The sequence below is a fragment of the Bufo gargarizans genome, chromosome 1, assembly GCF_014858855.1.
Source record: "Bufo gargarizans isolate SCDJY-AF-19 chromosome 1, ASM1485885v1, whole genome shotgun sequence".
NCBI classification, from domain to species: domain Eukaryota; kingdom Metazoa; phylum Chordata; class Amphibia; order Anura; family Bufonidae; genus Bufo; species Bufo gargarizans.
Genome location: NC_058080.1, coordinates 572,676,592 through 572,798,487, shown reverse-complemented (window position 1 = coordinate 572,798,487; position 121,896 = coordinate 572,676,592). Strand labels below are relative to the sequence as shown.

The 121,896-nt window shown below is 45.3% G+C and overlaps 1 protein-coding gene across 1 annotated transcript; it reads right to left on the bottom strand.

Annotated features, from left to right (window-relative positions):
- Positions 1–448: 448 nt before the first annotated feature.
- MPHOSPH9 (M-phase phosphoprotein 9) lies at positions 449–89,641 on the bottom strand. Its single transcript, XM_044275700.1, has 24 exons — positions 89,564–89,641; positions 82,743–82,849; positions 79,892–80,018; positions 78,568–78,657; positions 75,082–75,626; positions 72,053–72,158; positions 69,392–69,473; positions 69,208–69,302; positions 67,956–68,072; positions 62,096–62,532; positions 60,079–60,234; positions 57,608–57,695; positions 49,477–49,692; positions 46,606–46,653; positions 43,911–43,975; positions 34,223–34,324; positions 26,170–26,331; positions 25,191–25,363; positions 12,303–12,461; positions 12,079–12,199; positions 11,918–11,970; positions 4,476–4,633; positions 2,467–2,535; positions 449–1,141 (listed from the first exon to the last, which is right to left on the bottom strand). The coding sequence occupies exons 2-24, from the start codon at positions 82,814–82,816 to the stop codon at positions 1,040–1,042; spliced, it is 3,345 nt and encodes a 1,114-aa protein (XP_044131635.1). The 5' UTR covers positions 82,817–82,849; positions 89,564–89,641; the 3' UTR covers positions 449–1,039.
- Positions 89,642–121,896: the final 32,255 nt, after the last annotated feature.

Below are 121,896 nucleotides of genomic sequence, written 5' to 3'. Positions count from 1 at the left end.
CCGCCGGATATCCTGTGACATATATCCGGTGGCAGGACGTCAGAGCAGCTGGTGCTGTTCCTGTAATGCCGCGGCCCGCCGGATATGAACTCAGTGCGCCCGCGGTTATCCCCCCTGCACGCTGTGCTGTGTACAAACTAACAGAGGACTTTTAGCGCCGGCCGCTCCCGACGGCCTTTTGGCTGGTGGATGGGCCTATTTTATGATAGGGGCCTGGAGCTGCAGCTCCATCAGCCCCTACGTTAATCCGGCCCTGGCGAGGACAGTGTAAAAACTCATCGGAGTCTTGTAACTTTTTTTTTTTAAACCAGATACTGGAGTATCACTGTTAGTAAATGACCCCCAGTGTGGCAAAAGGGTCTATAGTAAGAGCTCCTGGTGGGTGCTCACAAGTTCTCATGTCGCAGTGTACCACTCACCCACAGAAGACCAGCACAAAGAGAAAACAAACACTTAAAGGACATTTATTGCTGCATTGTGCTGTGCTCTAAAAAGTGTCACATTACTGGGCTTCATTTTTTTTTTGTTCCACCAAGTATCTACGAGGTAAATCAGAAGAACACAGGCTAGCCTTACAATGCATTGCCCAGCAAAGCAGTGAAGGTCCTTACAAAACAGACAAACATAATACATGTGGTAACCAAATACTTCATATGCAAAATATGTTTCACAAGATTTGGATTTACCAAAACTTAAATCTGGAAGCACTGTGATAGTTGTACCAGGATGACCATAATAATGATACTAATAAATATATTACACTATAAAAGCTAAGGGGGGCACAAGGTACCTAATAAAATCTTTACCTTTGTATCCTATACCTCAAATTTGGCCACTTCAGATACTAAAATATACATTTTTCAGTCTGTGTAAGAAAAATCTGTGTACAATAAAAAGAGCTTGCATGAAATAGAAAGATTATTAAAGCAGTAAAAGGTCTGAGAGGTCATAGTCTTCAGGCTTTTAGCCATTAGCATTGGTCAGTGCAGTAAATATATACATTAGTGCAAAGTGCCAGCTGTGGGGTTTTCTTAATGGATCAAATATTTGCTGATGTAGGTAGCACATGGTATTTCTTTAGAGTCATTCGAACTGAACCCAGTTCCCGGTTGATCTTTTCCAAACGATCTTCCAAACTTTCCTGAAATAGATATATTAAAGGAAATCAGGATAGCGGCTCAATGGTAAACAGGCTTTAAAGGAAAAGTCTGTCTAAAATTAAAAGGGGTTGTGCGAGTAATGCAAAATTAAGGCCAAAGACTATGGTAACATAAAAAAAAAACACCAATACTCAGCTTGAGACCAGAGTTCCTGTTCCTATGCCTCCCTCCAGTCTTTATTAACTTGTCCGCAGCAGTGACATGCCCGTATACATACATTATCCATGCAGCCAATCTCTTGCCTCAGCAGTCTCATACTGTCTAGCAGGGAGACCAGTGATTGGTTGCAGTGGTTATGTGTTTATACGGGCCTGCCACCGCTCCAGTCGGGGGAACACTGACTTGATAATGTTAGACTGTGCAGGGAAATACCCCCAAACTGGTAACCCCCATCTGGACCTTTAGTGAAAAAACTGCTAGTAATTTATTCATTACTTGTAGCGGGAATAATAAATAAATGGCAATTCATAGAGTCTCAAGAATGAATGCTCCAGAATTGTTATTTCAAGGGGATGCATAGAGTGGTTACAGGTCCCCTTTAAAAGAATTCACACAAGACACAAATAAAACAAGGTGGACATCTGATGGACAAAAACAGCATAGCGGCAAGAAATACTGCGGATGCTGGCCACCAGTAGTGCCCCACTGCTTTTTCCTTTGTCTGAGGAAAGTGGTTAGCTAAACACATCAAGAGTGCTGGGACATTACTGGAGGAAAGCATTTGCGGTATTTCTTACAGCTATGCTGCTTTTGTCCACCAGCTGTCCCCCTTGTTTAGGGGCCTACTTTGTTGGACCTCTGTGTCCCCTAGGGATCAAACGCTTATGTGTATGCATGCACATTTGAAGCTTTCATATGCATCTGATAGTCGTTATTGTATTTACTGCACTGGGTATATAGCGGCTGTTGTGGATGCTGCTACACTCTTTTTCCACCAGATGCCCCCACCCCCCTTGTTTGGTTTGAGTCTTGTGTGGATTCTTCTAAATTGTGCATAGGCTTATATTGCCCTTTTTAACTTTGTTATAATAAAATGTATTTTTTACGCAAATTTTTTTATGTCTTGATTTGTGGATTACATGTATACCTTTTTGGAAATATGGTATTACTGTATGACTGTGCCCTTTCTAGAAGTATTACGGAACCTTGTTAGCTGAGGAAGGCAATCTTGAATTATTTATGGGCAGCTACATAAAATAAAAAAATAAAATAAAAACACTGCATGATCTGCCCAACCCCAGACACCAGTGAGGGAAGAAAGGAAGGAAAAAAACAAAACTAATGAAAGAAAGTAAAAGAAAGCTACCTTTGTGGCTCTCATCTTCAGGCTCAGTCTGCGACCAGTCCCTGGCAATCTGCTAAGGGCAGCTTCAATCTGTGGGCAGATGCAGTTCCAAGTGTCAGCAAAGTAAATGGTCACTGTACACTGTCATGAAGATTCATGGTACAACTCTAGAATGACTAAAGAGGTCTATATACGTAAGATTCATGTTGGTAGATCCTGCCTTTTTAAAGTGGATTTCAGGGACTTAGATAGGTCATCAATATCTAAATTCCAGAAAAGAAAAACTTTAAACCGTCGAGCTGGTCAATAAAATCTCCTACGTGGATTTTAATCCCAAAGGAGGGTATGACTTATAACATCTTGGGGACAATGTCGATATCATTTTTGTGAGCAGGCTATATGCAGTTATCAGTCAGTGTTAAACTTTAAAGCAGCCCTCCAGTCAAATATATAGAGCACTGACATTATATTTCTTGCTGTAATGGTGAACTGATGCTGCCATGATTACAGCAGTTGTGGCTTTAGATTAAAAAATTAAATAAAAAAGTCTCTTATACCGATACACTGATGGAAAACTATAAAAGTTATGGCTCTCTGAACGCAGTGGTGAAAAACACTAAGACCAAAATAAGCCATGTTTTTAAAAAGCTTAAAGGGGTTATCCTGAAAAACAGAATGATGACCTATCCTCAGGATAGGTCCTCACTATCACATCAGGGGGGGTCCAAGTCCCGGCTTCCCTGCCGATCAGCTACTTCAGGGAGCCACTGTGCTCCGTGGTAGCGGATTCCATAACAGAATTCTTAGATTACCCGAACCCTGTACGCCGAAACCACAATTTCGCTCAACACTACTCCGGACAGCTTTCCAAGCACAGCGTATAGTGTCAGTGTTTGGAATTGCAGCTTAGCCCCATTGACTTGAATGGGGCTGAGCTGCATCTAGGTCATGTGACCAATGTGCAGTGACGTCACTGGCCTAGGTAGAGGCTGCGGCGCTTAAGGCCTCTTTTAACAGCTGAGCGGCGGCAGCCCCGGGTGCTTGCACCCCTGAAAATCTGATACTGATGACCTATTCTGAGAATGTCATAAATATATTTTCCTGGATAACACCTACAGAGCAGGAGATGTTGAGCAGATTGATATATAGTTTTGTAGGTAAAAATTCAGGAAATATTGTCATTTATATCTCTGCTATTTCTGATTTCATTGAACATGGGGGAGGTGGGGGAGATTTATAGCATTTTCTGTGTAAGTCTGTATACATAGATAGACGTCAGTCACTCATAGCTGTACACCGGGGAGGTTATATCAGTGATTTATGGCATTCTATGTGCAAGTATATATACAGAGATAGACGTCAGTCACTGATAGGAAGGTCTCCAGGCACAACTGAGCTCAAAAAGGTAGAGCTATAAATGTATAAGGCTACTTTCACACTAGCGTTTTCAATTCCGCTATTGAGATCCGTCATAGGAGCTCAATAGCGGATGAAAACACTTTAGTTTTGTTCCCATTCATTGTCAATGGGGATAAAACTGAACTGAACGAAACGGAATGCATTCCGTTCCGTTTGGTTGCGCTCCCATCGCAGACAGAATAACGCTGCAATGTAAGTCAATGGGGACAGATCAGTTTTCTCTGACACAATAGAAAACTGATCCGTCACCTATTGACTTTTAATGGTGTTCATGAAAGATCCGTCATGGCTATAGAAGACATAATACAACCGGATCCGTTCATGACAGATGCATGCGGTTGTATTATTGTAACAGAAGCGTTTTTTTGCAGATCCATGACGGATCCGCAGAAAAAAGCTAGTTTGAACGTAGCATAAGTTTTACTGAATAATCTCCTTCAAAACCAAATATCAATCTGCTCAGCTCATCTGGCTCTATAACGTACTGCCTGCCGATTACACTGCATTTTGTGGCAATGGGCTTTGCAGAACTGTAAAAATACACAATTAATTATTGCTTAAATAAATGTACCAATATAGAGAGAAGAGCTCCAATACACTTCAAACCATACCTGTTTTTTCTCTTCAGTTAACTCATCAAAAAGCCGCTCTGTCTCAGAAATGGTTTTCATCCTCTCGTTGTATGTGATTTCAGTCTCGAATGGTGGTAATAACAGAGGAAACTGTGACTCACCGCTATTCTCTGAATTAATGATAGTCTTTTGCCTCACTAGGAAAAAAAGACCACAGAAAAAAACAATGCATCTCAGCCACAATATACCAATGATCTTAGCGTTTAAAATACTTTCTTACACCATGGGCAGAAATAAAAAGGAGATTGTAAGGGCTCGTGTCACCATAGAGTCAATCGGGTTAACTGAGAATTATTCCTGTACTAGTAGCCTTAGACAATGCTCATACTGAGGCCTCTTGCACACGACCGTATGCCCTCCGAGATATACAGTCCGTGAGCTGGCCATATGTCCTGGAGCGGCATTGATCGTGCGCACAGGAGCGCACAGCATCATAGATTACAATGATGCTGTGGACGGCAGGCTGCCCGCTGGGCTATTGTCATATGATCTTATGAGTGCGGGACAATAGTCCCGCGGGCGGCCCGAAGTGCACAGCATCACTGTAATCTATGATGCGGTGTGCTCCCGATCAATGCCGCTCCGAGACATATAGCCCGCTCATGGACCGGATATCGCGGAGGGCATACGGTCGTGTACAAGAAGCCTGAGGCTTTCTACAACATGCATCCTGGCTATTTTCCTCCAACCTGTGCAACAACAGCTTCTACCTCTATGAAGCAAACCTGTTCTATAGAACCCATTCAACTTTTGCACCAGCTGTTGGAGCCTCTTGTCTACCAGTGTAGTCTAGCATATTGATGGTCAGCTTCATATTACTTAGTCCTGGTGGAGCCTAACAGTTTTGAACGTATCAAAGGGAACCTGTCACCATAAATATGAAATGCAATCTTCAGGCAGCATATTATAGAGCCGGAGGAGCTGAGAAGATTGATATATATAGCTTTATGGGAAAATATTCAATATAACTCGCAATTTATACAATAATATCTCTGGCTTGTTCTTTTTTAGGAGTCATGCGGGTGGTCCTACTTACTGATGGACAGCAAACAGCTGTCAATCACTGAAAAGACTGCCCACATGACTATGTATAGTCACATGTATAGAAAAAGCAGAGGTTTAACAGTATAAATTACAAGCTGTACTGAATCTTTTCCCATAAAATGATCAATCAGCTCAGCTCCTCGTGCTTTATAACATGCTGCCTGCAGAGTGCTATGCATTTTCATGGTGACTGGTTCCCTTTAAACAACCACATGTATAAAAGAACTTTACATAGGGGAGGTAACGCATGACCTAAGAATTTAATTTCTACGAAAGTGCAGATGCAGGATATCTGTATTTCAAGTTGCTGGGAATTTTTGAAGGCTATTCAGTGCTCCAGATGGCAACCAAAATGGTCACCAATGTGACTTAGAATTGCAATATGGCAACAAGACTTTTTAATCTTGTCGCTATTTGTGACTAGACCCACCAGCGCACTGCAGTTGAATAATGCGTCGGGGCACGGGAGCATATAGTTCCCTGCCCCTCTGATCACTCTCATAGGCCTCAGACTTTAGGCCTAGCAAGCCTGAGGCCTATGAGGTAGTAAATCCTGGTGCAGACATCATAGCGTCCGCCTTTGCCAGGATGCGGCACAGTGACGTGTCGTCTGGCTGCCTGTGTCCCACCATCCCAGGCCGTAGGCCAGAAGAGGTTGTGGCCTGCATTGTGAACGCTGGCAAACGTGAAACAGGTATTAGTTCTTGGCTTTTTTTTTTTTTTTCATTATTGGCAGGAAGGAGAGCACTGTGGGGGACACTGGGGGACAAATACTTAACTATTGGGGACATTACTAAAGTGTAGGAATGAGCACTATAAGGGACATTACTGGGGGGAAATGTGGGGGATATTACTGGGGGGAAATGTGGGGGATATTACTGGGGAGAGAAGGAGAGCACTGTATAGGCCATTACTGGAGGCGCTGGGGGCACTTTAATACCGGGGCACTATAGCAGGATTTTTTGTACAGGGCATTATTACTTAATGCACTATAGGGGACATTATTAATACTGGGGGCACTAAAACTGCATTTTAGGGGATATTAATGCTGGAGGCTCTGTAGGGGCATTTCTATTACAGGGGCATATTAGGGGACATTATTTTTAGGAATACTATACAGGCCTTATTACTGGGAGCACAATGTAGAGTTTTATTATAACTGGGAGCATTTTAGCAGACATCATTATTACTGGGGGGGGCAGTATAGAGTCAATATATTTGCCGGAGACACTATAGTGACATTATTTTTACTGGGGTCACTATTTTTTCAAATGTAAAATAGTTGGGGGCATTGGGGAGCACAGTGGGCACAGTATTGGCAGTGGCAGCAGGAGGACATTGTTGGGACACCATTATCGGGAGTTTGTGTAACAAACTCTGCAGAGACGAGATGTGGCTGAAAGTATTTGTCATGGCGGTCTGGGTCAAATGGAGGCGATGAGGAAAGAACGTCTACATCACAGTAGAGGTCACTGGATGTAAGAGATATGTGGTGCTGTATGTTTCATAGTGCTGGCAGGCAGTATCTTGTAAGTGGAGCTGGCTCACTACTGTGACCTGCATCTCACCTCCTCCTCCAAGTATTTTTTTAATTATAATTTTATCTATTTTAAATATGGCGCCTAAAATTTTAATTTGGCTCCTAAATGTTTTTATTTGGCTTCTAATTTTTTTTAAAAAAAGTTTAGGAGCCAATAGCTTCTAAGAATTTATTTATTAATAGCTCAAACTAAGAATAGAAAATGTGTTTTTTTTCCCCATTTTTATAGAATAAGGACTCAAAGGAGGAATGGCTATACCTACCGAATGGTATCCTTCTTAATAATCTATATAAAAATGTAATTTTTCATAATTTCATCCCAAGAGACAGAACTTAATCATAGGAAAGAGTTACAGAACCATAAAGATTAATTTGAGGAGTAAATCAAGTGTTGCCAATAGCCATTATTTGTGTTGCTGCTTGCATTTTCCAATGGGCATCTGAAAAAATAATATGGAATCTAACTGGTTACTCTTGACTTGAAAATTTTCCCCTGAGGAAGCTGACGAGAAACACGTGTTGGGGTGTTTGGGAGGTACTTACTTCTTGGTCTGTATAATTGTTATAAATTATTTGTGGTACCATATTTTGGTTTGTACTCACATCTATTGCTATTATATTGTAATATTATCGTGCAAATGACCAGATTTGTGGCATCTCCATGTGACTAATTTGTTGATATCATATATTTGTCCTTTTAACTTATATTCAATAAAATATCTATTTTTCTATATATAACATTGTATGAATTATGCTTGGTGGCATTTATTGATGTTTATTGATCTATTTGCACCTGCTTATAAGTAATGATATTGGCTCTTCTATATAGGTGTTGCATCAGAATTTGTAACACATGCTGCTGCAAATATATGAAGTATATGTGCTACAATTTTGTTTAATTGACATCATACTAGACTAAGGGTTTTTTAGACAACTTTTGTGCCAGTTTTTTTTATCTACTACTTTGTGCCTTGTTTTTTTACAGTCTTAGGGCTCATGCACACGACCGTTGTTGTTTTGTGGGACGCAAATTGCAGATTCACAAAATATGGATACCGGCCGTGTGCATTCTGCATTTTGCAGAACGGAACTGCTGGCCCATAATAGAGCAGTCATATCACTGTCCGTAATGCAGACAATAATAGGCCATGGTCACTTCCATTTTTTTTTGTGGCCCCTTGAATGGTTCTGCATACAGCAAAAAATATGCTCATAGAGATAGCCCGGCCTGTCCGAAGTGTGGAAGTATTGAGGCTGACCTATTGCACATGCTATGGACATGCTCATCACTGACATCTTATTGGAAAGCAGTACTACACCTGGTGAACAAGGTGTACAGTGCTGATCTTCAGTTAGATCCAAACTGTGTGTACTAGGCTTGATACCGGATAATAATCTACAATCTGTTGTAACCATTGGTATAGGAAGAATGCTATATCAAGCTAGGAAAACATTGGCAGCAAAGTGGATCCAATCCATACCTCCTGACATATCAGAATATATTGCTAGATTAAATATAGTGATTCGCTTAGAAAGAGGAGTATATCAAAAAAGGAAATGTCTGTCCAAATTTGAAGCAATCTGGGGCAGCTGGATCGATAATTCTGGGTGCTGCAGCTCATGGTTGGCGCTTACAAGGAGTTTTTCTATATGAGGTGAATGCAGCGAGGATGGAGGCTACATAGGATATTGGGTGGTAGCAGGTGTGTGGTGTATATACAGATGCTTATTGGTGAGTGGGTTACCTGGCATTGGAGTGTGGCTGTATGGGAAGATGGCTGCTGGATTGTGATGTCTTATGGAATATCGGGGGTTGGAACTTAATAGGGGAAGATGGTTTACTGAGGGGTATTGTGGTGCCGACACCTCGGGAATGTTGGAATAAAAGAGGTGACTATATATGCGCCCTGCCTTATCGGGAGTGGGAGGGGGGTGGGTTAGGGGTCTTTATGTTCATGGAGAATATTAGTAATTGCGCTAGTACTGTTTTGATACCTGTGTTTCTTTGCAGATTCATGCCATGTCTTTTGTGGATATGTGTAATATAATGTATATGGTATATATTATATGTGACAGATACTATATAGGTCTGCGACCTGAAAGAAATGTCATGTTAATGTGATAGAATGTGACCAAAAAATGTTAATAAAGAAACATCTGATTTAAAAAAAAAAAATATGCTCATGAGCCCCTAGACCATTTTTGTCGCAATATAAAAAAAAAAAAGCTTTACCAGCTCAAAGCAATATACTGTATTTTTTGCTTTATAAGACGCACCTAGGTTTGTTAGTAGGAAATTAAGAAAATAAAATATTTTGAACTAAATGGTGTGCTTTTGAACTAATGAAGGGTCTATGGATGGCGCACTGTTATGGGGGATCTGTGGATGACACTGTTATGGGGATCTGTGAAGGAGACGTATATGGGGATCTGTGGAGGACAGTGTTATAGGGGGATCTGTGGAGGACAGTGTTATAGGGGGATCTGTGGAGGACAGTGTTATAGGGGGATCTGTGGAGGACAGTGTTATAGGGGGATCTGTGGAGGACAGTGTTATAGGGGGATCTGTGGAGGACAGTGTTATAGGGGGATCTGTGGAGGACAGTGTTATAGGGGGATCTGTGGAGGACAGTGTTATAGGGGGATCTGTGGAGGACAGTGTTATAGGGGGATCTGTGGATGACAGTGTTATAGGGGGATCTGTGGATGACAGTGTTATAGGGGGATCTGTGGATGACAGTGTTATAGGGGGATCTGTGGATGACAGTGTTATAGGGGGATCTGTGGATGACAGTGTTATAGGGGGATCTGTGGATGACAGTGTTATAGGGGGATCTGTGGATGACAGTGTTATAGGGGGATCTGTGGATGACTGTGTTATAGGGGGATCTGTGGATGACTGTGTTATATGGGGGGGGGGGGGGGAATCTGTCCCCATAACATTGGGAAAACTTGAATTATTTTTATTTTAGCACAAGGCTGTAACATAACAAAATGTGAAAAAAGTGAAAGGATCTAATGACTTTCCAAATGCATTGTAAGTATGGATGTAGCTTCTTTGCCCACACAATAAATATAAAGAGTACACAAAACATATTCTATATTTTTCAAACTAGCACCTAGATCTGACTACCCGCATTTTTCGCCCTATAAGACGCACCTAGGTTTTTGGGGAGGAAAATAAGAAAAAAATAATTTTTAACCAAAAGGTGTGTGTGTGTTTGGTGGGTTTGGAACGAATGGTGGTCTCTGGATGGCACTATTACTGGGGATCTGTGGATGACTGACACTTATGTGGGGGATCTGTGGATGACTGACACTGTTATGTGGGGGATCTGTGGATGACGGACACTGTTATGGGGGGATATGTGGATGACGGACACTGTTATGGGGGATCTGTGGATGACAAACACTGTTATGGGGGGATATGTGGATGACGGACACTGTTATGGGGGGATATGTGGATGACGGACACTGTTATGGGGGATCTGTGGATGACAAACACTGTTATGGGGGGATATGTGGATGACGGACACTGTTATGGGGGGATCTGTGGATGACGGACACTGTTATGGGGGGATCTGTGGATGACGGACACTGTTATGGGGGGGATCTGTGGATGACGGACACTGTTATGGGGGGGATCTGTGGATGACGGACACTGTTATGGGGGGATCTGTGGATGACGGACACTGTTATGGGGGGCATCTGTGGCTTGCACTATTACAGGGGCATCTGTGGATGGCATTGTTACAGGGGGGGGGGGAATCTGTGGATGGCACTGTTATGGGCTGGGGGGGGATCTGTGGGTGGCACTGTTATATATGTGCCATCCACAGACCCCTTCCCCCCCCCAGCCCATAACTGTGCCATCCACAGACCCCCCTCCAGCCCATAACTGTGCCATCCACAGATCGCCCCCGCCGCCAGTATACTAAAATAAGATGTCATATTCAATTAATACTTATTAAACATGCCCCCTCATGTTTAATAAGTATTATGAGACCTCATGAGAATATTGAGATCTCTGGAAAGGTATTCCCATGTACTATATGATGTCTGATTTTCATTTTTTTTTATATTAATCATGGCATAACCCCTTAAAGGGAACCGTTCATCAACTTTATGCTGACCTCACTGAGGGCAGCATAAAATAGTGACAGAAATGCTGATTTCAGCGGTGTGTCACTGATCAGCTAAAAGTAAGTGGTTGCTGAGAACCAGCGTCATAATCATTGCACCACAGGCCTGGAAAAGAGTCAAATCTAACTGAGAAGAGTCATGGTTATTCAGAATCCTCCTGCACTCTCACCGATCTGCTGATGACTGGCAGTTCTCTCCTAGAGAGAAAGGGAGAAAACTAGGTAGAAGACTGTCAGACATCAGCAGGTGGACAGGGAGAGCAAGAATTCATGAATAACCATGACTCTTCTCAGGTGGCCATGACTCTTTCCCAGGCCTATTCTGCAATGATTGTGATGTTGGTTCTCGGCAACCACTAACTTTTAACTTTTAAATGATAGACCGCTGAAATCAACTTGCCTGTCTGTACTTTATTCTGCTGATAGTATCGGCAGCATAAAATTGATGACAGGCTTTAAATGCTTGATGTGAAGTCAAATGGACATCAGAAATGGAAAACAAATATGCAAATAAAAATCTCTGCAGTAATGCACCAGTCCTACTGCCACCATTATTGTCAGCTGACTGGTCAAGAGGGATCCCGCAGCCAGCTTCACGACTCCGGTTTTGCCATGGAGCAGACTGCATAATCCCCGATATGATCATTGCCATACACTTTTAAACACTAACATTTATTATAGCACCATCAAGTTACCTTCTGGGTCTTCCAAGGACATAAACTGCAGTCTCTTTCTTGGACTCTGATTTCTAAATGTTAATAAAATAAAGATAGCATTGGAAATTGTGTAGGAACACGACATGGAGGAATGTAAAGAAAGCATCAATGAATACCATAAAAAAAAAAAAAATCAATACCTTGTCACAGTGTTCTCCTCAGTATGTAGTAACTGGCTTAAACCTGGAGAGAGGTTTTCACTTGGAGAACGCTTTGGGCTGTATTTTACAGACAATGGCATTAACATCAATTCACGTTTTGCTGCAGAAGGAAGGAAAGCATGGTAATATAAATAACTTTGGACTATACATTATCAAAGTACAAATTACATAAAGTTGTTTTTTTTTAAACACACAAAGCTTACTTGGTGTACTAACAGACTTGCGGTTTGATGGCGGGAGTGAAGAAGATCGTGGCCCACATGGAGAGTTAGGCTGCCTCTGTCGTTCTTTACTTTTCTCGGGAGAGCCACGGGGGGTACAACAGTCACTGATACCCATCAGGTGTCTCTTGGAAGACATTCCTGTAATGTTGAACATGCATCATGTAATGTTTCACAAAACACCTGCGCATATCATGGTTAAATGGGTATACCATATATTGTTAGGATATGCCACCACCTTATGATCGGTGGCCTGCGGGACCTCTATTAATACTAAAAATGAAGCATTGTTGTAGTGAGCAATGTTTCCCCATTCTCATTCAAATGTGTGGTGTCAGCTGTAGTTCCCTGCACAACTACAACAGTGCTGCAGGTCCTTCACACTCAGCATAATTTGAAGCATATTTTCAACATTTCCACTGGTAAATTGCAACTTTTGTCTTAGACTCAGGACGTTTTTGTTATTGTTTTGTTTTTGTTGGCTGTCAGTTTTATTTTATAATTTTATTATCATATCTAAGTTATAATCACATCTATAACAAAACAAACAAATAGTATTGCAATCATCATGATCCATGCATGGATCCTTCAAGAAATAAGACTTGTATATGGTACATACCACGATTTTGACTAAAACTCAACATTAAGTCAACACATTCTTCTGAAACAAGAATAACACTGGTACAATAGCAAGGAAGGTACGTAGCAATGAATTATTTAGAGAAGTTGGCTGCTCGACAGGGGTTAAGTATAATATAATTCATACAAGTATCGATCTTCGACTGGTGAATTAAATCCAAATTTCCTATTTAGACATTAGTTCTGACCATTTATTAGTTTGGAGAGTGTATCATTTTTCCAACTTAAAATTCGCTTGTACAGAAGTGATTAGCTCACGAATGGTTAATGGGGAGCTAGATTTCCATGATTTGGCAATCATCGCTCTGGCTGCTAAGATGAGCTGACCACAGACTGTCCTGACCTGTATCGTCAAGATTTCCAATCCCACAAAACAAAGGGCCAATGACGCAGATTTAGTGATCTGTCCACCCACAATTCTTTTGAGAAGAAGGAACGTAGCTTCCCAGAAAGTGGACACAATGGGACATTCCCACCAGACATGTTTATAAGTGTCCACTTGGCCACAATTTCCCCAGCAAGTTGGTATGTATGGTTGATTTTATAAATATGGGCTGGTGCAAGATACCATCTTAATAGTATTTTGAACACAGTCGCCCAGTGAGAAGCGCTCTTTGATACTTGTTTCACTATAGGGAAGGCTGAGAACCATTACTCCATAGTATGTGTAACCCCTAATTCTTCTTCCCATTCAAGTACAACAGAAGGTTTTATTGATGCCGTGGGCGATATAAAATGTTGTAAAATAAGTAATACCTTTTATGGAAGGTCTGTTAGTAGAGAGGAACTCTTGTATTTGCTTAGGAAATTCTAATACATGATTATTAGGATTAATTAATGCATTTCTGATCCTCAAAAAGTTAGGATAGTGATTCAATCTGACAGGAATTTTGAAGAGAACACCTTGGCTAAAGGAGAGGAGCACAGAGCCAAAATTGTGGATTTAATGAATCCCCGAAAACCAAACTTGTCCAATGTGACCGAAAGATATCCCCAATACACCTGATCGAACGCCTTCTCCGCGTCCAAAGCCAGAAACAGAGAAGGCGTCAGAGTACGCTCAGATATCTGAACCAGATTAATGAACCTTCTTGTTCCGTCAGACGCTTGTCTCTCTGCTATAAATCCCACCTGATCTGGATGGGTCAAAAGTGGAATATATTTCAGTAGGCGGGTTGCAAAGATTTTTGCATACATTTTGACATCTGAATTCAATAAAGATATAGGGCGGAAATTTGCAGGGGTTATCGGGTCCTTGCCTGATTTAGGAAGAGTAACTACATGAGCCATGAGCATATCCACCGGGAATTTACTTTCTGCGGCAGCTTTGTTAAAAGCCTTCACTAGGTATGGCGCTATTGTGAGAAAAAGGGTTTATAATAGGCATTAGTAAACCCATCTGGTCCTGGGGCTTTATTTAATGGTAAGGATTTGATTGCCAATTGTATCTCCTCACTCGTAATGGGACGAGATAAGACATTGACCTGTTCTAATGAAAGATGAGGTAACTGGACAGAGTCTAGGAAGGTGTTAATTGCTTCCTCTGTTGGTTGCACAGTTTGTTGAGAAATTCATAAAATTGCTTAAATTGATCTGCAATTAGTCTAGGATACCTTTTTTTTATCTAGTAGGAAGCCAATGCAAGAGGAGACTGTAGACTTAAGACGTTTGGCTAGAAAGGCACCTGCTTTATTACTATGTACATAACATTGCAGCTTGAACTTTTCAAGGAAGAATTCATGTTGTGAAGCAAGGATTACTTGTAGGCGCTTTCTGAGATCCCTCAAGATTATGGAATGAGAGGCGTTTACTGAGGCTTTGTTTAGGGTCTCTATATGTTGAATATTGGAGAGTATATCATTAATCTCCTGATTACGTTTCTTCTTCATCTGTGCACAGCACTGGATGAGGGTGCCTCTCATCACCGCCTTGTGTGCATTCCACAAAATCTGGGATCTATGTCGGGAGTTGCGGTAATATCAAAATATGATTCAAGGGCTGATTTTAATCAATCCCTATAGCCTGGATGATTAAGTATCAAATCGTTTAAAGGGCTTCTGTCACCCCACTAAACCTTTTTTTTTTTTGCTTACTTATAATCCCTACACTGCGATTTTTGGCTACATGATCAAATTAATCATTTTGGTCCTGTAGATTTAGTTTAAAACAAGCTTTTAAAATATGCTAATTACCTTGCTACCAGCAAGTAGGGCGGCTACTTGCTGGTAGCAGCCGCATCCTCCGATCATAAAGACGCCCCCTGCACATTGTGATTGACAGGGCCAGGGAACGGGATCGTTCTCTGCTGGCCCTGCCTGTTTGCATTTAAAATCTTGCGCCTGCGCCGCGGCCGTACCTGTATTCAATTGCCGCAGGCGCACTGAGAGGCGACCGCTCTATCCTCAATGCGCCTGCGCCGATGACGTCACATCTACACCAGGCGCATTGAGGATGGAGCGGCCGCCTCTCAGTGCGCCTGCACCAATTGAACCAAATGCAAACAGGCAGGGCCAGCAGAGAACGATCCCGTTCCCTGGCCCTGTCAATCACAATGTGGAGGGGGCGTCTTTACGATCGGAGGATGCGGCTGCTACCAGCAAGTAGCCGCCCTACTTGCTGGTAGCAAGGTAATTAGCATATTTTAAAAGCTTGTAGCCAAAAATCGCAGTGTAGGGATTATAAGTAAGCAAAAAAAAAAAGCAAAAAAAAAAAGCAAAAAAAAAAAAAAAAAAAAAAAAAAAAGGTTTAGTGGGGTGACAGAAGCCCTTTAAGCCCCATTGTGATGGAAAGGGAGATGAGAATTGTTCTGATAGTGTGACCGTAATGGGGGCATGATCCGACCAAGTGATGGTCTTAATAGTAGATGAAATCCCCGGAAGTAAAGAGACTTTATTTACTAGAAAAAAAGTAAATCCTGGAGTATGAATGATTGGGGGGGGGGGGGGGGGGAGAGAGGAGAAAAAGGTATAGTCCCTACCACTGCCATGCTGACAACGCCACACTTCAAAATATCCCTCTTCAGTTAGAGACTTTGCAAGTGTGGAGAGATGTCTCCCAGGGGCAGTAGTGTCCAATTGATTATCCAGAATGGAATAAAAATCCCCTCCCTCAACCAGAATCCCTTTGCTTACTGACTTTATCTTGAACCGCAGAGACCTTTAGAATTTTGGTTGGTGTCTGTTGGGAAAATATACATTAAAAAAGGGTATATGTAACATTGTTAATATCACAGATCAATCCTATAAAACGACCAGGGATCCACTATAGTATCATGTAGTAAGAGAGCTACAGTGCTCCGGGCCGCGGCTCCGCAAAAAAATAGAACATGTCCTGTTCTTATCAGCAATTGCAGTTCTACGGTGGAGTTCTATGGGGGGTGGCGGCCGGGTGTATTGCGGATCCGCCACGGACGTGTGAATGGACCTTTAACCAGGCAAGATGCCATAAAGATAGGAGGGAACCTCTTATTATTTTTATGGAAAGGAGTTTCTTGCAGAAACGGAATCTCACAACGGAGATCTCTAGCTTCATTCCAGACCATGCTTCGTTTGAAGGACTATTGAGACCCTTCACATTCAGAGAAGCAATATTAATTACCATATTGAGAGTATATTGTGCAGTCTCTATGATCCACCCGCGAGCAGCTGCACCAACCTTCATCACTTCCCAATAGCGAAATGCATAGTGAACTGTACCAAGTAGGAAAAAGAAATTAGAACGACAATAACTAGTAACATAAATTCTTACTGACAACCATTTTATAAAGCTTGTCAGCCTACGAGTAAAACTGAGGTTAAATCTAAGCATCTAGGGCGGGGGGAGAATGTCAGTCCCACAGAATATAAAACGAGATTTTTGTATAACTTACCAGTAAAATCTCTTTCTCGCTCTTTCCTTGGGGGACACAGAAGACCTTGGGTATAGCTCATCTCCCTAGGAGGCGTGACACTAAGTAAGAACTGTTAGCCCCTCCTCCACAGCTATACCCTCAGCCTGGAGAGAGAGACTGTCAGTTGCGTGTCCAAGTAGTGAAAACAAGGCAAAGTCCAAAAGTGGAACCAACAAGCCAACTACCCAACGGGTAAAACAAACCCGGAAACCGTGCAGAGAAGAACAAAGAATGGGTGGGTGCTGTGTCCCCCAAGGAAAGAGCGAGAAAGAGATTTTACTGGTAAGTTATACAAAAATCTCGTTTTCTCGCCCAGTTTCCTTGGGGGACACAGAAGACCTTGGGACGTTCAATAGCAGTCCAAGAGGGGAGGGACCACAGCACCAAGGCGAAGCACCCGAAGGCATCAAGAAACCGCCGCCTGCAGACCAGGCGGCCCAAGGCAGCAGACGCTGAAGCCCGAGTACGCACCCTGTAGAACCTGGTAAGGTGTGCAAGGAAGAAGTGACCGCCTTGCACAAATGCATGGCCGAAGCCTAATGCCTCTGACCCAGGAGGAACCGACAGCTCTGGTGAAATGAACGGTGACACCAAAAGCAGAACCCTGCCCTTGGTGCGGCAACCACAGCAATAGCCACTCTGAGAAAGAGGAGGAAAGCCACCCTGGATGCCGTCAACCCTTCGCGCGGACCTCCTGGAACCCAAGAGGCCGAACGTAGACAAGAGTCGGAGATCTCCAAGTAAAAAACTGCAAGGTCCAAACAACGTCCAAACCGGTGAAGTGTCCGTTCCCGGGGGTGGGAAGGGGAGGACGACTGCCTCGACAAAATGAAAGACAAACACCACCTTCAGAAGGAAGGAAGAGACGGAATGGAGAACAGCCCTGTCCTGGGGAAAGACAAAAGGCTCGGAACAAGAAGGGCCGCCACTCAGGCACCCGCCAGAGACACGATGGCTACAGAAACACAACCGTACAGGACAGAAGGAGTAGAGAGAACCACTGTAACGGCTCCAAGCGAAAGATTGGAGCGCCAAGAGCCCAGTATGTAGGTCCCAGGGCGGTACCAGAGGGCAGCACAAAGGAACCCAAGAGCCGCTCCACGGAAGAAGGTCCAGACAGGCCCAGAGGGCCGGGGAACGCTGAAAGAAGAAGGGCAGCGCTGACACCTGATACTTCAAGCGACAGAGTCCCAGTCCCAGTTCCAGGCCGGACTGGAGAAAAACAGAACCATGGAGAGAGAAAGGAAGAGCGGGGGAACGCCCAGCTTCCCACAGAACCCCAGGTAAAAACCTAAGTCCTCCAACAGATCCTGGACGAAACACGGCCAGGAGCGAACACTAGCGAGCCCACTAGAGTCGCCTGGGCAAGAGGGTGAAAACCCAATGATCAGGCGCAGACCAGTAACACGGGTAGAACGGTCGGTAGAACTGGTCCCGCCGGCCCCCGAGCAAGTTGTCCCGGATCCACCCTGAGTGGGGGAGCAGAAGGACAAACGGACAGGAACCGAAGGGTCCGTCCAGCAACCGCCAGATGCCAGGACAAGACAGGCTAAAACCCAAGCCGATGCAGTCACCACAGGAAGACGGACTACAGTCCCGGTGTGGGAGATCTGAAGACAATCTTGGCAAAAGGCAGTCCTCCCAAGCTACCGAGAAGGTAAGTCCATAGCAGAAACATTGCCTAGAATTGAAAAAAAAAAAAAAAAAAAACGCAATCTGCACCCAGCGGGAGGACAGAACGCCGTAGACCCGGTAACTAGGTACACAGCTAGTACAACCAGTGTGGACAAGGGGGACTCAAAGGGAACACCAGTACCATCCACATGAACAACCACGCTCTCCCCCGAGGGAAGGGCAGTGAAGGAACAGCCTCTGAAGCGCGGCCGGAACAGAAGCCACATCGGAGTGATCTGTACCGAGTGGGAGCCAAACCGACCGGCGAGAAAAAGGCGGTCGAGACAGAGGCCGGCATAGGAGTGGGCAACAGAGAAGCCATAGAACAGCTCAAAAGCAGCACACCGCTACACTGAGACACCCGGTCCACCACCTTGAATACCCTGAAGAACTCAAGGCGGAGGTCCTCCGGACCTGGGTAGGCGAGCACCCAAGAGAAGTTGGGTGACCTTCCCAAGAAGAGCAGCCCGAACCTGGTAGCAGATCAGACTGAAGCACCGAGGGCGCCAACCGGAAAGAATCATACCACACTGCACCCGAAGAGGAGGAAAAGGTACTAGGCGAGGGGACCGTAGTCCTGCCAGAGCCAACATAAAATGCGAAGGGCGCTGCAGACAGCACTCTCGACCATGTGACCACTAGCGCAGGGAAACAATGCCGCGGAAGGACGAATGGGTACGTATCTAGGAACCACGAACACTCCCCGGGCGGAAGGGCCAACGAAATGAGTGAGTACCACCCAGCTCGGTGCAGTAGCGAGCAGCAGAGCCCGTCTACTTAAATATAAGGTATTCATCTGTTGCTTATTGGACAACACCTTAGGCTCACACAGGTGGACAGAATGATTTCCTTAGAGAATAGTGCAAGGCTTGCTGCAAACACCGTCTCCCAAGAGAAAAAGTATGTCGCAGGGGGAAAGGAGGCATACGTACGAGTAGCCCCGTAAGCAGTGAGAAGGCTAACCCACCTACGGGACGAGAAGGCATACACGGCCCAAACAACGCACAAGAACGTCCGCTCACTGCAAAAATATCACTCAGCGAAGAAGGCCAGCCACAGAGTCCCACAGTATCTACGGAAGTGCAACTGAAAAGGAGTTATGCACAAGACTAGTAAGGTATGCGATAGAACGCAAACTGACCTCCTCGAAAGGGGGGGACATGTACCTGGCAAACTGCAGTCAGCAAGAGTGCAAGGGCCCGCCCCAAAAAGGGGGTGATGCCCAAGGTCGTAACTACGTCAGAGAAGTAGGGCATACCCTACTTCGCCCAGAAGGGCGCCATGCACATGGCCACACAGTATCCAGCAGGAACGCAGGAGGTCCACCTAGTGAAAGGGGGGTCATGCACAGGGCTATCCTAGCATTAAGTGAGTGTGCAACAATTCACCCAACACCGAAATTTTGTGAGAGTGCAACTACTCCACCAATGAAGGGGGAACATGAGCAAGTCCAGCACAGCACATACAAGGACAGCCTTGAATCCCGTGAGCGTGCAAAATTCCGCCCATGGAATGAGGGGTGGTCACGCACAAGGCCAGCACCGCATCCAATGGGAACACAAGCGTTCCACCCATGTTAGAAGGCCATGCTCAAGGCCAGCAATGTATCCGGTGAGAGTGTAGTATGCCGCCCAGAACACGAAGGGTGGGGGGGGGCCATGCACATGGCCAGCATCGCATTCAGGGAGAGTGCGAGCAGCCGGTGAAAATGTGCGTATGTCACCTAAAGGAGGCATGCCCATGGCCGGCAGCGAATCCAGTGAGAGTGCGTACACCGCCCACGGAAGAGGGGTCATGCATATGGCCGGCAGCGGATCCAGAGAGAGTGCAAGCACCCCGCCATGCATAGGGTTCATGCACCTGGCCAACAACGTACCGGCGAGAGAACAACCACCGACCGAGGGAGTGTATGTATGCCGCCACCAGGGAAGGAGGCATGCCCAAGGCCGGCAGTGAATCCAATGAGAGTGCATCATACCGCCTATGGAAGGTGGTCATGCACATGGCTGGCAGTGAATCCAGTGAGAGTGCCGAATGCCGTCCACAGAAGGGAGTCATGCCTATGGCAGGCAGCGAATCCAGAGACAGTGCGGCGTTCCGCCTAAGGAAGGGGGTCGTGCACATGGCCAGCACCGAATCCGATGAGAGTGCAATATTCCGTCTAAGAAGGGGGTCATGCACATGATCGGCAACGAATCCAGTGAGAGTGTAGCGTTCCGCCTATGGAAGGGGTCACGCACATGGCCGGCAACGAATTGCCGTGTTCCACCTATGGAAGGTGGTCGTGCACATGGCCAGCACCGTATCCGGAGAAACTGCAGTAGGCCGCCAATGAAAGGGCGATCATGCACAAGGCCAACCCGCAGTTAAGGAGAGTGCAGTATCCCGCCAGGAGGGGGGTCCTGCACATGGCAGGCACCCTACAGAAAAGGCCGCATGCACTGACCAGCGCCGTAGCGCGGAGAGGGCAAAAAAACCGCCTAGAAGGGGAAATGACCCTGGTAGCGCCGCAGCCGGGGAGCGCGACACCATGCCACCTATGGAAGGGGGGCATGTATACAGGCAGCACTCTGAGATGAGGCTGCAGTGTCCTGCGCAGCCCACAAGTCATATTAATAAATAATTTAATGTCTTTTTTTTTTTTTTTTTTTTAATTTATTTATTATAACCCAGCCTCACTGAGGCAGAAAGCCTGTACCCAAGGGGTTAACAGGGATCCGGCCTGGGGGCGGCACTGCGATCCTCTGGGGGCGGGGGAACCTCCAGGCGGGAAGATTCGCGCCCGGAGAAGTTCCAGCCCCCTCCAACAGAGGCCCGAATTTTGCGGCCTAGCAGGCCGTGAAGCCGGGGTCTAAATTTTTAGCGGCGCCCGGCTGACCGGGGCCGCACAGTATTTAAAGTACCGGCCGGGCCTACGGAGCGGCACATACCGGCCGCGGGTGCCCACCCCGCGGGCCGGAAGAGCTGGGGACCCGGATAGAGTGGGATCGCTGCCGCGAAGTGTCGCCCAGGAGGGGAACAACATTTTGCGGCGCTCGGCCGACCGGAATGTTCCGGAATGTTGAGGCATAGCGCTCATTTGTAGGCCGCGGTGCCCACCCGCTGTCGGAAGCGATGACCTGGCAGCCATTTCACCCCTGGAGCGGGCCCTTGGCCTAGAACAGCGCTCCATATGGCCGGCAGCCACAACCACCTTGCCCTTGGACCGGTGCCCGTGATGGGTCAGGGGCAGCAAGGCGCGGGCCCTCTGGCCCTGAAGCAGTGGCCGGTAAGAGGGAGGGGGACCCTGAGACCGGGTCTGTGAGGGTGGGAGGCCTGCATAACCCCTACGTCAGGGGCAGCTAGGTGCGAACCTCTGCAGCTCCCCAGGCATTCTTCTTGTCAGGGAGAAGGGTGCCAATGTCCTATGGAGGGGAGGAGAGGGAGCAGAATGTCGCCCTGTGGCAGCCAGGGGCCAGCCTAGGACTAGCAGGGACAAAAGGGTCCAGAGGCCCTGTCAGTATGGGGGTCAGGCACGCAGGAGACCGGGGTGGGGGGGGGGACGTAGGGCTGGAGAAGCCAATCTCTCACCACAGCCGTCTTCACCCTCGGTCCGTTCCAGCAGGGTCGCCCCTTCAGCTACTGGCACCGTAGTGGCAGGACGCTGGAAGAGGGACTTGGCGTGCGGGCGACCCTTGCGCTGGCGGGATGTAGGGGAGCTGGGCTGCCCTGATCCACCTTGCCTTCTGTGGGGGAGGCAGCAGTGCGGATGACCGGCACTGGCGCAGCTCGACCCCGGGAGAAACAGAGAGGTCTAGTGCGTCTCTGTTGTCCCTGATGTTCTGGAACAAAAAGAAAAGAAAAAAGTAAAAATCTAAAATTAAAACAAGGAGAAAACAGCCCTGCAGAGCAGGGAGTGTCTTGCCTCCTTGGACACTAAGCTAAAAACTGACAGTCTCTCTCTCCAGGCTGAGGGTATAGCTGTGGAGGAGGGGCTAACAGTTCTTACTTAGTGTCACGCCTCCTAGGGAGATGAGCTATACCCAAGGTCTTCTGTGTCCCCCAAGGAAACTGGGCGAGAAAGTAAGATGATTGGTAGAAACCTAAACAAGGAACAATCAAAGATGTGCTAGTATTATCACAGACCCAAGCTATGGGTCCCCACAAATTTAGTCTTCATCCCGGCTTTTGTCTGACAGGAACTGTGGTCCAGTCGGCCTCGATTGTAGATGTTGGATGCCGGTGAGATCGATGGGAAGACTATCTTTCAACTTGAAGATTCCATGTCTCCAACAATTTCATGCCCTCAGCCACTGATGAGATGACAGTCGTTGTTCCGTTCCATGAAACCAGAAGTTTGATAGGAAATCCCCACTGATATTTGATGTTGCTTTCCCTGAGTAACTTAGTAACTGGGAGGAATTCTCTACGGGCTTGCAATGTGGCTGCTGATAAGTCCGGGAACAAGGAGATTGCAAGCCTCAAATAGGATAAGTTCTTTAATGTGGTAAAAATGTACCCTCACCAATGTATCTCGTGGAGCTTTTTCTGGAGCAGCTTTAGATTTAGGAATCCTAGGGCGTTGTGCATGTCCACCAACTCGTTATGTGCGTTAGAAAATTCCGGCATTTTACATTCCAAGTGGTCTGTACGTTCTCCTATGGTAATACTGTAGAAGTTGTTTCTTCATCTTCATCTTGCACATAGCTCTTCTTATAAGTTGGGCTTTTGCTGTTAGAGATGAAGAGGGTGAAGGTGCTGACCATCTTTTCTCTGTGTATCATTCACTCTCTTATTGGGAGGGGAAGATACTTGAGTCAGAGATGGGAATTCATCATCATCTGGAGGGACACTGTTTAATAAAGTGGGCCTCATGTTGCGCGGTGAAGTTGGCGCAGACTCAGAGTGTTCTGGCCCAAATGGTTCTGCTGACTCAAAGAAGTCCGTTAATTTTCTTGGGGCAGAGGCTTTCGCCCTTTTTTCTAGATTTGGGCCCTCTATTCATTGTTACAGTCCTCTTATTTACGAGGAAGCACTTAATATTGCAGGAGAAGGGAAGTAAGGCGCCACTGGACTGATTCTGAAGCCCCTGAACTGTAAGCTGCCGTGCAGCGTGTGGCCAAGATGGCCTCTGTGGCAGGGGTTGATATCCCTCACTTGCCTGGGAAGTAGCTATATCAATGGGATCACTCTTGCAGCTGTGGATGATCGAGACCAATAGCGTCGGATCCCGCTGCTTGCGAGTTGTTGCTGCACCAGTCTCCTCACCCTAAAACCTCCAGACTCGCAGCTCCGGTTCTCTACTGCATGATGTTCCCGCTGGCCGCGCGTGAAAATGTGGAAGCGCTGCTGCCGTAGGCGCTCGGTGCAGGAAAGGTCCCTGAGAGGTGTCCTCCAGTTCAGGACGTGAAGGTTTCCCCCTTTGAGGCAGTAGGTGCCAGTTTCGATTGCCGTGAGCCGCTGTGCTTACTCTGTGGGTGGGAGAGCTGAGGACTAAGCAGCCATCTTCCCCAGCAGCTCGGCTCCGCCCCGTTGGCTGTCAGTTTTTTTGACAAAACCCTGTTGTTTAGCTCGTATTAGAAAAAATAAATAAATAAATGCTTCCTGTTTTAATACTTACCTATCACTTGTTCCCATGACGAGTTGGTTTTCTTTTCTTAAGTGTGACTTTTTGACAAAAAGTTTCATCTTTATTCCATAAATGCACCTTTTTATACAAAACACCCTCACATAAGCTGGTTCAATTGTCCACAACAATTAAAGTCATTTCTGCCAATAAGAGGATAATAAATGAGACAAAATATAAGCCAATTTCATAGCCCCTCCCTCTTTGACATTTAGAACTCATTTCTAGCGTGATGCATTCTTTATGGTGAAAATTCTGGAGAAAACTGTTGATATATTTGGTGCAAATCAAAACGCCATAATTCTGGTGCAACATGCTTAGTAAATGCCCCCATTGTCTGAACTACCTTTCTTAAAAGGGTTATCCAATTCTAAAAATGATTTCCCCCCCCCCCCAGTGCCTGGGCCCCTCCGATAGATCCTACTTACCCCCGGCACCCACATCACTCCAGATCCCTGCACAGCCACTGCTGCATATCCCCATGGCATGGATAAAAACATCCGGCGATGGGTGCAGCCAATTGCAGGCCGTGACGGTGACCAGACATCACCCGTGATGCTAGGGGAGCTGGTCACTGTCACGGCCTCCTATAGGCTGCAACCCCCACCCCGCGATGGGGAGATGCAGCTGCGGCTGTGCAGGGTTCCAGAGTGACGCAGGTGCTGGGGAGCGAGGCAAGTATGAGCTATAAAAGGGGCCCAGGCATTGTGGGGGGCTTTTTTAGAATTGGATAACCCCTTTAACAACACCTGCTTTTCACTCCACAATGGAGTGAACCTTTTTGCAAAACTAGGCAGAGGTGCTACGCCAAAATTTAGGAAAGCTGGCTGTGTGAGCTGCAGTGGCCGACATACTGACTCACCCAGGTTTCTTAAAAATAGACATAAATTCCAGCTTCCGGGCTGTATGTTGTGTAAACTGACTGTGATTCTGTAAAGATTTAACCATTCTCCCAGTTCCCTTGTTTACTATGGACATGCTTACCGTTTCCATTATAATAAATAGGAGCTGGAACTCTTTAAATAATAAATATTATATATAATCTGTACCAGTATAAACTTACTATGAAATGCACTGTCTCTGTTTGTAAAATTGCTCCACATTTTCATTTCTTTCTCTTCTTCATAATCTCTCAATGCTTTTAGAATAGGACTCTCCTCACTGCTGTGGTCTTCAGTTTTAGGTTTAGGTGACAAGATATCATGCACAGCATCCTTTTCTGGAGGAGATTGGTACCTTAATAAGATTTGGAAAAAAAAAATAGTTCTGGACTGTATTATGTTACAGCAAGAATAACATGAACGATTTGGCAGTCTCAATTTATTTCAACATGTTATATTAGCCCCATATCTTCAGAAGAAGATAGCCCTCCCATGCTGTGTGGAAATAGGTCAGAGTATACGTTCATACACTATTGCTGGAAATCCCATCAGATATGACGGAAAGAATAGCTCCATATGCAACCTGTCATAACAACTGGCACCCTAACAGAGCCTTGACTTACAATGCGCTCCGTTGGGTGCCGTTGGTATCTGTTGTATGACGGCCCCAGCAGATTGTGGTGGCTACTGTTACAGGCAGAGGCCGCAATGCAAATGTGAACAGACCCTTACCTAAATGCATAACAGGACAATACGAACAGAAAACTAGCCTTGTGAGAAGAAGTACATAAGAAGGACTAAGGAGAAATGTCTCTGTGGCCAAGTATACACAAAATAGCTGGTCTCTTCACTCCTATTTCAAACACTGTTGATCTTTAGTATATTAGCCCCAAGGACTCATGTCTAGCATTAGAACAAAAGCAGATCATATGACAGACGGCATGCAACCAGAAAGCTGGTAATACAAGGTTGTCCCCTAAGGGATCCTATTCATTATAATGAAAGCAGCTGTAACATGTGATTTTGTAAATGTAAAATTTGGGTTTTAATACAGCACCCTGAAGACAAACCTATTTTTAAGATAAATATCAACCATGCACAATACATTTTGCAAAGGTACAAGGCGGTGTAGCTATCTAAAGTATATCTGCTAGGGCTCACCTGTTTTGCCCATACATTAGGTCTTGTTCCCTCTCCATCTCTTTGGCTTTGTTATCAAGTGGCTTGCCAGTGAAGGCGGAACACTCTGCTTCAGAAGCCAGACACTTGTGGACTGCTACATCCACGCCGTATGGATTGCCACTTGTGCGGAACCTCTCATTTCTTTGTGAAAAGGAACACAAACAAAAACATGAAGAAAAACAACAAACGATTCCCCGATAAGAACTTGTGTGCTCTTACAAGCAAATTTTAACAACACAACATAGATCTGTTCCAAGATAATCTTTCATTTGTCCTTGCAATGCTGTTAACTGTTGACATGGCAAGATTCAAAGAGTTAAGGTGGGTTTAGATGGGCTGATCGAACGGCCGATTGTGGGGAAGAAAATGGTCCTCCTCGACAGTCGGCTGCTCGCTCAGTGAAGGAGACTGCTGCTATAACGATCCCCCGTCCCCATACAGAATCATTGTTTCTGGGCAACAGATCAGTGTTTAGACAGCACCATCTGCTGCCCAGAATCGATCATTCATCCGGTAATCAGCGGCATATTTAGGGTCCATTCTCACTTCCGTGGTGTATTGCGGATCCGCAAATACAACCGTCCGGCACCCCCCATAGGACATGTTCTATTTTTTTGCGGAGCCGCGGCCCAGAAGTTCAGGGCTGTGCTCCAGAAATGCAAATGCGGAGAGCACATAGTGTGTTCTCCGAATTCATTCCAGCCCTATTGAAAATGAATGGGCCCGCACCTGTTCCCGATATTGCGGAACGAATGCGGAACCATTTGTGGACGTGTGAATGGACCCTTAGGATGGGTAGATTGTCCTGAACAAGCGTTCGGCGGAACAGTCGTTCCCAATAATCTGGACAATTATTGGTTCGTCTCAATCCATCTTTAAATCATAATTTCAAATATTGGGTATTGTCTTCCTTAGACATTGCTGTTCTGTGGACTTCTGATTGCATCATCTTTGTAATCACATATTCGTAGTCTGCAATATTTGGTATAAGCGGTATAGACTCCTCATGTATCTACACTAAAGAATTTTCTTTCACGCTTTAGAGCTACTTTGATTGTATCCAGAGACATATAGGTTCTTGTTACAACAGCTGGCATAATCCGATTGGTTAATTTGAAACCCCTGCGGTAGAGGTTAACACCCATGGCTTTTTCCTATAAATTAAAGAACCTTCTGGAGAAAGGGGCAGAGGAGATATCCCACCTGCTCGATGTGCAAATGTTTTCATGACTGGTCCTATTCTCTTACTTCTGGAGAAAATAATTTTTTGGGGAGTATCACAGATAATTGTATTCTCACAGAACAAAATGATAAACCCCTATTAAAACATAACCTTTAATAAATATCGCCCAAAAAAATAAATCAACAAAAACAAAACTCACAATATCATCACTTAATATTCCATACATTAAAGGCACTACTATATTAAATATGGGTTATTTAGGTAGATAAAGGTTATACTATAGCCAGAACACTGAGCGTGTCCGGCCCTTTACTCATGGTTCTACCAATTAGATTTTTTTCACCATCAGATGGTTCCTTGATGAATGTGGTTCCACTGCATTAGGGCTTCTTTGGTAGAGAAGTGGAGTCAATTAGGTCAATTGCTGTCCCTATACGTTCCTTCACTACCCCTGCCTACAAGCGGAGTGCCCTCTTCAAAAGGGGCGACCCCGCTTCTCGTTAGCTAAACCCTTAATGCCTCTACAATAACTCTCATATAGTGCCCAACTTCCACAGGTTGGATCCCAGGATTTGAACGTACCAACGCTTTTCTCCAGTGCCTAGGATGTACTGGTTCTTCAAGGGACCTTAGGTTAACCAGGCTATACAGACAATACGGTAGTCGAGATCCAGAGGCCACCTCACATGGATGTTAGTGTGCAAAATAGTCCCTGAATCCTGATCTTCCTTATACAGCTCCCCTAACTCCTCCCCCATCTAATGCAATTGTATGTACAAGATGCTGATTAGTTAATGCGTTCCAGTATTATCACATTAGGGCAACTGTTGTAACAATAACCTACCATATTTGTCGCCCCATAAGACACAAATGTGGGGGGAAATGCCCTTGCGTCTTATGGGGGCAAATACTAATGAGCGCTTCCATTATGGAAACACTCATTAGTACTGGAGGACTGGGAAGCTTCCCGGTCCTCGGCTGTCAGTTGTGCTGTGGCTGTGCACAGAGTGAGGACGCTCTGTGACCTTGCGTTGTGCGCGTCAGATCACAGCACAGCCGATGGAGAAGGAGGAAGAAGAGCGCTGGAGCAAAGGAGCTGCAGCATCTGGAGCAGGAGAGATTTTTTTTTTTTTTTTTATTAGCCGCTGGGGGCTAACGTGAGAGGCAATGGGGGCTACTGGGGTGATATGAGGCAATAGGGGCTGCTGGGGGTTAATATGAGAGGCAATGGAGGCTCATATGATGCAATTGGGGGCTGCTTGGGGCTGATAGACTGCTGGAGGCTGATGAGAGACTGCTGGAGGCTGATGAGAGGCATGGGGCTCTTATCTGATGTCTAAATGAGGGTCTAATGAAAAATATTGTGTTCTTATTGTCCTCCTCTAAAACCTAGGTGCGTCTTAAAGGCCAGTGTGTCTTATAGGGCGAAAAATACAGTATATGTCTCCAAAGGATTACATATGGAAGCCATGAAAGTAGCTGTTAGGCGGGAAAGCAAAGGAATTCTTTTGTGTAGATACAGCGAAAATTTACCTACCGAAATTTTTGTTTCCTGGAGTCCGTAGGCAGCACACACCAAAGGGGTTAAGTCCCCTAGGTACAACCAGAATAGAGACCAATTAGCAAGCAATAGATTGATTAATTACATAGTACCTCCCAGTATAAAGCACCACAGAGCACACAGAGCCATGTATTGTATGCAGCAATAATTTATTAAGGGTGGGCATATTGTGCTGCCTACGGACTCCAGGAAACAAAAATTTCGGTAAGTAAATTTTCGCTTTCCTGTTCGTCCTTGGCAGCACACACCAAAGGGATTTTTAAGCAGTACTCAAAGGGAGGGAGCACTGGCCGCCAACTGTAGCACTCGTTTGCCAAAAGAAGCCTCTTCTGCTGCCTGAATGTCTAGCCTGTAGTGTTTAACGAAGGTTGATGATGTAGACCATGTTGCGGATCTGCAGATTTGTTCCAATGGGACTTGTGCCAGTTCAGCCCAGGACGAAGCCGTAGACCTTGTTGAATGGGCCTTTAATAACAATGGACACTGTAACTCAGCCATTGAGTAGGCCAACTCTATAGTTTGTTTGATCCACCTCGCTAAAGTTGCTTTACTGGCCCTTTTACCCTTATTAGGGCCCTGATGCTGCAAAAAGAGGCTTTCACATTCTCTGAATGATGAAGTGACTTGTAGGTAGAACAGAAGAACTCTTCTGACATCCAGGAGATGAGTTTGATCCTGGTCTTGAGCGTCAGACTGGATAACTGGGAGCGATATCTCCTGGTTAATGTTGGTAGTTGAAGCAACCTTGGGCAAGAAACCTGGCATTGTGCGTAGAACCACGGAGTGGCCTAGGTCTCTGAAATATGGTTCTCTGCAGGATAGAGCTTGTAGATCACTTATACGCCTTGCTGATGTGATTGCTACTAGGAATAAGGCTTTCCCAGACAAGTGTTTTATGGAAGCTTCTTCAAGCGGCTCGAATGGAGGTTTACACAAAGCGGACAATACCACAGACAGATCCCAGGATGGAATTGGAGAATGGAAGGAAGGATTAATATTCTTCAAGGCTTTGAAGAAAGTGCGGATTAATGGATTATTTGAAAACTTTCCTTGTTGCTGTGCATTTATTGCAGTAAAGTGAACCTTCAATGTATTCGTTTTCAGACCTTTTTTGAAGCCTTCATGAAGAAAGTGAATGATCGCATTTAGGGATTCTGGGTTTTCCGAGTTGCTTTTGCACCATGTCTTAAAGATGCGCCAAACTCGGTTGTAAACCTTAACTGTAGCTGGTTTTCGAGCAGCTAGGAGAGTATTGATCACTTCCGTGGGAAGACCTAGGTGAATTAAAGAATCCCGCTCAGTCTCCAAACCGATAACTTGAGGTTGTTGGGGTTCGGATGAAGAAACCCGTTCTGACTGAGGAGATCCCGTCTGGGTGGAATCTTCCAAATCCTCCCTCTGGATAGACGGAGAGCTAGGGAAAACCACGTTCTTCGTGGCCAATAAGGTAGGACCACAATTGCTTCTGCTTGGTCCTGCTGAATCTTCTTGAGTACCTTTGAGATCATTGGAACTGGTGGAAAGACGTAAATCAGACCTTCTTTCCAACTGACTGATAAACCGTCGATCGCAAATGCTTGCGTGGAGCGGTAAATGGAACAGAATATTTGGGTCTTCCTGTTCTGTTCCGTTGCCATTACATCCATACGAGGTTCTCCCCACCGATTCTCGATCTCTGCAAACACCGCCGGATTGAGACTCCATTCTCCCGGGAGCATCTTCTTGCGACTGAGTAGGTCGGCCATGACATTCAATGCACCCTTTACGTGGACTGCTGTTATCTCTCGGGTCCATACTTCGGCCCAAGCCATCAGAAGACTGCATTCCCTGGAGAGACTGCTGTTTCTCGTCCCTCCCTGCTTGTTTATGTAGTACACCGTGGAGATGTTGTCTGACCGGATTAGGACACTGCGGCTCTTCAGATGATCTTGGAAATGAATTAAGGCTAGGCGTACCGCCTTTAGCTCCCTCCAGTTGGAGGACCTTTTGGAATCTGCTGTGTTCCACTTCCTCTGCACCCACAGACTGTCGACATGGGCACCCCAACCCCAGGAGGAGGCATCCGTAGTGAGGTGAATCTGGCTTTGAGATTGCAGACTTCTGCCTTGTTGAAGGCGTTTGGGTGACATCCACCACCTGAGATGATGACGCGTCGATACTGGTATCACAAACTTCCTGTCCAGGGAGTGATAACTCTTGTCCCATGCTGTGAGGATGGCATGTTGTAGCTCTCTGAAGTGAGCTCTTGCCCATGGAACTGCATCCACTGAGGAAGTTAACCGACCCAGTAGAGACATGGCCTGCCGAAATGTTACTCTGGGGGCAGAGATCAGGTGTGAGGTCTGTTTCTGGATAGCTATTATCCTTTCTGCGGATAACCTGACATTCATCTTCTTTGAATTCAGAATGAATCCCAGAAACTTTATCTCCTGAGAAGGAACAAGTTGAGATTTTTTGTGATTTACCAGAAACCCATGATTCTGGAGCAGTAGTAGAGCCTCTTTCAAATCTGTTGATAGTTGAGCCGCAGAGTTCGCTATCAGAAGCCAGTAGTCTAGATACGGTATGCAACATATGCCTTTGAGGTGCAATGCTTCCGTCAGGATTACTGCTACTTTTGAGAACACCCTGGGTGCTGATGATATCCCGAAGGGTAAACAGGTGAACTGAAGATGCGATGTTCTGTGTTGAGTTCGAATCGCTATTCTTAAATACTTCCGATGCTTGGGAAGGATTGGAATGTGCAAATATGCATCTTGGAGATCTACCGATGCCATGTAGCTGTTCTCCTCTAATAGCGATATCACCGATCGGATTGACTCCATTCTGAATCTCTTCTTGGCAATATACTTGTTTAGGTACGTTAGATCCACTACTAGCCTCCACTTGTTCCCTGGTTTGGGTACCGGGAAAACCTTGGAATAGATGCCTTTGCCCGCCTCCATATAAGGCACTGGCTCCAATGCCGCCTTCTCTGTGAATTCTTCTAACAGTTGAAGGATCACTGGATTTGTCTGGTTTATAAGAAACCGGTCTGGAGGGATTTTTGAAAATTCCAGGACATAACCTCTCCGGATAGTGGAAATGACCCAGGCGTCGTTCGATGTGTTTTCCCATGCTGCGGTGAATTCCTTTAATCTTGCTCCTACCCGGGGCTGAGGCCTGGCGTCATTGTTCTGCGGGCTTCTTATCTTTTTTCCTGAAGTCAGGTCTCTCCTGTCTGTTGTTACGGAATCTTCTTTGCCTGTCAAACTGCTGTTTGTTCCGAAATCTAGGAGATCTTCTTCTCTGGAAACGAAAAGATCTGGAAGGCTTCCTTCTTGTTTCCGGGAATTTAGCAGTTTTGCTGTCATTTAATGACTCCAGAATTTTTTCCAACTGAGGGCCAAACAAGGACGTGGGCTGGAATGGAAGATTACAAAAGTGGAACTTTGACAAGAGGTCACCTGACCACTGCTTAATCCATATGGCCCTTCTGGCAGCATTAGTGAGAGCCAAAGAACGTGATGCAAATTTTAATGAATCCAATGGCGAATCACACAAGAATTCAGAAGCATGCTTCATAACCGGGATATTTTTTAAAATCTCTTCCCTTGGGACTCCATCTTCCAGGTCATGAGATAATTGGGACAGCCAGATCCGCAGAGATCTTGCCACTGGCACAGAGGCTAAGGCCGGTAGACAAGAAGAAGAAGTGGACGCATATGCTTTTTTCAAAAAAAACTCTGCCTTCTTGTCTACTGGATCCTTGATCAAGGAAGTCTCCTCAGATGGAAACAGCGCCCTCCTTGACAATCTGGCCACCGGAAGGTCTACTTTAGGGACTGACAACCAATCTTTACATGTGTCGTCCGCTAATTTATATGTATGTTTGAATCTGGAACTGGGATCCGGTTTCTTATCCGGTTTATCCCAATCCTGCTTTAGCCACTCATTGAGCAGCGGGTGCCCTGGAAAGGCTTTGCATCCTGATTTAGGAAAGTAAAACAGCTTGTCACATTTTGACTTATTAGAAATATCTCTACTGGATTCAATAGTAAGCTTGACTGCTTTGATAAGATCCCCCAGGTTCTCCTTATGGAACAGCATAGTGTCCTCCATATCCTCAGAATCTGAGTCTATCTCTCCTTCAGACAAGGAACTGTCAGATGATAAGGCAAACTGAGTTTCCGAGGTTTCCTGCGATTTTTTGGTTTTTTTATTGGAGGTTCTGATTTAATTAAAAACAGACGATAGCTGCTCCTTAAACCAGTGCAGAAAGTCATTATTCTGGGAGGGAGGAGACTCAGAATGAACAGAAGTGCAGCCCTGACACAGATCAGAAAAAGCATCATCTGGCATAGGTTGTTCACAATTCCTGCAGGAGCGGTGTCTGGATTTTCTTTTTCTCTTAAGAGATTCCTCTGGGGAGGCAGACATCTAATAATAGATAAGGAGTATCAGTAAAAATCATTCCTTCACCCCAACACCACCGAAGAGTGTGCACAGAGGAAGGGACAGCCGTATCAACTTATGCCAGATCTTGCTAAGCATGTTATCCCCAAACGTTCTCCTTACTTACCTCGGCAAGCAGTGGGAGTAGCGTCCTGGCGAGCGCCCATAGTAACGGTACCACGGAGTTAAATACTTCCGGGACGCGCCAGCGGAGTGCGCATGCGCGAGACGTCGCGATTCCCCAGTATCATCTCGCGCATGCGCCTCCCCTATAGCGCGCGTCTCTGCTGCCTCAACCTCAACCCACACTATGCAGAGGGAGGCAAGCAGAGAATGGAGCGAGGTGCTGCCGACTGCACTGGGGAAAACACTCTCGCGTCCATCTTCAGGGTGAGGGACTAAAAGTATCACTCCTGGCAGGGGATAACTGTGGGAGTTGTGGTCTCTTCAAGTGCCTAGAGAAAATAAAATACATGGCTCTGTGTGCTCTGTGGTGCTTTATACTGGGAGGTACTATGTAATTAATCAATCTATTGCTTGCTAATTGGTCTCTATTCTGGTTGTACCTAGGGGACTTAACCCCTTTGGTGTGTGCTGCCAAGGACGAACAGGAAATGAGAAGTCTACATCCAGCTTATACCGGATATTGCAGACTAAGAACATGTGACTATAAAGAGTATATAATTCAGAAATTTACATAACAGCACTGTCTAAAAAGTATCTAAATTTAATTATGATTAATCTTACTATATCAACGTCTTTTGTATTTTTTAAGTTATACAACTATAGAAAGCTCTAACACTATACAATCAAGTGCAATATAAAAGAGAAAAAAAAAAAAGAAAAAAACTTACTTAGGAAGGGATGTCCACATCTGGCCTTCTGCTTTATGATGAAATTTTACCATGTTGTCGTGCTCCAGTTGTTTAATTTGTGTTTCCAGTTTTGAAACTGTCCTGTTTCACCCAAAAAGAAAGCCTGTTAAATCTATATGTGATTCAGACAGACAGCAGTACCCAGCCCACCTTCAGTCACCCGAGGCCTCTACTTTACAATTTGTACATACCTTGATGTTAATTGTTATGGGGGTCATTTATTAAGACCGGTGTCTAAGACGCCAGTCTTAATACCCCTTAAGGTGGTGGTGGATGCCACAAACATATGTGAGGTGCCAGCCTCTACAAAACTTCGGCATAGCCACCACCTGTCTAAATATACACCACCTGCCTTGCTGACGTAGATTTAGACCATTTTCTACGCCTAAAACAGGTGTAGAAAATTATAAATGAGACAGGCCTGCCTGCCCCCTCCACGCCCACTTTTAGACCTCGCGTGAGTGGGGAAAAGTCGCGGATTGCAGCACAAATAACCTTTGCGCAGCAATCTACGACAGATGTACACCAAAAATATCTGTTAGTAAATGACCATATACAGTAAATGTCTGCTTAGGGTAGACTCACACAACATATTTGTTGCAGAGATTTCTGGTATTACAATTTAGTTTCAGTCGTGTGAAGTTTCTGAAGTAGATGTATTACATCTGCAAGCCCACTCAGATGAATAACATTGAATAGTCCTGTGAAAGCCCCTGGCCACATTAAGGGCCATGATCAAATGTAGCTCCTGACTCCACAGAGAATTACAAATCATGTCAGCAAAGGCCTTGACACGAATTATGTACCCATACACATTAAAGAGAACCTGAATAAGTGAAAAGGGTGGCTCACTTGCCCACTATCAGGAACAGGTGCTCTAATCAATATGATTAACCCAAACATAAAGAAGATAAATAATAGATAAGTGATTGGCACTCTCTCTGGAATCACCCTGGAACATATACTTAAAAAGATGTATAACCTGTGAATGGTCAGAAGGGCAGCTGTTATTTCCCTTCAGATTCTGTATGGATGGCTATCCGGAATGGTGGATGGACCGTCTCTACGCTAAGGGGGGGGGGGGGGAGTTTCCCTTTATTTTATTTTTTGTTCTTCTTCCCAACTTTTGTTGGCTCTTTTTTATTGTACAATGTTGTAAAATGTTTAATAAAAATGATCCGATTTAAAAATAAATAAAATATGTATAACCTTTATTGGTCCACCTAAAAAACTAAAATCTCACTAAAATATACTCAATTAAAATGGAGACCGAAATAAAGTAAAAACGAAAATAAATTATAACAATAAAAGATGAATAAATATATATAAATATATATATATATTTTTTTTATGTATGCATGTATATATACATACATACATACATACATACACACAGATGGTCTGGAGCTTGTACTATGTCTGATTGTGCAGCACTAATGAAGGTACTCCAATATATAGTGTAATTAATCCAACATTACAAACTCCTCAATTTATCCTTTAGTGGCATAGTCGGCTCTAATAAATATAACAATGTCCGTTCTTGTGACTTTTTTTTTATGACCGTAAAAGTGTAAAATGCGAAATGTTCACAGTGAAGTTGGTTTGTGTCCAAAATCCTTTGTAATTTTCGCTTACTTGCAGCCTAGAATACCCTTACTGATATTATCGCTGCATTTATTCATATATCACGGCAGTCTCACAGGGGGGTGGTAACCTGCCAGCATTACCGCTGTACGATCTGCAAACAACCACGGCACTTAGTTGACGTCATCATCCCCCAGTGCACACAAGCAAACAGAACACCATACCTGAGGTAAGATCGCTCTAAGCCGAGCGACACGTGGGACGCCACGGCAGGCATGAGTCTGAGATCCCTCAGCAACTAACTGTGAGTCAGTGCGTTACATCCATGTACATGAAAAAGGGGAGACTGCCGTGATATATGAATAAATGCAGCGATAATATCAGTAAGGGTATTCTAGGCTGCAAGTAAGCGAAAAATAAGAAGGATTTTGGACACAAACCAACTTCACTGTGAACATTTCACATTTTACTGTCATAAAAAAAGGTCACAAGAACAGACATCGTTTTTATCATTTATTTATTTGAGCCGACTATGCCACTAAAGGATAAATTGAGGAATTTGTAATGTTGGATTAATTACACTATATATTGGAGTACCTTCATTAGTGCTGCACGACCAGACATAGTACAAGATCCAGACCGTGTGTGTGTGTGTGTGTGTGTGTGTATATATATATATATGTATATATGTATTAAGGCATTTGCCTGGATTTGTGGGAGGGGCTGAGGTCCGCCTCCAGCCTATTTAGGGCACCCCCCTTACCTGGCTCCTGCACCGTCTGAGGTCTGAGCTTTGTGAGAGGAAGTCGCTTGTTGGAGTTCTGAGGAATTTACCTACGAACCGCTGATTTTCTGAGAGCTTTTGCGTCGCCGTCTGGGTCTGGTTTTGGAGCATTGCTGTTCTTTCCCAGCTTCACTCGGTTTCACTGTGGGTCGCGTTTGCCCGTCAAACTGTGAGTTATTCGTACGGGTCAGCAGGGCCTCACGGTTGCCCCAGTACCGGTTCAGCTCTTCTCATCATGACGCACCAATGTCACGGTTTCAATACAAGTCACCAAAGCATTTCTGTCTCACCTGGGCATGCATTCTATGTCACATCTGCACCACCTCCGGTCTCACACTCTGACGGCATGCGGCATGGTCTCCCCTTTTTCTGTTGATTCACACACGCTGCACCCAGGTCACGGCTTCTCACAGCGGTCACCGCCAGCTCATTTCTCAGGCATTTCTCACATCTCCCCAGCAGATTCCGGTCAGCCCCGGTCGGTCCCAGCCCCATTCCCCGGTGGGTTCACCCCCCCATCCTTCCCCCGTTCATGTCCACTTCACCAGGCTGGCGCTCTTACATACAGATAGTATGGCCCCATGCTGATGACAGAATCCTGCATATAAGACAAATCACCAAGGTAAACAATAGCCAAACTTTCCTTTGCTTGTTGCGGCCTCCTCTCCACTCGTTGTCTCACTCACGTGGGAAGACTCTCACCTCCTGACCCGCAGCCTCCTGCCTGTTGCCACTCCGCTTGCGCGCGGCCAATGGCGCCCGGCCGCGTCCTGGGGCCGGTTCTGCGCATGCGCGGCCAGGGTTCTGCGCATGCGCGGCGATTTTTCCGGCGCGTGCGCGGTATCCCGGCGCCCGCGGGCGGACTCCGGGCGCATGGGTTCGCCGCCAGGGGGTAGTCACCGATGTCGCCCCATGCGGCCACCATCAGTCAGGCCCCCCCTTTCCTCCCCCGTTCATGTCATCATCAGGCTGGCGCTCCCCGCCGCCTCCTGCGCACACCACACCCGCACACACTCATCCCCCCCCACCCCCCCCCGGTCGGCTCATTTCACCTTCACAGGGCTCACCGCGGCCCTGTCGTCCCCTCCCCGCTACCTCCTGCTGGATCACCACTCCTCCCGCCGCGCGGCCGGTGGCGCCCGCCCGCGTCCTGGTGCCTGGTCTGCGCATGCGCGGCCGGGATTCGGCGCATGCGCGGCGATTCCATCGCCGCGTGCGCGGTGTCCCGGCGGCCGTGCGAGCCGCATCTGGTGCGGGGGGCACGCCGGCGGACGACGAGAGAACCTCCCAGCACGCCCCATCATCATACTCCCCAGCAGCCCCCCCTGTTCTCCAGCATGGGCACTACCATCATCATGCAGCAGCAATTTGCATATTCACAATCATCCTCCTTACCGGTGTTCACCAGGGATTCAGCATGTCCCACGGATTGCAATGGATTTCAGTGCCAAATATGAATCTCATCAGTTGAACCGGCAGTGTGATGCATGTTTTATTCCCCTTTTGATAATCAGATCATCAGGGGACGGGAAAAAAAAAAAAACACACAATGGACAGGTGGAATGGCTGGGGCACGGTCCCTATGCGCCATCCAATTGCAGACACGCACTTTCACCTGGGCATGGCCACACGGCACGCACCGGCCCCCCCCTTTCATATCAGGCGCAAGCTGTCATTTCACGGACAACCGCCATGATCCTCCCGGTCATGCACATGTACCACATGCTTTACACTTTTTCTCACACTTTGTCATGTCTACCCCCCCCCTTTGTGTTTTAGGCGGTTAACCCATACTGTTTACACTACCGTGTAGCTGGAGTATTTTTCTTGGTACCAGGTACGTTCACCTGCTCATTTTACCAAAATCTTCCTCTCATTTCGGACGGTCCCGTTAGGGTCAGCGTGCTGGCTTTAGGGGCACCATCATCCCACTAGGTACCCCCCCCTTCTTTGGCTTCGCCAGCAGTTAGTGGTCCCGCGAGGCCGACACCCCGCCTCAGACGTACGGAGGCACCTGCCCAACGCACCATCTCGTTAGTAAGCCGCCTCGCATGTTGCATAGAGAGGGCCTCACCTGTCACTCCCTTCCCCTAGTCCTGTCTTACAGTCACCGAGAGGCCAACGATCCTGCCACTACCACGAGTGGCCTCATTATCCCCTCGCGCCAAATCATAGGTAGAGCCTCTCAAAGCCGCTTGGCAACTAGCAGGGCCTCATCTGTCACCATGCAAATGTAATTTTTCGCCGGTTCGGCCTAGCTAGCCAGCACGTTCCTGCGTGGCCTCAAATTAATCAACTTTTTTATTGTAGTATGTCACTGGATGGGTTAGAAAACTTCTCCCTACCTGGTACCCCGGCTAGATCTGTCACTGCTACTCCGGGAGACGATCTAGCCAGTCCTGCGTCCATCCGGTCCTGGACGGTTCCACGCATCACGGCGGAGTTAAGGAAACGTCACGTTCCCTTCCCTGCCACGGCGAGAAAGGCGGAGCTGTTCCGGCTGCTGCGCGCATCATCCAATCCTGGGGATGCGGGGGAAGGACCCAGCCAGTCCGGCACCGGGGACATCCACGCCATGCTGGCCTCTCTGATGACATCCATGTCAACAGTCAATGCCAGGCTGGAAAGGCTAGAGGCGGTCACCACGACCCTCTCCTTGACGGGTCCACCACCTGCAGCATCACCAGCACCGGCCGGTTTACCGGTGATCACTCCATCCACTAGCATGGAGGACCGGGAAGTCAACCCGGCACATATGATTCCTGAGCACTTGAAACGTGATATCCTGGAAGGTAAGGATGTAAACCTGGCCTCCCTTCTGATTGCCTCCCAGGACGTGGTCGAAAACACGACGTACGCCTATGACGAGGTGTCAGTTGTAGTCAAGTCCAGGGATGCCCGGCTCAATAGGAAATTGACCATTCCCGAATTCGTTTTGGCCTTCGGAATCTACAGAGAGGTCATCTGTGCGGTCCACCCCGACAGAAGGGAGGAACTCGACCTCTACTTGCACAAACTGGTGGACTTGGGCAACAAATACGGAGGATCAGCATTTTATGACTATCACAGGTCTTTTTCGGCGAAAGTGGCGGGGGCTTTCTCCCAGTACGGAGTCCGCTCCAACTGGGCAAGAATTGACACGGTCATATTTTGCCGCCACTTCGCAGGCCTTAGGACCCCAGCCTGTGCGCACTGCTCCTCCACGGCCCACACCACCAATTTCTGCCCGAACACGTCGGTCAGACAGGGCCCCTCCCAGTCAGCTGGGCCCTCCGGGGTCCCGGAGAGACTGGCCCGGGACAAACTGGGCCGGCCGATCAAATTTCTAGGCAAATCTATGATTTGCAACAATTTCAATGAGGGGTCCTGTAATTATAATGGATGTAAATTGTTACATATATGCACCAAATGCTTCCGGGCACATGCCAAATCCATGTGTCTGAATAAAATGTTCACCAAACCGTATCTATCAACCATCAACGGGCCAGTTTTTACCGCGCTCATGTCGCAGCACCCCTCCAGGCATCTCTCAGATTTTCTCATCTCAGGGTTGACAGAAGGATTCCACACGGGCATCCTGTACATGCCAACAGGCACCCTGGAGTGTCCCAATCTTTTATCCGCTCTGCACAACCCCACCGCCATTGACGCCCTCATAGCCCAGGAGGTAACAGAGGGTTTTGTGCTAGGTCCCTTCAAAACTCCCCCGTTCGCCACATGGCGCACCAACCCCATTGGCATCGTCACTGGGAAATCTTCCCAGAAACAGAGGCTCATCATCGACCTATCGGCGCCTCACGGGACGGGCAACCCCAGTCTCAACTCCCTCATTCCCTCGGAGGAATTCTCTCTACAGTACACCACCATTGACAACGCCATCACGGCCATCAGACAAGCGGGGGTGGGGGCATGGCTCAGCAAAACCGACATCGCCAACGCCTTCAAACTACTGCCGATTCACCCTACCCTGTGGCACCTGCACGGCATCAAGTGGTCAGGGAAGTACTATTTTTCTCCCGATTGACCTTCGGGTCCAAAAGCAGCCCGGCCATCTTCGACGTGTTTGCGGAGGCGTTATGCTGGTTGCTATTGAACATAGCGAGATGCCCGCTGGTTTTGCATTACCTTGATGACTTCCTATTGGTGGAAGAAAACACTTCCCCTCCTTCCAGCCTCAGAGCCACCATCAAGCTGTTCAAGGAACTGGGGGTCCCCCTCTCCACCAAGAAGACAGAGGGGCCGGACACGATCATCACCTTCCTGGGTATCCAGTTGGATTTAGCTTTGATGCAAGCCAGCTTACCGTCCGGGAAGATCCAGGACATTCTCACCCACATAGACGGCTATCTTCAACTCGGCACCTGCAACCGCAGAGAACTACAGTCCCTGCTGGGCTCCCTGAACTTTGCCATGCGCATCATACCCCAGGGTCGCTCGTTTATTTCACGGCTGCTGCACCTCTTCCCCTTGTTCCGACACGACTCACACAGATTGTCCCTGGATGCCCAAGCTGCAGCGGATCTAGGTATGTGGAGGAGATTTCTGTCCACCTGGAATGGCAGGAGCTTGTTTCTCCCTCAGCTGTCGGACTCTTCCCCCTCCATCTGGTCAGATGCGGCATCTACCACAGGCTTTGCGGCCATATTCGGGGACGACTGGCTGTGGGGCGGCTGGCCTCCTGAGGTCCAGGGTTTGGAAGGATTCTCCACTACCTCAGCACTTTTTGAGATCTATCCCATCGTAGCAGCTGCCGTGGCATGGGGTCATTTATGGGCAAATCTGGCGGTCCGCTGCTACTCGGACAACCAAGCAACCTGCCAGATCATAAACAAGGGTCGTTCTAAATCCCTCACAATCATGAGGTTCATGCGAAGACTCACTTGGCTGGCCGCCTGCAATAATTTTTTCTTGCATTGCTTCCATGTCCCGGGGGTGTGCAATTCGGCTGCTGACAATTTGTCTCGCTTCAAATTCCAGGCATTTCATCAGGATCTCCCGTCAGCATCACCCACTGCCTCCAGCACCCCGTCATTTCAGCAACTCATTCTGGACTAGAGGCCATCATGCGGCATAGCCAGTCTTTGGCCCACCTTTCACTATCAGTCAATACACATAGGACATACAACAGAGCGTTCACGCTTTTCAACAGATTCCTGGTAGAACACAACATCACGCACCCTTTCATCATGTCGTCTGTTTTGGGATTTGCTTCCTTTTGCCACCTCAAACTCAAAATGTCATACAACACCATCAAACTATATCTCACTGGCATCCAACATCACATGCTAATCTTGCACCCTAACTACACCAGCTTCATGGCCTCCCACCAAATCAAAACAATACTCAGAGGCATTCAGAAGACGGAACCCGCGCGTCCAGCCCAAAGGCTGCCCATCGACAGTCATGTCTTCAAGGCGTTATCCGACCTGCTGGACGCCACGCCTTTTGATTCAAATACCAACGCTGTCATCAAAACCGCAATTTACTTAGCCTTCTACGGGTTCCTGAGGCCCGGGGAATTCACTACCACCTCCACGTCCCAAACCTCACCTTGTCTCCTCGTCTCCCACTTATCCAAACACCTGGATCACTACATCCTGACCCTACCTCAGTCCAAGAGTAGTCAGCATTCACCCGTCAACATCTCATATTACCCCACGCACAACAAATGGTGCCCGGTGAGGGTACTGGACACCTACAGTCAGCTTCACAGGTTCCTACCCTCTCAACCGCTACTCCAAGTGCATGGATCGGTGCTCACCACGACCACCTTCATGATCCATGTCAGGTCTTTTCTCACCCAACTGGGCCTAAACGCTGGCAGCTACTCGGGGCACTCCTTTCGCATTGGAGCGGCATCCACGGCCTCCAGTGCCAACATCCCTACCCATGTTATCAAGAAATTGGGACGCTGGAAGTCGTCCGCATATGCGCGGTACATTCCCAATCCAGCGCATGAGTTAAGAGTGGCTTTCCAAAGCTTGTCGGGTTGAGCTGTGTACATGTTTTATTGGTTACAAATAAACTGGTTATTTCCATTTTTGCCCTCTTCTTTCTTAGGCCTACCTCATCCTCGGTTTCGGCACACCACAACCGACTGCATTTCTTTCCCTGCATTCCAGGGCTCTTCTCTGTACTACCGTAAGCACCTAACACAAATTATATATATATATATATATATATATATATATATACACACACACACACACATATACATACATACACACACACACACACACATACATATATTCATCTTTCATGGTTATCATTTATTTTCATTTTTACTGTATTTCGGTCTCCATTTTAATGGAGTATATTTTTGTGAGATTTTAGTCGTTTTTTTTAGGTGGACCAATAAAGGTTATACATATTTTAAAGTATATGTTCCAATGTGATTCCAGAGACAGTGCCAATCACTTATCCATTATTAAAGAGAACCTGTCACCACAAAATGCAATCTGCAGGCAGGATGTTAAAGAGCGGGAGAAGCGGAGCAGATTGATATATATGTAGTTTGATGGGAAAATATTCAAAAGCTCTACTTTTTTCTGACTTCAGTTGCACACGGGGAGGTGTTATCAGTGATTGATAGCATTCCGTGTATAAGTGTGTATACAGAGATAGCTCTTAGTCATTGATAACTGTACATGGGGGTGGTAAGTATAGAAAGACCAGAGGTTTAAATGTATAAATTACAGGTTTTACTGAATCTCTTCCCACAAAACTATACTACAATCTGTACAGCTCCTTCTGTTCTAAACCTGGAGCCTGTAAATTGTACTGTGCTATATTACAATGGTGGTTCATGGCTGCAGCTGTTTCATACTCATGGGAGCTGGCTTCCTGTGTGTGAATTGGGGCTATTGTTCATGTATATCTCCTCTGTTGTAGTACTGCAAGGGTTAACATCTAGGTTCTTGGCATCCACTGGGTCAGCAGCCAATCACACTGGGACTATTCCAAAAGGCAGTGGATTAGTGGCTCCCCTGCAGCAAAGGCCAGATCTCTGTAGCGGGGTTAAAGGGTGAAAACCAAGGGACAGCCAAGATAATGTCTTCATGACTAGCCCAAGGTCAAACCGGTTTGCTGGCACACTGGAGCCACATCCACATGATCCATGGTGATAGGTTCTCTATAACATACTAATATATTTATAGCTTGTATTCTCTCCGCATATTTTTAGGCAAACCAGTACTGAAGCCCAGCTGAATAATGTATGAAGGTTTTTCTTAACTAATGGTTTTCTGACTATCCTGTATTACTTTTCTTTTTCTTTTCAATATTATAAAAAAAAATTACCTTCTGAGCGCATTCACTTCACTATGTGCGTCACATAATTTGTTCTCTGTTACACCAAGAGTATCCTGAAAAGAAAAGCATAACATAACACCTATACTCCACGTATGGATAAACGTGATACTCCAGCATTCTATGTGCTGTAAAAACACAAAATTTTAAGTGTCAATGCAGAATATTAAAAGTTTTGGTCGGTGGGGTCCGAGTGCTGAGACACCCACCAATTGCTAAAACAAGGTGAGAGAAGCACTCACATAGCATTCTCTCTCCTCACTGCTGGAGACAAAAGTGAGGCATGCTTAACAGAAAGTCAATGGGCCTGTCTTGATTCTGTCGTATGATCTTTATTTTTTATTGCTTATTTTTATTATAGGGAAGGGAGATTATTAGAAATTTTTTATTTTTTTTTACTCTGCCCAGGTGCCCAGAACATGCGATCTTCAGACTGCTTGCCCCAAAGACTACAATGAATTACCATTGCAGTGTATGAAAGATTCAATACATTCCTATGGAGCCCTGCCACCTGCAGGCATCCATAGGAATATAGCTGTGGCAGGTCTGGTAGAATCAAGCAGGCCTCAGGCTACCACCACGAATAAACGGCTTCTCCGATCTCTGCGTGGGGAAGCCGTCTGGGCCCCGGGAGCACAATGCTTCTGGGGACAGTCGCCTTAGGTGCCGTTGTTACAATAGACATCTGAGGGGTTAAGTGTCTGCAATTAGCGTTATCACCCATTGCAAACATTAGCCCTGGGTATCTACTTTGTTGGACAAGTTGTATTTTTTTAATGGCAGCATTTCATTTGCCATACTTGTATTGGAAAACAAAAAAAATATAAAAATTCTTTGTGGGGTGAAAAAACAAAACAAAAACACAATTCCACCAAGGTTTTTTTTGTAGTTTTGATATTACAGCATTCACTGCGCACTAAAAATGACATGACATCAACTAAATTTGTTGCTTTTATTTTGTTTTACTACTTTAAAAAAATAAAAAATATAAATTAAAAAAAAATACACATTTTCTTTGCATCACAATTTTCTGACACCCATAACTTTTTTTTATATTTTTGTCTCCTGAGGTGTAGGAGAGCTTTTTTGTGGGGCATCCTCTAGGTTTTATTGATACAATTTTGTGGTACTTTGGGGTAAAATTTTTGGGGTGGGACAAGATGACCAAAAAATGTCAATTCATGATTTTTTTTTCCTGTTACGGGGTTCACAGTGCAGGTAATTATCTGTAGTCTGCTGGGTAATCTAACAAGTGTCCAATTCCCACAGTGCCGTTTGGCTCACACCTGCTGTATTTTAGTATTTTTTTTATTTATATTCAGGAAAATAGTCTGTTTATTAAAAGGGTTTTCTGGGATTTTGATACTGATGACCTAGCCTCAGTATGTGTCAACCTTAAGGTCGTACAAGACCTTTGGAGAAAATGTAACTTTTTTTTCTTTTATAGCCAATTTCTCCTGTAACTGGAGCTGAAATATTAGCCCCTGTTACAGGGGGAATACAGGCCCCAGAGAGGTTGTACAATGTTGAACAACCTCACTGCAGAACTGATCTGGGTCTGGTAAGACCCAGCAGCTTGTGCACACTGATGACCCCTAATGATCACATGACCACTGGAACCGGAGCAGGAAGTGGCATCACTGGTTCCTGACCTTTGTATGCAGCGATGGGGAAGACTGAGACGGTAAAAAAAACATCCCTGCCTTCTCTATGGCAAGCTTTGGGTCTGTGTAGTACGTGTACGTTTAGAAACATCTGTACATCTGTGCAGAGATAAGTTCCGACCACCTGGACAAACATAGTCAATGGGCAGTGGTATAAAGCCGACGTCATTATTCTTTTCACCTTCATAAATTGGTGAACAAAAAAAATGTATCTCTAAGGGCTCTTTCACATCTGCGTTATAGTCTTCCGGCATAGAGTTCCGTCGTCGGGGCTCTATGCCGGAAGAATACTGATCAGGATTTTCCTAATGCATTCTGAATGGACAGTCCGTCCTTCAGGATGCATCAGGATGTCTTCCATTCCGGAACGGAACGTTTTTTGGCCGCAGCAAATAGCGCAGCATGCTGCGCTTTTTGCTCCGGCCAAAAATCCGGAACACTTGCAGCAAGGCCGGATCCGGAATGAATGCCCATTGAAAGGCATTGATCCGGATCCGGCCTTAAGCTAAACGTCGTTTCGGCGCATTGCCAGATGCGACGTTTAGCTTTTTCTCAATGGTTACCATGGCTGCCGGGACGCTAAAGTCCTGGCAGCCATGGTAAAGTGCAGTGGGGAGTGGGGGAGCAGCATACTTACCATCCGTGCGGCTCCCGGGGCACTCCAGAGTGACGTCAGGGCGCCCCAAGCGCATGGATCACGTGATCGCATGGATCACGTGATCGCATGGACACGTCATCCATGCGCATGGGGCGCTCTGACGTCATTCTGGAGCGCCCCGGGAGCCGCACGGATGGTAAGTATGCTGCTCCCCCGCTCCCCACTACTACTATGGCAACCAGGACTTTAATAGCGTCCTGGGTGCCATAGTAACACTGAAAGCATTTTGAAGACGGATCCGTCTTCAAATGCTTTCAGTACACTTGCGTTTTTCCGGATCCGGCGTGTAATTCCGGCAAGTGGAGTACACGCCGGATCCGGACAACGCAAGTGTGAAAGAGGCCTAAAAGGGAAAGTCTCTTACCTTTACTCTTTCATGTTCTTTAACAAGTGATTCATAGTCCAATAAAAGCTGAAAAAAACAAAATGTTAAACGAAAGGTCTGCAGCAGCAGAACTTTCCCCATTCACAATCGTTATCAGCTGAAAACAATGTAAACGTGGAGGATACAAGCTTTATGTTGACTGGAAACTAAATCTGCGTAAATGGTGGACTAATAATTTCTGTGGTTTTGCTAACATTAGATGTACCTCCAGAACTGCTCACTGCGGGAACTCCTGTCAAAAGTTTCTATATGACTATGGGAGATGCAACAAGTAGATCAGGTGGTACTGTTGGAGAGTCAATTGTGTGACACTGGAGGCTATCAGCATTGTATGTTTGGCTGTACCATCCGACCTGCTGGTTTTGTCTCCCATGGTCACATTTAAGTTTCTGGTAGGAGACACGGCGGCCAGGAGCAACTGGAGGTACATATGTAAGACCCTTTAATTTAGCACTGCAAGCTATACCTTAAAATACAGTTAACAGCACAATTTTTGTAAGGAGGAGTGATCGATATCTGAAACAAAAGGGATCATTAAGAGTACGACTACACAACATTTATGTTGCACCAATGTCCCACAACATTGTAATGACAGTCAATGGTGTCACACTGCGACATGCTGCAACTACTACGCGACAGTCGATCAAAAATCCAACTTGTGCGACACCATTGACTATCTTTACAAAAAGGGTCGTGCAACACTGCTGCGAAATAGTGGTGTGACAAACATTGTGTAGCTGAGCCCTTAAAGAGAGAATGTATAACAGGCAGATTTGACTTCTCTTTTGTGAATCCACACCTGGTTTTAGTTACAAAATTGGATTGAAAAAAGCCTGAATAAAATTTGAACACATAAGGGCAACCTCAGGGTACTGTACTACACTGCGGTTTTTCCGCATGAATATCCGTGCAGAAGAACCGCAAGTAATCTGCATCGTGTCCAGCCACCCTTACGGTATGTTCATACCCTGTGGAAACGCACCAAATTGACAAATTGTTTCGGCAGCATGTAGATGAGAATTGTTAAAAACGTGTACACTTTACTCGTACTGTAAAACGCTGTAGATTATCTGCATGCAAATACACGACAGAAAATCTGCAGTGTTTCCACAATCTGTGAACTTACCCTTAGAGGACAAGTAATAAAAATTATTAGTGTATACTTGAATGAGGGAAAATAACTTTGTTAATGTGAATTTCTACCTTTTTATTCAGTATTTGGGTGCAGTCACACGACCGTAGTTTTGGTCCACATCTGATCAGCAGGATAGACGCGGACCCATTCATTTCAATGGGCCCACAAAAAATGCAAACAGCACACTCTGTGCTGTAGGGCTGCAGCTAACGATTAGTTGAATAATCGATTAGTTGCCGATTAATTTCTACGATTAAGCGGGAAGAACGACAAAATTGCAAAACAAAGAGGTTTATATGATTTTACTTGAAAAATTATGTTCAAAGGCTATATTAAAACAAATTGTGGACGACACTTATGGGGGGGATCTGTGGACGGCGCCGTTATGGAGAAGGGGATCTATGGGCGGCGCCGTTATGGAGAGGGGGATCTGTGGGCGGCGCCGTTATGGAGAGGGGGATCTGTGGGCGGCGCCATTATGGAGAGGGGGATCTGTGGGCGGCGCCGTTATGGAGAGGGGGATCTTTGGGCGGCGCCGTTATGGAGAGGGGGATCTGTGGGCGGCGCCGTTATGGAGAGGGGGATCTGTGGGCGGCGCCGTTATGGAGAGGGGGATCTGTGGGCGGCGCCGTTATGGGGAGAGGGATCTGTGGATGGCGCTGTTATGGAGAGGGGGATCTGTGGGTGGCGCTGTTATGGAGAGGGGGATCTGTGGGTGGCACTGTTATGGAGAGGGGGATCTGTGCACTGTTATGGGCATAACAGTGCACAGATCCCCCTCCCCATGATAGCAGTGCCATACACAGACACCCCCTCCCCATGATAGCAGTGCCATACACAGACCCCCCCCTCCCCATAGCAGTGCCATACACAGACCCCCACTCCCCATAGCAGTGCCATACACAGACCCCCCCCTCCCCATAGCAGTGCCATACACAGACCCCCCCTCCCCATAGCAGTGCCATACACAGACCCCCCCTCTCCCCATAGCAGTGCCATACACAGAGCCCCCCCCCCCTCCCCATAGCAGTGCCATACACAGACCCCCCCCCCCCTCCCCATAGCAGTGCCATAGACCGATCCCCCTCCCCATAACAGCCCTGGCCCCGCTGCAGTCGGACTAATCACTGCATCTTTATTTTACCTTTAACAATGACCCTCCAGTAACAAGCAGAGCGGACGGAGGCGTAACGTCACTTACTCACGTGACGCACCTGCTCTGCCCACTTTATGAATGAAGGAGGCGGAGCAGGTGCGTCACGTGAGTAAGTGACGCCGCCGTCCGCTCTGCCTGTTACTGGAGGGTCATTGTAAAAGGCAAAATAAAGATGCAGTGCCCGCCCGCCCGCATAGCAACGAATCGGCAATTATTCGATAACTGGATTTGTCGACAACTAATCCAGTTATCAATTATAATCGATTACATCGATTAATCGTTGCAGCCCTACTGTGCTGTCCGCATCCATATGTCCGTTCCGTAGCCCTGCAAAAAAGACAGAACATGTCCTATTGTCCGTTTTGCGGACAAGGATAGGCATTGTTACAGTGGGTCCGCAAAAAAAAAAAACTGTAATTTTTGTAGGTTCGCTTTTTGTGGACCATACAATCCATACGGTCCGTGGAATGCACCCTTAAAATGTATGCAAACCCAAAAACATTGACTTTCCTATGAGAGGAAAATAAACTGTCAGGCGGTTGCAGCTGTTTGAACTTACGTCTTGAAACATTTTATGCTCTTGTTTTATTCGTGCTTCTTTGTCATCTGACTGCCTAATAGTCTTCTGAAGTGATTCTTCAACTTCTTTGAGTCTGGACTGTAATCTGCTAATGGCATTTTCTTTTTCTTTACTCCTTGCTCTCATTTCCTCAATTTGTTCTTGTAAGTCCTTTGAAGTGCCAGTTGCCGTGTAATACCGTTCCTTCCATTCAGCCTAGGACAGAAAATGTCTTTAGACAACCAACCAATATAAAACCAAGGCTATGTTCACATCTGCATCCAGGGATTCCTGTAGGAATATCCATTTAAAGGAGCAGTCTGGGAAAAACTGATGCACCGTGTCATGCCAAGAGAAGGGTCTGGGGGTGAGCATTTCACAGTAAAAGTGGTACCAGGACTGTTACTGACAAAAACTTTTTTAAAGTAAGCATATCGGCATGTAGGGCTGGTGAATGAAAAATAAAACTTTTCATGTGAAAAGCTACTTTTTTTTATGTTAGTGAGATTTGAGGTGCACCATGGAAGAGGCTGCTCCATTGAGTGCACCATCCCTCTGCCAGTAACCCCACCCAGGGCCTCACCCTTTAGTCTGATTGACACTCTCCGGACTTCATTGCCTCATCACTCCTTTCTGGGAAATCTTGTGGGGAGCCATGAGGAATGGTAAACCAGGGAGTGTCAATCAAACTAGAAGGGGGAAGGGGGGGGGGGGCGCTGGTCAGCCTTACTGGTGGAGTGATAGTGCCCAAATGGAGCAGCCTCTCCCATGGTGCACCCAAAACCTCATTACCATAAAACATATAAAGTTGTCTTCTGGATTAGAGGACCGGATTTTCAGAAACTGGTCTCTGCATGATAGTATTCCTACTTTAAAAATGATTTTAGCAGTGAAAGACTCCATTAAGTTGCTTAAAGGATAACCGCCATATTTTCACTCAAAATTAAATGTTCATATATGTTGTTGCTGCAGTGGTGGTAATCCATAATCACTAATCATTGTGTTCACATACCACTTGTTTAATAAGATTCCGTCCATAGCAACCGCTCCTCACAAGACTTATTTCTGACTATCTTCTCAAGATGGCCACCGATACCCTTACCCTGAGGCTAAGACCTCCCTCCCTAACTACCCAGAATTCATTCAGCTGATCTCAGGAACGGGCAGCCTCACCGCAACCAATTGGCTTTCTCCAGACTTAAACACGCCCTCTTCCTCCTGAGTAGTTGATTCTAATCGTGAATTTTTATCGCAAATATTGGCACTATCCCGGTCCGACCAGAGCACGCATGCAGCGTTCGGGACTGCCCACTACTACGTCCTCAGTCTTCTGTATATAGAAGATAGGAGACGGAGGACACCTAGCAACGCTGTCTAGCCGCACCACTGAAATGTCTGGGGGAGGAAAGAACATGCTGCAATTACTAGGTAATTCAATACCTATACAAAAGTATTAACTAGGGAACTAAGGTAAACTTAGTCAGACCAATCCAATTACATAAAAAAATTATATGACAGTTACCCTTTAACACCGAACTCGCACAGCGCTACTGTTCTCTCCATATCAGTGTCGGCCACATAGTCATGCCCCTGGTTGGCGGCTGCATAGAATGGCATCACCTACCACATGGCTCCCGTTCTATAGGTTGGGACCCCTGATCTACACCAGTCTTTTGGATACAAGAAAAAATGTCCCTTAGGCTACATTCATACGACAATGAAAAATAAAAAGCCACTAAAAACGGCAGTCTGTTTTTTCAGGGATACTATTAACCTACACAAAGGCTGTTCTGTCAACTAGACAGCTACAATTTCCACTTGTACAGCATCCAGAATAGACCAAAACAAACAAGTGGAAATAATGTATCAAAAAGGAGATTTTTGTGAAACTCACCTGTAAAATCTTTTTCTCGTCTTTTCCATTGGGGGACACAGACCATGGGTATAGCTTAGAGGTATTACTAGGAGGGACACTATGCAAAACGAAACTCCTCCTCCTCGGGCTATACCCCCAGACACCTCCAGGAGGACTTCAGTCGTTGCAAAAGCAGTAGGAGAAGGAGAACTGAAAAAACCACAGTGGAAACCATCACACCAACACACCCTGAGCATAAACGAAAAAAGTGGGCGGGAGCTGTATCCCCCAATGGAAAAGACGAGAAAAAGATTTTACAGGTGAGTTTCACAAAAATCTCCTTTTCTCGTACATTCCATTGGGGGACACAGACCATGGGACATCCAAAAGCAGTCCATGGGGTGGGAAAAACCAACACCGCCAGGAGAAAAAACGTCCAGCCGTTAAACGGGCACCACGGCCTGCAATACCCTGCGCCCAAGGACAGCATCAGCCGAGGCCAGCGAGTGCAACTGATAAAACTTTGTGAACGTATGCAAGGACGACCAAGTGGCAGCCTTACACAACTGGGAGGCGGAGGCGCGATTGCGTCTGGCCCAGGAAGCTCCCACTGCCCTTGTGGAGTGAGCGGTAATCCGTGACGGGGGAACCTGACCACGAGCGCGATAGGCCGCAGCAATAGCGGAACGGATCCACCGCGCCACAGTAACCTTGGAAGCCGCCAGACCCTTACGAGACCCCTCGGGAACCACAAAGAGGGAGTCCGAACGACAAAAGGAGGTGGTTGCCCCCAGATACACTTTCAGGGCCCTGACGACGTCCAGGGAGTGGAGAGCACGTTCCTTGGGGTTCGCCGGAGAAGGACAAAAAGAGGGCAGGACAAGATCCTCGTTAAGGTGGAACGGAGAAACCACCTTGGGCAAAAAAGAAGGAACCGGCCGTAGCACCACCTTATCCTGGTGGAAGACCAGAAAAGGCTCCTGACAGGAAAGCGCGGCCAGCTCCGAAACCCTCCTGATGGAGGTAATGGCCACCAGAAAAACCACCTTCCAGGTGAGGAAGACTGGGGAGACCTCCCTCAGAGGCTCAAAAGGCGCCTCCTGAAGGGCGCGCAGGACCAGGTTAAGATCCCAGGGGGGTAAGGGAGGAACATACGGAGGAACCGAATGCGCCACCCCCTGCAGGAAGGTTCTCACAGGCCCCAAAAAGGCAATAGACCGTTGAAAAAAGACCGCCAAGGCCGAAACCTGACCCTTCAAAGAACTGAGCGACAGTCCCACCTCAAGGCCGGACTGTAGAAAGGCCAGCACCACCGGAACAGAAAAACGAAGCGGTGGAAAACCCGACTTCTCACAAAAGGTTAGATAGGCCCTCCAGGTGCGATAATAGATCCGCGAAGAAGCCGGCTTCCGAGCTCTGATCATGGTTCTCACCACTGCATCAGAGAAGCCTCTCTTCCTCAGGATGTAGGTCTCAACAGCCACGCCGTTAAACGCAACTGACGTGAATTCTGATGGAAGAGCGGTCCCTGAGATAGAAGATCCTCTCTGTCGGGAAGAGGCCACGGAACGTCCGCTAGCATTCGGACGACGTTGGAGAACCAGGCGCGGCGAGGCCAATCCGGAGCGATAAGAATGTCCGGTATCCCCTCCGCCTCGATCTTGCGCAGCACCTTCGGCAACAGAGGAAGTGGAGGGAAGACATAGAGGAGGTCGAATCGCTGCCAAGGAGACACCAGCGCGTCCACTCCGCACGCCCTCGAGTCCCGAGCGCGGGCCAGGAACACCGGCACCTTGTTGTTTAGCCGGGACGCCATTAAATCCACGTCCGGACGGCCCCATCGGCGGCAGATGTCCTCGAACACCTCCGGATGTAGGGACCACTCTCCCGGATCCACCTTGGTGCGGCTCAGAAAATCCGCCGTCCAGTTGTCGACGCCCGGAATGTACACCGCCGACAACACTGGAACATGAGACTCCGCCCATAGGAGGATCCTCGCCACCTCCTGCATCACTGCCCGACTGCGCGTTCCGCCCTGATGATTGACGTAGGCCACAGCCGTTGCATTGTCTGACTGAACACGCACCGGCCGAGCCGCAAGGAGGGAAGTCCAGTGGGAGAGGGAGTTGAAGATCGCCCTTAGTTCCAAAACGTTTATCGGAAGACGGGATTCCTCCATCGACCAGACTCCCTGAACTGTGAGGTTCCGGAGAACGCCTCCCCAACCGATGAGGCTGGCATCGGTGGTGACTATCGTCCAAGAGAACGGAAGGAAGGACCTCCCTGATGAGAGATTCGGCGAGGCCTGCCACCAAGGGAGAGACAACCGAACTTGCCAGGACAGGCGGACGGGAGCGTCCAGACCCCGAGAGGTCTTGTCCCAGAGGGCAAGAATCCACTGTTGTAACGGTCGAGTGTGGAACTGGGCATACGGAATCGCCTCGAAGGAGGCGACCATAAGGCCCAGAACCCGCATGCACTCTCGAATGGTGGGACAAGGAGCTTGTAGAAGGAGCGACACCGCCCTCCGAATCTGAGAGGACTTGGAATCCGGAAGAAACACCCGAGAACTCGAGGTGTCCAAAATCATCCCCAGGAAGGAGAGTCTCTGGGAAGGGTGCAGAGAGGATTTCGGTAGATTGATCAGCCACCCGAACCGTTCTAGAGATTGAACGGTAATTCGGACGCTGTCCTCGGCCTGTGGAAGAGACGGGGCTTTTATCAAGATGTCGTCCAGGTAGGGCAACAACGAGATGCCCCTGGTGCGAAGAAGCGCCATGAGAGGCGCCAAAACCTTGGTGAAAACGCGAGGGGCGGTCGCCAACCCAAAAGGCAGGGCGACGAACTGGTAATGACGACCCCAGATGGCAAAACGCAGAAATCGATGGTGAGACTTCGCAATCGGGACGTGTAAGTAGGCGTCTTGAATGTCCACAGACGCGAGAAATTCCCCTGGAAGCAGAGAAGCAATAACGGAGCGAAGGGACTCCATGCGAAACCTCCGCACCCGTAGAAACTTGTTCAGAAGCTTCAGATCCAGTATCGGGCGCACCCACCCCTCCTTTTTCGGAACGACGAACAGGTTTGAGTAAAAACCTGTTCCCTGTTCCTCCGGGGGAACGGGAAAAATGACACCCCGGTCCAGAAGAGAGGAGACCGCCAAAAGGAGGTCCGAGGCCCTGGCTGGATCCCCCGGAACGCGAGACGGGAAAAAACGTTCCGGCGGGCTGGACGCGAACTCCAAACTGTAACCGGATGTCACAATCTCCAGAGCCCAGGCGTCCTGAACGTGAGCCCTCCAGACCTGTTGAAAGGAGAGCAAACGGCCCCCCACCACGAGGGGTGGGGGCACCCCTTCATGCGGAGGGCTGTTTGGGAGCAGGGGGACGGGTTGACTGTGCCCGTGGTCGCCAAGAGGGCTGGGGTTTGAAGAAAGGCTTCTTGCGGGATTCCTGGGATCCCCCAGCCGACGAGGACGAAGACGCCCTGGCCGTGGAGAAGCGACGAAAGGACTGGACCCGGAACCCTGAAGCCCGAGATCGAAAGGGCCGTTTGGATCTGGATTGAGGCAGATGCGTACTCTTGCCCCCCGTTGCGGCAGAAATGAATTCGTCCAACTGGGCTCCAAAGAGCCTAGATCCTTCAAAAGGGAAGGTTAGCGAGGGAACGCTTGGAAGAAGCATCAGCATCCCACACCTTCAACCAAACCTCTCTACACTGAATGACCGAGAGGGCCGAAATACGGGCAAATAGGGAACCGATATCCATTGAAGCTTTACAGAGATATTTAGAAGCCTGAGACATTTGGAGAATAAATTCCAAAGTGTCTGCAGGGGCGCCCTGTTCCGTCAGATCCTGGTGGTGGCGCCGCAACCACGCCGTAAGGGCTCTGGCAACCCAAGCCGACGCAAAAGCCGGTCGCAGGGAAGCGCCCGCCAGAGAGAAGATGGACTTGGAAAGTGAATCCAGGCGTCTGTCCACCGCATCCTGCAGGGAGGAACCGTCTAGGACAGGAAGGGCCGTGTTCTTGGCCAACCTGGCCACCGGAGGATCTACCTTAGGGGAAGAAGTCCACTTTTCCACCGAGTCAGAGGGGAAGGGGTAAAGCGTATCCATGCGCTTGGTGGACGAAAATTTCTGATTGGGTCGGTCCCAAGCCTTTGATATGACCGCTGTGAATTCCTCATGAACGGGGAACACCGCGGATTCGGGCCTTTTGGGCGGAAAGAGGGAGAACTCCCGACTAGTGGAGGGAGTGGAATCTCCTTGGATATTAAAAGTGTCACGGACAGCCTCCACCAATTCGGATACCATGGTGGAAAGCTTAGGCAGGGGTTCCCGCTCCGTGGCCTCGTCCGATCCGGACAATTCCCCTTCGGATTTGCGCTCCCCACGAGAGGGAGAGTCAACCGGGCATGCCTCAAGGCGTGGGGGAGAAGCGGAGTCATCCGACGAGGAATGCTGCCGCTCACTCTGCCTCTTAGACGTCAGACGCCCTCTGTGAGAATCACTGAGAGGAGATGGAGCGGTGGATGCTACTGGAGTAGTAGCTGCCATACGCTCCATGAAGGACATGGCTGCCTTGGCAACTAGGGCCAGATCCGCTGCCGCACTAGACATGGCGGAAGCCCAGGCGGGTACCGCCGGTTCCGCAGGGGCAGAGGGAGGACTGGGCTGAGCAAGAGAAGGAGGCTGATCCTGTCCAGGAGCAGGGCACGAGTCACAGGTGCCAGAGGCAGAAAAAGGCAGAAGGCACACCTTGCATGACCCCAAAAGAGCCTGAGAGGAGGCCTTGGCAGATTTAAGTGCCCCAGGCTTTGGCATGATGGAACCCCACAGTAAAAGATCTCCTACCAGATCGAGACCTCGACGCGCGTTTCACCTCAGCGGCTTCGTGAAGCCGCTGAGGTGAAACGCGCGTCGAGGTCTCGCGCTCAGGGTCTGACATCCACCTTACTACCATGTCTTCAGGTACGTTCTGCTTTTAGTACAGCCCCACATTCCCTATAGGGTACCCCTATACATATCCACAGTGGGTCCCTCGGATCTAGGCGCATGTTATCTTTGTGATTTAGACATTGATTCCTACCTTGGATTGATTATTACACTTGTCAGTCTCGGCGCCTATGTATTCTGGTATGTGGGCGATTGCTCACGGGTTACCAGGCATGGTCGTTTGTACCTTGTGTACATAGCCCTATGAGGGCGACCCCCTTGTGTCATACTGTCTTGGTTATCCTTGAGCTTCACGCCTTGATTCATTGGTTGTACTTACCTGTGCCTTACACTGCACAGATACTCTGGTAGTTCTTTGGTGTCATTGGCCCTGTGCTTCTCCGTACACTGTATACCATCCTGTTGTCTCCCCATATGTTGTATTTTATTAATAAATGATATTTTGATACATTATTTCCACTTGTTTGTTTTGGTCTGTATTTTCAGGGATGCTTTTCTGAAAAACGAATTGTATAGGGGCTGGTGATCCGTGAAAAAAGGACAAATTAGGACATGTCCTATTTTTTCGACAGAAGTTATTCATGGTCCGTTAAAAAAAATTAATAAAAAATCCACAGCCTTCCCTAGGCCATGTGACGTCATGTTCATCGGTCATATGGCCTAGGTGTAGCTCATCCCCAATAAAGTGCAAGGGGCTGAGCTGCGATACCAAGCACAGCCGCTGAACAATATATGGCGCTGTGCTTGGTGAGTTAAGAGAAGGCCGCAGCACTACAGCGAGCACCAGTGCCTTCTCAAACAGCTGATCGACTGATCAGATACTGATGACCTATCCAGAGGATGGATCATCCACAAATAGTCTTAGCAATTTTCAAGACTGTATTTTTAGTTAAAATTTCTTAAGTGCGCAACGAGAAAATGGCGACTGGCCGCCTGCCAATTTGAATGACTTGAATTGTGTAAAGTATGGCTTCGGTATTAACCAATTATGAGTGTTATTTGGATGTGTGTTAACCAATTATGATGATACTTTGAGAAGTTACACCCTCCACACCCTGTTGGAAGGTGTATAAATAAAGGGGCTTGACCCACCTATGGTGGGAATCTTGCCAAGTTCTACACCTGTCTGCTGAACTGTTATTCCTCTGTCGCTACATCACTCACCTGCAACATGTGGCTCCATCCTCTACGTGACTGACCATTGTGTTAATTTACTATTAACCAGATATTGAAGTAAATGTTGGTGCAAGCCACTAAATAGTTGTCACTGCTGTATGAACCATCAAACCAGCACATTCCTGGTTAATTAGGACTACTTACCCCTTGTATTTCAAGTTCACTATTTCTGTTCTCAAGTACATGGATTCGTTTACTTGCTTCTGTTAAAGCTGCTTCCATCTGGGCACATCTAGATAAAGAATAAAGCTCAGTGGATGAGTTCAGGGGTAATTTATACAAAGGAATTGGACATACTGACTATACTTGCCTTCTTGGAATTTGCATTTATACCCGGAGAGTTTCATACTGTTGCACGATTGCAGATTACAATAGGTTTTGGAATATTATGCTAGCGCATTGTGTTGACTGTAACAATGGTTGTCAAATATAAAAATTGTACTTTCAATGGCTCTTCCAATTTTTGGGCAAATCAAAGCTGATTTTCTAACACAATATAAATAAAAATACAAAAAGAATGAAAACTAACCAGATGTACAGAAGTAAGCATGTGCCATTAAAGGGAACCGGTCATCAACTTTATGCTGCCCATACTAACGGCAGCATAAAGTAGAGACCGGTGAGTTGATTTCAGCGGTCTGTCATTTATAAGTTAAAAGTAAGTGGTTGCCGAGAACCAACATCACAATCATTGCAGACTGGGCCTGGAAAAGAGTCACGGCCACCTGAGAAGAGTCATGGTTATTCATAGGCTCCTGCCCACCTGCTGATGATAAAAGACAGTCTTCTACCTAGTTTTCTCCCTTTCCCTCTAGGAGAGAATGGCCAATCTTCAGCAGATGGGCGAGAGTGCAGGAGATTATGAATTACCATGACTCTTCTCAGGTAGATGTGACTCTTTTCCAGGCCTGGGCTGCAATGATTATGATGCTGGTTCTCAGCAACCACTTACTTTTAACTCATGAGTGACACACCGCTGAAATCAGCATTTCTGTCACTATTTCATGCTGCCCTCAGTGAGGTCAGCATAAAGTTGATGACAGGTTCCCTTTAAAACAGAATGGTTCCATAGGGTTATAAAGCTCTCTCTTAACACCGATGTGATGATGTATCGAATATTTTTACTTTCTTTATATGTGGACTGTCACAGATTTTGTTGCAATGTAAAAAATGAAATCCCCCTAGAAAGAATTGACATGCCCTGGAATCAAAATATGCACCACATGGATTTTTCTCTGTAACACATGGATGAGATCTGTTAAAATCTTATCCGCTGCTACTGTAATTCTCTGTGTTTTTTGCCCAAAAATCCGGCTGGAAAATCTGCAGAGTATTGGCCACATGTGACAAGAACTTTAAGTTTCTAATGTTTAGAAAATACATTAGAGTCCACTGTGACATAGCTAAATGTAATGATGCATTTCACTTAGCGATCCATTGCTTCATTCTGGAGAAAAATTAATTTTAATCCACATGCAAATGAGCAGGTAAGTGCAATGAGGGCGTGCCCAAGCCACTCTGTGCACCTTTCTCCTCTTACAACTCCTTTATTGACAAAGCCAGGCAACATGACTGTCAGAATGCAGAAACCTTGATCTGTCAATTGGGGTAGGGAGAGTCTGGGAGAGAAAGCAGAAGAGGCAAGGGTGCACAAAGTGGCTTGGGACTGTCCTCCGTGCACTTACCTGCATTTGGATTTTAAGTACTGTTTCTCCAGAATGAAGAAATGGATCGCTAAGTAAAAGGTATCACTACATCCGTATGAGCTTGCCCTACAAGAGGTTGTGCCTGGTTTAACAGTGAATCTCCTGGTGGACTCTCTTTATGTCTTTCTGTCTGACAAAATAATGCAGCACGCTGCTGTGTTTTGTCCTAATGTTTGCCAGAATGTACTACATCGGCCCCTACTGGAGTCTCTGCCACGTATATGAACACAGCCTAAGCGGCTCGTTATACGTTGATGGTTGATAGATGGCACTACACAATTTTAAAGAATTATTAAAAGGGGATGTCTCACATCAGTAAGTGGAAGTTATCATATAGAGAAAGTTAATACAAGCCAGTTACTAATGTATTGTTATTATCCATATTTCTTCCTTTGCTGGCTGGATTCATTTTTCCATCACATTATACACTGCTCGTTTCCATGGTTACAGACCACCCTGCAATCCATCAGTGGTGGTTGTGCTTGCATACTATAGGAAAAATCGTCAGCCTCTCTGGTGGCCGGGACCATGGGAGCACACATAGGCTGGTGCTTTTTCCTATATTGTGCACCACTGATGGATTGTAGGGTGGTCGTAACCATGGAAACGAGCAGTGTATAATGTGATGGAAAAATGAATCCAGCCACCAAAGGAAGCAATATGGATAACAACAATACATTAGTAAGTGCCCTCTCTCATTCTGTACCAGTTTGTAACTCATCTTGTTTATGATTAGTGCAATTGTCTGTATTATGTATGTACACCCCTTTTCATATGTACAGCGCTATGGAATGAATGGCGCTTTAATAATAAATAATAATAATAAGTGCCTTGTATTAACTTTCTCTATATGATAAATTCCACTTAAGTGAGACATCTCCTTTAACATAAAATTTAAGCAGCCATTACCGTTCAGTAAGACTGTTGATCTTCATCAGGTCTTCAGTCGAAGTGGACTTGTTACTGACAAGAAGTTGCTGCTTTAGGTTACTGATTTCCGACTCATAGTAGTCTCGTAAATCCGCCAAGTGTCGAGCATGTTTTTCCCTTAAACTTCGGCGGATGCTAAGAATTAACAAAAAGCAGCATAAGACTGAGAACGAAAAAATAATATATTTATACTATGTCTTCATTAAGAAATTCCCACTCTCAATAAAGACATCAGATTGCTGCAAGAGAGGGGGTCCTTGCACTCAACATGCTCCACCCCACTGTTTACTAGGGTTGATCATGCTGCTGACAGATGCTAAGATACCACAATCTTCTCAACAGAATAAGAGAGGCAACCCGTTATCTAATATTCCTTCTCTCTACATCAGCCAGTCTCTCGCGTTGAATTGATAAAGGACAATTAAGCTTTGCCATGAGAAATCACGTCATGTTCAGTGTTAGCATCCAAAGATTGTCTGGCTTCCTCTTCGAACCAGATAACCCCTTTAAGAGAATGGGGTTGAACTGCAATACTACATACAACCTGTGAACAAATGAGGCACCAATGCGATGGCATTAGAGATCGCTCCTCCCCATACTGTGGAGGAAATCGCTGCATGTGATAGCAGCGGTCTCCTCCACTGATGAGCAGGGGATTGTTGGGAAGGAACACTTCCTTCTCGACAATCGTAATGCTCATCTGCTAGTCTAATACAGCCCTAAAGCTTGTTTTATTTGTCACAATTTGTTAACCTGTTCACACAATAACTTAAAGGGATTGTCCCATTAAGAAAACTTATCCCTCATCCACAGAGGACAGAAAATAAGTGCCTGAGCGATATAGGTCCGACCTCTGGGGCCCCCAATGATCACTAGAACAGGGGCATGCATGTTCACTGTCCCATTCAACTCTACTGGACTGCCAGAGATAGCCAAGTAGAAGTGCCCAGCTGTCTCTGGCAACCCCAAAGAGCTGATTGGAGCAGCAGCCCGCATGCATGACCACCGCTCAGATCAATTGGGGGCACATGGGCACTCATTCTCATGATCAGTAGGGGCCCCAGCAGTTGGATCCCCACAAATCAGACACATACCCCCTAATCTGTGGCTAGGGGATAAGTTGTCTTAGTGGAACAACCTCTTTATCGCCATCAAAAATCCTATAGTAGTCACAATATGGACTATACCTGTTATGAGTACTGGGAATGAATCACTACCACTCAGAGCCATTACAGTCAAAGCTAAGGCGATCAGCTGTACATCAATACATTTTTCTTTACATCATATAAAATTCCGCCAGATTCACATCTGCCAACTGTCTTTGATTGGCAGAAGCAACAGGTTGGATTGTAACCTGTCAAATAATCTGTTTCCAATGTAGATACCAGGCGCCAGAGGTGCCCAGCAGTTCCGAATATCACTCCTTTTATTGAAACATCGTACCTGTTCATGGGCGACCTGGGAAAAATAGCTATCTCCTACAAATGGCTGCAAGGTTAGGTTTAGCAACAGATGGAAACAGTCACTGTTAGACCCCATTCACATCACACTATGACCCTCAGATTGACGTACTATATATGCCAGGAAAAGCTCCAGACAGACACTTCTGACAGAAAGCATCTGATCAGTTTTTTTTTTGCTGGTTGGAATAGTGCGTTTACCCATCTAGTTAAAAAAAAAAAAATCACAGGAACGCAAAATAGATGAAATTTATGCACTGTACGCATATGTTATTTTTCTATAGAACCCAATGTATCCCTAACATGCATCCGTTTTTCTAAGGTTTCTGAGTAAAAATAGATACGTTTACTGGAGAACAAAATACATGGTGTGAAAGAGGACCAATATGGCATCTGTCTCCCCTTGAAACATTGCTTCATTTTCAGAGTTGTCCATTTTGCTCACTGAAAGCAGCTTTGTAAAAAATGTTTGGATCTGATACATACAAGCCATTAATTACTATTGGATCAATAATCAGTACCTACACAGCACCTACTTGGAAAGCATTACGGGATGGTCCATAGGATAGATGCCAGAGGAGCAAGGCGTTTTGTCTGCAGGCGGCAATGGGGATTGAGATAGTGGAGACGACGCCAAACTGTTTGCTTCATCCTCGGTACAGTTCATCCTTTCATCACTGCTAGCGCCTCCATGACACAGCTGGTAGTCTATATTTTTCTTCACTTTGTATCTGGTGGATTTCCACTGCTTATCGCCTGCTGTCAGACACTGGGGTGACCTATTTGATGAATCACCCAACAAAGATGAAGTATTCGAAGCAGTCTCTTCATCATCCTGATTGTAAGAAGGATTTTCTAAAATGGAGTCAGGCGTTGCAGGGGCCGCGTAGCTCTCATTACATTGAGAGGCAGATTTGGAAGATACTGCATTGTGAGATGGTTTTCTGTGTAGCGTTGGATCCAATGTCAATATCTAATAACGGGAGGACAGATCATGAGCCCAACATACTATGTATTAAACCATTTTAAAGTAATCAGCTTGCCTGTATGATCAGGATCTGATCACCAATTGCTAAAACCAGCCCAGGAACCTGTATAACAAATAATTCCCTGCTCATACACCCCAAAGTAAAATAGTAAAACCTACTTGACCATAGTCATGACCACTGCCGACCCCGATGTGAGCATTTATCAGAATACACCAAGCGATTACTAACCGGCAGAAAACAAGTATGTAGACTCTAAGGCGCCTCTTTAACACGAGCGTGTCCGGATGCGTTGCGGCAAACCCACGCGAGTAGGTACGCAATTGCAGTCAGTTTTGACTGCGATTGCGTTCCGTTGTTCAGTTTTTATCGCGCGGGTGCAATGCGAACTTCACAGAAGTTCAGGTTTGGGTTCAAGGTTGTGTAGATTGTATTATTTACACAATACCTTATAACATGGTTATAAGGGAAAATAATAGCATTCTGAATACAGAATGCTAAGTAAAATAGGGCTGGAGGGGTTAAAATAAATAAATAAATAAATAAATAATAATTAAACTCCCCTTAATCCACTTGTTCGCGCAGCCGGCATCTCTTCTGTCTTCATCTGTGAGGAATAGGACCTTTAATGATGTCACTGCGTTAATCACATGGTCCATCCCATGATCCATCACCATGGTGGTGGATCATGTGATGGGCCATGTGATGAGCGTAGTGACGTCATCAAAGGTCCTATTCCTCACAGGTGAAGACAGAAGAGATGCCAGCTGCGCGAAGAAGTGGATTAAGGTGAGTTAAATTATTTTTTATTTTTATTTAACCCCTCCAGCCCTATTGTACTATGCATTCTGTATTCAGAATGCTATTATTTTCCCTTATAACCATGTTATAAGGGAAAATAATAATGATCGGGTCCCCATCCTGATCGTCTCCTAGCAACTGTGCGTGAAAAATCGCACTGCATCCGCACTTGCTTGCGGATGCTTGCGATTTTCACGCAGCCCCATTCACTTCTATGGGGCCTGCGTTGCATGAAAAACGCACAAAATAGAGCTTGCTACAATTTTCACACAACGCACAAGTGATGCGTGAAAATCACCGCTCATGTGAACAGCCCCATAGAAATGAATGGGTCCGGATTCAGTGCGGGTGCAATGCGTTCAACTCGCGCATTGCACCCACGCGGAAAACTCGGCCGCGTGAAAGGGACCTAAGGGTTGAGTGGCAAATTTCTGTCGAAATAAGGTCCAAAAGATACCCCAAAACAGCATCCCATTAATTGTAAGGGCCAGTTCACACTAAATATTTTGGCACTGATTTTAGAGCATTTCTGCCTCAAAATCTGCTCGAAAAAAATGCCATTTCAATGGGAGGCAGTTACACCAGTGGAAAAAAGAAGCATCATGCTCTATCTTGGGACAGAATCAGCGCTGAATCTCCCATTAAAATGGATAGAAAGCAGAAAAAAACTGCTCAATGAAAGTCCATGCGTTTTGTGTGTATTTTCGCCACATTTTTGGCACAGATCTGCTTAAAAAAACTCAAGCTGAAAACTCAGCTTTGTATTAAACCAATTGGAAAAAAAGACTCATCAAAACCCGTACGAAAAACCACACTTTTTTCACGCTGAAAAACGTGTATTCCTCGCCGTTTTTTTAGGCGTGTTTTTCAAAATCAGTCGTGTAAACTGGCCCTAAGAGTGGAAAACAGAAGCAGAATGCCCTATCTTGAGGTGTAATCCATCTCCCATTGAAATTAATATGAAGCGTCAAAAAAAACAAAAAACGCTTCGTATTTGTGTTTTTTTTTGCATGTTTTATGAGAAGATCCGCACCAAAAAGCACAAGATGAAAATGCAGTTCCGTATTGAAGTACAATAGCCACTGGATAGAATAAAAATATGTTGAAAAACTGCATGAAAAATGAATCTTCCTCTCATTGTGAAAACATATCCTAATGCTTATAGAAGTTGTCCAGCCATTTTTTTTACTTTGAACCCCAGCCTGTTGCATCTGGTGGAAAAAAAAAAAAAATCTCTTGCCACCAAAATGGTCTTCCAGTCTTGCAAACCTCTGGATGTGCCAATGACTTACCTCAGCAATGAAGTGTCCCCAGGTGTCATGTGACCCAGCGGTGACAAGTGACGGGTGTGGGCAGTCATTGAGTGCAGCAGCCCACCTGACCCCATTTATCCAGAAGTTTACAGGACAGGGACCAGATGATCGCTGAAAGGAGCCAGTGACCTGGAATGGAGCAGGTGTGTAGGATTTCCTCAACAGGTACAACAGGGTGGGGTTCAAATTTTAAAAAGCTGGACAACCCATTTAGCGGGCCTGTGGGCTATATTTTGTTATTCCGTCTTCATATTCACGAAGAAAAAGAAGGCTTTGCAGTGTAATGCATGTTACAAAAACAAATGCCCCCTTCCCCAATCTTATCCACTTTGCCACTATTGTAACACACTGTGGATTTTCAACCTGAAAAACAGGTCAGAAAACCTGCATCGTATCCCATACATGTGAACATATCCAAAGGCACCTTAACCCCATAATAGGAAAAACGAGATTTTTGTATAACTTACCAGTAAAATCTCTTTCTCGCTCTTTCCTTGGGGGACACAGAAGACCTTGGGTATAGCTCATCTCCATAGGAGGCGTGACACTAAGAAAAAACTGTTAAGCCCCTCCTCCACAGCTATACCCTCAGCCTGGAGAGAAAGGCTGCCAGTTGCGTGTCCAAGAACCAACAAGCCAACTACCCAACGGGTAAAACAAACTCGGAAACTCGTGTAGAGAAAAACAAAGAATGGGTGGGTGCTGTGTCCCCCAAGGAAAGAGCGAGAAAGAGATTTTACTGGTAAGTTATACAAAAATCTCGTTTTCTCGCCCAGTTTCCTTGGGGGACACAGAAGACCTTGGGACGTTCAATAGCAGTCCAAGAGGGGAGGGACTACAGCACCAAGGCGAAGCACCCGAAGGCATCAAGAAACCGCCGCCTGCAGACCAGGCAGACCAAGACAGCATCCGCTGAAGCCCGAGTATGCACCCTGTAGAACTCGGTAAGGTGTGCAAGGAAGACCAGTGACCGCCTTGCACAAATGCATGGCCGAAGCCCAATGCCTCCGGCCCAGGGGACACCGACCGCTCTGGTGAAATGAACAGTGACACCAAAAGCAGAACCCTGCCCTTGGTGCGGTAACCACAGCAATAGCCACTCTGAGAAAGCGGAGGAAAGCCACCCTGGAGGCCGCAACCCTCGCACGGACCTCCTAGAAACACAAGAGACCAAACGTCGACAAGAGCCGGAGATCTCCAAGTAAAAACGCAAGGCCCAAACAACGTCCAAACGGTGAAGTGTCCGTTCCCGGGGGCGGGAAGGGGAGGACGAATGCCTCGCGGAACTGAAAGACAAACACCACCTTCAGAAGGAAGGAAGAGACGGGATGGAGAACAGCCCTGTCCTAGGGAAAGACAGAAGGCTCGGAACAAGAAGGACCGCCACTCAGGTACCCATCAGAGACCCGATGGCTACGGAAACACAACCGCACAGGACAGAAGGAGTAGAGAGAACTACTGTAACGGCTCCAAAGGAAAGATAGGAGCGCCAAGAACCCAGTATGTAGATCCCAGGGCGGTACCGGAGGGCAGTACAAAAGGAACCCAAGAGCCGCTCCATGGAAGAAGGTCTTGACAGACCCAGAGGGCCGTGGAACGCTGAAAGAGGAGGGACAGCGCCGACACTTGAAGCAACAGGGTCCCAGTCCCAGGTCCAGGCCGGACTGGAGAAAGACAGAACCATGGAGAAAGAAAGGCAGAGAGGGGAAAACGCCCAGCTTCCCATAGAACCCCAGGTAAAAACCCTAAGTCCTACAACAGATCCTGGACGAAACACGGCCAGGAGCGAACACTAACGAGCCCGCTAGAGTCGCCTGGGCAAGCGGGTGAAAACCCAACGAGATCAGGCGCAGACCAGTAACACGGGCAGAACGGAAGACGTTCTACAGTCCCGGTGTGGGAGATCCAAGGGCAATCCTGACCGAATGGTAGTCCTCCCAAGTTACCGAGAAGGTAAGTCCATAGCAGAACCATTGCCGAGAATGGAAAAAACGCAATCTGCACCCAGCTGGAGGACAGAACGCGGCAGACCCGGTAAATAGGCACACAGCTAGTACAGCCAGTGTGAACAAGGGAGACAGTACGAGGCCAAAAGGAACACCGGAACCATCCACATGAACAACCATGCTCTCCCCAGAGGGGAGGGCAGTGAAGGAACAGCCTCTGAAGCGTGGCCGGGACAGAAGCCACATCGGAGTGATCTGTACCGAGCGGGAGCCAAACAGAGCCGGCGAGAAAAGGCAGTCGAGACAGAGGCCGGCATAACACCCTCCAACCGAAAGGAGGGGTGGGCAACAGGGAAGCCATAGGACAGCTCAAGAGCAGAACCCCGCTACACCGAGACGCCCGGTTCACCGCCTCGCAGAAGGCGAATACCCTGAAGAACCCAAGATGGAGGTCCTCCGGACCTGGGTACGCGAGCACCCAAGAGAAGTTGGGTGACCTTCCCGAGAAGAGCGGCCCGAACCTGGTAACAGATCAGACTGAAGCGCAGAGGGCGCCAACCGGAAGGACTCATACCACACCGCATCTGAAGAGGAGGAAATGGTAGTAGGCGAGGGAACCGTAGTCCCGCCAGAGAAAACGCAGAATTCGAGGGACGCTGCAGACAGCACTCTCGACCATGTGACCACTAACGCAGGGAAACAATGCCGTGGGAGGACGAATGGGTACGTATCTAGGGACCACGAACACACCCCGGGCGGAAGGGCCAACGAAAGGAATGAGTACCACCCAGCTTGGAGCAGTAGCGAACAAGTAGAGCTCGTCTACTTATATATAAGGTATATACCTTTGAACACATTGGGCATTCATTTGCTGTTTGTTGAACACCACCTTAGGCTCACACAGGTGGACAGAACGAGCTCTTTAGAGAAATAGCGCAAGGCTTGCTGCAAGCATCGTATCTCAAGAGAAAAAAAAAAAAAAGTAAAAATCAAAATTTAAACAAGGAGAAAAACAGCCCTGCAGAGCAGGGAGTGTCTTGCCTCCTTGGACACTAAGCAAAAACTGGCAGCCTTTCTCTCCAGGCTGAGGGTATAGCTGTGGAGGAGGGGCTTAACAGTTTTTTCTTAGTGTCACGCCTCCTATGGAGATGAGCTATACCCAAGGTCTTCTGTGTCCCCCAAGGAAACTGGGCGAGAAATATTTAAATCATCTAAGTCCATCATCATGTAATGCATGTTCCCCACTCGGCTGCTCCGATCTTGAACTTCACATTCATAGTGATTTCACATAATGGTGACCAGTAACTCCATTTTACTACACGCAGACCTGTATGTCAATGTGATTTTTACCTCTGGAGGATGAGTGTGCTCAGAAGGAGACACAGGTTCCCAGACAGAGCGCTGCCCATGCCCTCTTTGTTTCTGGTGATATATATCTGTTAGAGACGGAATCATCACTTCTCCAGCCTTATACAAAAGAGAAAAAAAAATTGTACTGACATTTATCCTTTATATTTTATATGATACTCTTCTTCGGCTACTTTCACACTAGTGTTTTTGCTGGATCAGGAAGGGTTCAGCAAAAACGCTTCCGCTACTGATAATACAACCGTCTGCATCGTTATGAATGGATCCGGTTGTATTATCTTTAACATTGCCAAGAAGAATCTGTCATTAACTCCATTAAAAGTCAATGGAGGACGGATCCCTTTTCTATTGACTTGCATTGGGGTAATGCCGGATCCGTTTTGCATCCGCATCCCACGACAGAAAGCAAACTACAACATGTTGCGGTTTGCTCTCCGGTATGGGAACTCAACTAAACGGAACGGAATGCATTTTGAAACATTCTGTGCTGTTCAGTTTTGTCCCCAGTGACAAACGGAAGTGTTTCTTTCCGGTATTGAGCCCCCTATGATGGAACTCAATACCAGAAAAATGTAACTCTAATGTGAAAGTACCCTTAAACTAATTTCATTTATACTATATATGTATTTAGGGAGTGTATTCTTTTTGGAAAAATGCTATACTTTTAAGAGTTCAGTTGCCTCATAATGTGCACTTTTTTGGTTAATACCAGGAATGGTTGCCAACCAGAATTCCACTTATCCAAAAATCACGGACAGCCAACATTTTTTACGGACAAATTGGAAAACCATGATAAAGATTATAAGTAATCCATGTCTATAGTTCAATATACTGATAAGAGCTCATTACCAGCATTTACCGTGAGCCGTAAAATCATGACAATTACCACCAAAATAATCTAGTCATGCACCACTAGCCTAAAAAATTCACAGACATCAATTTTTTTTCACGGACACAGGAAAAATGTCGCCTATTTTTATGGGCTGTCCAGGAATTTCTGGACAGTTGGCAACCCTGATACCAGGTCTCCATCCCGATGGACATTGCCTCTGCATTACCTTATAGAGTACCAAAAGGTATTGGGATTCACACATTAAAAAGTGCAATGATCATCAATGGGACCAATGGAAATCATGGCAGGTAAGCCATTTTAATTCCCACCACCTCGTCCGCTTATAAACTGCATACACTAAATACAGTAAATACACAGAACCAGGATATACAGAACACATACCTCTTTGGGTGTAAAAAGTTTTGAGAATCCAGTTTCAAAATGTTCAGGTAAAGGATGGTACATCTCCTTGTCATCCATCATCCAGTATGTAAACCCTATTAACATAATTAATTATTATTTTTATGGTTTTCATTTTCAGCGAAGAAAGAACACAATATCCAGTACTATATTCAAGCGTATTTACCAGATCCCCCAGAAAATAAAGAATTTACACTTTCTGTCCGATTGAGGTAAAATGTATTTGATGAACCATCTGTGCATTCAAGCTGAAAGACATAAAAAAAAAAAAAAAAGATTTAGAGAAGGAATAGAAAATGTGTGCAATTTTTGAACGATCACAAAACATGTTATCTGTGTGTGGTACTTCACTTTGTTCAGCCTGTAATTATAGAAACTACTGATGAATTATTCCGGGAAGCAGGGCAAAGTTTTACATCCAAAGGTAACCTTTACAAAATGGGCCTCACAAAATGAGGATAGTCTTTATCTGGCCTAACATATTATAGGGGTTCTCAGCTTTAGGCCAGCCTTAAAGGCCTTTATGAAGGTTTTATTCCAATGACCTATCCTCAGGATGCCGGTAAGCTAGCTGTTTGAAGAGGCTGATCAGTGGGGTTGCCGGGAGTCGGCCCTCACCAATCAGATACTGATGGCCTATCCTGAGGATAGGTCATCAGTATAAGGACTCATGCACATGAGCGTAATGGCTCAGTACCTGTATTGTGGACCGTAAACGGCCTGTCCACAATATGCGAGCACTGGCCGCGTGCACTTCATTTGCAGATGCGGACCCGAATGGGTCTGCGATCCATAAGATATGACCGTAGATAGGACTTCACCTATCTTTTGCGGAGTGGAGGCACAGATCGGAAGTCCACGGAAGTACAACTTTCGCGTCCATGCCTACGCACCGCAAAAAGATAGAACATCTTCTATATTTGGATGAATGTTGTGGATCGCGGACCCATTCAAATCAATGGGTCCATATCTGCAAATGGAGTGCACACGGAGAGGGCATGTGCATTGCAGACTGTTACTTGCGGTCCACAGCGCGACACTGAGCCATTACACTCGTATGCATGAGCCCTAAAATGCTCAGAAAACCCCTTCAGAGTTTTTTTTTTTTTTTTTTTAAATAAGCAGATCACAAAATCCCCCCTGCTGGAACTCCCATTGATCAGCTGTGATTTGTGGTGAAACCAAGCAGTGTGTTTAATTTCACTACAAGGTAAAATAGTCATTATTCAGTACCTGTTCAAATTGGTTGTCTGTGTAATGTGGGGCAAGACGTGTACCCCCGGAGCTCTACTCTCTTGCCATGAGTATCCTGAACATAGGAACCCCTTCTTAACATAGAATGCCCTACTATGGCAAATGAAAATTGGTTTTCTACACTTTTACAAGGGGTTAAACAAACTGTCGGCTGAACACTCATTTGGCCAATACTTAGTTCTCCCAAGTGTGCAGGGTTACTTCAATTAGGAAAGAGGAATAAGCCATTGCCAGACTACTTGGAAATTTAAAGGGTTTGTGTCATCTTTTACATTGGTCCTCTGGAACCCGCACTCTCTCTCTAGAACAGGGCCCCCATTAACTTCTATGGGAGTTCCAAAAACAGCCGAGTGAATGTGCTTGGATATTTCTGGAACTTCCATAGAAGTTAAAAGGAGTGCATGTACAGCCGCCTCCCCATTCACCTCTATGGAAGTTCTGGAAATAGCCAAGCCATAGGTTGGTTATTTTCAAAACTCCCGTAGAAGTTAATGGAAGGTGGCTGTGCTTGCACAGAGTGCCCTTGTTCACTTGGGGGCCCTATTCTAGAGATAGGTGCAGGTCCCAGAGGTGGAAGTCCCAGCTACCCAACATTGCTAGGATATGCCACCAATGTCCAATGTCTCAGATAAAACAATCCTTTTAACATAACAATAAATGAATGTATTGAAAAACAGTATTTCTGTTACACCATGGAAAAAAACAGCTGTGTCACTGTTCTGTTTTTAGGGTTTCGTTTTTAAACTGTTAACAGTGCACTAGTCAATATGATTATGGAGAATTTATATAGTTTTTGTGTCTTACTACTTATACCATTAAACAAAATGGTTGGTTAGTAAAGAGTGTTGCCATATTGAGACCTTTAACTTATTTTATTTTTCATTGAATGAGCTGTGGCAAAAATAACATTTCTATCACTTTTTAATATTTTTTTTGGGGGTGGGGTGGGGTGAAATTGACCAAAAAACAAAACAAAAACAGCAACTCTGGTATTGTGTTTTTCCTCCTTAACTGCCTCCTGAGCTGTGATAGGTAGAGCTGAGACACGCCCCCTGAGCTACAGCATAAAAGACACTCCCCTGAGCTGCAGCTTGATATAAATTTAGCAGAGCAATGCATGGGGAGATCTCTGGATCCATGTGAGGTACAGGGCTGGTTCTAGCTGTGTTAGAAAGAGGTTGTCATGTCCTATATGAGGTCTGATCTTAGTCACTTTATTTTACTATTGAGAAGGGGGGTTAGCCCCAAAAGAACATGCGATTGTTTATACAATACATTGTAATATCTCTGGAGGTGAAGCTGGAGAAGCGGCAGTGAAAGCTCTGACCTTTAAAATTCAGTGTGGCTCAGAGTATATAAGATTATCTAGGTGACAAGATGTTTTTATAAGTTTGTTAAAGACCTAATCCTGAAGCTTCGGCATTCTGGAATTTAGCAATGCTTTAGAACATATGACACCTTGAGATACCAAGTAGGTTCCCGGCTAGGTCTGCTACCAAAAGTGCTGTATGTGGATTTACACCAAAATGTATGCACTCACTGTATGTAACAAGGGATACTGAGAATGGCTTACATCAGAAGGAGAATGTAACTCAGCTGAATGAGCAGGAATCTGGTCCATTTTGGTAGACTTTTTACACTGAGCTCTTTTCAGCTTCTGAGCCCAGGTTGTCAGTGATCTAGAAGTAGGAACAAAACAAAACCCCAAAAAACACAATGACAACAATGTTCAAAACTCTGAAAGACTATTTTTTTGTATACACATGTATAATTAAAATTAGGCAACAAAAATGATCTATATACATAAAATGCATGACTGTCTACCCTGTGATTCTCAAGACAAGGGTCTTCAGTAAATATGATGGCGGAATAGTCACAGAAAATGCTACCATTAGCCAAGACGGCACAAAAAATATTGTGCCCTGAAACCAATATATTTGTGGCATTTTGGCTAACAAGAGCCAAAATTAGCCCTGTCTCCATAATGTGTTGCGCTTAGATAGGGCTGATGACAAGTCCACTTTTAGGCTGGGTACAGACTTAGTGGAATCTGCAGGAAACCTGCTATGTCTGAGGCCGGCATTACAATTATTCCCTGTGTGATATACAGTTTGTCCCAATTGCTCCCAGTACAAGCAGGAATATCTGACAATAAGCTTGCAAGGATTTAGGGGCTTCAACAAAAAGTTTCTGTAGATCCCCTCTTTCCTTGATATTGTGTACCTTATTTTCTCACAAAGTATCATGATCACACAAGATTTTATACACAGTGGATTTAGTGCAATGTTTCCATCTGTACAATGGTTTTTAGACATGGCCAATGAAAACACCTTTCTGCCCAGGCCATTTTTAGCAAATCTGACATGTGTCACTTTATGTGGTAATACCTTTAAAATGCTTTTACTTATCCAGGCCATTTACAAAAATTTTGAAAAATGTGTACATTTCCAGATTTAAATTTCTCTACTTTTATAATAGATAGTAATACCTTCAAAAATAGTTATTACTTTACATTTCCCATATGTCTACTACATGTTTGCATCATTTTGTAAATGCCATTTTATTTTTTGGGGACGTAAGAAGGCTTAGAAGTTTAGAAACAAATCTTGAAATTTTTCAGAAAATTTCCCAAACCCACTTTTTAAGGATTAGTTTAGGTCTGAAGTCACTTTGTGAGGCTTACATAATAGAAACCACCCAAAAATGACCCTACTTTAGAAACTATACCCCTCAAGGTATTCAAAACTGATTTTACAAACTTTGTTAACCCTTTAGGTGTTCCACAAGAATTCATGGAAAATGGAGATGAAATTAAAAAATTTTACTTTTTGGGCAGATTTTCCATTTTAATTAAAAAATTCCGCTAACAAAGCAAGGGTTAACAGCCAAAACAAAACTCAATCAAACTTATTGTCCTGATTCTGTAGTTTACAGAAACACACATATGTGATTGTAAACTGCTGTACGGGCACACGGCAGGGCGCAGAAGGAAAGGAACGCCATATGGTTTTTGGAAGGCAGATTTCACTGGGATAATTTTAAGCTGCCATGTCACATTTGAAGACCCCCTGATGCACCCCTAGAGTAGAAACTCCCAAAACAGTGACCCCATTTTGGAAACTACGGGATAAGGTGGCAGTTTTGTTGGTACATTTTTAGGGTACATATGATTTTTGGTTGCTCTATATTACACTTTTTGTGAGGCAAGGTAACAAAAAATAGCTGTTTTGGCACAGTTTAAATTTTGTCATTTACAATGCTCATCTGACAGGTTAGATCAAGTGATATTTTTATAGAGCAGGATGTTACGGACGCGACAATACTAAATATGTATACTTTTTTTGGTTTGTTTCGGTTTTACATAAAGTATTTTTGAAAGAAATCATGTTTTAGTGTCTTCATAGTCTGAGAGACATAGTTTTTTAAAATTTTTGGGCGATTTTCTTAGGTAGAGTATCATTTTTGCGGGATGAGATGACTGTTTGACTGGGGTGCCTATGACTTTTTGATCGCTTGCTATTGCACTTTTTGCGAAGTAATGTGACAAAAAATGGCTTTTTTTTTACACCATTTTATTTTTTACGGTGTTCATCTAAGGGGTTAGTTCATATGATATTTTTATACAGCAGGTCCTTACGGATGCGGCGATACCTAATATGTATACTTTTTTATTTAAGTTTTACACAATAACATTTTTTAAACAAAAAATAAATAAAATTGTGTTTCAGTATCTCCATTTATTTTTTGGGCGATTGTCTTAGGTAGGGGCTCATTTTTTTGCGGGATGAGGTAACGGTTAGATTGTTTTTTTGGGGGGGGGGGCATACACCTTTTTGATCGCACTTTTAGTGATGTAAGGTGACCCCAAAAAGTTTTTTTTAGCAGTTTTTATTTTTTTATGTTCATCTGAGGGGTTAGGCCATTTGATATTTTTATAGAGCCGGTCGATACGGACGCGGCGATACCTAATAAGTCTACTTTATTTTTTTTCCTTATTTTTTCCCCTATTTTTTACTTTATTTTGGGAAAAGGACGCTTTTTTTATTTTACTTGAAACTTTAATTTTTTTTCTGTAAAACTTTACTTTCTAAACTTTTTTTTTAAACTTTATTTTTTGTCCCACTCTGGTACTTTTTTGTCCCACTCTGGGGGTCTGATCCCCTTTACAATGCATCACAATACTTCTGTATTGTGATGGATTGGCTGTAAGTGTATTACCAGCCTGCTTGCCTGTGAGATCCAGGGGGCTGTATCTCACAGGCTCTCATGGAAGGCAGCCACTATGCCTAAGTAAGGTATCGGGCTGCCTTCACTGCCATCAGGTCCCCATCACAGCAGTGCGGGGACCCGATGGGAGCTCCGATCCCCGCACGTACATCGCATGTGCTGCAGTCAGCGCTGACCGCGGCACGTCAAGGGTTAATGCACCAGCACCGGTGATTTCACCAATGCTGCCGCATACAGCAGGGGTCCGTCTATCAGTGACTGCCGGACCCCTGCCACTGATCACGCGGGCGCAGCTCCTGCACCTTCCCGATCAGCGCGCCATACATGTACGGCGCTGGGCGTTGAGGGGTTAATACGGGTATTCACACCACATACCTGTTTGGCTGACTACTGCTGCAGGTAGTATTTTTATCACAGTTGAAATGAGATTCTGAATTCTCCGATGAATGCCCCTCAGAGGATTTCTGATGACACCATGCACCAGGTAGCAGCTTAAAGGGTTTTTCACTTTCTACAGGTACGTGCTTAAAATGATGCGGTCTTACAGACTCAGCTCTGCATTCTTTTAAAGTCTCTTTTGCAAGCAGTCTTGTCTCCCTTGAGGTATTCTGACTGCAGCTGCTTAAACAAGCGTTTGGCTCCGAGGCAGAATGTGTTCCATAGCCGCTGCTGATGGATGTGTTCTCCAAAAAATGCTCCTGTGTAATAAAAGCTCTTTGCTGAATATCAAGTTCTTTAAACAGATGGAGTGGGTTGCTCAAGTTCTTCCCCCTTTCTTCATCCTGTGTACGCTGCTCATCTTGAGGTTTTAGAGAATGGGTATCATATGTCACAGGTAAAACGGCATTGCCAGTTACATAACTCCAAGGAGAGCTGCCTTCTTGTAAATGGGCCAAGTGCTTAATTTCTTCTCGGATGAGCTGAAAATAAAGAATAACCAGCAAAAATATATCCCATTAGTACAAAGACTGATTAATGAAATGGCACAGAAATACAACATAAGAACTGTGCACACAATCGACTCATCTTTTATAATGTAAGAAAAGCCTTTTTATCTTCTGCTTAAACTCACTTTTATGTGCTTGTATGTGTTGTGAATATATGCCGAAATGTGAACAAATATCAGCAGCTACAGGGCTGGCAAGCCAAGTGCGACATCACTGAAGCAGAAACATTACCCTTTCCATAATGACACTAACATAACAGGCTCCAACAACAAAAAAGTCAAACAGGGTTTAAAAAAAACATTTTACAAAATAATACATGTACAATATAAAATACCTTCTACTAATAAGCTATAGTGTAAGGAATCACATGTACTGCTTGACAACTAGAAGCATATCACCTTTACAAGAAGCAGAGGCTTCACAAGGCAAACAGGCATTTTCATTTTTAAAATAAAAATCTCTGAAAACTAGAGCATTGTGGCCACATTACTAAAGAATAAAGCTTTATAAACCCTTCCAGGCCCCAACGCCAGTGTTTACAACGTGGTACATTGGCCTCCACGATGTGCTCATGTCACAGCTGCACGGCTTTATACAATGTCATCATAGTGGACCATGATGGGAGTCGCAGTCAGGAGATCACAACGGATCACACTATACAACAGTACAAACACTAATGAGGGTGGTCTGCGTGTAAGGGTACTTTCACACTAGCGTTATTCTTTACCGGTATTGAGTTCCGTCCTAGAAACAAATTGACTTTTTGGTGAAAATGTCTGATACATGTGTGGAAAAGCGTCAAGAACTTGGAAGAAATTACGCAACACAACTTCTTTAATGTGGACCATCATATTTTTGTAAAATGTTGTTAGATTATTAATGAAGGTTTTATTTTAACCCCTCCCCGACTGCCATACGGCTATATATGTGCTAGCTGCACATACCCCGTACAGCTAGCACGGGTATAGACGTCATGGCAGCTCTTTAATCCAAGCGCTGCAAAACGCAATGGCAGCGCCCGATGGTTGCCATGGCTTTGCACACGCGTCCGGTGTTGCCATCTACAGGAAATCTGATAGTATTATACTTTGCAATGCAAGAGCAATGCAAAGTATAGTACAGTCATCAGCTCACTGGATCTTCAAGAAAATAATAAAATAAAATAGTGAAAATAATAAAAGTAAAAATAAATAAAAATGTAAATTTAAAAAATGAATTGCCTTTTCCTATAAAAAATTATAAAAGAAAACTACACATATTAGGTATCACCGCGTCCGTAACAACTGTCTCTATAAAGATATCACATGATCGACCCCGTTCGATAAACACCATAAAAAAAAAAAAGTGTCAAAAAAGCCATTTTTTGTCACATTACATCACAAAAACGGAAACACCGAGTGATGAAAAAGGTGTATGTAAAACAAAAAAAATGGTACCAATAAAACAGTCACCTCATCCCGCAAAAAATGAGACCCTACATAAGAAAATCGCTCCAAAATGTAAAAAAAAAAAAAAAAAAAAAAAAAACAAACTATAGCTCTCACAACATGGAGACACTAAAACATAATTTTTTCATTTCAAATATGCTATTATTGTGTTAAAGTGAAATAATTACATATTAGGTATCGCAGCGTCCGTAACATGCTTGATAAAAATATCTCATGACCTAACCCCTCAGGTGAACACCGTAATTTTTTATTTTTTTTTGAAAAACAGTGCCAAAAAAGCCTTTTTTATCACTTTACATCACAAAAAGTGCTACACCAAGCAATCAAAAAGGCGTATGCCCCCAAAATAGTACCAATAAAACTGGCACCTTATCCCCTAGTTTCCAAAATGGGGTCACTTTTGGGGATTTTCTACTATAAGGGTGCATCAGGGGGGCTTTAAATGGGACATGGCATCTAAAAACCAGCCCAGCAAAATCTGCCTTCCAAAAACCATATGGCGCTTCTTTCCTTCTGCTCCCTGCCATGCGTCCTTACATCAGTTTACGACCACATGTGGGGTGTTTCTGTAAACCGCAGAATCAGGGTAATAAATATTGAGTTTTGTTTGGCTAGTAACCCTTAATGTGTTAAAGAAAAAAAAATGTAATAAAATGGAAAATCTGCCAAAAAAGTGAAATTTTGAGATTTAATCTCCATTTTCCTTTAATTCTTGTGGAACACCTAAAGTGTTAACAACGTTTTTAAAATCAGTTTTGAGTAACTTGAGGGGTGTCGTTTCTACAATGGGGTTATTTATGGGGGGTTTCCACTATGTAAGCCCCACAAAGTGACTTCAGACCTGAACTGGTACTTAAAAAGTGGGTTTTGGAAATTTTCTTAAAAATTTTAAGAATTGCTTCTAAACTTCTAACGTCCTAAAAAAATAAAATGACATTTCCAAAATGATGCCAACATAAAGTAGACATATGGGGAATGTTAATAAATATTTTATGAGGTATCACTTTCAGTTTTAAAAGCAGAGAAATTAAAATTGCGAATTTTTAAACTTTTTCAATAATTTGGGATTTTTTCATAAACAAAGGTGAAATATATTGACTAAAATTTATGACTGTCATGAAGTAGAATGTGTCATGACAAAACAATCTCAGAATGGCTTGGATAAATAAAAGTGTTCCAAAGCTATTACCACATAAAGTGACGCATGTCAGATTTGTATATTTTGACCTGGACACTGGGGCATCAATGACCCTTGGTCATGAAAGGGTTAAAGAGGGATAGATGGAAGGTTTTTGTGCCTTATGGCAATTGTAATTAATAGTGATGAGTTACTACAATGCAAGCAAGGAGCTTGGATAGCAATATCTACAGCAAAGTTATCATGTTAGAGCATATAAATGTTAAACGTATCAAAACTTCCCTTCAACAGAAATTTCAAAGTGAAGTGGGAAAGCCTCCGTCCTCACCTGGAACTGATGGCTGAACTTTTCCTGTTGGGCATCTAGCTGTTCTTGACATTGCCGTTCAACCAGCTGAAATAACTGCAACCATCGGGCCTAGAAGAGAATTCAGAATTTTGAAAATATAAGCGGTAGATTTATCAAGATTGAGGTTTTCTACGCCATTTATGATCTCCACTGCGCTGGAGTGAGACGTACTTAATTTACCGCCACCAATCATGAAAACGGCGTCCCTGTACCCCATGGAGCCCTCCTAAAACCCCTGTACTAGGCTATCTCTGGTGCTCCAACAGAAATAAATGGAGTGGTGACGCGCATTTCTGACCAGCCGTTCCGTCCATTTCAGGGGGGCTCCATGGGGCGACTGCTAATCCATAACCTGCTCAGTCTGTTGGAGCAAGTGAAAATATTTATTTCATTATACCTAGAATAGGAATATAAATACACAAAACAAATACTTCTTTTAGGCTACTTTCACACTTGCAGCAGAGTGATCGGGCAAGCAGTTCCGTCGTTGGAACTGCCTGCCGGATCTGGCAATCTGCAGTAGACAAATCCAAAGGCGGATCCGTCTCACAAATGCATTGCAAGAACAGATCCGTCTGTCCATTTATGATACGGACAAGCAGATCCGTTTCAATTTTTCTTCACATTTTTAAAGGTCTGCGCATGCGCAGACCGGAAGGGCGGATCCGGCAATGCGGTATTTTTAATGCAGGATCTGGCACTAATACGTTTCAATGTAAATTAATGCTGATTCTGGCATTCCGGCAAGTGTTCCGGAATTTTGGATGGAGATAAAACCGCAGCATGCTGCGGTATTATCTCCGTCCTGAAAAGTCAAAAAGGCTGAACTGAAGACGTCCTGATGCATCCTGAACGGATTTCTCTCCATTCAGAATGCATTAGGATAAAAGTGATCAGTTCTTTTCCGGTATAGAGGCCCTAGGACGGAACTCTATGCCAGAAAAGAATAACGCTAGTGTGAAAGTACCCTTAAATGCCAGTGAGAACATAGCAATAATATATGCCATAAATTTCCGATAGATTTTTGAAAACCCCATCTACTAAGAGAACTGGGGAGCCCTGATCCCATATGAACAGTACAAGTGAAACAAGGATGGCTAATAAGAAGAGGAGAAGCCAGTGATATCCAAGCATCTCGCTATTATCCTCAGCTTCTCCACCGCTAAAACAGACACCACGTGACCTATACCACAAAACAGGGCTCAATTGAGCCCCATTCTCCTGAAAGGTGGGTGTCATGGAGGTAGCATCTCCACCTATTAGACATGTACAGCATAACCAAAATATATAAATTATGTGATACCTCACAACTTTTCCTGGCTTCTAGATCTGTCTGGTCGTTGACACACAAATTTTTTAAGAAAGAGGTCTGCAAGTCATCGCACTGGGAGGAACTTTCAGCCACATTTGCTCCTTTGCTTGATTCACTCCTAGATGCCAATTACACACAAGAGAAATTAAACAAATGAAACACCATAAATATTTTTACATTGGAAAGGATTTCCTAAAATAAAGCTGATGGCGAATGTTGCAAATGCGGCCAAAAGATACAAATTAGACACAAAGAGACAAACACGCCCTACGCTATAGACACAGATTTAAAACATAACATTCTGCTTGCTTACAGCTGCCACTAGAGGGAGCTGTGTACTACAGTAAGTTATTCTTCAGTTCATTGCACAAAGTAAGCTGTACGTTCCTACAGACCAACCTGTGGCGTGTGTAGGTAACAAGAGTGTTTTGTATTCTGCAAGTCAATCAGTCCACAGACTAGTTTAAATGCTGCATAAAAGCTGATGGTCAGTCAACAGTGTAGTGTAAATGCTGAATAAAAGCTGCAGATGGAGAGTCCACAGTGTAGTGTAAATGCCGAATAAAATCTGCAGCTGGCGAGTCCACAGTCTGGTGTAAATGCTCCATAACAGCTGCCGCCGGTGAGTCCACAGTGTAGTATAAATGCTGCATAAAAGCTGCTGCTGGTCAGTCAACAGTGTAGTATAAATGCTGGATAAAAGCTGCTGATTCCACAGTCTATTGTAAATGCTGCATAAAAGTTGCTACGGGTCAGTCTACAGTGTAGTGTAAATGCTGCATAAAAGCTGCTGCCGGTCAGTCCACAGTGTAGTGTAAATGCTGCCGGTCAGTCCACAGTGTAGTATAAATGCTGCATAAAAGCTGCTACGGGTCAGTCTACAGTGTAGTGTAAATGCTGCATAAAAGCTGCTGCCGGTCAGTCCACAGTGTAGTGTAAATGCTGCCGGTCAGTCCACAGTGTAGTATAAATGCTGCATAAAAGCTGCCGCCGCTCAGTCCGAGGTGTAGTGTTAATGCTGCGTAAAAGCTGCCGCCGCTCAGTCCACAGTGTAGTGTTAATGCTGCAGAAATGCTGCTGCTGGTCAGTCCATTCTGGGTTCACATTCTCAGAATCCTTAAAGGGGTTTTCATGCATGCTGCTGCTATGAAAATAGCCAAAATGCTGTACACAGCTATCACATCCAGAGGATAGGTGGTAATTGCTTATGACTGGAATACCCCTTTAAATCTTTGCATATGTCATAAGCTCTGCAACCTTCTAGTACACTTTGTGTTCAAATTCTTCACCATTTTCAGGATAACCTATCCACAGCGATAGGCCCCCCATGATCACAAGAAAGGGGGCCCAGTACCCTCTGCAGCCCCCTGAAATAAACAGAGTGCCCAGTCGGGCATGCGTGCGGCCGCTCCATTCATTTCTATTAGGGCTGCACAATGTGGGAATTTTGTGCGATTGCGATTAGGGCCCTAAAAATTGCGATAACGATATGAGATGCGATATTTTAAAGGGAATTGTGCTAGAGGTGTATTTGCTTGGATTTTCCCATATGAGCCGCTGACACGGCTGGGTATGACATAGTTATGGGGGATCTGTGGAGGGCGCCGTTATGTGGGGGATCTGTGGAGGGCGCCGTTATGTGGGGGATCTGTGGAGGGCGCCGTTATGTGGGGGATCTGTGGAGGACGCCGTTATGTGGGGGATCTGTGGAGGACGCCGTTATGTGGGGGATCTGTGGAGGACGCCGTTATGGGGGGGGGGGGAGATCTGTGGAGGACGCCGTTATGGGGGGGGGGATCTGTGGAGGACGCCGTTATGGGGGGGGGGGGGGGGGATCTGTGGAGGACGCAGTTATGGGGGGGGGAGATCTGTGGAGGACGCCGTTATGGGGGGGGATCTGTGGAGGACGCCGTTATGGGGGGGATGACACTGTTATAGGGGATGTGTGCTATGACACATAGGGCCATGAAGGAGCCAGCATAAGACACACATATAGCATCTTATGCTGGTCCCCCTCATGGCCCCATGTGTCCCCTCATGTGTCCTAAACTGCGCACATAATTGGCTTTGTGTGTAAAGTATTTTACTACTGTGTGAAACAAGCTCTCTCCTATTGATAAAATGGCCAGCCTCTGTACTCACTTTAACAGTACTATGAATGCACTGCAGCGAGCGGTAGCGAGCTGGCCGGCGCGTGACTGACGTCACTTAGTAACGCTCCTCCCACTTCAGGAAGCAGGAGCGTTACTAAGTAACGTCAGTCACGCGCCGGCCGGCCCGCTCGCTGCAGTGCATTCATCGTGACAGTGAGTACAGAGGCTGGCCATTTTATCAATAGGAGAGAGCTTGTTTCACACAGTAGTAAAATACTTTACACACAAAGCCAGTTATGTGCGCGGGGCCCCTTCATATATAATCGCTGCATTTTCAGATCGGCCAAATCGCCATATCGCATTTGGCGATTATCGCGATGCGATTATTTTTTCGATATATATCGTGCAGCCCTAATTTCTATGGGAATTCCAGAGATAGTGAATGTCTGCTACCTCCGGAATGCCCATAGAAATAAATGAAGAGGCCACGCACATGTGCGACCGGCAGCTCTATTCATTTCAGGGAGGGTGCAGGGGGTAGTGGGCCCCCGTTCTTGTGATCGGTGGGGGACCCAGTGGTAGGACTCCAACAAATTTAATAGATATCCTTTGGATATGGGAAAACTTCAAACAACTGGAATACCCCTTTAAGTGCAGTGACAATGTGGGCACTGACGAACACACATTACCATACATAAATGGCTGAGACTCTCTATTTTTGACAACAGATGACAACTTTAAAGTATTACCTATCGGTCTGATTTTTAATGCAGGCTGAATCTGGTGGCTCTTGAGGTAATACTGCCACATTTGAAGCCTCCATGTTCGGGTTTGCTTAGCTGTTGTCTATTACACACTGAGGAGACAAAAAAAAATGTCCATACTTTAGGAATCTGTAGCTAGAGCGGGAACAAAAGACTTTGACTTCATGAGAAGACTGAATAAAGCCATAAAGAAAACAATATTACAGTAGTGCGATATCAGACTTTACAACCATAACAGGGTTCATACAGCAAGAGATGCATCCCTCTGAAGATCACGAAGAGGATCTACTGGACTAAGGAATAGTTCAAATCTGGATCTATAGTGCCTTCAGCTGCACACAAAGAGGACCGAATCTTGGAAAATTTTTGAGGGCACCTGTGATTTTTGTAGGTGGCCTCTTTAAATTAAAGAATAGTTGTTGTTGCCACAGTCAACGGCCTTCTTGGCCATTAAGGCTACTTTCACATCTGTGTTTTTCCTGGATCCGTCATGGATCAGCAAAAACACTTCAGTCATGATAATACAACCGTCTGCATCTGTTATGAATGGATCTGGTTGTATTATCTCTAAAAAAGCCATGTGTCAGAGAAAATGGATCCGCCACCATTGACTTACAATATAAGTCATGACGGATCTGTCTTGCTCTGAATCCCAGGAGGCACTCAAAAACGCTGCTTGCGTCGCTTTTGTGTGCGTCATGGAAACGCAATGAAGTGGAACGGAATGCATTCTGGTGCACTCCGTTCCCTTCAGTTCAGTTTTGTCCCCATTGACTATGAATGGTGACAAAACTGAAGCGCTAATTTTTTCTGATAAAACTATGGACATTACGATGGAAACCTGCTAGACTCCATTAAAGCCAATGGGCGGCTTTCCGGAATTGTTGGTGTCTGTGCCATGTGACAATTCTCTTACTGCTGTCCAATGAAAGGACAGAAAAATGGAAATGTCGAAACAGATGTGAACCTAGCCTTAAAGGGAACCTGTCAGCAGCAAAAGCCATTCCAAACCGCCAGCAGTACCTTCAAGTAGCCGGCAGGGAGTTTCGAATGATGATTTTCTTACTGCATTCTGATGAGGCAGAAAGTATGAAAAACATAGTAACATAGTACATAAGGCCGAAAAAAGACATTTGTCCATCCAGTTCGGCCTGTTATCCCGCCGTTAACGTTATTTTATCCTCCGTTCGTGCTCTTTTCCAGTCAGGCTTGAAGTCAAGGGCGCAGCGGCCTCCTTGGTTCAAGTCAAGGTAACCTCCCCTCCTCCTCATTGTTGGCAGCGGCAGCTTCTGATCGGAGCCTAATCCTGGGGCTCCGATCGGTTACCATGGCAGCCAAGACGCTACTGAAGCCCTGGCTACCATAGTCCGCTCCCTGCTGCTGTGTGCACTATGCACAGGGCAGCAGGGAGAGTGTGACGTCCTATTCACCCTAATAGAGCTCTATCAGGGTGAATAGGACAAGGGATGAAAGGATCCTAGGTTCTAGCCCCTAAGGGGGAAATAGCTATTAAATAAACTGTAAATAAAATAAAAACACACCAAGTATAAATCACCCCCTTTCCCAATTTTACATATAAAATATATAAACATATCACATATCGCCACGTCCAAAAAGTCCAAACTATTAAGATTTATATTTTTTTTAATCTATGCGGTGAACGCTGGAACAGAAAAAAATATATAAAAACCTGTGCGATTCGCCATTTTTTTAAAATGCGGAATGCACGTGGCTTTTTGGGCGTTTTATTTTTTTCGGGTTGTATCGAATGGTATCGAGTATCGTTATACTTTTTTATGGTATCGAAATCGAATCAAAAATTTGGTTTCGCAACAACTCTAGTCACGACTAGTATCAACTGGCCTGGGCGGGGCTAAGCTCCATTCAAGTGAACAGAGCTTAGCCCTGCCCAGGCCATTGATACCAGTCGTGATGTCACTGGGCCTGCGGTAAACAGTGAGAAGGCCTTCTCAAGCGGCTGAACGGCGGGGGTCGCACGCCCGCCAATCAGATGCTGATGATCTATCCACAGGATAGATCATCAGTTTAAACAAACTGCAGAACCCCTTTAAGGTGAAACATGGCAGGGTCCTGAAGGGGTTAAAAAATATAGATGTGTGCATCGCTGCACATAAATAAATAGGTCAGAGTGATATCTGTGAAAAGACAGCTTTGTGTATAAGCCCTTAGTAAGTTGATGATATAGCATGTTTCTATAAGTTACCATACAGTGGCAACCCCTTTAACCCCCTAACAATTTTTCCAGAGCTCAGCTCTGGCTGTGGGAAAAGCACTTAAAGGGGGTTCTACAGCTTTTTCTTTACTGATTATCTATCCTTTGGATAGATCATCTGCATCTGATTGGCTGGAGTCTGACACCCAGGACCCCCGCCAATCAGCTGTTTGAGAAGGCAGCAGCACTGGCATTAGTGCTGCGGCCTTCTCGCTGTTTACCTCAGGACTAGTGACGTCACTGCAAGTATCACTGGCCTGAGCACAGTTTAGCCCCACCCAGGCCAGTGATACTAGTGGTGATGTCACTGGGAATGCGGGAAACAGCGAGAAGGGGTAGATATGACTATTCGATCATTTGGTATTGCATTTTTTGTGATGTAAGGTGACAAAATGGCTGCTTTAGCACACACTTTTTATGGCATTCAGCAAGCAGGGTGGATTTGATTTAAATCAAACCGATTTAAATCACGATTTAAATCACTAGTCAGGCTACTTTCACACTAGCGTTCGGCTGTCCGCTTGTGAGCTCCGTTTGAAGGGGCTCACAAGCGGACCCGAACGCTTCCGTCCAGCCCCAATGCATTCTGAGTGGACGCGGATCCGCTCAGAATGCATCAGTCTGGCGGCGTTCAGCCTCCGCTCAGCAGGCGGACACCTGAACGCTGCTTGCAGCGTTCGGGTGTCCACCTGGCCGTGCGGATCCGTCCAGACTTACAATGTAAGTCAATGGGGACAGATCCGTTTGAAGACGACACACTATGGCTCAATCTTCAAACGGATCCGTCCCCCATTGACTTTCAATGTAAAAGTCTGGACGGATCCGTTCAGGCTAATTTCACACTTAGACATTTTTTGACAATATAATGCAGACGGATCCGTTCTGAACGGAGCCACCGTCTGCATTATATGAGCGGATGAGTGTGAAAGTAGCCTCAGTAAGACTTGATTTAAATCATAGTTTTTTACATAAAGATTCATATTTGGACAATTTTTCTGTTGTACTTATGAAGGAGAAAAATAAATCATTACCTTAATTATAACAATTTAAATAGGATTTATTCAACTGAAACAATAACATTACAGCATGTTATTTGCTTAAACATCCATGTTTGTTGCAGTGTTTGCATTTTGCACGCATGCCTGCCTTACCGATAGGTAAAGGAACTTCATTAAAATATTGCCAAACTGGGTCTCTTTTACGGCCTGCTGCCATTATAGTTTTTTTCCTCCAAGGAAAGAATGTGATAAACCTCAGGTCATACACACAAAAAGATCGAAAGACTTGTCTGTCTGTGGCTGTGCAGTACTGTGCTCAGAAAGTTTCATTTTCATTTTGTAGTACTCCTTGTCTGCTTGCCTTTTCCTCCTTACACTTAGTTTCACTTTCTTCTTGCGCAGATCTATTCCACTCCAAACAATCAGAAAAATATTGTTTATATTCTATTCACTGAACTTTAAACTTAGCACTGAAGGGGTTGATTCTGTATTTATAGGTTTGTAGAAGTTAGGATTAAGATCTTTTTCTCAACTCTTCATGTTATAAATTCAGTTTTGAGAACTCCAAAATTAAACCAAGCATCTGTGATAATATCTTGTGGGCAGAAAAAACTACCCAGTAATCTTACAAAAACCTCTGGAAGAGAATTTAACGAAAAAATAAAACATATACATGCCTTATTCTACATAATTAAAAAAGTAATCTTTATTTCATAATGAAATAACCTTTGGATGGTAATATATTTTCCTCAAAAAGCATTTTATATTAAAAAAAAATCTGATTTAAATAAAAAAAAAAATCAGATTTTTTCAATTTAAAAAAAAAAAAATCATTGATTTTTATCCACCCTGCGTTCAGGTGACGGGGTGGATCATAATATTTTTTATAGAGCCAGTCGTTATGGACACGGCAATATACAATACGTCTGTTTTACTTTTTTTTTTTTTTTTTCAATGTGTTTTATTATGGGAAAGGGGCTTGCTTTTTTTTTTTTTTTTACTTGAAACTTTGCGATGCGTGAGTTGAACGCATTGCACCTGCACTGAATCCCGACCCATTCATTTCTATGGGGCTGTTCACATGAGCTGTGATTTTCACGCATCACTTATGCGTTGCGTGAAAATCGCAGCATGCTCTATTTTGTGCGTTTTTCACATAACGCAGGCCCCATAGAAATGAATGGGGTTGTGTGAAAATCGCAAGCAAGTGCGGATGCGGTGCGATTCTCCACGGTTGCTAGGAGACGATCGGGATTGAGACCCGATCATTATTATTTTCCCTTATAACATGGTTATAAGGGAAAATAATACCATTCTGAATACAGAATGCATAGTAAAATAGCGCTGGAGGGGTTAAAAAAAAAGAAAAAGAAAAAATAATTTAACTCATCTTAATCCACTTGCTCGCGCAGCCCGGCATCTCTTCTGTCTGTCTTCTGTGCAGGAACAGGACCTGTGGTGACGTCACTCCGGTCATCACATGATCTTTTACCATGGTGATGGATCATGTGATGACCGGAGTGATGTCACCACAGGTCCTGTTCCTGCACACCGCAAAGAAAGAAGACAGAAGAGATGCCGGCTGCGCGATCAAGTGGATTAAGGTGAGTTAAATTATTATTTGTATTTTTTTTTTAACCCCTCCAGCGCTATTTTACTATGCATTCTGTATTCAGAATGCTATTATTTTCCCGTATAACCATGTTATAAGGGAAAATAATACAATCTACAGAACACCGATCCCAAGCCCGAACTTCTGTGAAGAAGTTCGGGTTTGGGTACCAAACATGCCGATTTTTCTCACGCGAGTGCAAAACACATTACAATGTTTTGCACTTGCGCCGAAAAATCGTGCATGTTCCCGCAACGCACCCGCACCTTTTCCCGCAACGCCCGTCTGAAAGAGGCCTAAGGTGCTGGATCTCACAGCCTTCTCTGCCATCAGATCCCCATCACTGGAGCGCGGGGACTTGATGGGGATGTGGAGGGAACCCGTACCCTCCGCAAATCCCCGCATGCTGCGGTCACCTTTGACCGCGCCATACAAGTTGTTAATACGCCGGCATCTGTGTTTTCATCGATGCCGGCATATGCAGCAGGGGCCCAGCTGTCAGTGACTGCCGTGTCCGTGCTGCTGATCGGGTGGGCGCAGCTCCTGCACCCGCCCGATCAGCCTGCAGTACATGTTCGGCACTGGTCCTCTACGGGTCAACTGTTCTGCCTGAGCCTGGGCAGAAGGGGCCTGCTTTAGCTGCTTATCTCCTATCTGGTAGCATCTAGAGACATGGGCCTGGCATTCTAGGCTTTCATACCAGCATTAGCACAACATAAGCAGGAGATATCACCGTTAGAAATCAAGTTGGGAATAAATTGCGGTAAAACCTGCTTTTACTTTCACTTTGTTTGAATGGCAGCTTTCAAACAATACAAAGCCCATGTCTCTAGTTGCTACCAATCCAGAGATATAAGCAGCTGCCCCCCACGCCTTCAGTTGCAGAGCTGACAGGCTGCAGGAGGAGAGGAAAAATAATTTAAAAATATATCGAAATTTGTCATTATCATCATTGTAGTGATCCACATAAAGTTATGCTATTTATACCACACAGTGAATGCTGTAAATGAATTCCAGAAAATAATGTAAAATTGCTGGTTTTTATCTTTCCCCCTAAATAAAAAAAAATAATATATAACTTTTTATTAAAAATTTAAAAAGTTATGACTGCTGGAACACAAAGGGGGAAAGGGTTACTGGTTCTTACGGCTAAAATTAATTATGACACTAAGGGCTTAAAATGCAATAGTGTCCCCTGAGTTGTGCGCCAACAAGATTGCCAGGCAGCGTTTTGTGTGACACCTTTGTCCCCCATGCCATGCCTAGCATACAATCCTGGATCTGCCACTATACAGGGGTTAATCTAACTAGAAAATAAAGGAAAATGGTTATTTTCCCACTCAAACCTCCTGGTAGAAAGCACACATAATACAATAATATAACAGTCATATCAATTAGTAGGTGTGTAACCCCCTCAGCAGCAGCTAACTGGTCCAGCCCCTACCACACACTTGTCTGCCATTGGCTGGACAGTTGTTATTGTAGACTGTTGACAACAATACTTGTTTCTGATTGGACACCGTACACGTCAATCATCGCCTGACCCGCCCCGTTCTCCAGCTGTATAGAGCTGATGCCGGCGGGAAGAAGGAGACGTGTCACAGACATAAGAGGTCGCGCGCTGTGGAGTCTCCCCCTCAGCTCGTGTCAGCCTCTCAGGATAAAGGCAGCGAATGAGTGGGTCACCTCAGGGACGGCTGCTGTGCTGTCACACACCATGCAGCTGCGACACAGACAGCAGGCACATAATGACAGGGCTGCAGCTCTGAAACACGGGAGCGACACTGCTAATAAATGTCACGACGCCCAGTATTTATGTCGCGTGCGTATTACCGCTGCAGGCAACTTTCAGAAGAGGACGCGTCCGCTGACCAGCACAGGACACCGCCACCCTCCCCCTCCCATTAGCGCCCCTCAGGGCATTACAGATGGTCCATTAAAGAGTTAATTACGTGCGACTAACCTGGCTAGCCGGTGCCATGCCGAGCAGCTCCCGGCCATCCTGCGATGTCAACGTTGTCGCATTGTCAATAAAGCTGGGCGGAAGGCTGGCTCTGTAGTCACCGGCGGGGCGGGTTTAAAGGGGAGGATGAGGCCATTGGCTCCTGAGAGAATTCAAATACAGAACAATGCAGGGCAGGGCAACCTCACCTCATAATGTGCCTGCTGCAGAACCTCTTTACAAGGAGCCTCTTGATTGAGTTGAATACTTTTTCAGAAAGGAGGTCTGCAGCTGCTAGAGTACTGTTAAGTATATTACTGCAGCTGCTGAAGAACCTCTTCTAAGGCTGGATTTACATCTGCACTAGGCTGTGCCAGATTGGCGACCTGTGGACCCTCTGGTTAAGGGTACTTTCACACTAGCGTCGCTGGATCCGGCAGGCAGTTCCAAACCTGGAACTGCCTGCCGGATCCAGCAATCTGTATGCAAATGGTAACCATTTCTAGACTGATTCGTCTCACAAATGCATTGCAATAACGGATCCATCTCTCAGTTTGTCATCCAGAAAAACAGGAATGGGAACCCTCATCTGATGAATCTAGCGGGTCAGAATATGAACCTGTAGAAAGCAGTGGCACTCTGACCCAAAGTTCGGACGAGGAGGTTGAGGTCCCTGATACCACCAGGCGTACCCGGCCCCGTGTTGCTAGACCATAGGTTGCGCAGGATCCGCTTCAAGGGCAGCAGAGTGGGGCTGGCGCTGTCGGATTACATGGTGAGGCATACACCAGCAGCGCAGCCCATCCTGGACCTAGTACCAGCACTGCCGTAGAACATGGTGAAGTGGCGAGCACCAGAAGGGCAGTTGAAGCTGGTACGGTGGCACGTGCAGTAGTTCCCCCGTCGCAGCCACCGCACAGACAGGCCCGTAGAGCTCCTAGAATCCCAGAGGTGCTGGCAAACCCTGATTGGCAGCTCCCAACTTCAGCCGCACTAGTAGTTCCCCCTTTCACTGCCCAGTCTGGAGTTCGGGTTGAGACAGCTCAGATCGGTTCGGCACTGGGGTTTTTTGAGCTGTTCTTGACTGCGGAGCTGTTGGACTTAGTTGTGGCAGAAACAAATCGATATGCCACTCAATTTATAGCCGCCAACCCGGGAAGCTTTTATGCCCAGTCTTTCCGGTGGAAACCCATCGCAAGTTTCCGAAATTAAAACTTTTCTGGGCCTTCTCCTCAACATGGGCCTAACTAAAAAGCATGAATTGCGTTCATATTGGTCCACGAATCCAATTCATCACATGCCCATGTTCTCTGCTGCCATGTCCAGGACATGATTTGAGACCATCCTGCATTTCCTGCATTTTAGTGACAACAGCACCTCCCGTCCCAGAGGCCACCCAGCTTTTGATCGGCTCCACAAAATTTGGCCCCTCATAGACCACTTTAACACCAAATTTGCAGATTTGTATACCCCTGAGCAAAACATCTGCGTAGACGAGTCCCCTACCCGGATCTGTGAGGGTAAAGATCAGACCCTGGAGCCGGTTGGTTGCCCTGACTAGCTGGGGAGCAGTGGGAAGACAGTCTGGGACTTGGTCTCACCCTTATTTGGCAAGGGGTACCATCTTTATGTGGAGAATTTCTACACAAGTGTGCCCCGTTGTGCTCGTTACCACCCGTCTTGCAAGGGGGGAGAGGGCTGCCTTGTGTAGGGAAGAACTGCTCGCGATGAAATGGAAAGACAAGCGTGACGTTTACATGCTCTCCTCCATTCACGCAGACACGACAATCCAAAATTGCGCATGTTTGGTACCCAAACCCGAACTTCTTCACAGAAGTTCGGGCTTGGGATCGGTGTTCTGTAGCTTGTATTATTTTCCCTTATAACATGGTTATAAAGGGAAAATAATAGAATTCTGAATACAGAAATAGCGCTGGAGGGGTTAAAAATTATATATTTTTTATTTAACTCACCTTAGTCCACTTGTTTGCGTAGCTCGGCATCTCCTTCTGTCTCCTTTGCTGAACAGGACCGGGGGTGAGCATTAATTACATGAACAGGACCTGTGATGACGTCACTCCGGTCATCACATGGTCCGTTACATGATCTTTTACCATGGTGATGGATCATGTGATGACTGGAGTGACGTCATCACAGGTCCTGTTCATGTAATTAATGCTCACCCCAGGTCCTGTTCAGCAAAGGAGACAAAAGGAGATGCCGGGCTACGTGAACAAGTGGACTAACGAGAGTTAAATAATATTATTATTTTTTTAACCCCTCTAGCGCTATTTGACTATGCATTCTGTATTCAGAATGCTATTATTTTCCCTTATAACCATGTTGGTGTATGCGGCACTGCAAGACGAGATTTCTCCTCTGCAGTAAAAAAGATATGTTTGCCGATGCTTATGACCTGAGGGGGCGGTGGTGTTCATATGCTTTGGCAAACACTTTGTATATAATAAAATAAAAACCGGCAAGGAGGCTGAACGGAAGAAAAAAAATCTCATTACCTGTATGCTCAATATAAGGAGAATAGCAGAAACTCCTAATGCTGGCCATACATGTAATGATTGCGGAGACCCTCAAGTGCCAGGGCAGTACAAACACCCCACAAATGACACCATTTTGGAAAGAAGACACCCTAAGGTCTTTCGCTGATGGGCATAGTGAGTTCATAGAAGTTTTTATTTTTTGTCACAAGTTAACGGAAAATTATGTTTTGTTTTTTTTTCTTACAAAGTCTCATATTCCACTAACCTGTGACAAAAAATTTAAACTTCCATGAACTCACTATGCCCATCACGAAATACCTTGGGGTGTCTTCTTTCCAAAACGGGGTCACATGTGGGGTATTTATACTGCCCTGGCATTTTAGGGGCCCTAAAGCGTGAGAAGAAGTCTGGAATCCAAAAGTCTAAAAATGCCCTCCTAAAAGGAATTTGTGCCCCTTTGCGCCCCTAGGCTGCAAAAAAGTGTCACACATGTGGTATCGCCGTACTCAGGAGAAGTTGGGCAATGTGTTTTGGGGTGTCTTTTTACATATACCCATGCTGGGTGAAATATCTGTGTCAAATGACAACTTTGTATAAAAAAAAAAGCGAAAAGTTGACTTTTAGAGAAATATTTCTCTCACCCAGCATGGGTATATGTAAAAATACACCCCAAAACACATTGCCCTACTTCTTCTGAGTATGGCGATACCACATGTGACACTTTTTTGCAGCCTAGGTGGGCAAAGGGGCACAAATTCTAAAGAGCACCTTTAGGATTTCACAGGGCATTTTTTTACAAATTTGGATTTCAAACTACTTCTCACGCATTAGGGCCACTAAAATGCCAAGGCAGTATAAATACCCCACAAGTGACCCCATTTTGGAAAGAAGACACCCCAAGGTATTTCGTGATGGGCATAGGGAGTTCATGGAAGTTTTTATCTTTTGTCACAAGTTAGTGGAATATGATACTTTATAAGAAAAAAAATATCATTTTCCGCTAACTTGTGACAAAAAATAAAAACTTCTATGAACTCAATATGCCCATCAGCGAATACCTTAGGGTGTCTTCTTTCCAAAATGGGGTCACTTGTGGGGTAGTTATACTGCCCTGGCATTTTAGGGGCCCTAATGCGTGAGAAGTAGTTTGGAATCCAAATTCGTAAAAATGCCCTGTGAAATCCTGAAAGTACTAATTGGAAATTGGGCCCCTTTGCGCATCTTGGCTGCAAAAAAGTGTGACACTTTTTTGCAGCCAAGATGCGCAAAGGGCCCCTAAAATGCCAAGGCAGTATAACTACCCCACAAGTGACCCCATTTTGGAAAGACACCCCAAGGTATTTCGTGATGGGCATAATGAGTTCATGGAAATTTTCATTTTTTGTCACAAGTTAGTGGAATATGAGACTTTGTAAGAAAAAATAAATAAAAAATCATCATTTTCCACTAACTTGTGACAAAAAATAAAAAGTTCTATGAACTCACTATGCCCATCAGTGAATACCTTAGGGTGTCTACTTTCCGAAATGGGGTCATTTGTTGGGTTTTTCTACTGTCTGGGCATTGTAGAACCTCAGGAAACATGACAGGTGCTCAGAAAGTCAGAGCTGCTTAAAAATGCGGAAATTCACATTTTTGTTCCATAGTTTGTAAACGCTATAACTTTTACCCAAACCATTATTTTTTTACCCAAACATTTTTTTTATCAAAGACATGTATAACAATAAATTTAGAGAAAAATGTATATAGAAATGTAGTTAAAAAAAAATATGACAACTGAAAGTGAAAAATGACATTTTTTTGCAAAAAAATAAAAATCGGTCATTTTTGATTAATAACAAAAAAAAGTAAAAATTTCAGCAGCAATGAAATACCACCAAATGAAAGCTCTATTAGTGAGAAGAAAAGGAGGTAAAATTAATTTGGGTGGTATGTTGTATGACAATAGAGCAATAAACTGAGAAAGTAGTGTAGAATTGTAAAAAGTGGTCTGGTCATTAAGGGTGTTTAAGCTAAGGGAGCTGAGGTGGTTAATACTGGAAAAACGTAACACAAGTGTGAAAGTACCGTAAGGCCTTACGCACACGACCGTTGCCTTTTTTGCAGAACGGACCATCCGGCCCACAATAGAACAGTCTTATCCTTATCCGTAGTGTGGACAAGGATAGGACATGTTCTATTTTTTTACGGATGGCACAGAACGGCCATACGGATGCGGACAGTACACGGTGTGCAGTCTGCATCATTTATGGGCCCACTGAAGTGAATGGGTGTGCCTCCGACCCGCAAAAATACACGGACAAAAAATATGTGTTTCCAGTGTTATGTTTGCGCCAATAGGCTATGTTCACATTGCTGAACAACAAAAATAAGGCATACTGCACATAAGTTAAGCCACCCATGGTCGATGGACCTCACTGACTGTAGGGCAATCTTCCAAACAGAGCATCCGATGCAAATATGAACAAAGCCTTAGCGTTACATGCTGCGCTATTTGTGCCATTTAAATTGTCTGGAAACATCAGTGGAGCCCCCATCAGAGAGCAGGAGTGAGGAGGGGAGATGAGCCGTACAGGCTTTTACATATATCAGTTCTATATGTAAAAATGTTTGGTGAGGGTCAATACACAGACCTGTATGGCATGGGGGTCTGAGTAATCGACATAAGCCTCCTCAACACCGTGCTCATAGCTACAACATGCGCATAGTACACATGATATACAAAAGATGTGAATATTGAAACAGAATTCTTTCACTGTTGTCTTCTAAGTCATCAATACTGAGTCCCACTTCCTGCAGAAAGGATCGGGATCAGTTTCTAGATCAGTCTAGCTCACCCCCTGCTAGGGGAAGGAAGCAAGTGCTGGGCACGTCTCTGCTGGATGTGCCCAAGCCAAGTCAGCTAGAGCATCATCAGCTCTGCTGGATGTGGAGTCCACAGCTTAGACCCTCAGGAGCCAGTAGGAAAGTTCCCTGGCATAATTAAGAGACAGACCATACAAAGAGAATGTGCAGCATCCAAAGGAAGCTAAATTATACAGCTACCCTGTTAGTACAGTAGAGCAACAGATATAGCAGCGTTTGCCTGCCAGAGTTTTAATGCTAAAGCATGGTGGAACCAAGACAAAGTCTGTAACCCATTTGGAGAAACGTTTATGCCAAGTAAGGGCTCATGCCCATGAACGTAAGGGTTCCGCAATGCAGTCCGTAATGCACGGGCACCGACCGTGGGGCAGCCACATGCGGATTGCGGACCCATTCTCTAGAATGGGGTCCGCGATCCGCATCCAACGGTTCGCACTGCAAAAAAGTAGTGCATACACTACTTTTTTGCCGTGCGGAGGCACTGCCAGAAACAACACAGAAGCACTCCGTAGTGCTTATGTGGGGTTCTGCACTGCATCTCCGGATTTGCGGACCCATTCAGGTGAATAGTTCCGCATCCGTGATGCGGGGTGTACATGGCCAGTGCCCTGTGTATGGCGGACCTGCCGTATGCAGGTCGCAATATGTTGACAGCGGGGCAACGGCCTTGTGCATGAGCGTTAAAGCTGTTATTGAACTTCATTACAAGGTCTGGACTTAATTTATTCTTCATCCCCAAGTTAACTACCCCCCTTATTTGCTGCTTCGAAAGACAACGTCTAGGGTCCAGCGTATCCAGGTAGGAGCACCGTGACACATACAAAACAGTAAGGGACATTGTAGGCCACCCTATACCACTCCTTCATTCCTACACCTGGATACCACCACCACCATTTCTTAAAGGGACTCTGTACCGTTGTTGCTTCACTGCAACTGGTGTCACGAATATTTCTTAAAGGGACCCTTTGCTGCTGCCAGATGTTGCATGAGAGGAAGCAAGATGGCGTGGCATGTGTTGGGGAGATGATTTGCCTGAGATGCAGGTAGCCTACGAGGAGATATGCGTCTCCCAAGTGCAGCGACCCCCGAAAGAGAAATCAGTGGCATTTCCCCGTGCCGGCTGACGTGGCGGAGGCAGCCGGAGTATCCACTCCGTCGCCCAGGAAGCGAGGTACGTTTGAAGGCCTCAACCCCATGGTGCCTAAGGAGGTGACGGCCTACGCACAAGAAATGTGGGAATATAAGCGGGTCTTCGAGGATTGAGCAATCCGCGTGTGGGACCGACCACAGCCCAGAGATCCTATCCTGGAGCGGAGAAGAAGGTCCGTGGTATGGTTTTCCGTCCAGCAGGGAAGTGGCTTCCTATGTGATGACAAGACAGGGCAGGAGCTCTTTGTGGGACGTCCCTCCATGAAGTGTCCTCATCTCCCCCAGGCCGGGCACAGTCTTTACCAAGGGGATAACATGGAGTACACCCCTATGGAGTCCCTACAGGGGCCCTTCACCACAGCCATGACCCTCCTTGAGAAACCCCTGGTCCCGCTGTCAGCACCAGAGTGCTGGCAGAAAAACCCAGCTGCGTTGGGACGGGTCAGTTGCCCACAAGAATCTGCAGACAGAGTGCTATGCTTTCAAGAAAGACCCCAACCAAAGCCGGAGTTACTTATCCCTGGATTGCCACCACCACCGATCTTCCCAATTGGGATGTGTGTCTAGTACTACCTTTACATAGAGCCCGAAGGTGATAACCTACCAGTTGCCCTATAAAATGGTGGCGGTGATGGAGAGAGCTGCCCAGGATTCACCACCATGCCCGGAGGATTGCTTACCAGCTCCCTTGGAGCTGGAGGTCCTGGATCCCTTTTCCATGGCAGGAGGTTCCGCTCCAATCAAACAAAAAGTTGCTACCAAGATGTCAAGCGTGACACCCGGTCACTTTTCAAGGGCAGTGGAGCTCTACCACAGCAGCGCGGATGGATTATAGAAGGCAGCACTGACCTCTCATGGGTTTTAGCAGCAGTGAGGAGGATGTCAGATCCTTCCTCTGAAGAGCTTCACCAGGCAAGCTAAAGTAAAGACACTGAACTAATGGGAGCCACGGCATGAACTACTTCTGACAGGTGAGGACTTGTTGGCATTTTAAATGTTTTGGTTGCCCTTTTCTTGCTCCCCTAGATAGACATGTCTGACTCCCCCCACTTGCAAAGTACCTCCAAGTTGCGCACAATATCCCTCTTTTTTTTTTTTCCCCTTCTCAGGTTAATCGGGAGCCCCCTTTGGAAAAAAAAAAAAAGGGTTCTCATTTCTCCATCACCTGTGTTGCTATAATTGACCTACATGGATTACAAATAGTGATGTTGTTACTTCCAGTGGATTACAAAGGACTTTTGCACCTTATGTTCCAGTTTGGTGCACTTGATACGCAAGCACTGAAGAAAAGACTAATGTGATTTTAGTCTTTTCTTCTGACAGAACAACACCCGAACGGTTCTCAAAGCTCAAATAACACATCATTGAGGCCTTGTCAGGTGATTGTGAAATTCCTGGACTATTGTGACAAGGAGGCCATCCTGAGAGCATTCAGGACCAGGAAGAGCCCACTTAAAATCATGGGTCACGCGGTTCTTATATTTGCTGATTATTCAACAGCTGTGGCTAAAAAGAGGAGAGAATTCAGCCAAGTATGCTCTATGCTTTATAAAAGGCAAATAAAATTCCAACTCATGTACCCGGCAAAACTTCGTGTTACGCACGCGGATGGATCCACTATTATATTCCATGAACCGTCAGCGGCGGAAAGACGTCACATTGAGAGGGATGCGGAATGGAGAAGTAGAGGAGAATCGCCACATCAAAGACGGTCAGAGGGGGAGCGACGCAGAATGGAAACCAGCCAAGAGGGTGCAGTTAGAAGTCAAGGCCGCGGACGTCAGCGGTCCCCTGGAAGAGGTGACCCGATGAACTCGAGGCGTTGACCGCATGATAACCTAGAGGAGGCTGGAGAAGACTTTGATATCCTTTTGTATGTTAAGGAGTGTGTTACAGAGTTAAAGCAGCGAGTTTATAGCCGTAGCAGGCGTGGACACCTTGATATACTACGGGAAATGGGGTGGACAATGATTCATGTCTTCTGTTCAAGGGGAAGTTTTATGTTACATATTTCCTGCTGGGAGATATTATTTTTTGTATGTTTCTGTTAAGTAACATCGAAAGTAAATGGGGTTGGGAGGAAATGGGGCCTAACAAGGGCGTTCAGTGAGGCGGGCCGTGGCCGTAACCAAGAAAAAAGGAAGTTCTATTTTACCACATGACAGGAGGCTTTGTATTTTGCATTAAACTCTCTTTACTTACTCCACATAGCAGTAAAGAAACAGTTAAAACAGTAACCAATCAAAATGCAATAGGAGGTAATATATTCTGAGCCGTGAGACTCCTCCTTCTCTTTCTTTACTGCTCCATCAGACAGACAGGTCAGAGTTTCTGCTCTCCCAGTTATAAGGCTTTTGGGGTTATGTATTTCCATTTGAATGTTTTTCTATCTATCCTTGTGGTAATATTTAATGTCTACTACTACATTTTGGGGGGTTTGTGGCTCAAGCAAAAAAATTTCTCCTCAGTTTGGTCTCCCGTCCCTGTCTGGCCTTCTCACTCGGACGTGGAGGATAAGCTTTACTAGCCAATTTATTTATTTATTTACTAGCACCCCCCCCTCCCCCCCCCCCAAAGGATTATGGTGAGGGGTAACGTTCACCCCATCTGCGAATATCGCGTCGCGATTTTTTCGCCGCGAATTTTCGGCAAAAATTTTCGCCGCGCATTTTTCGGCGAAAATTTTCGCCGCGCATTTTCGCTCGCGGCAACGGCGGGAATTATAATCGCATCTCGCGAGAACTGTGGCCGCCATTTTGGATAGAGACTCCATGTCCTCAGTGCTCGGTTTTTGCGGTAAGTCCATTACAACCATTTCCTCTTACTATTTGATATTGTGCTCCGTGTCAGAGCCCTCACTGTGTCTCTCCTCCTTCACAGCTCGGATTGCATAAGCCTGTCAGACGACCAGGCAGGGCTCTCAAATCTGTGGCCGTTTGTCCAGGCCTCACCACTGCAGGGTTCATTCCCTGGACTTTGGGGTGTCGCCCCGAAATTGCTGCTGCTACAGAGGTGTCAGACATACATCCTCTATTCCTGGGTGCTGCCCAGTGTAAAAATCCCAATTTACCCTGCTGGGGTTATAGGTACTGCTGGTACCATCTCTATATACTTTATACTACCCTGTGCCAGGGGGTTGTTGGACAATGGACCAGAACGCTGCTCAGCTTCAGGCCATGATTAATGAGGCAGTTGCTGCCTCGATGGAGAAGGCTTTCTCCAGAATTATGACGGCGGCTGATGGGCCAGATAACCTCGCTGAGGTACCGCAACAGGACTACGATTCCGAGGCTTCGGAGTCACAGGTTCGTGCCGACTCTCGGCCACAAAAACGCCATTGGAAAGGAGAGAAGGGCTCTGCTAATCCGGACAGGGGCAAGGCCCCCGCCAAGCGCGATAAACCGTCTCCTCTCGCTCCCTCGCCTGAACATCAATACTCCTCGGACGAGGAGGATAAGCTTTCTCCCTCCATGAATATTCTGGACTCGTGGCAGGCCGCGGACTCCGACGTTCCGGAGGACGCCTGGGGCTCAGATGAGGGCGCCTTTTCCGGTGACCAAAAGGGCACCTTTCTCGACACCGCCCAGCTACCCGACGACTCGGCGCCACCGCTGGAGGATGAGGAAACCATCCTGGACCCCTCCGGCCAACGTCTCTTCGATCCGAGAAACATCCGTCATCCACGTTCTGGGGACTGGACGCCTCCGGATCACCTCGCAAAGTTTATGCACCTATGGCTACGCAAACCTATGGACAAAACGGTTCACAACCGTTTACGATCAGAATGCCCTCGCCCTCTGTTACCCGACTTCGTGGCGCAAACTCCGGATCATGACCACCTTTATGTCTAGGGGTGGTCGGGACCCTCGCAATGGGGTTGAGAAGGCATTCCACGGCGTGCAGGATAAGCTGTTGGACTCCATTGGTCCACTTTCCCGCATTTTGTATTTGGCGGATGATGCCCTAGCGCGATCAGAGGAGTTTGACGCTAATATGGTTCGTGAATGGGCTCACGACATTAGAGAATGGGCTCAACGGTGCTTCTGCTTTGTAGGCAACGCCAACGTAGCCCTCTCTTCTGAGAGGAGGAAAGCAGCATTACTCCGTCTTGACGGAAAATTGGTGGAATTGGGCACCAAAGAACTAGGACCTCTGGCACAGGGCAAGCTATTTGGTGAGACTTTTCTGAAGGAGCTCAATAGACATGTGAATGTCTTTACCTCGCTTAATAAAGCACAGACCTCCATGAAGCGGGTCTTCCGAGCCAACTCCCAAAGGGGTGTTTTTGGAAGGGCTGGCCGCCACAGAGGCCGAGCAGCCAGCCGATTCTGGCCTTCGGGCCCCAGTTCTCAAAGGCCTCAACCGTTCTACCCAGAAACAGGCTATAGACAGCCTTTCTCCTTCACCAGAGGAGCCGACAGAGGTCGTGGATCACGTGCCCGGGGCAGGGCTCGCTTCAACTCCACCGGTAAGTCGTCACCTGTTGCAGGTACCTCTTCTCACTTATACAGCAGGTCGTATTTCCCTTTGTTTTCAGAACTGGGCGGCTATATCGTCGGACGCATGGATACTCCAGACGGTGCAGGGTTACGTCATAGACTTCGTGGGACGTCCAGACCAGTCGATCATGCCACATCCTTTTCTCTGCTCCGCAGAGGACTACAGGTTGATAGCAAACAAGCTACTAGACCTCCACTCCAAGGGTGCGGTGGAGCCCGCACACGACCAGGGAGGCTTTTTCAGCAATCTTTTCTTGGTGAAGAAAAAGACCGGGGATTTCAGACCAGTCTTAAACTTAAAAAAAGCTCAACTCCTACGTGCGATACAGGCACTTCAAGATGGAGGGCATACACCTTCTGAGGGACCTCCTTCGAGACGGAGATTGGTTCACGAGACTGGACCTCAAAGACGCGTACTTGTCAGTACCGGTCCACTTGACCTGCCGACGTTTCCTCAGATTCCTGTGGCAAGGTCGGCCGTGGCAGTTCACGTGCCTCCCTTTCGGCCTCAGTTCAGCCCCGTGGTGTTTCACCAAGTTGCTGAAGCCTGTGGTCGCACATCTTCGTGCTCAAGGGATTCGGTGCATCATATACCTGGACGACCTGCTTCTGTTTTGCGACGACCGGTTCAGACTGACTCGGCACACACGTTTTACCGTCGACTTCCTGACCTCCCTAGGGTTCGTGGTGAACTTCTTGAAGTCGGAGTTGTCCCCGACTCAGACTGTCCAGTTTCTGGGATTCGAGATAGACTCCAGGTCCAGCACACTACGCTTACCAGCGACGAAGATCGCGGCTATCAAGAAGGAATTGCGCAGAGTCATCCGCTGCTTCTCCATTCCACTCCGTACTCTGGCTCGGATCGTAGGTCTACTATCCGCTTCCATTCAGGCCATTTTCCCGGGACCGCTCCACTACAGGGCGATGCAACGTCTGAAGACCTATTTTCTCCATCGGAATCCTTCCTACGATCAATCGATCCCGATAACGGAAGAGGTCAGGGAGGAATTCAGATGGTGGCTAGACAGCATGGAGGCTTGGAACGGCCGAGCCATCTTCGGGAGCTCTCCCGACGTCGTTTTGGAGTCGGACGCCAGCCTTTGGGGCTGGGGCGCGACGGGCGGAGGCAGATCAACAGGAGGCGCCTGGACCGCTCAAGAGAGTCTTCTCCACATCAACTGCCTGGAACTGTTGGCGGGGTCGTTCGCTATCCGCAGTCTGGCGAAGGACAAGTCACATTGCTGTATTCTCTTGCGGATGGACAACATCTCGGCGGTCCGCTATATCAACCGCCTGGGCGGAGCCCGTTCCCGTCTACTGTCGGAGGTGACGAAGGAGATCTTCGACTTCTGCCTTCCCCGCAACATTTCACTCAAGGCGGAATACCTTCCGGGGGAGACGAATCTGACGGCAGACTGGTTCTCACGTCACTGGAGGGACAGCAGCGACTGGAGATTGGATCCTCAGGTCTTTCAACGACTCTCGGTCAGGAGGGGCCCCTTCTGACTGGACCTATTCGCTTCCCGCAACAACAGGCAGACTCCGGCCTACTTCAGCTGGCTACCGGATCCGGAGAGTTTAGCGGTGGACGCGTTTCTCCAACAGTGGCCAGCCAAGGGAGCGTACGCCTTTCCCCCTTTCAGCATGATCGCACGGACAATTCAATTCCTGAGGAATCAACGCATTTCTCTCCTGCTCGTCGCTCCGCTTTGGCGGAGTCAACCGTGGTTCCCGGACCTTCTGGAGCTCTCCTACATCGATCCGTTGCTTCTACCGTCTTTCCCGATGCTCCTCACGGACCCGAAAGGGAATCCGCATTCCCTGGTACTCGAGGGCCGTCTCCTTCTGGTGGCTTGGGCTCTTTCCGGGGAGCCTGGCAGACCAGCGATTTATCGCAGGCAGCTAGAGACCTCATATGGGACTCCTGGGCTCCTGGAACTAGAAGATGTTACTTATCAGCTTGGGATTCCTGGTCCTCTTGGTGCTGTGAACGGGATTTAGATCCATTTACGGCACCTGTGATCGCCATATTGAATTTTCTGTCACATTTGTTCTCTTTGGGCCGCTCCTATCGTTCTCTCAACGTGGTGCGCTCCGCTATTTCGGCGGCGCACGTTCCCTCTCTTGGTATCCCAATCGGTAGGGATCCACTTGTTTGCCGTTTACTTAGGGGTATAAGGTTGCAGAGACCTCCGGGCCCCAGATATTCTCGTCTCTGGGATGTGGCCTTGGTTCTTCAGTTTCTGAGAGATTGGCCGACTAATACCTCCCTCTCTCTAAGACAGCTGTCGGCCAAGTTGACTTTGTTACTTTGCCTCATTTCCTTTCGTCTAGTTTCGGACGTACGGGCTTTCGACGTCGACGCCTTTTCGGTCTCTCCGGAGGGAGTTACCTTTCGGGTGTCTAGTCGTACCAAGTCCAACTCTACGTCAGTCTTTTATCCCTTCTTTGCCTCAGAACCGCAACTTTGTGTCGTTTCTACCCTTACTCGGTACGTTGAGGTCACTTCCGCGCTTCGAACTTCTGCCTCGGGACAGCTTTTGGTGTCCTACGTTCGGCCTCACGTTCCCGTCTCAACTACTACACTCGCCAGGTGGATACGGTGGCTTCTGTCTCTGGCGGGCGTGGACCCCTGTTTTGGGGCACATTCAGTTCGTGGGGCGGCTGCTTCCTCGGCCTTCTCGGCAGGCGCTTCTCTGACAGACATCCTACATTCGGCGGACTGGTCGAGGGAGTCTACCTTCAGGACATTCTACTTTCGTCCAAGCATGGGGGCGGCTATGTGTCTTGTCAATCAGCGTTAAAAAATGCAAAATACGAAGCCTCCTGTCATGTGGTAAAATTGAAGATTATGCTAGCGCTAGTGTACTTATAATCTTAATTTTAGTAATGACAGGAGGCGAGTATTTTCCCACCTCTTTCCCATCCTTGGTAAGTGCTCGTGGGTAAGTATATGGTTTCATTCCCTTTTGCGTTTTAGCAGCCAAGATCCTTTTAAGTGATGTCATTTACTGTCATTTTATGTGGGTCATGCCTGCATGCAGGTTCAGTTTCGGTTCCTAACCCATTTCATATTGTTTTTCAGTATAAATGCTTGAAGTTTCCGGTCCAACTTCAGGGAGTTTCTTCGTGTCGATCGGACTTCGTCTCACGGAGATCTGAATGCGGACAGAAGGTCTTTTGATTCCAGTTACAGTTCATTCCGGATTTTCTTCATGCCTTACAGTTACAGGACAAGGAGTTCGTTCGGTGGTTCGTGGTTTAAGAGACATTGACTTTAGTTTATCCAGTTTTTTCTGATGTCGCATGCGAAAGAGGAGGAGGAGTCTCACGGCTCAGAATATATTACCTCCTATTGCATTTTGATTGGTTACTGTTTTAACTGTTTCTTTACTGCTATGTGGAGTAAGTAAAGAGAGTTTAATGCAAAATACTCGCCTCCTGTCATTACTAAAATTAAGATTATAAGTACACTAGCGCTAGCATAATCTTCAATTATCTTACGTTGATTCAGTTGGTTGCTGCTCTAACTGAAGGGGCAACTTTTGGGGGGAGGGGAAACAGTTGGGGTCCATTTAAAGGGATAGTAGGGGATACTACTACTACCTTCTCTTTATTTTGTATTTTATATTCTCTGGATGTCCTGAGGGAATTAGGTTACGGATAGTGTTCTGAAAACAAACCAATATGAAAATTATTTCTTGGAACATTAAGGGTTTGAGAGCGCCACAAAAGAGGTGGATGATCCTCAGACACCTTAAAAAGCTGAAACCAGATGTTGTTCTTTTGCAGGAGACCCACCTGAAGGAAGGAGATTTTGATAGAATGAGGAAACTGTGGGTAGGGACAGTGATAGGAGTTCCGTCACAGGATAGAAAGGCAGGGGTGCTAATTCTGATTAGTAAAAACTTGAATAGTTCAGTTGTACGACAATCAGCGGATCCCATGGGCAGATGGGCACAAGTGCTCTTACAGGTTCAGGATTCTCAGTATAGTATATATAATATATATGGCCCAAACTCGAATAATGGAGCCTTTTTCCGAGACATGGAGGCGACCCTCCTGGGGGATTCATGCCTGAATAAAATTGTGGGGGGGGACTTCAATTCTGTAGTTAGAGGGCTAGAAGACAGTAGAAGGGCAGGAGATAGAGTAGGGATGGACGGACCTCAGGACCGTGTACTACAGCCTTTATTGAGTGGAGTGGGACTGGATGACCTTTGGCGCAAGCTATACCCTGATGATAGAAGTTATACCTTTTATTCTAATTCGCAGTCTTCTTGGTCCCGTATCGATTATATTTTTCTGTCTCATTCTTTGATGCACAGGGTGGAGGGCGCTGAGATTGGGGACATTGTTATCTCCGATCACGCAACAGTATCCCTATCACTAATAGATACTTACCCAAGAGGGCCAGATTACATTTGGCGTTTCCCCTCCAACTTGTGCGCGAAGGAAGAGTTTGTAGAGAAACTGGGAATTTGGTGGAAAGAATATAAGTCGGACAACGAGGTGCATATGTCTGAACCAGGCCTGTTTTGGAATGCGTCAAAGGTGGTCATGCGTGGAAAAATCATGGGGTATGTTAATGGAATAAATAAAAAGGCTCGTCATTTATTCAATTTAGCGAGTCAAAAAGTCAGAGATGTGCTTACCTTAACTTCACGACTGATCCTTCTGAAGACAATAAAAAGAGGTGGGTTACGGAAAGGCAAACGTTTGAGAAATGTGTAGGTGACTTGGAGTCTTTGAGACGCTCGGAGATGGAAGCTAAGTTTTTCAGGCATGGGAATAAATCAGGAAAACTCCTGGCGAATTTGGCTAAGGGAATGAGACCCCCTCAATATATCGCATGCCTGAAAAACTCGGAGGGTGGGGTGGTACACGACCCCGCGGAAATTAATAATATTGTGGGAAAATATTATGAGGCCCTGTATAGAGATGGGGGACAATGTGACCTGACGGATACTCTCTTGGACAAGGTTGACTTACCTAAGCTGACGGCTGAACAACTCCAAATGTTAAATGCAGAAATCTCGGAACAAGAGATGCAGGGAGCCATTAAAAGACTGGGGAACTCGAAAGCACCAGGCCCGGATGGGTTCACTGGGGAGTACTTTAAAGCACTAATATCTCAGATTTCACCGGTCTTATTAGAGGTCTTTGATGGAGTCCTCAAGGGGAATATATAGCCTTTAGATAGGGATAACATGTCATACATCAAACTACTGTCCAAACCAGGAAAGGATCCCCTATTGCCTGGGTCGTACAGACCGATATCGCTGATCAATGTCGACGCAAAGCTAATGGCCAAAATTATAGCAGATCGCTTGGCCAGCCTGCTACCTGGTTTGATAGGCCAGGAGCAGGTGGGCTTAGTCCAGGGGAGATCGGCGGTAAAAAATACAAGGACGGTCCTGACAGTCCTTGACAGGGTTCACAATATGCCAGTGCAGGGGGAACACCCGGCCATGCTCACCTTGGATGCTGAAAAAGCGTTTGATAATGTGCGGTGGGCATGGTTGGGTGCAGTCCTAGATAAAATGGGGTTCTCTGGAGCTTTCAGAAAATATCTTTCCCAAATGTACCACCATCCTAGAGCCAGGATTTATACCCAGGGGTTTTTGTCGGCGCCATTTATGTTGCAAAAAGGCACTCGACAGGGGTGCCCATTATCACCCCTCTTGCTCAATATAGCGTTAGAGCCCCTCGCAAGAATATTGTGTAGCTCTAGAGTGTTTGAGGGTATTAAAGTAGGTGAGGCTCGGGTGAAAGCGGCACTATTTGCGGATGATGTTATACTTTTTATGGCAAATCCGAAAAATCAATTAGAAAAAGTAATAAAGCTGCTAAAGGATTTTGGTAGGTACTCAGGGTATGCAATTAACATGTCCAAATGCGAACTGTTACCCTTAGCGCAGGGAGATGATGGGGACTATATGAGATCCTCAGGCATAGGCACCGTGAAAGCGACAAAACAAATTACGTATCTAGGGATCAAGATTGGGAAGTCCCCGCATTCAATATATCAATTGAATTTTCCCCCATTATTTTCTAAAATAAAGTCTGATCTGGATAGATGGCAAAACCTGCCTCTCTCGTTAGTAGGGAGATGTCACCTGATCAAAATGATGGGAGTGGCAAAGTTGATGTATCCTCTCCAGACGATTCCAACTCTTCTGCGTCACGCGGATGTAACTGAAATGGAAAGTAGGTTCGTCAAATTTCTTTGGGGAGGGAAACGGGCGAGGATCTCTTTAAAAAAACTAAAGCTCAGGAGAGGTCATGGGGGTCTTAACTTCCCAGACTTACGGGGCTATAATTTGACATGTCTCAGCAGGCATATCATTGATTGGGCTAACGAATCAGCATACTACTCTAACTTGCATGTAGAACGCCAACTTGCGGCCCCTTGGAATTTGATGGCTTTGGTACATACGAAAGTATCTCAGCTTCCAGGGGTGGCGAGACAATCATTGATATTGAGGGACACGATTATCGCATGGAAGAACATTAGGAAGTTGTTCGGCCTATCATTTCAGTTCTCTAAACACTTACCCATTAGGGGCAACCCTGCTTTTATTTCGGGAAACACAGAAAAGTATTTTCAAACATGGGCTAACAAGGGGATAATTAAGATGGGAGACCTCTTCCATGAGAAGGAAGCCAGATGGGCGACGTTAAAGGAAGTAGAGGAAAGATGGGTTCTCCAAGGGCTGAATTCGTTCCCGTATTTGCAGGTTAGGAGTCATGTGAGAGGGTTGGTAAAAGACCTTTCTAAGGAATGGCAAAAGAACAAATTTGACTCCCTAATAAGCAATAAAAACAAGACTTCAATTTCCATGCTTTATAATACTCTTAGAGATTCTTGAGAGGAATCCCTAAGAGGGTCTTTATTCAAAAAATGGGGCATCCAGCTGAACATAAGGGATATTGGTCCGGTGGCTCTCTCGGGGCTTCAAGCTGTTTAGAGGGCAGTCTCAAACGAAAAAATGAGAGAAACACAGTTCAAAATCTTGCACCATGCCATATATGGGTTCGACTGTCCGGTATCAACGGCTAAACCTGACAGACTCACAGCCTGTCCCAAGTGTGGGGTCCCAAAATCTGATCTGCTTCATGGACTATGGGAATGCCCCAAGATAGGTATTTTTTGGACCCAAGTAGCTCAGTTATTGGAGCACACGGGGTGTAACTACACAGATCTAACGCCATCACTGGTGGTGCTTCAAGCAGATGAAAAAGGGACTGATGAAGTCAATGGGAACAGTGAGGAAAAGAAACTGACGATGTTAGCTCATATAGTAGTGTTGGAAGCGAAAAGGTGCTTGCTGACGAAGTGGTTGACTGCAGAGGTCCCTAGTTCGGATCTATTGATAACCCAGATCAGACGTATTTTTCAGATAGAATGGCAAAATGCTATTGCTAAATAGTGATGAGCGGGAGGTGCCATATTCGATTTCGCGATATTTCGCGAATATTCGAATGAATATTCGTGTTATATTCGTCGAAATCGAATATTCGTAATTATTCAAATTATCGCGAATAATATACGAATTTATTTTTTCGCGTATTGCGATTATTTATCTTGATAGTATAAGGCAACGTTCCTATGCTAATTGACTATGGCTAGGCTAATATGTGTATTTTACGAAATTTCGTGATTTGCTCTAACTTCGTCTCTTAGAATATTACGAATATTCTAAAAGACGAAGTTAGAGCAATATTACGAAATTTCGTAAAATACACATATAGATTGTAATTTAGCTAATATAGTGCTATAATCCCTTTTTTGCCTCTAAATTTTTTTTGCCTCTTCTGAACTTAAGTTTTGTAAAATATGTACACTATTAAAAAATATTACTATAGCAGTATATTAGCTTAAATACAAGCTATGTGTATTTTACGAAATTTCGTAATATTGCTCTAACTTCGTCTTTTAGAATATTCGTAATATTCTAAAAGACGAAGTTAGAGCAATATTAAGAACATTTGCAAAAGCCGAAATTGCGATGCGAGTAATATAATACGAAATAATCGCATGAAGATTTCAACTTAGCACTGCTATATTCCATATTCTAGCCTAATATGGAATATAGCTGTGCTAAGTTAGCACTGCTATATTCCATACTAGGCTAGAATATGGAATATAGCAGTGCTAAGTTGAAATCTTCATGCGATTATTTCGTATTATATTACTCGCATCGCAATTTCGGCTTTTGCAAATGTTCTTAATATTGCTCTAACTTCGTCTTTTAGAATATTACGAATATTCTAAAAGACGAAGTTAGAGCAATATTACGAAATTTCTAAAAGACGAAGTTAGAGCAATATTACGAAATTTCGTAAAATACACATAGATTGTATTTAAGCTAATATACTGCTATAGTAATATTTTTTAATAGTGTACATATTTTACAAAACTTAAATTCAGAAGAGGCAAAAAAAATTAGAGGAAAAAAAAAGGGATTATAGCACTATATAAGCTAAATTACAATCTATATGTGTATTTTACGAAATTTCGTAATATTGCTCTAACTTCGTCTTTTAGAATATTCGTAATATTCTAAAAGACGAAGTTAGAGCAATATTAAGAACATTTGCAAAAGTCGAAATTGCGATGCGAGTAATATAACACGAAATAATCGCATGAAGATTTCAATTTAGCACTGCTATATTCCATATTCTAGCCTAGTATGGAATATAGCAGTGCTAACTTAGCACAGCTATATTCCATATTAGGCTAGAATATGGAATATAGCAGTGCTAAATTGAAATCTTCATGCGATTATTTCGTGTTATATTATTCGCATCGCAATTTGCGAAATTTCGTAAAATACACATATAGATTAGATTGTAATTTAGCTAATATGGAATATAGCAGTAAGTTGAAAACGCCACTGACTGGAGCAGCCAGGAAGCCAGGAATCCAAAGGACAGGTAAGAACAACTTTAGAGAAGTGGGAAAGAAAAATATTTAATAATAAAAAAAAAAAAACGAATATTCGAATTCGCGAATATATAGAACGATATTCTAAATATTCGCGAAATCTCGAAATTGCGATATTCGAGAAAAAAATTCGCAATTCGAATATTCGCGCTCAACACTATTGCTAAAAAAAGAAACCCTGGGAAAGAAGTTATATAAAACTTGGAAAAGGTTTATCCTGCAATACATTCCACATGCTGAATACCCCTCAGTAATGGGACCTTTTAAATATACAGAGTGGTATCTACAAGAAGACTTGAGGGATCGACTAGGAAATTTGAAAGTTTGAATGTTCCTCAGAAGTAGCCGGGACATCCAGAGAAGGGAGGGAGGGGGGGGGGGAGAAACTAGAAAATATAGGTTTGTCATGTTTTCATCATTTATTTGGAAGAAAAGAAGTGTGAACCGATTGTTCTTCTGTATGCCTTATATGCATTTTACTTTACTGATGTATCGCATTGACATGATAACAATAAAGAATTGTTTAAAAAAAAAATACCTTGGGGTGTCTTCTTTCCAAAATGGGGTCGCTTGTGGGGTAGTTATACTGCCCTGGCATTCTAGGGGCCCAGATGTGTGAGAAGAAGTTTGCAATCAAAATCTGTAAAAAATGACCGGTGAAATCCGAAAGGTGCTCTTTGGAATGTGTGCCCCTTTGCCCACCTAGGCTGCAAAAAAGTGTCACACATCTGCCGTACTCAGAAGAAGTTGGGGAATGTGTTTTGGGGTGTCATTTTACATATACCCATGCTGGGTGAGATAAATTTATTGGTCAAATGCCAACTTTGTATAAAAAAATTGGAAAAGTTATCTTTTGCCAAGATATTTCTCTCACCCAGCATGGGTATATGTAAAATGACACCCCAAAACACATTACCCAACTTCTCCTGAGTACGGCGATACCAGATGTGTGACACTTTTTTGCAGCCAAGGTGGGCAAAGGGGCACACATTCCAGAGAGCACCTTTCAGATTTCACAGGCCATTTTTTACAGATTGATTGCAAACTACTTACCACACATTAGGGCCCCTAGAATGCCAGGGCAGTATAACTACGCCACAAGTGACCCCATTTTGGAAAGAAGACACCCCAAGGTATTCCGTAAGGGGCATGGCGAGTTCCTAGAATTTTTTATTTTTTGTCACAAGTTAGCGGAAAATGATGATTTTTTATTTTATTTTTTTCCTTACAAAGTCTCATATTCCACTAACTTGCGACAAAAAAAATACCTTGGCGTGTCTTCTTTCCAAAATGGGGTCACTTGTGGCGTAGTTATACTGCCCTGGCATTTTAGGGGCCCATATGTGTGAGAAGTAGTTTGCAATCAAAATCTGTAAAAAATGACCGGTGAAATCCGAAAGGTGCACTTTGGAATGTGTGCCCCTTTGCCAACCTAGGCTGCAAAAAAGTGTCACACATCTGGTATCGCCGTACTCAGGAGAAGTTGGGGAATGTGTTTTGGGGTGTCATTTTACATATACCCATGCTGGGTGAGAGAAATATCTTGGCAAAAGACAACTTTTCCAGTTTTTTTATACAAAGTTGGCATTTGACCAAGATATTTATCTCACCCGGCATGGGTATATGTAAAATGACACCCCAAAACACATTCCCCAACTTCTCCTGAGTACGGCGATACCACATGTGTGACACTTTTTTGCAGCCTAGATGCGCAAAGCGGCCCAAATTCCTTTTAGGAGGGCATTTTTAGACATTTGGATCCCAGACTTCTTCTCACGCTTTAGGGCCCCTAAAAAGCCAGGGCAGTATAAATACCCCACATGTGACCCCACTTTGGAAAGAAGACACCCCAAGGTATTCAATGAGGGGCTTGGCGAGTTCATAGAAATTATTTTTTTTTTGGCATAAGTTAGCGAAATTATTATTTTTTTTCTCACAAAGTCTCACTTTCCGCTAACTTGGGACAAAAATTTCAATCTTTCATGGACTCAATATGCCCCTCAGCGAATACCTTGGGGTGTCTTCTTTCCAAAATGGGGTCATTTGTGGGGTGTTTGTACTGCCCTGGCATTTGAGGGTCTCCGCAATCATTAGATGTATGGCCAGCATTTGGAGTTTCAGCTATTCTCCTTATATTGAGCATACAGGTAATGAGATTTTTTTTTCCGTTCAGCCTCTGGGCTGAAAGAAAAAAAAATGAATGGCACAGATTTCTTCATTCGCATCGATCAATGTGGATGAAAAAATCTCTGCCCAAAAAAAAAGGAGGGGAAAGGCGTCTGCCAGGACATAGGAGCTCCGCCCAACATCCATACCCACTTAGCTCGTATGCCCTGGCAAACCAGATTTCTCCATTCACATCAATCGATGTGGATGAATAAATCATTGCCGGGATTTTTTTTTTATATACAAAGTGTTTGCCAAAGCATAGGAACACCGCCACCTCCTCAGCTCATATGCCTCGGCAAACGTATCTTTTACTGCAGAGGAGAAATGTCGTCTTGCAGCGCCGCATACACCGACTTGTGTGTAATCTGACAGCAGCGCAATGCTTCTGTCAGAATACACATCAGTGCTGCAGCTAGTCGATCGGTTGGTCCACCTGGAAGGTAAAAAAAAAAAAAAAAAAAACCAGGCCGCAACGCAACAATTTTATAAACTTTTGAACAGAACATATAAACTTAAACTTTTTGAACTGAACATTAACCTTTTTGCTTACTGGTGATTTATTTTTATTTTTTTTATTTTTTTTACCTTTATAGGACAAACCTCTCCTTCCCCATAGGACAATGTGCAAAGCGCAAATCGCCCAAAGATGTGGCGAAGTACATTATGCACTTTATCCCAGGTGAAAGGAGAGGTTTGCAGCAGCTCTGTGTGTAAATGGGCCCTAATAGCCCTGTGTGCCTGTCCTGGTGAGATGTGATCCCTATGCTAGGTGTACCTGTGTGTGGTACTTCCGGAAACACTCTCCAAAGCATAGGGCAGGGTGGTCAGGGCAGTCAGGACAGAAATAGCGGGTGTCACGCCTTATTCCACTCCTGCTACAGACACAACATCTTTTTTGGGGTGACGGTTGGGTTGAGGTACCAGGAACGACATTGGGGAAATGTCGCTCGTGTAGATGGCTAACTACACTGGTGGATGGGGCCACGGAACCTCCTGGATACAGGAAGTTCTCGATGATCTCTTCCTGAAATTTGAGGAAGGATCCTGTTCTCCCAGCCTTACTGTAGAGAACAAAACTATTATACAGAGCCAATTGAATCAAATATACAGACACCTTCTTATACCAGCGTCTGGTGCGTCGGGAAACTAAATACGGAGACAACATCTGGTCATTGAAGTCCACCCCTCCCATGAGCGCATTATAGTCGTGGACACAAAGGGGCTTTTCAATGACACAGGTTGCTCGCTCAATTTGTATTGTCGTGTCTGCGTGAATGGAGGAGAGCATGTAAACGTCATGCTTGTCTCTCCATTTCACCGCGAGCAGTTCTTCGTTACACAAGGCAGCCCTCTCCCCCCTTGCAAGACGGGTAGTAACGAGCCGTTGGGGGGGAAGCCCACGCGACTAGTTCGCGCGGTGCCACAGGCGCCAATCTGTTCTAGAAACAAATGCCTGAAGAGGGCCACACTTGTGTAGAAATTGTCCACATAAAGATGGTACCCCTTGCCGAATAAGGGTGACACCAAGTCCCAGACTGTCTTCCCACTGCTCCCCAGGTAGTCAGGGCAACCGACCAGCTCCAGGGTCTGATCTTTTCCCTCATAGACACAAAATTTGTGGGTATAGCCTGTGGCCCTTTCACAGAGCTTATACAATTTGACCCCATACCAGCGCGCTTGCTTGGGATGTATTGTTTGAAGCCAAGGCGCCCGGTAAAATGTATAAGGGACTCGTCTACGCAGATGTTTTGCTCAGGGGTATACAAATCTGCAAATTTCTGGTTGAAGTGGTCTATGAGGGGCCGAATTTTGTGGAGCCGGTCAAAAGCTGGGTGGCCTCTGGGACGAGAGGTGCTATTGTCACTAAAGTGCAGGAAACGCAGGATGGCCTCAAATCGTGCCCTGGACATAGCAGCAGAGAACATGGGCATGTGATGAATTGGGTTCGTGGACCAATATGACCGCAATTCATGCTTTTTGGTTAGACCCATGTGGAAAGGCTGGGCATAATAGCTTCCTGGGTTGGCGGATATAAATTGAGTGGCATACCGGTTTGTTTCTGCCACAACTAAGTCCAAGAGCTCCGCAGTCAAGAACAGCTCAAAAAATCCCAGGGCCGAACCGATCTGAGCTGTCTCAACCCGAACTCCAGACTGGGCGGTGAAAGGGGGAATTACAGGTGCGGCTGAAGTTGGGGACTGCCAATCAGGGTTTGCCAGCACCTCTGGGATTCTAGGGGCTCTACGGGCTCGTCTGTGCGGTGGCTGCGACGGGGTAACTAATGCACGTGCCACCATACCAGCTTCAACTGCCCTTCTGGTGCTCGCCACTTCACCATGTTCTACGGCAGTGCTGGTACTTGGTCCAGGGAGGGCTGCGCTGCTGGTGTATGCCTCACCACGTAATCCGACAGCGCCAGCCCCACTCTGCTGCCCTTGAAGCAGATCCTGCACAACCTGTGGTCTAGCGACACGGGGCCGGGTACGCCTGGTGCTATCAGGGACCTCAACCTCCTCGTCCGAACTTTGGGTCAGAGTGCCACTGCTTTCTACAGGTTCATATTCTGACCCGCTAGATTCATCAGATGAGGGTTCCCATTCCTCATCCGACTGGGTCAGAAGCCTGTAGGCCTCTTCAGAAGAATACCCCCTGTTTGACATTTGGGCAACTAAATTTAGGGGTATTCCCTGAGACTACCCAAGAAAAAAAGCAAGCCTATCTTACAAATGGGAGGCTAGCGAAGTACCGGAGGCCGCTGCGGTTGATAAAAAAGATCAAAACTGATTTTTTTATCGCCGCAGCGCGTGTAAAGTGATTGTGCAGTGATAAAAAAATAATAATTTTTTGTCACTGCGGCGGGGCGGGCATGGGCGAACGCACGTGTGGGCGACCGATCAGGCCTGATCGGGCAAACACTGCGTTTTGGGTGGAGGGTGAGCTAAGATGACACTAATACTATTATAGATCTGACTGTGATCAGTTCTGATCACTTACAGATACTATAAAAGTACAAAAGCTGATTAGCGATACGCTATCAGCGAATAAGTGACTGCGGTGCGGTGGGCTGGGCGCTAACTGATCCCTAAACTACCTAACCAAGGGGCCTAAACTATCCCTAAAACCTAACAGTCAATACCAGTGGGAAAAAAAAGTGACAGTTTGCACTGATCACTTTTTCCACTTTCACTAGTGATTGACAGGGGCAAGAAGGGGTGATCAAGAGGTTAATTGGGGTGCAGGGGGGTGATCTGGGGCTAAGTGTAGTGTTTGGTGCTACTCACTGTGAAGCCTGCTCCTCTGCTGGATCCAACCGACCAAAAGGACCAGCAGAGGAGCAGGGCAGCCATATAACACATCATATTTACTAATATGATGTGTTATCTGGCTTCTCATTGGATTTTTTAAAAATCAGCAACCTGACAGCAATGATCATTGGATGGCAAGCTGATGACGTGACCCCCCTCTAACTTTTGCCGGCCCGCGATGCGCATGCGCGGGCCGGCAAAGCGCGTCATCTCGCGAGACTCTGCGCAGCGCTGCCACCTCCGGAGCATGAATCTGCGTTAGGCGGTCCGGAGGTGGTTAATTGGATCTTTGCACTTAATGTTGTTAGCCAGATAGTTAGCACCTTACTCTAGCTCATATGGACTACCTCCGAGGACGTCTGGTCACGTCCCAAGCAGATCTAACATAGTCAAGGGTAACCTCGCTGCTAATGTATGTTTAGAGGGATTAACCCTCATGGAGATATTGGAGAGCAGCTCCTTCTCCTCCTAATTTAGTGTGTCCTAAGGCCTTGCATGCCGCCTTAGGGAAAATTTTGTAGCTACCCGTTAGTCATGTGGAGATGGCAAATGTCAATATTTTATTTGTAATAGAACGTAGATGACAGATCAAACATTTAATCCGAGTAAATGTATCATTTTAAAGGAAAAATACATTGATTCAAATTTTCACGGTGTCAACAAAACCCCAAAAAGTTGGGACAAGTAGCAATAAGAGGCTGGAAAAAGTAAATTTGAGCATAACGAAGAGCTGGAAGACCAATTAACACTAATTAGGTCAATTGGCAACATGATTGGGTATAAAAAGAGCTTCTCAGAGTGGCAGTGTCTCTCAGAAGCCAAGATGGGTAGAGGATCACCAATTCCCACAATGTTGCGCAGAAAGATAGTGGAGCAATATCAGAAAGGTGTTACCCAGCGAAAAATTGCAAAGACTTTGCATCTATCATCATCAACTGTGCATAACATCATCCGAAGATTCAGAGAATCTGGAACAATCTCTGTGTGTAAGGGTCAAGGCCGTAAAACCATACTGGATGCCCGTGATCTCTGGGCCCTTAAACGACACTGCACCACAAACAGGAATGCTACTGTAAAGGAAATCACAGATTGGGCTCAGGAATACTTCCAGAAACCATTGTCAGTGAACACAATCCACCGTGCCATCCGCCGTTGCCAGCTGAAACTCTACAGTGCAAAGAAGAAGCCATTTCTAAGCAAGATCCACAAGCTCAGGCATTTTCACTGGGCCAGGGATCATTTAAAATGGAGTGTGGCAAAATGGAAGACTGTTCTGTGGTCAGACGAGTCACGATTCGAAGTTCTTTTGGGAAATCTGGGACGCCATGTCATCCGGACCAAAGAGGACAAGGACAACCTAAGTTGTTATCAACGCTCAGTTCAGAAGCCTGCATCTCTGATGGTATGGGGTTGCATGGGTGCGTGTGGCATGGGCAGCTTGCATGTCTGTAAAGGCACCATCAATGCAGAAAAATATATTCAGGGTCTAGAACAACATATGCTCCCATCCAGACGTCATCTCTTTCAGGGAAGACCTTGCATTTTTCAACAAGATAATGCCAGACCACATTCTGCATCAATCACAACATCATGGCTGCGTAGGAGAAGGATCCGGGTACTAAAATGGCCAGTCTGCAGTCCAGATCTTTCACCTATAGAGAACATTTGGCGCATCATAAAGAGGAAGGTGCAACAAAGAAGGCCCAAGACGATTGAACATTTAGAGGCCTGTATTAGACAAGAATGGGAGAGCATTCCTCTTTCTAAACTTGAGAAACTGGTCTCCTCGGTCCCCAGACGTCTGTTGAGTGTTGTAAGAAGAAGGGGAGATGCCACACAGTGGTGAAAATGGCCTTGTCCCAACTTTTTTGGGATTTGTTGACACCATGAAATTCTGATTCAACATATTTTTCCCTTAAAATGGTAAATTTTCTCAGTTTAAACTTTTGTTCCGTGATTTATGTTCTATTCTGAATAAAATATTATAAGTTGGCACCTCCACATCATTGCATTCAGTTTTTATTCACGATTTGTATAGTCTCCCAACTTTTTTGGAATCCAGTTTGTATATTTATATATATATATATATATATATATATATATTTTTTTTTATTATTATTATTATTTATTTATTATTTGTTCAATACAAATTATCTTGTGTATTATATATTTGCTGCTTTGTTTTTTTTCTTTGGGGTTAATTGATAATGTTCTGACAGGCAGCCACGTATTGGGTATTGATCTGATTATACGGTGTGTGACCTAGACAAAGTCTGTAACTCGTTTGGAGAAACGTTTATGCCAAGTAAAGCTGTTATTGGGCTCATGCCCACGAACGTAAGGGCTCCGTGCCTGTGCTGCGGAACGCAAATTGCCCTTGCCTTTGAGAAAGCGACCGCGAAACACGTGTCGGGATCAGGACTACATCGGTCTGTATACTCTATATAACTGTCTCCTGTATGTACTGATTTATACTGTAGCACTTTGCACTATACTTATTCGTCTTTGAGATTTTTTTCATCCCTTCATTTACTGCCAGTAGTATCTCATTTTTATATATCCTGAATAATAGTCCTGTGGGTATCTTTTCCTGTGAATGCTATGCTGCTAGTAAATATATATATACACGCATATACACACATTATTAATATTTTTGTTATTGTTTGTTCAATAAAATTAGTTATCTTGTGCATTATATATTTGCTGCTTTGTTTTTCTTTGGGGTTAATTGATAATGTTCTGACAGGCAGCCAGGTATCGGATATTGATCTGATTATAGGGTGTGTGTCCAAGACAAAGTCTGTAACTCGTTTGGAGAAACGTTTATGCCAAGTAAAGCGGTTTTTGAACTTCATCACAAGGTCTGGACTCAATTTATTCTTCACCCCTAAGTTAACTACCCCCCTTATTTGCTGCTTCGGAAGACAACGCCTGGGATCCAGCGTATCCAGGTAAGAGCACCGTGACACATACAAAACAGTAAGGAACATTGTATGCCACTCTATACCACTCGGCCATTCCTACACCTGGGTACCACCACCAACACAATTTCTTAAAAGGGACTCTGTACCGTTGTTGCTTCACTGCAAATGGCGTCACAAATATTTCATAAAGGGTCCCTTTGCCGCTGCCGGACGTTGCATTTTAGACCCGGATTGATCTGATACCAGGATTTGCTATTTTCCTAAACTAGGCAGCGCTACTGCACAGCCTAGTATCTGTTAGAGAACATGGTGCGCTCTGCTCTCAGCGCACACCATGTTCTCCTGAGCCGGCACAGTGGAGAAGAGTCCCTCCCCACTGTGACACGGCTACCACCATTGACAGTAGCATTGAGGAGGAGGGGAGGGGCTGCTGGCATTAGTTCGGCGGGATCGAGGCCGGTCACGGAGGGCGGGTGCCGGCTGTGTGATACAACCGGCACCCGCCGTGTACATTTGATTAAAAGGTTAATTATATGCATTGGCCAACAGTCCCCGTCCTTTATTATCTTCATTGGTGGCACCCCCCCTTCTCAGTATTATCTTCATTGGTGGCGCAGTGGCCACAGGGTCCCAGCCCATCCTCCTCCTCAGTGATCTCATTGGTGGCAGTGGTAGCTTCTGATCGGAGCCCAAGCAGTGAAATCACAGGGCTCTGATAAGGTACCATTGCAGCCAGGATGCTACTGAAGCCATCCATGGCTGCCATAGTCAGCTCCCTGATGCTGTGTGCACAAAGCACAGGGCAGCAGGGACAGTGTAAAATCCTATTCACCCTAATAGATCTCTATTAGGGTGAATAGGACAAGGGTTCTAACCCCCTAAAAGGGCTAATAGTTATTAAATAAAAAGTTTTAAAAAAATATTACAAGTTTAAATCACCCCCTTTCCCAATTTTACATATAAAATATATAAATATATGTAATATATAAAAAATAGACATATTACTTATCACCACATCCGAAAAAGTTTCACATGAGCGAGTTTTCCGCACAGGTGCGATGCGTGACGTAAACGCTTAGCACCTGCACTGAATTCTGACCCATTCATTTCAATGGGTCTGTGTACATGAGCGTTTTTTTTCCCACACATGAAAAACACAGCATGTTCTATATCCTGCGTTTTTCACGCAGCCCTGGCCCTATAGAATTGAATAGGGCTTCAGTGAAAAATGCATTGCATTCACTGATGGTTGCTTAAGCTACTGGATCTGGTAGTATTCAGCAAAAACACTTTTGTTACTGATAACACAACTATCTGCATCCATTATGAACGGATCCGGTTGTATTATCTTTAACATAGCCAAGACGGATCCGTCATGAACTCCATTGAAAGTCAATAGGGGACGGATCAGTTTTCTATTGTGTCAGATAGTGTCAGAGTTAAACAGATCTGTCCCCATTGACTTGCATTGTGGGTCATGATGGATCTGCCTTGCTCTGCATCCCAAGACAGTAATAAAACCGCAGCATGTTCCCATTGACAATTAATGGGGACAAAACTGAAGCGTTTTTTTTTTCCGGTATTGAGACCCTATAAAACAGGGGTGCACAACCTATTTTGGTCTGAGGGCCGCATTGTTGCATTGTTCTGCCTCCTGGGGCCACAAAAAATAAATTTGAGCTGCTTGAACTGTAAAAAAAATTTGCATGAAAACTATAACTTGTTTTGCATCATTAATATTTAGTATACGTTGATGCATTCATATAGCAATACCACACAGGAGCAGATGGAGCAGTTGATTATGAACGGTTCCTTCCCAATAACTGCCTGCTCATCAGTTGAGGTGAAGAGCTTCATTTACATTGCTACTACCATCTCTCATCCTCATACAGATTCATTGTTTCTGGACAGCAGAGCTTTGTTCACAGATTTAATGTTCTGCATGACAGATCAATTCACCCAATCGGCAGCACACTTACATAGGCCGATTATCAGGAACAAGCATTCATAGTGACATTCGTACCTGATAACCTACAATCAGGCTGTGTAAATCCGCCATTGGATTGCCAATTAATGCATACTACAATTTTGAATGGCACAGAGGCCTACTAAAAAATTAGAATGTAATAGCCATGAAAATTATGAGAAAACTCCTCATAACAGGATTGGGAGTGCAAATATATGCTGTGTTATACAGTTTATGTATACTGCTCACAATAAACAGAACAAGGTTTACATACCAGTAATAGTTATATAACATATACTGCACAGTACAGTACTACATAAATGTTAGTAGTAAGAGGGGATATGTTTTGTCAAAGTGACAGGTACCACGCCCCCTTTTATATAGCTTGATATAAATTTTATATCAAGCTGATATAAAATTTATAGGTCTATATTAAAATTTATAGGTCTATATTAAAATTTATAGTGTTTGCTATTAAAATTTATAGGTCTATATTAAAATTTATAGTGTTTGCTATTAAAATTTATAGGTCTATATTAAAATTTATAGTGTTTGCTATTAAAATTTATAGTGTTTGCTATTAAAATGTATAGGTCTAGCTATTAAAATTTATAGTGTTTGCTATTAAAATTTATAGGTCTAGCTATTAAAATTTATAGTGTTTGCTATTAAAATTTATAGTGTTTGATATTAAAATGTATAGTGCCTGATATTTTAATATAATAGTATTAAAATCAAACGATGACAAATATAATTCGGTTAAAAAGCTTTATTCATTTTATTATTTGCAACATTCCCGTAGGGACAGGCACGTTTGCTTGTAATTACAGCATCATATTCATAAGCGTTTAATGCGCTTTGTTACAAATGATCGCACAATACGGTCATTTTTTCTAACATTTTTAAAACATTTTCAAAAGATATTCCTTTAGCGAGACATTGTAAGATATAGATACAGTAATGGCCGCAGAAGGAGCTAACGGCATCTTGTATTTGTCTGTTTTGATATCTTATAGTCTTAGAATTTTTATATAAAAACTGCATAAAGTCACCCGGAAATATTTCATTTGCGGGGGATAAACCATAACTATCAAAAAAAAAATAGATATATCATTTGGGTATAATATAATTAAAATCCAATGCTTCCCCCGCTGATACGAATTATCCGTATTTACGATGTAGGCCGCGGGCCTGTCGATGATTTTACCCCCGTAATAAATCACACGGGATTAAACCTTTAAATATGCGCCTGGCGTTAATATCAGCTTTAATAACACATGCAATTTCATAATTATTCATGTCTATTGAAAATCATATAATTCCTCCCGACGATTATTTATTTCAATAATATTTTCATCAACTGAATATACAATTATATTAATTGTGTTCGCAATCGGTTCGGCAAATCTAATTTCAGCTCTCAGATTGGCAGTTTTTACTAGAGAGAAATGACCGCCGGGCTCTTGATCCGGCGATAAATCAAAAGCGAACAAAGTGTAACCGTTCAAAAACAGTCGATCGACGGATAAAGCATTGTCGGCCTTGTGTTTCCCCGAAATATGTACTAGTGACATATATTCACGAACAGCTGATTCGTCTTGGAAGTTAGGTTGAAAAGGTTTTGCCGGTATCTGTTGACCATCCAAATATAAGGCTGCATAATTCACATTATAGTGGTTGAATCACAAAGGGTTTCTTTGGTAACTCCCGGAAAATGATTCGTTATCCACAAACGCTAGTATTACTGTTTTTGGTAGGTTGCCGAGGAAAAGATTCTCGTGGTTACATATGCAAGTATTGGCGGGTACCCTATACACTTTAAGCGACGCCCGATCGATCGAGTACTTTGCGTTAGCGGTTAACAGAGCGCGACTGTGACTGATTCTTACAGCGGGCGATACTTGTACTTTTTTGACAAACAGGGACGCGTGCTGTATTTTTACTTTAAAATGGGCCGCCTCGGCCGACATAAGGCAGAAAGTGTCTTGGTTTCTTTTCAATTTTATCTTTAGATTGTGAGACAGTGACA

Excerpts from the sequence above, each read along its gene's own strand:
- MPHOSPH9 (XM_044275700.1), bottom strand. The coding sequence starts at position 82,816 with ATGGAGGCTTCAAATGTGGCAGTATTACCTCAAGAGCCACCAGATTCA. Across the intron at positions 80,019-82,742 it reads ATTAAAAATCAGACCGATAG|GAGTGAATCAAGCAAAGGAG; the intron begins GTAATACTTTAA and ends ATTGGCATCTAG. Across the intron at positions 62,533-67,955 it reads AGCACACTCATCCTCCAGAG|ATATTGACATTGGATCCAAC; the intron begins GTAAAAATCACA and ends TCCCGTTATTAG.